The 141,513-nt window shown below is 44.7% G+C and overlaps 1 protein-coding gene across 1 annotated transcript; it reads right to left on the bottom strand.

Moving 5' to 3' along the window:
• Window positions 1-46,711: 46,711 nt before the first annotated feature.
• Window positions 46,712-87,695, bottom strand: UBQLN1 (ubiquilin 1). The gene is made up of 11 exons (XM_069762746.1): window positions 87,209-87,695; window positions 70,172-70,323; window positions 69,971-70,089; window positions 66,863-67,125; window positions 61,895-62,053; window positions 59,483-59,720; window positions 58,914-59,056; window positions 54,899-54,982; window positions 53,432-53,547; window positions 52,615-52,780; window positions 46,712-47,884 (listed from the first exon to the last, which is right to left on the bottom strand). The coding sequence occupies exons 1-11, from the start codon at window positions 87,335-87,337 to the stop codon at window positions 47,738-47,740; spliced, it is 1,716 nt and encodes a 571-aa protein (XP_069618847.1). The 5' UTR covers window positions 87,338-87,695; the 3' UTR covers window positions 46,712-47,737.
• Window positions 87,696-141,513: the final 53,818 nt, after the last annotated feature.

The raw sequence follows: 141,513 nt of genomic DNA, 5'->3' as shown, positions 1-141,513 counted from the left end.
GCCCCAAACAATGGTCCACTGATTTTCCTACAATAAGGAAGTCGTCAAGGTAAGGGACAATAAGGATATTGGATTCACGAAGGTGGGCCATGGCCTCGGCTACAACCTTAGTGAACATACGAGGGGCAACTGCAAGGCCAAAGGGAAGGGCCCTATATTGGAAGTGCCGAACTGGTCCCTCTAAGAGAACTGCCACTCTAAGGAAACGCTGATGGGTTACATGAATGGGTACATGATAATCATCTTTTAGATCTACTACCACCATGAAGCAGTTTTCAAACAATAACTTTATTGTTGAACTGATGGTTTCCATTTTAAATGGATGTATTACCAGATATTTATTAAGGGCTCTTTGATTAATTATGGTTCTGAAGGAACCGTCTGGTTTTCGGACCAAAAATAGGGAAGAGTAGAAACCACCATATCTCTCAGTTTCCGGTACCTCCACCAGAACCCTTTTAAGACATAGATTTATGATTCCAGGGCAGCGTGTTCTAAAGAAGAGGATCTGAGGGGAGTAACCTTGAACCTATTCTGAGGCACAGAGGAGAATTCTAACTGGAGTCCTGATGATATCAGGCTTAGAATTCAGTTGCTGTTAGAGATCAGCGACCAGGCCAGGTAAAAGGCCGCCAGCCTACCTCCCACAGGTACCACTAGTCATTGGAAAAATTTCTTATGGTCTCTGGAGCGGCCTCCAAACAGAAATCCTGTACCTTTTCTCTTCCTATCATCCCATTTAGCATGCTCCCTGGAAGGCCTCCTACGACTGAACCTTCTCCTACTGAAAGGGCGTCGGTAGGAAGTGGTTGGTAGTCTAGGGAACTTCTTTTTGTCATCCCCTGCTTTCTCTAAAAGTTTGTCCAGGACTGGACCAAAAAGGTACTCTCCTTCACATGGGATGGAGCAGAGTTGGGATCTGGCCTGGATATCACCAGGCCAACATTTCAGCCATAGTGCCCTTCGAGCCGCATTGGACAGTCCTGCTGCTCTAGCCGCCATCCTTACAGAGTCCACTGAGGCGTCGGCTAGGAAGGCTGCTGCCCACTGAATTATAAGCAAGGCCTTTAAGATGGACTCTCGTGGGGCCCTGTCCTTTAACTGAGATTCTAGTTGATCCAGCCAGACCATTATGGATCTGGCTGTACAGGTAAAGGCTACTGCCGGTCTCAGGGAGCCAGCTGACATCTCCCAGGTCCCTTTTAGGAAGGATTCTTCCTTTTTGTCTAAAGGGTCTTTCAAGGAGCCCATGTCCTCAAAGGACAGGGAAGATTTTTTAGAGACTTTAGCCACCGCAGCAGCTAGTTTCGGGGCTTTATCCCATCTAGTTTCCACAGGAACCTCAAAGGGATATCTATATTTAAATGCTGGAGGAAGGGACCCCTTTTGTTCCAGCCTCTTCCATTCCCTGCCTTCCAAGCTCTGAATTTTACTATTAAGTGGAAAAGACCTGCGTTTTCTAGGATCTAATCCGCCGAACATTACGTCTTGTACAGAAGGTTCTGGCCTAGAATCTGCCACACCCATGGTGGCCCTGACCACTTTAATCAATTTTTCCATGCGGTCCAAAGGAAAACAGAAACGGCTAGAGGAGTCCTCTTAAGATGATGAAGAAGACGATCCCGCAGAATCCTCATCCCTTCTAAGGTCTACCGAGGAATCCGAATCTGTAAATTTCATATTACCACCACTCCCTTTCTTCTTAGAACTCTCAAGAGATAGGAATTTTAGGGACTCATTCACCTCCTTCCTAATAATCTCCCTTAGGCTTGTTTTGAAGTCGGGTGTTTCCTCCGCTACCTGTAGAAGGAGGAAGTATAAGGCACTGCGTTCTATCTAAAAACTAATCCTCCCCCTCTTTGCACCCTACCATCTGCCGTACACAAGGCTGACAATCTTTTGGGTAGGCGTCTGGAAGGGGACAGCTGCAAAGGGCACATTCCCTGTGCCTCGATTTTCCAGAGCACTTCTTCCCCTAGCAGGATAAAGAAAAATAAGGGGAAGACTGCATCACCGAGTGTACTTTCACGAAGTCCTCTTACCCGTGTTGCAGATTAGTAGGTACCGGATCACAAGGGGGATATTTCTCTGTGGATGCTGCTGAATCCTCCACCCTGGCAGAGCTTCTGCGGCTGGACAGAACACTTGCCCGACCACTACCCGTTTCCCGGGACTTCTGTCAGGACTTTATATGGGGTCTCACGCAAGTATGCTGCTCTGCAATCGGATGCTGCAGGTTCTCGTGCGGTTCCAAGGAAGCTTCTGCCACGTCCATCCTGGTAAAGGCTCAGAGTCAGTCTGCAGACGTCCAGGACCTTTTGTGGCTCCTCCCCTCCGGATATCCAGGCCAGCAGGTCTCTGGCCAGGGGTATTGCCCTCCCTTCTGGAACCAGTGAATCAAAAGACGTGAGCACAGCTACTGGGGTGCACGGGTAGGTTCCCAAACCATGTACGTATAGATACAAAGAACCCAGCACTCAACTTCAATCAAATTTGAGGTTTTTTATTCCGTAGTACGAAAAACGTTTCGGCCTAGTGTGGCCTTCGTCAGTTACGTACTGAAGGGTGACTGAGAATACGCTCAGTGAGCGTGTTAGATCCGTGGGTTATCACTTAAAAGTAATCCGCTAAGAAAGAATAGCACGGCTGTAAGCTGAGAGAGACCGGGTCCTGACGCGGTGTCCACCGCTGTCGGTGTGAATGCCTGGGTGGACATGCCCCGGCATGAACGCCGACAGCGGTGGACACCGCGTCAGGACCCGGTCTCTCTCAGCTTACAGCCGTGCTATTCTTTCTTAGCGGACTACTTTTAAGTGATTAACCACGGACCTAACACGCTCACTGAGCGTATTCTCAGTCACCCTTCAGTACGTAACTGACGAAGGCCACACTAGGCCGAAACGTTTTTCGTACTACGGAATAAAAAACCTCAAGTTTGATTGAAGTTAAGTGCCGGGTTCTTTGTATCCCTTCTGGAACCGACACGCCTTCCAACTCCACGCCCCCCCCCCCCCCGCCTTGGCCCAGGCGCTCCCGGTCTCTGGACACCATCCCCCGGCGAGTCGTGACCCCGCGGTACACTGGGCAAAAGCCAGCCAGCACCCAACTTCCAGGATGGCCTTCCAGGCCCCACCCCCAACACGTTACTATCGCGAGCACCAATGAGGTCGCAGGAGCACACCAGGGGGCAGTCCAACCATGTCACAAGCCGAGCCTCTGCACTGCCCCCAGCCACGTCACCCAGCCCACCCCCAACGTCAGAACTGGAAGCGCCACAGCACGCAGGGAGCACAGGACAGGAACGGCCGAATCCATCGGGGATAGTACTTACCTTCCGGTGCTGGCCCTCCGGAGACTAAATCCTCCGGACACCGTTCCACATGCTCCGCTCAGATGTGCAATCCTACCTGCACCACCCATGGCGCTTCCAGGGACCCCGCACCGGCTGAGGTAGGGGACCCCCGGCTACCTAAAACCGACCAGTCGGGCTTGGGATCCTCCAAGTACCTTGTAGGAATCCAGTCCTCTTCAGGAACAGGAAATGCGTGGAAGAGGTGCCGCCCTTTTGTATCTGTAGGTTTCCTGTTCCTGAAGAGCAGATCCCCTCTCTCTGTGTTGCTGTCATGGGCGATTAAATAAATAAAATATTTTTCCCACAAAAATGTTGTATCCTTAATCTTTACTTTTGAGGCACAGTGCCTAGCTCAGAAGGGAAGAAGTGCCATATGGAGTTAAGATTTTGCCGGAATGGCTTAAGGGTGCCATGTCACACCCTGAGGTGCCAAAAGAGCACAAAACTTCAGATCCATGACCTCATTTTACAAACTACACCCCCCAAAGAATTAATCTGGGGGTGCAGTGATCATATTGACACCACATGTGTGAAGAAAGAAGAATTACATTTTTACCACTAAGATGTTGTTTTAGCCCCAAGTTTTACATTTTTCTAAGGGCTAATAGGAACAAATGGACCTCAGTTTGTTGTAAAAATTTCTCCTGAGTGTGCCAATACCCTACATATAATCAAGAAATACTTTTCAGGCACAGTGCAAAACTCAGAAGGGAAGAAGCACCATATTATAGTGCATATTTTACTGTTATGGTTTGAGGGTGCCATGACCCACTGGGAAAGCCCCTGAGGTGCCACAACAGAAGAATCCCTCATAACTGAAGCCATTTTACAAACTACACCTCTCAATGAATTCATTTAGGGGTGCAGTGTCCCTCCTCAAGTGACCACATTTGCCCTTTGGGAATTTATCTACAGGTGTCATGACGATTTTGACTCCATGGGTGTTTTCTAAAATCAAGCAGAAGTGGATGTTGCTGAGTGAAAATTGCAAACTACCATTGTAGTCACCAGTACATTGTAGAAGGGGGGGGGGGGAAATAAATCCAAAAAGATAACCTTATGTCTTAATAGTAAAATTGCTTTATTAAAGTGCAAGGCAAGAAGACAGTGATGACAACAGAGTGGCGCCCCCTGACGAAGGTGTTCCGAAACGCGCATTGGGGCGGACACTGGGACGCTGCACCTGCCAAGTACCGGTCTTTTTGGGGTGATGTATTAACTCTTTCTCTCACTGTTTTGTACAGCCCTTAACTACTATGTTATGTTGAATGACATATTAAATATTGCATTACTATGTATAATATATGGCGGCCCCTGACGAATAATATAATAATATATGGCGCCCACTGACGAAGGTGTTCCGAAACGTTTTGTCTCCTATTGGTCGTGTAACCTTAACCCTTTATGCTAATGACGGCTAATTGATTTTCTACTATGGGTTGGCAGGCAGTTTTCTTAGTGTCCCATATGCATTGACTGTTTTTATGCACGATTGGATGACTCTGTTGTCATCACTGTCTTCTTGCCTTGCACTTTAATAAAGCAATTTTACTATTAAGACATAAGGTTATCTTTTTGGATTTATTTCCTCCCCCCGCCCTTCTAGTATACAGTTAGGGCCAGAAATATTTGGACAGTGACACAATTTTCGCGAGTTGGGCTCTGCATGCCACCACATTGGATTTGAAATGAAACCTCTACAACAGAATTCAAGTGCAGATTGTAACGTTTAATTTGAAGGGTTGAACAAAAATATCTGATAGAAAATGTAGGAATTGTACACATTTCTTTACAAACACTCCACATTTTAGGAGGTCAAAAGTAATTGGACAAATAAACATAACCCAAACAAAATATTTTTATTTTCAATATTTTGTTGCAAATCCTTTGGAGGCAATCATTGCCTTAAGTCTGGAACCCATGGACATCACCAAACGCTGGGTTTCCTCCTTCTTAATGCTTTGCCAGGCCTTTACAGCCGCAGCCTTCAGGTCTTGCTTGTTTGTGGGTCTTTCCGTCTTAAGTCTGGATTTGAGCAAGTGAAATGCATGCTCAATTGGGTTTAGATCTGGAGATTGACTTGGCCATTGCAGAATGTGCCACTTTTTGGCACTCATGAACTCCTGGGTAGCTTTGGCTGTATGCTTGGGGTCATTGTCCATCTGTACTATGAAGCGCCGTCCAATCAACTTTGCAGCATTTGGCTGAATCTGGGCTGAAAGTATATCCCGGTACACTTCAGAATTCATCCGGCTACTCTTGTCTGCTCTTATGTCATCAATAAACACAAGTGACCCAGTGCCATTGAAAGCCATGCATGCCCATGCCATCACGTTGCCTCCACCATGTTTTACAGAGGATGTGGTGTGCCTTGGATCATGTGCCGTTCCCTTTCTTCTCCAAACTTTTTTCTTCCCATCATTCTGGTACAGGTTGATCTTTGTCTCATCTGTCCATAGAATACTTTTCCAGAACTGAGCTGGCTTCTCGAGGTGTTTTTTTGCAAATTTAACTCTGGCCTGTCTATTTTTGGTATTGATGAATGGTTTGCATCTAGATGTGAACCCTTTGTATTTACTGTCATGGAGTCTTCTCTTTACTGTTGACTTAGAGACAGATACACCTACTTCACTGAGAGTGTTCTGGACTTCAGTTGATGTTGTGAACGGGTTCTTCTTCACCAAATTAAGTATGCGGCGATCATCCACCACTGTTGTCATCCGTGAACGCCCAGGCCTTTTTGAGTTCCCAAGCTCACCAGTCAATTCCTTTTTTCTCAGAATGTACCCAACTGTTGATTTTGCTACTCCAAGCATGTCTGCTATCTCTCTGATGGATTTTTTATTTTTTTTCAGCCTCAGGATGTTCTGCTTCACCTCAATTGAGAGTTCCTTTGACCGCATGTTGTCTGCTCACAGCAACAGCTTCCAAATGCAAAACCACACACCTGGAATCCACCCCTGACCTTTTAACTACTTCATTGATTACAGGTTAACGAGAGAGACGCCTTCAGAGTTAATTGCAGCCCTTAGAGTCCATTGTCCAATTACTTTTGGTCCCTTGAAAAAGAGGACGCTATGCATTACAGAGCTATGATTCCTAAACCCTTTCTCCGATTTGGATGTGGAAACTATCATATTGCAGCTGGGAGTGTGCACTTTCAGCCCATATTACATATATAATTGTATTTCTGAACATGTTTTTGTAAACAGCTAAAATAACAAAACTTGTGTCACTGTCCAAATATTTCTGGCCCTAACTGTATGGTTTTGATAACTGTCTTGATCCGATACTAGGGAAGAATAAGTTCTACTGGGAACGTTTTACTACATATATTTTGCTGTATTATACTTTGATTATAATCTTCCCAGATGCGAGTTTATAGATACTCTCTGCCTGTGGTTACCCCTATTCTTTTTCACCAGTACATTGTGCCCAGCTCGATTCTGGAGACATGCACCCGTAAATTAGGCAGGCTCTCATAGCTGCAGAAATGCCAAACATGTGGATGCTATATGTGGTTTAGGCAGACTGGGGTTCAGAAAGGAGGGGGCATTTGGATTTGGGAGTGCAGAATTTACTGAATTTCTTTTGGGGGGCGAGGAACCATTTCGCTATTCCAGAGCCTTTGAGCTACCAATAACGTGGAAGCCCCCAATATTTCCATTTTCAGATGACTGACCTGAGGAGGTGCATTTTTTGTGGATTGATTTGAAGCTTTGGTTAGCATAACATTAGTGATCATATTTATCGGACACTCTTAAGCTGAGCACTTATATCAGGGTTTCCATCTAAATCTCCAAGAGATGGGATGCAGATGAAACCCCAGAGGGATCCATTCACTATAATGTGGCAGCAGAGTTACTCTTGTCTTCGTCTGGTCTCTGTTCAGCAGTGTCCTTATTTCAGAGATGCACAAAAGTGGCAGACTGCACTTTTATGCATATGTAAAAAAAGAACAACCGACAGCACTCAGATGACTAGGATGCACGCTCCAAAGTCCATGGATCCAACCGGACCAATACTCACAAATGTAGAAAAGGAAGCAGCAACCATTCCAGGTGAAGGATATATCAAAAGAAGTCTTTATTCTGCCATCACATCATACAACATTTCGGCCAAACATGGCCTTTGTCAAATAGACAACATAGTTCACATGGCCACCTTAAATAGTGTGGAGCCAAAACAAGCACCAATCACCAACAAGGGGCGGCCTTTATTTAATCATATAGAGAAATAAAAAAATACATAAATAACACCGCTAAATGTTAAAATACATATAATGCATATGTGCCGCATTGCATAAGAACTAGAAAATATATACAGAAACCAGGGAGTATGAGCGCTGAAAATACGTCCAGAAAATACGCATTGCACACGGCCCAATGATTCTCTATGGGGCTGCTCCTGTCTGCCGTATATTACACATCCGTATTATACGGTATTCTACGGCCGTAGAAAATCGCAGCATGCTGCGTTTGTCAGAGTATTGCGCAAAAAAATACGCCAATGCAAGTCTATGGGGCGCGCAAAATACGGAATGCATACGGACCATGCGTGTGACTTGCGAGAAATACGCTACACTCAGGCAGGTGTCAGGAATTGTCTAAAGGGCTCAATCAGGAAGCTGAGACATGCTAATTAGCTGAAAAAGCCAGAGATCCCGGAAGTCTGCCGCACGCCTCCACGGAGTCTGAATCAGCATGGCTACCATCATAAATGTTGACATGCTCATCATTTTGGTCTAGGAAAGGCCCGAAATTTGGGACCAGAGAGATCCCAACTATGCCAGCAGGGCCCAAAAAGAGGCAGCATGGAAGAGTATATGTGGGTCCCTATTCCCAAATTATGATCAGCGGCCACGTGAGGCACAGAGGCAAATAAGTAAGTACACTCATGTTTGTACATTGATCTTTATGTGAATCAGCAGTAACCAACTCCTTTTTAAGTAATTTTAAAATTATTTTTAAGTATTGCATATATTAATTTCTATAACAACATTAATTCCATGGTGCTGTACATGAGAAACGGGTTACATACAGGGTTATTATAGATGTCCCTTACAGTGTACAACTGAAAAAATACATACTGGGATAGAGAGGAGAGGACTTCTATGATGGTCATTTTTGTTGTTAAAAAAACAACAACATTTATATTAAACAAATGCAGCTTCCTAGGCTACACTACAATCTGTGTAATCAATTACACCTTGTGTGACCACTGTGCATTATGGCGTAATACATTATTTTACTCTCTTTTGTTGCAGTGGATCATGTAATGAAAAGATGGCGGAGCATCCGCAATCAGTACAGGAGGGAGAGGCAGCAGCGGGACAGGAGTGGGTCAGGCGCACCACCTAAAAAGAAAAAGTATATCTATTTTGATATATTGACCTTTTTGAATCCCAGTATGGATCTCAGACCGTAAGTATAAACATCACAACACATTATACACATACTGTATGTTTAGAATGGTCAGACATTTTTTTTTTCCAACATACTTTCATAACAGAACACAGTCCAACCTCACAGAGAGGGAGACAGGATCCGATTCTGAGGTGGCCATAGACCCAGTTGGGGAAGGAGAAGAGGTGGCTGGCCCATCTTCTGATCGGTCATGCTCCATCCCTCCAGGATCCTCGTCATCTGGGCATCCAGCTCCAGCAGCACCTGGCCAAGATGAGGCCCCACCACCAACAGCAGCACAAGCAAGCCAGGATGATCCTGGCAATAGCAGCAGCCCAAGTGCTCCCCTGGAGATCTCACCACAGGCTGCTGTGATGTCACAGCGTGCTCGCCGGAGGAGAGAGCTCCTCCAAAGTAGGAGGAATGTGGATGCTGGGGTCCTGAACTATCAGGCAAGGGTTACTGTGGATGAGGGGGAGGAGGCCTATACGAGGAGCTTGGCCCGGTACGTCCCCTAGCCCGTGAGGTGAGACCTACGTGTGAGAGGGTGTTTTCAAATTCTTATTGATGCATGCACCCCCCAAATGACCCATATGAGCTGATGGAGTTTATTGAGAGTTGGCAGCTGTCATCACGTAACGTCCTGCAGCTGCCAAGATCTCAACAGGTGCATGCTCAACAGGGAATTGAAGCACCTCCTCCACGTGAGCCTACACCTCAACCCCTACCCACACAAAACCCATGGCAACCTCAGTACCATATGCCAGACTACCATCAAACTTCCCAATATGGCCACTTGTCCTGACCCAGTGCTGGAGGCTGGTCCCAACCTGGGTTTGCACGACATGGCCATATTGGGGGTGGATAGGAGTCAAGGCCATATTTTCAACAACATGAGGGCTACAGTCAGATTCCTTATATCCAATACACAACTGGGCCACATGATCAAAGGCTGAATATTCCTCCAGCCCACACAGCACCCACACAGGGTGCAGGACAATTGGCCCAACAAAGGCCACCTGAGCAGGACCCCGAGCTTCCCCCATCACCTCCACCTACTTACCAAAACCTGTAATGTTTTGGGGTTTGTGGCACATAACCATGTGTTCTATATGTTTGTGCTGTCAGAGCACTTTGTTATGCTGTTCATGTTGTTAAAAAATTATGCCAACTTGAATTGGCTGAAAAAACCATATGGAAAAAATATGGATTTGAGTTAAACAAAAAAGGCTTTTTCGGTAATTAAAAAATATCGTAAAGAGCCAAATTACGTTTGTGGGCCAATCATTCTTACATCACACACATATGCTCGGTTCATAACCATATGTGAATTAAGTAAATACAACACTGGGTAAATCTGACAGGGAGAAGGACTTGGGGATCCTAGTTAATGATAAACTTACCTGGAGCAGCCAGTGCCAGGCAGCAGCTGCCAAGGCAAACAGGATCATGGGGTGCATTAAAAGAGGTCTGGATACACATGATGAGAGCATTATACTGCCTCTGTACAAATCCCTAGTTAGACCGCACATGGAGTACTGTGTCCAGTTTTGGGCACCGGTGCTCAGGAAGGATATAATGGAACTAGAGAGAGTACAAAGGAGGGCAACAAAATTAATAAAGGGGATGGGAGAACTACAATACCCAGATAGATTAGCGAAATTAGGATTATTTAGTCTAGAAAAAAGACGACTGAGGGGCGATCTAATAACCATGTATAAGTATATAAGGGGACAATACAAATATCTCGCTGAGGATCTGTTTATACCAAGGAAGGTGACGGGCACAAGGGGGCATTCTTTGCGTCTGGAGGAGAGAAGGTTTTTCCACCAACATAGAAGAGGATTCTTTACTGTTAGGGCAGTGAGAATCTGGAATTGCTTGCCTGAGGAGGTGGTGATGGCGAACTCAGTCGAGGGGTTCAAGAGAGGCCTGGATGTCTTCCTGGAGCAGAACAATATTGTATCATACAATTATTAGGTTCTGTAGAAGGACGTAGATCTGGGTATTTATTATAATGGAATATAGGCTGAACTGGATGGACAAATGTCTTTTTTCGGCCTTACTAACTATGTTACTATGTAACACAGTTCAGAATATAATTTTTTTTTCTGGTAAACTTAGAATATAGTTAAAAAGGAAAAAAAAAAAATCACAAATGAGAAACAGCATAATCTTGCCAGGGAGTCGCACCCTGAGGAGAAACAAAATAATTGGTGAAAACATCCCTAACTTTTATGCCAGAAAGGGGACAGCGCGGAGGAGGGCCATGTGGTGTAGGCCTAATCACATTGCTCAACATGTGTTCAGCAATATCAGCTGAGGAGCAATCATGTATGCGGGTAAAATTGTGCAAAATAACACAGGCTTTTATGACTTCATTCACTGTAGCCTCACTGAGCTGAATGGCAGACTGGAGGACACGCCATTTGGCCGTCAGAATACCAAAGGCGCACTCCACTAGTCTCCGCGCCCTGGAAAGCCGCAAATTAATTACCCTCCGCCGGTGGTCCAGTTTGCGCCGGGGATAAGGCCTCATGACGTGCCTCGTCAGTTGGAACGCCTCATCTCCAACAAGAACAAAAGGCACTGCTTCCGCATTAGAGCCTGAGAGTTGTTGTTGTGGTGGGAGGTCTAGCTGGTTGTCATGTAGCCGCCGACCCATAATGGACGAATTGAAGACCCTAGAGTCTCCAGTTCGGCCATAGGCCCCAATGTCTACAATTATAAACGTGTAGTTACTGTCAACTACAGCTAACAGAACTACAGAGAAAAACTGCTTATAATCGTAGAATTGGGAGCCAGAGTTCGGCGGCTTACGCACCCTGATATGTTTCCCATCCACGGCTCCAATGCAGTTTGGGAAGTCACAAGTGTTCTGGAAACCAAGGGCTATTTTGAGCCAATCAGCCTGTTTTGGCTCAGGCATCAAAAGTTCCTGGAGTTTAGCCCATATTTGACTACAGGTTCACCGCACAATGCCCGAAATTGTCGACCGCCCAATCAGAAACTCCAGGTGTAGTCCCGCATACGACAAGCCAGTGGACAAGAAGCTGAAAGTGAAAAAGAAAAATTATTAGGTAGGTAACAAAAGGTCACACAAAACATGAAGAAACACAAGTAGATTGTATATTGTAAAAAACATGATTAATTTACCTAGGGTGCTTAACTATAACATTAAACACACTTTTTTGGATCTGCTTGTGCTCTAATGTACACATATACTTGAAAAAACCTGCTAGAACACAACACATAAAAAAAGATCATCAACATACAGTATGTGAGGATGTTGAATACATACCGTAAGGTAAGGAGAAGACGATCCTCTGTGGATATGGCTTTGCGCATCCTTGTGTCCTGATAGGTGATACCTGGACGCAATATCTCCAACAATATATCAAAAAGGTTCTGATGGTCATGCGACAGTACAGATAGAACTTGTCAGGATGTGCCCTCAGAGCTGTATAGAGCCTCTCAAAATGTCCTTTAGTGAGGCGTTGGGTCAAAAGAGGATGCACCCACAATCTTCGTCTCCTCCTTCGCGGATCAACAATCACGGGATATGGCTGCTCTAATCGACGCGACAAGACCCAGTGAAACAACACCCGCTGAGTTGGGGTGAAAGACAGTAGGTCAGACATGGTTTTAAGGTAATACCAACACACCCAAGAGATGCACACCAACCAAATGGCCAGATGGGAGGGTCCCACCTGTTGTAGAGGGCTTAAATAGGGTTGGTGATGATGATTTAAATTAATTGCAGGCCAGAAAACCGTTAAATGTCCATTTTGTGATGTTGCATGTAAAAACAGTAATTAGACCTACTGGTAATTGTATTTCCAGGAATCCATCCTGACAGCACACTGGAGGACGTCCTTCTTATCCTTGATGGGACAGGAAACACGAGAGGTTAAAAGGACCCTCCCCCTACCACCCTTTAGTGGTTTTCCAAAGTAACACATCTGGATGGATGCAAATACAAAGGTTTATTCCAACAAAATAATCAATCATACAAATGTTACATCACATGAGTATAAAGATCATACAATAGGGAGGGAACTAATAGTGCTGTCAGGATGGATTCCTGGAAAGCATTAAGCTACTTACTGGTAGCGGCATTTTTCGGAGGCCCATGACAGCACACGAGAGAGGGGATCCGCCCTTAAGGAACAGGAAACCTACAGATACAAAAGGGCGGCACCTCTCCCCATGCATCAGTTGTATTTCAGAGCCTGAGAGGACTGCCGCGGTTAGTGGTACACAAATATACATTATATACATTATATACATTTTGAAACAAAATAACCCATTATTGTAACAAGACACCATACGTGAGATTTACATATTACGCTATATACATATCAGGAAGTGCTACCCCCACGTGAATAGGGAGGGAACTAAGGGTGCTGTCATGGGCCTCCGAAAAATGCCGCTACCAGTAAGTAGCTTAATGCTTTATTCGGACTCCCATGACAGCACATGAGAGATTTACAGAGATGTAAGCTACCTTAGGGAGGGACTATAGATTGTAGCACCCTTAACCCAAAGGAAAGATCAGAGGAGGACCCCAAATCCAACCTATAGTGTTTAAAGAAAGTGGAAGGGGATGACAATGTGGCCGCCTTACATATCTGCTCCACTGACACTCCAGATCTTTCCGCCCAGGATGACGCCATGGCCCGGGTGGAATGTGCCTTTAGGTTCTGCGGAGCTGGCCCCCCACCTGCTGTATAAGCTAGAGAGATAGTTTCCCTAATCCATTTAGCCAGTAAATATTTTGATACTCTAAACCCTTTCCTTGGACTTTGGAAGGAAAGAAGCAGTGCCCCATCTTTCTTCCAATTATCAGTAGCTGAAATATACTGAAGAAGAGATCTCCTGACGTCTAACGTATGAAGCTCCTGCTCTTTAGGATTAGAGGGATTAGGAATAAAGGACGGCAAAACTATCTCCTGTGATCTATGGAAACGTGTCGCCACCTTTGGTAGATATGCTGGGTCTGGTCTAAGGATTACTCTGTCTGACAAGATTTCAGTGTATGGAGGAGCCCTGGAAAGTGCCTGTATATCCCCTATCCTGCGAGCTGAGGTTATGGCGATCAGGAAGGCTGTCTTTAGTGTCAACATTTTGATCGAGGCCTCCTGCAGAGGTTCAAAGGGGGGTTTAGTTAGAGAGGACAGAACTAAATTTAAATCCCATGGAACTGTTCTGTCTTTATGCACTGGTGTAGATCTACTAACTGCCTTCATAAACCTCGCTATCCAGTAGTTATTAGCTATATTACAGGAAAACAGGACACTTAAGGCTGAGACCTGTACTCTAAGGGTACTAGGAGAGAGTTTTAACTCGAACCCCTTCTGTAGGAACTCTAGGATTTGTTGTATTGGCACCCCGTCTTGGATATTAAACTTTGAACAAGTCAAGAACTTTCTCCAAGTCCTAGAGTAGATTCTCGTAGTTATTTGCTTTCTACTCTTTAGGAGTGTCTCTACTAAGTTTGGAGAGAAGCCTTTCCCCACTAATAGTGACCGTTCAAACTCCACGCCGTCAAATGGAGCGCCGCCACTTGTGGATGGGAGATCGGTCCCTGAGAAAGCAAGTTCGGGATCTCTGGCAGTACCCAGGGGACCGCTACGGACATTGTCTTGAGCCAGGCAAACCAGGTTCTTCTGGGCCAAAAGGGGGCGATAAGGATGACTTTCGCTCGATCCTCCCTGATTTTCCTCACCACTAGAGGTATCAGGTTCAGTGGTGGGAAAGCATAGGCCAGTGGAAAATCCCATTTTATCAGAAACGCGTCCACCGCCAGGGGATTCTCCCTGGGATTTAGGGAGCAAAAAAGTTTTACTTTTCTGTTGTTTCTGGTGGCGAATAGATCCACCACTGGTTGACCCCATCTGCGGACGATAAGTTTGAAAATGTCCTCGTTGAGAGACCACTCTCCCTGTTTTAACACATTTCGGCTGAGGAAATCTGCTGCCACATTTTCTTTTCCTTTGATGTGAAGAGCTGTCAAAGATAGAAAATTGAGCTCTGCCACCTGGAACAACCGATCCGTGATCTGCATTAAAGTTTCGGAACGAGTTCCCCCTTGCCGGTTTATGTAAGCGACCGCCACTCTGTTGTCCGACAGAATTCTGACGTGCTGGCCCTGCAGATATACGAGGAATTTTTTAACAGCTAATTCAACCGCCAACAACTCTCTTTGGTTTGATGAGAATGTTGTGAAGGGTTCCCACTGTCCCTGGACCACAATGTCCCCCATATAGGCTCCCCACCCTGAAGAGCTGGCATCTGTGGTTATCACGTGGGTGACATCTACCATCCAGGGAACCCCTGCTGATAAATTCCGTTTATCTAGCCACCACCTAAGGGAATTCAATGTTATCGGCCTCAACGTCAATTTCCCATTCAATGCGCCTCCTAAGGCTCTGTCATGGAACAGGACTTCTTTTTGTAGGGACCTGGTGTGGAACTGAGCCCACTTAACTGCTGGAATGCAAGATGTGAGTGACCCAAGTAGAGACATTGCTTGCCTAAGTGTCATGGAAGGTGTATTGATTGCTCTTAATACAAAACTCTGAATTTGGTCTATTTTCTCTGTAGGGAGGAGACACTGCTGTGTCACTGAATTCAACATTAATCCCAGGAATTTTTGAACATTTAGGGGCTGTAATTTCGATTTTTCAAAGTTTATGATCCAACCCAACCGTTCTAGTTTGGTTTTAGCAATCTCCCATTGTGACAGACAATGATCTACCGAGTTACCTACAATGAGGAAATCGTCTAAGTAGGGGATTATAAGGACATTTGACTCTCTTAAATGCGCCATGACTTCCGCAATTATTTTAGTAAACACCCTAGGTGCCGAGGTGATCCCAAAAGGGAACGCTCTGAATTGAAAATGTTGAATCCTACCCCCCATTAGTATCGCTACCCTCAGGTATCGTTGGAAATCAGCATGAATGGGTACATGATAGTAGGCATCAATTCCACTACTACCATGAAACAGTTGTTGAAAAGCATTTTTATTGCTGAATTAATGGACTCCATTTTGAAAGTATGTTTCACCAAAAACTTATTGAGACCCTTAAGATTTATAATGGTCCTGTAAGATTTATCAGGCTTCTGGATTAGGAACAGGGGAGAGTAAAACCCTTTCCCTGCCTGAGAATACGGCACTTCTACCAAAACATTTTTGGAGCAAAGAGTCCTCACTTCTTCTTCTAGGGCGAATTGTTCAGTGGGAGATGAGCGCCAGGGTGTTAATCTAAATTTGTCCTGTGGAATATGAACAAATTCCAGCTTGAGACCATGGGAAACAGTGTCTTTTATCCAAACGCTGTTTGTGATTTTCGACCACTCTGCCGAGAATTGCAATAGTCTCCCTCCCACTGGAATTGCCAGTCATTGGTCTTGTTTTTTATTTTCCGTCTGGTTACGGCGAAACATGAGACCTGTACCTCGTTTTCGCCTATCCTCCCATCTGGGACGATCTCTCCCTGGTGAAAAGGCGCGCTTTCCTCCCCGGTTGAACCTTCTTTTGTTGAAGGGACGACGGTATGGATTGAACAGGTTGGGAAACTTTTTCTTATCATCTCCTGCTTTCTCCAGGAGTTCATCCAGGGTAGGCCCAAATAAATACTCGCCTTTACAAGGGATAGCGCAGAGCTTTGCTTTTGCCTGCATATCCCCCGGCCAGCATTTCAGCCATAGGGCTCTCCTTGCAGCATTAGAAAGTCCTGCTGCTCTAGCTGCCAACTTTACGGAGTCAATTGAGGCGTCCGATAAAAAAGCCGCCCCCTCCGGGATTACAGGTAATGCTGCGAGTATGGAATCTCTAGAGGCCCCTTGTTTTAATTGGGTCTCTAACTGGTCCAGCCAGACCATCATTGACCTTGCCGTGCAGGTTGAAGCTACCGCAGGTCTTAAGGAGCCAGCTGCCATTTCCCAGGTCCCCTTTAGGAAGGTATCCACTTTCCTATCCAGGGGGTCTTTAAGCGTTCCCATATCCTCAAATGGGAGAGAAGATCGTTTTGCTACCTTGGCAATTGCTGCATCCAGCTTTGGTGCTTTCTCCCAGTTACCTACTGCTGGGTCATCAAAAGGGTACCGACGTTTTTGCGCAGGTGGTAAGGAGCCTTTTCTCTCCGGTTTTCTCCACTCCCTATTAATAAGATCCTGTATTTTCTCATTTAAAGGAAACACTCTGCGCTTTTTCTGCTCCAATCCACTGAACATCATTTGTTCTTTAGATAGTTGAGGCTTGGGTTCCGATATACCCATTGTGCCTCTGACCGCCTTTACCAATTTGTCTATTCTTTCTAGGGGTAGGCAAAACCGAGCAGCGTCTTCTTCCGAAGAGGAGGATGATGATGCTGAATCGTCCGATTCTTCAGACTTGTCCTTTTCCACAGATGAATCAGATGCCCACTCAGTTCTCTGCCTAGAACCTCCTGACTGAGAAAGGTTTTTAAAGGACTCCTTAACCTCCATTCTAATCATCTCTTTGAGACTGGCCGTAATAGAGGAGGATTCTTCGGCTACCTACAGGGATAAGTAAGGTAGACTAGAGTGTAAGATCTACATGCTATACCCCCTCCCCTCCTTCCAGAACCTCACCATCTGCTGGATACAGGGGTCACATAGTTTTTTAGGGTGTGAGTCAGGCAAGGGAACCCCGCAGATGGCACATTCCCTATGCTTCGCCTTACTGACGTTTTTCCTTCCCTGCATAAAACATATGAGGGGAGACTAGTCACTAAGTGAACTTTCTCGAAGATCACTTACCAGTGGCTGCTCACACCCAGAAATACCGAAGTACGAGGGGGATCCTTTTTGGCTGACCCTCCAGACCCCTGTCTGGAGGAGCTTCTGCGGCCCGAACCATCGCTCCTCTTTTCATGTTCCTTCTCCTTGGGTTTCTGGGATGCTTGTTCCAGCAGCACAACCTGCTGATCCTGATCCGATTCCATCTTTAGTAAATTGGAGCCAGAACCCGGGAACACGCTGCTGGAGCCGCCTTATAAAGCCCCTCCTTCGGTCAGCGCACCTTGCCCAGCTTGCTTGTTTAATTTTCCCGCCCTCCCGCAGCTGTGGGGGATCAATCGACGCTCAGGAGGGATTGCGGCATGATCTCCGGTGGGCGCCGCCATCTTGGAGCCCCTGCGCATGCGCAGGAGCTCACTGACCCGGAAGTTGTCGCCGGCTCCGCTCCCCGACATCACCACAGCTTACAGCGCTTCCTGTCAGCGCTGCAGCCATCGTGGAACGCCGAGGCCGGCCAGCTACGTTCCGATCGGCGCCCCCTAGACGCTGCCGCCCCCCCTCCCCCCCGCACAGAGAGACCCACAGCACACGGGAAGGGCGACTTACCATATGTTGGCCCCGGAGACCGGACACCCCCTGGCGACCGCTCCTCGCTGCCTAGTCACCGCCATGCCGCCCTGCCAGGGCCACCGTGACTACCTCAGGTACCCGCACCGGCCGAAGTGGGAGACCCCCTCGCCACCAGAATCGGTCCGGCCGGCCTGGACTTCCTGTAGATTCTATAGGCATCCAGTCCCTTCAGGAACAGGAAACCAACTGATGCATGGGGAGAGGTGCCGCCCTTTTGTATCTGTAGGTTTCCTGTTCCTTAAGGGCGGATCCCCTCTCTCGTGTGCTGTCATGGGAGTCCGAATAAATACAATTACCAGTAGGTCTAATTACTGTTTTCCAGGTCACCACCTGACAGCACACTGGAGAAATACGAAAGGAGAATGGTATTTAGGGTGGGACCACAGCTTGAAGTACCTTTCTACCAAAGGCCAACTGAGGCGATACTACATCTAACTTGTAGTGTTTAGAAAAGGTACTAAGATTAGACCATGATGCAGCCCTACAGATCTGGTCTGCCGTAGCCCCCCCTTTCTCTGCCCATGACGTAGCCATGGCCCTAGATGAATGGGCTTTAAGATAAACCGGGGAATTCGGCCCTTTAGCTTTATAGGCTAAACTGATTGTAGATTTTATCCACCGTGCAATAGTCGCTTTAGACGCTTTTTCCCCCTTATTTGGACCCCTGAACTGAACAAACAAGTTGTTGTCCTGTCTCCAGGGTCTAGATAAATCAAGGTACCTGAGTACCGTGTCTCTTACGTCTAGGTTATGGTAAAATCTTTCCTTTTGGTTTTTAGGGAACTGGCAAAATGACGGTAAAACAATCCCCTGATTCATATTAGTATCTGAGACGACTTTAGGTAGAAAAGCTTGATCGAGTCTCGGTACTAATTTATCCTCGAAGATTTGTAAAAACCAGGGATTCAAGCTTGAGGGGGCTAATTTGCATATTCCAGGTGCCTTCTGGGAAAAAGCGACGTCTCCCTAAGCTAGAAGATCGTTGGGTACAGCCGGGACCAGCTGCTTGGAAAGCATCACCAAACCAGGGATTCAAGCTTGAGGGGGCTAATTTGCATATTCCAGGTGCCTTCTGGGAAAAAGCGACGTCTCCCTAAGCTAGAAGATCGTTGGGTACAGCCGGGACCAGCTGCTTGGAAAGCATCACCAAACCAGGGATTCAAGCTTGAGGGGGCTAATTTGCATATTCCAGGTGCCTTCTGGGAAAAAGCGACGTCTCCCTAAGCTAGAAGATCGTTGGGTACAGCCGGGACCAGCTGCTTGGAAAGCATCACCAAACCAGGGATTCAAGCTTGAGGGGGCTAATTTGCATATTCCAGGTGCCTTCTGGGAAAAAGCGACGTCTCCCTAAGCTAGAAGATCGTTGGGTACAGCCGGGACCAGCTGCTTGGAAAGCATCACCAAACCAGGGATTCAAGCTTGAGGGGGCTAATTTGCATATTCCAGGTGCCTTCTGGGAAAAAGCGACGTCTCCCTAAGCTAGAAGATCGTTGGGTACAGCCGGGACCAGCTGCTTGGAAAGCATCACCAAACCAGGGATTCAAGCTTGAGGGGGCTAATTTGCATATTCCAGGTGCCTTCTGGGAAAAAGCGACGTCTCCCTAAGCTAGAAGATCGTTGGGTACAGCCGGGACCAGCTGCTTGGAAAGCATCACCAAACCAGGGATTCAAGCTTGAGGGGGCTAATTTGCATATTCCAGGTGCCTTCTGGGAAAAAGCGACGTCTCCCTAAGCTAGAAGATCGTTGGGTACAGCCGGGACCAGCTGCTTGGAAAGCATCACCAAACCAGGGATTCAAGCTTGAGGGGGCTAATTTGCATATTCCAGGTGCCTTCTGGGAAAAAGCGACGTCTCCCTAAGCTAGAAGATCGTTGGGTACAGCCGGGACCAGCTGCTTGGAAAGCATCACCAAACCAGGGATTCAAGCTTGAGGGGGCTAATTTGCATATTCCAGGTGCCTTCTGGGAAAAAGCGACGTCTCCCTAAGCTAGAAGATCGTTGGGTACAGCCGGGACCAGCTGCTTGGAAAGCATCACCAAACCAGGGATTCAAGCTTGAGGGGGCTAATTTGCATATTCCAGGTGCCTTCTGGGAAAAAGCGACGTCTCCCTAAGCTAGAAGATCGTTGGGTACAGCCGGGACCAGCTGCTTGGAAAGCATCACCAAACCAGGGATTCAAGCTTGAGGGGGCTAATTTGCATATTCCAGGTGCCTTCTGGGAAAAAGCGACGTCTCCCTAAGCTAGAAGATCGTTGGGTACAGCCGGGACCAGCTGCTTGGAAAGCATCACCAAACCAGGGATTCAAGCTTGAGGGGGCTAATTTGCATATTCCAGGTGCCTTCTGGGAAAAAGCGACGTCTCCCTAAGCTAGAAGATCGTTGGGTACAGCCGGGACCAGCTGCTTGGAAAGCATCACCAAACCAGGGATTCAAGCTTGAGGGGGCTAATTTGCATATTCCAGGTGCCTTCTGGGAAAAAGCGACGTCTCCCTAAGCTAGAAGATCGTTGGGTACAGCCGGGACCAGCTGCTTGGAAAGCATCACCAAACCAGGGATTCAAGCTTGAGGGGGCTAATTTGCATATTCCAGGTGCCTTCTGGGAAAAAGCGACGTCTCCCTAAGCTAGAAGATCGTTGGGTACAGCCGGGACCAGCTGCTTGGAAAGCATCACCAAACCAGGGATTCAAGCTTGAGGGGGCTAATTTGCATATTCCAGGTGCCTTCTGGGAAAAAGCGACGTCTCCCTAAGCTAGAAGATCGTTGGGTACAGCCGGGACCAGCTGCTTGGAAAGCATCACCAAACCAGGGATTCAAGCTTGAGGGGGCTAATTTGCATATTCCAGGTGCCTTCTGGGAAAAAGCGACGTCTCCCTAAGCTAGAAGATCGTTGGGTACAGCCGGGACCAGCTGCTTGGAAAGCATCACCAAACCAGGGATTCAAGCTTGAGGGGGCTAATTTGCATATTCCAGGTGCCTTCTGGGAAAAAGCGACGTCTCCCTAAGCTAGAAGATCGTTGGGTACAGCCGGGACCAGCTGCTTGGAAAGCATCACCAAACCAGGGATTCAAGCTTGAGGGGGCTAATTTGCATATTCCAGGTGCCTTCTGGGAAAAAGCGACGTCTCCCTAAGCTAGAAGATCGTTGGGTACAGCCGGGACCAGCTGCTTGGAAAGCATCACCAAACCAGGGATTCAAGCTTGAGGGGGCTAATTTGCATATTCCAGGTGCCTTCTGGGAAAAAGCGACGTCTCCCTAAGCTAGAAGATCGTTGGGTACAGCCGGGACCAGCTGCTTGGAAAGCATCACCAAACCAGGGATTCAAGCTTGAGGGGGCTAATTTGCATATTCCAGGTGCCTTCTGGGAAAAAGCGACGTCTCCCTAAGCTAGAAGATCGTTGGGTACAGCCGGGACCAGCTGCTTGGAAAGCATCACCAAACCAGGGATTCAAGCTTGAGGGGGCTAATTTGCATATTCCAGGTGCCTTCTGGGAAAAAGCGACGTCTCCCTAAGCTAGAAGATCGTTGGGTACAGCCGGGACCAGCTGCTTGGAAAGCATCACCAAACCAGGGATTCAAGCTTGAGGGGGCTAATTTGCATATTCCAGGTGCCTTCTGGGAAAAAGCGACGTCTCCCTAAGCTAGAAGATCGTTGGGTACAGCCGGGACCAGCTGCTTGGAAAGCATCACCAAACCAGGGATTCAAGCTTGAGGGGGCTAATTTGCATATTCCAGGTGCCTTCTGGGAAAAAGCGACGTCTCCCTAAGCTAGAAGATCGTTGGGTACAGCCGGGACCAGCTGCTTGGAAAGCATCACCAAACCAGGGATTCAAGCTTGAGGGGGCTAATTTGCATATTCCAGGTGCCTTCTGGGAAAAAGCGACGTCTCCCTAAGCTAGAAGATCGTTGGGTACAGCCGGGACCAGCTGCTTGGACAGCATCACCAAACCAGGGATTCAAGCTTGAGGGGGCTAATTTGCATATTCCAGGTGCCTTCTGGGAAAAAGCGACGTCTCCCTAAGCTAGAAGATCGTTGGGTACAGCCGGGACCAGCTGCTTGGACAGCATCACCAAACCAGGGATTCAAGCTTGAGGGGGCTAATTTGCATATTCCAGGTGCCTTCTGGGAAAAAGCGACGTCTCCCTAAGCTAGAAGATCGTTGGGTACAGCCGGGACCAGCTGCTTGGACAGCATCACCAAACCAGGGATTCAAGCTTGAGGGGGCTAATTTGCATATTCCAGGTGCCTTCTGGGAAAAAGCGACGTCTCCCTAAGCTAGAAGATCGTTGGGTACAGCCGGGACCAGCTGCTTGGACAGCATCACCAAACCAGGGATTCAAGCTTGAGGGGGCTAATTTGCATATTCCAGGTGCCTTCTGGGAAAAAGCGACGTCTCCCTAAGCTAGAAGATCGTTGGGTACAGCCGGGACCAGCTGCTTGGACAGCATCACCAAACCAGGGATTCAAGCTTGAGGGGGCTAATTTGCATATTCCAGGTGCCTTCTGGGAAAAAGCGACGTCTCCCTAAGCTAGAAGATCGTTGGGTACAGCCGGGACCAGCTGCTTGGACAGCATCACCAAACCAGGGATTCAAGCTTGAGGGGGCTAATTTGCATATTCCAGGTGCCTTCTGGGAAAAAGCGACGTCTCCCTAAGCTAGAAGATCGTTGGGTACAGCCGGGACCAGCTGCTTGGAAAGCATCACCAAACCAGGGATTCAAGCTTGAGGGGGCTAATTTGCATATTCCAGGTGCCTTCTGGGAAAAAGCGACGTCTCCCTAAGCTAGAAGATCGTTGGGTACAGCCGGGACCAGCTGCTTGGAAAGCATCACCAAACCAGGGATTCAAGCTTGAGGGGGCTAATTTGCATATTCCAGGTGCCTTCTGGGAAAAAGCGACGTCTCCCTAAGCTAGAAGATCGTTGGGTACAGCCGGGACCAGCTGCTTGGAAAGCATCACCAAACCAGGGATTCAAGCTTGAGGGGGCTAATTTGCATATTCCAGGTGCCTTCTGGGAAAAAGCGACGTCTCCCTAAGCTAGAAGATCGTTGGGTACAGCCGGGACCAGCTGCTTGGAAAGCATCACCAAACCAGGGATTCAAGCTTGAGGGGGCTAATTTGCATATTCCAGGTGCCTTCTGGGAAAAAGCGACGTCTCCCTAAGCTAGAAGATCGTTGGGTACAGCCGGGACCAGCTGCTTGGAAAGCATCACCAAACCAGGGATTCAAGCTTGAGGGGGCTAATTTGCATATTCCAGGTGCCTTCTGGGAAAAAGCGACGTCTCCCTAAGCTAGAAGATCGTTGGGTACAGCCGGGACCAGCTGCTTGGAAAGCATCACCAAACCAGGGATTCAAGCTTGAGGGGGCTAATTTGCATATTCCAGGTGCCTTCTGGGAAAAAGCGACGTCTCCCTAAGCTAGAAGATCGTTGGGTACAGCCGGGACCAGCTGCTTGGAAAGCATCACCAAACCAGGGATTCAAGCTTGAGGGGGCTAATTTGCATATTCCAGGTGCCTTCTGGGAAAAAGCGACGTCTCCCTAAGCTAGAAGATCGTTGGGTACAGCCGGGACCAGCTGCTTGGAAAGCATCACCAAACCAGGGATTCAAGCTTGAGGGGGCTAATTTGCATATTCCAGGTGCCTTCTGGGAAAAAGCGACGTCTCCCTAAGCTAGAAGATCGTTGGGTACAGCCGGGACCAGCTGCTTGGAAAGCATCACCAAACCAGGGATTCAAGCTTGAGGGGGCTAATTTGCATATTCCAGGTGCCTTCTGGGAAAAAGCGACGTCTCCCTAAGCTAGAAGATCGTTGGGTACAGCCGGGACCAGCTGCTTGGAAAGCATCACCAAACCAGGGATTCAAGCTTGAGGGGGCTAATTTGCATATTCCAGGTGCCTTCTGGGAAAAAGCGACGTCTCCCTAAGCTAGAAGATCGTTGGGTACAGCCGGGACCAGCTGCTTGGAAAGCATCACCAAACCAGGGATTCAAGCTTGAGGGGGCTAATTTGCATATTCCAGGTGCCTTCTGGGAAAAAGCGACGTCTCCCTAAGCTAGAAGATCGTTGGGTACAGCCGGGACCAGCTGCTTGGAAAGCATCACCAAACCAGGGATTCAAGCTTGAGGGGGCTAATTTGCATATTCCAGGTGCCTTCTGGGAAAAAGCGACGTCTCCCTAAGCTAGAAGATCGTTGGGTACAGCCGGGACCAGCTGCTTGGAAAGCATCACCAAACCAGGGATTCAAGCTTGAGGGGGCTAATTTGCATATTCCAGGTGCCTTCTGGGAAAAAGCGACGTCTCCCTAAGCTAGAAGATCGTTGGGTACAGCCGGGACCAGCTGCTTGGAAAGCATCACCAAACCAGGGATTCAAGCTTGAGGGGGCTAATTTGCATATTCCAGGTGCCTTCTGGGAAAAAGCGACGTCTCCCTAAGCTAGAAGATCGTTGGGTACAGCCGGGACCAGCTGCTTGGAAAGCATCACCAAACCAGGGATTCAAGCTTGAGGGGGCTAATTTGCATATTCCAGGTGCCTTCTGGGAAAAAGCGACGTCTCCCTAAGCTAGAAGATCGTTGGGTACAGCCGGGACCAGCTGCTTGGAAAGCATCACCAAACCAGGGATTCAAGCTTGAGGGGGCTAATTTGCATATTCCAGGTGCCTTCTGGGAAAAAGCGACGTCTCCCTAAGCTAGAAGATCGTTGGGTACAGCCGGGACCAGCTGCTTGGAAAGCATCACCAAACCAGGGATTCAAGCTTGAGGAGGCCAATTTGCATATTCCAGGTGCCTTCTGGGAAAAAGCGACGTCTCCCTAAGCTAGAAGATCGTTGGGTACAGCCGGGACCAGCTGCTTGGAAAGCATCACCAAACCAGGGATTCAAGCTTGAGGAGGCCAATTTGCATATTCCAGGTGCCTTCTGGGAAAAAGCGACGTCTCCCTAAGCTAGAAGATCGTTGGGTACAGCCGGGACCAGCTGCTTGGAAAGCATCACCAAACCAGGGATTCAAGCTTGAGGAGGCCAATTTGCATATTCCAGGTGCCTTCTGGGAAAAAGCGACGTCTCCCTAAGCTAGAAGATCGTTGGGTACAGCCGGGACCAGCTGCTTGGAAAGCATCACCAAACCAGGGATTCAAGCTTGAGGAGGCCAATTTGCATATTCCAGGTGCCTTCTGGGAAAAAGCGACGTCTCCCTAAGCTAGAAGATCGTTGGGTACAGCCGGGACCAGCTGCTTGGAAAGCATCACCAAACCAGGGATTCAAGCTTGAGGAGGCCAATTTGCATATTCCAGGTGCCTTCTGGGAAAAAGCGACGTCTCCCTAAGCTAGAAGATCGTTGGGTACAGCCGGGACCAGCTGCTTGGAAAGCATCACCAAACCAGGGATTCAAGCTTGAGGAGGCCAATTTGCATATTCCAGGTGCCTTCTGGGAAAAAGCGACGTCTCCCTAAGCTAGAAGATCGTTGGGTACAGCCGGGACCAGCTGCTTGGAAAGCATCACCAAACCAGGGATTCAAGCTTGAGGAGGCCAATTTGCATATTCCAGGTGCCTTCTGGGAAAAAGCGACGTCTCCCTAAGCTAGAAGATCGTTGGGTACAGCCGGGACCAGCTGCTTGGAAAGCATCACCAAACCAGGGATTCAAGCTTGAGGAGGCCAATTTGCATATTCCAGGTGCCTTCTGGGAAAAAGCGACGTCTCCCTAAGCTAGAAGATCGTTGGGTACAGCCGGGACCAGCTGCTTGGAAAGCATCACCAAACCAGGGATTCAAGCTTGAGGAGGCCAATTTGCATATTCCAGGTGCCTTCTGGGAAAAAGCGACGTCTCCCTAAGCTAGAAGATCGTTGGGTACAGCCGGGACCAGCTGCTTGGAAAGCATCACCAAACCAGGGATTCAAGCTTGAGGAGGCCAATTTGCATATTCCAGGTGCCTTCTGGGAAAAAGCGACGTCTCCCTAAGCTAGAAGATCGTTGGGTACAGCCGGGACCAGCTGCTTGGAAAGCATCACCAAACCAGGGATTCAAGCTTGAGGAGGCCAATTTGCATATTCCAGGTGCCTTCTGGGAAAAAGCGACGTCTCCCTAAGCTAGAAGATCGTTGGGTACAGCCGGGACCAGCTGCTTGGAAAGCATCACCAAACCAGGGATTCAAGCTTGAGGAGGCCAATTTGCATATTCCAGGTGCCTTCTGGGAAAAAGCGACGTCTCCCTAAGCTAGAAGATCGTTGGGTACAGCCGGGACCAGCTGCTTGGAAAGCATCACCAAACCAGGGATTCAAGCTTGAGGAGGCCAATTTGCATATTCCAGGTGCCTTCTGGGAAAAAGCGACGTCTCCCTAAGCTAGAAGATCGTTGGGTACAGCCGGGACCAGCTGCTTGGAAAGCATCACCAAACCAGGGATTCAAGCTTGAGGAGGCCAATTTGCATATTCCAGGTGCCTTCTGGGAAAAAGCGACGTCTCCCTAAGCTAGAAGATCGTTGGGTACAGCCGGGACCAGCTGCTTGGAAAGCATCACCAAACCAGGGATTCAAGCTTGAGGAGGCCAATTTGCATATTCCAGGTGCCTTCTGGGAAAAAGCGACGTCTCCCTAAGCTAGAAGATCGTTGGGTACAGCCGGGACCAGCTGCTTGGAAAGCATCACCAAACCAGGGATTCAAGCTTGAGGAGGCCAATTTGCATATTCCAGGTGCCTTCTGGGAAAAAGCGACGTCTCCCTAAGCTAGAAGATCGTTGGGTACAGCCGGGACCAGCTGCTTGGAAAGCATCAGCAAACCAGGGATTCAAGCTTGAGGAGGCCAATTTGCATATTCCAGGTGCCTTCTGGGAAAAAGCGACGTCTCCCTAAGCTAGAAGATCGTTGGGTACAGCCGGGACCAGCTGCTTGGAAAGCATCAGCAAACCAGGGATTCAAGCTTGAGGAGGCCAATTTGCATATTCCAGGTGCCTTCTGGGAAAAAGCGACGTCTCCCTAAGCTAGAAGATCGTTGGGTACAGCCGGGACCAGCTGCTTGGAAAGCATCAGCAAACCAGGGATTCAAGCTTGAGGAGGCCAATTTGCATATTCCAGGTGCCTTCTGGGAAAAAGCGACGTCTCCCTAAGCTAGAAGATCGTTGGGTACAGCCGGGACCAGCTGCTTGGAAAGCATCAGCAAACCAGGGATTCAAGCTTGAGGAGGCCAATTTGCATATTCCAGGTGCCTTCTGGGAAAAAGCGACGTCTCCCTAAGCTAGAAGATCGTTGGGTACAGCCGGGACCAGCTGCTTGGAAAGCATCAGCAAACCAGGGATTCAAGCTTGAGGAGGCCAATTTGCATATTCCAGGTGCCTTCTTGGAAAAAGCGACGTCTCCCTAAGCTAGAAGATCGTTGGGTACAGCCGGGACCAGCTGCTTGGAAAGCATCAGCAAACCAGGGATTCAAGCTTGAGGAGGCCAATTTGCATATTCCAGGTGCCTTCTGGGAAAAAGCGACGTCTCCCTAAGCTAGAAGATCGTTGGGTACAGCCGGGACCAGCTGCTTGGAAAGCATCAGCAAACCAGGGATTCAAGCTTGAGGAGGCCAATTTGCATATTCCAGGTGCCTTCTGGGAAAAAGCGACGTCTCCCTAAGCTAGAAGATCGTTGGGTACAGCCGGGACCAGCTGCTTGGAAAGCATCAGCAAACCAGGGATTCAAGCTTGAGGAGGCCAATTTGCATATTCCAGGTGCCTTCTGGGAAAAAGCGACGTCTCCCTAAGCTAGAAGATCGTTGGGTACAGCCGGGACCAGCTGCTTGGAAAGCATCAGCAAACCAGGGATTCAAGCTTGAGGAGGCCAATTTGCATATTCCAGGTGCCTTCTGGGAAAAAGCGACGTCTCCCTAAGCTAGAAGATCGTTGGGTACAGCCGGGACCAGCTGCTTGGAAAGCATCAGCAAACCAGGGATTCAAGCTTGAGGAGGCCAATTTGCATATTCCAGGTGCCTTCTGGGAAAAAGCGACGTCTCCCTAAGCTAGAAGATCGTTGGGTACAGCCGGGACCAGCTGCTTGGAAAGCATCAGCAAACCAGGGATTCAAGCTTGAGGAGGCTAATTTGCATATTCCAGGTGCCTTCTGGGAAAAAGCGACGTCTCCCTAAGCTAGAAGATCGTTGGGTACAGCCGGGACCAGCTGCTTGGAAAGCATCAGCAAACCAGGGATTCAAGCTTGAGGAGGCTAATTTGCATATTCCAGGTGCCTTCTGGGAAAAAGCGACGTCTCCCTAAGCTAGAAGATCGTTGGGTACAGCCGGGACCAGCTGCTTGGAAAGCATCAGCAAACCAGGGATTCAAGCTTGAGGAGGCTAATTTGCATATTCCAGGTGCCTTCTGGGAAAAAGCGACGTCTCCCTAAGCTAGAAGATCGTTGGGTACAGCCGGGACCAGCTGCTTGGAAAGCATCAGCAAACCAGGGATTCAAGCTTGAGGAGGCTAATTTGCATATTCCAGGTGCCTTCTGGGAAAAAGCGACGTCTCCCTAAGCTAGAAGATCGTTGGGTACAGCCGGGACCAGCTGCTTGGAAAGCATCAGCAAACCAGGGATTCAAGCTTGAGGAGGCTAATTTGCATATTCCAGGTGCCTTCTGGGAAAAAGCGACGTCTCCCTAAGCTAGAAGATCGTTGGGTACAGCCGGGACCAGCTGCTTGGAAAGCATCAGCAAACCAGGGATTCAAGCTTGAGGAGGCTAATTTGCATATTCCAGGTGCCTTCTGGGAAAAAGCGACGTCTCCCTAAGCTAGAAGATCGTTGGGTACAGCCGGGACCAGCTGCTTGGAAAGCATCAGCAAACCAGGGATTCAAGCTTGAGGAGGCTAATTTGCATATTCCAGGTGCCTTCTGGGAAAAAGCGACGTCTCCCTAAGCTAGAAGATCGTTGGGTACAGCCGGGACCAGCTGCTTGGAAAGCATCAGCAAACCAGGGATTCAAGCTTGAGGAGGCTAATTTGCATATTCCAGGTGCCTTCTGGGAAAAAGCGACGTCTCCCTAAGCTAGAAGATCGTTGGGTACAGCCGGGACCAGCTGCTTGGAAAGCATCAGCAAACCAGGGATTCAAGCTTGAGGAGGCTAATTTGCATATTCCAGGTGCCTTCTGGGAAAAAGCGACGTCTCCCTAAGCTAGAAGATCGTTGGGTACAGCCGGGACCAGCTGCTTGGAAAGCATCAGCAAACCAGGGATTCAAGCTTGAGGAGGCTAATTTGCATATTCCAGGTGCCTTCTGGGAAAAAGCGACGTCTCCCTAAGCTAGAAGATCGTTGGGTACAGCCGGGACCAGCTGCTTGGAAAGCATCAGCAAACCAGGGATTCAAGCTTGAGGAGGCTAATTTGCATATTCCAGGTGCCTTCTGGGAAAAAGCGACGTCTCCCTAAGCTAGAAGATCGTTGGGTACAGCCGGGACCAGCTGCTTGGAAAGCATCAGCAAACCAGGGATTCAAGCTTGAGGAGGCTAATTTGCATATTCCAGGTGCCTTCTGGGAAAAAGCGACGTCTCCCTAAGCTAGAAGATCGTTGGGTACAGCCGGGACCAGCTGCTTGGAAAGCATCAGCAAACCAGGGATTCAAGCTTGAGGAGGCTAATTTGCATATTCCAGGTGCCTTCTGGGAAAAAGCGACGTCTCCCTAAGCTAGAAGATCGTTGGGTACAGCCGGGACCAGCTGCTTGGAAAGCATCAGCAAACCAGGGATTCAAGCTTGAGGAGGCTAATTTGCATATTCCAGGTGCCTTCTGGGAAAAAGCGACGTCTCCCTAAGCTAGAAGATCGTTGGGTACAGCCGGGACCAGCTGCTTGGAAAGCATCAGCAAACCAGGGATTCAAGCTTGAGGAGGCTAATTTGCATATTCCAGGTGCCTTCTGGGAAAAAGCGACGTCTCCCTAAGCTAGAAGATCGTTGGGTACAGCCGGGACCAGCTGCTTGGAAAGCATCAGCAAACCAGGGATTCAAGCTTGAGGAGGCTAATTTGCATATTCCAGGTGCCTTCTGGGAAAAAGCGACGTCTCCCTAAGCTAGAAGATCGTTGGGTACAGCCGGGACCAGCTGCTTGGAAAGCATCAGCAAACCAGGGATTCAAGCTTGAGGAGGCTAATTTGCATATTCCAGGTGCCTTCCGGGAAAAAGCGACGTCTCCCTAAGCTAGAAGATCGTTGGGTACAGCCGGGACCAGCTGCTTGGAAAGCATCAGCAAACCAGGGATTCAAGCTTGAGGAGGCTAATTTGCATATTCCAGGTGCCTTCTGGGAAAAAGCGACGTCTCCCTAAGCTAGAAGATCGTTGGGTACAGCCGGGACCAGCTGCTTGGAAAGCATCACCAAACCAGGGATTCAAGCTTGAGGAGGCTAATTTGCATATTCCAGGTGCCTTCTGGGAAAAAGCGACGTCTCCCTAAGCTAGAAGATCGTTGGGTACAGCCGGGACCAGCTGCTTGGAAAGCATCACCAAACCAGGGATTCAAGCTTGAGGAGGCTAATTTGCATATTCCAGGTGCCTTCTGGGAAAAAGCGACGTCTCCCTAAGCTAGAAGATCGTTGGGTACAGCCGGGACCAGCTGCTTGGAAAGCATCACCAAACCAGGGATTCAAGCTTGAGGAGGCTAATTTGCATATTCCAGGTGCCTTCTGGGAAAAAGCGACGTCTCCCTAAGCTAGAAGATCGTTGGGTACAGCCGGGACCAGCTGCTTGGAAAGCATCACCAAACCGCGCGCCGAATTTTTGCCTGTAGGATATTATTGCAAGAGAGCTTGGCTGAGTAGATTACACAAGAAGGAAAACACACAGCAAGTCAGCAGGATCTAGGAGCAACATGGTAGAGGTGACAACCTACATGGTGAGCTGCAGCATGTGCTACATGTTCACAGACCGACCAGAAGAAGAATCAAATTTCACCTGTCAGAACTGTAGACTAGTAACATAGTAACATAGTAACATAGTTAGTAAGGCCGAAAAAAGACATTTGTCCATCCAGTTCAGCCTATATTCCATCATAATAAATACCCAGATCTACGTCCTTCTACAGAACCTAATAATTGTATGATACAATATTGTTCTGCTCCAGAAAGACATCCAGGCCTCTCTTGAACCCCTCGACTGAGTTCGCCATCACCACCTCCTCAGGCAAGCAATTCCAGATTCTCACTGCCCTAACAGTAAAGAATCCTCTTCTATGTTGGTGGAAAAACCTTCTCTCCTCCAGACGCAAAGAATGCCCCCTTGTGCCCGTCACCTTCCTTGGTATAAACAGATCCTCAGCGAGATATTTGTATTGTCCCCTTATATACTTATACATGGTTATTAGATCGCCCCTCAGTCGTCTTTTTTCTAGACTAAATAATCCTAATTTCGCTAATCTATCTGGGTATTGTAGTTCTCCCATCCCCTTTATTAATTTTGTTGCCCTGCTTTGTACTCTCTCTAGTTCCATTATATCCTTCCTGAGCACCGGTGCCCAAAACTGGACACAGTACTCCATGTGCGGTCTAACTAGGGATTTGTACAGAGGCAGTATAATGCTCTCATCATGTGTATCCAGACCTCTTTTAAAGCACCCCATGATCCTGTTTGCCTTGGCAGCTGCTGCCTGGCACTGGCTGCTCCAGGTAAGTTTATCATTAACTAGGATCCCCAAGTCCTTCTCCCTGTCAGATTTACCCAGTGGTTTCCCGTTCAGTGTGTAATGGTGATATTGATTCCCTCTTCCCATGTGTATAACCTTACATTTATCATTGTTAAACCTCATCTGCCACCTTTCAGCCCAAGTTTCCAACTTATCCAGATCCATCTGTAGCAGAATACTATCTTCTCTTGTATTAACTGCTTTACATAGTTTTGTATCATCTGCAAATATCGATATTTTACTGTGTAAACCTTCTACCAGATCATTAATGAATATGTTGAAGAGAACAGGTCCCAATACTGACCCCTGCGGTACCCCACTGGTCACAGCGACCCAGTTAGAGACTATACCATTTATAACCACCCTCTGCTTTCTATCACTAAGCCAGTTACTAACCCATTTACACACATTTTCCCCCAGACCAAGCATTCTCATTTTGTGTACCAACCTCTTGTGCGGCACGGTATCAAACGCTTTGGAAAAATCGAGATATACCACGTCCAATGACTCACCGTGGTCCAGTCTATAGCTTACCTCTTCATAAAAACTGATTAGATTGGTTTGACAGGAGCGATTTCTCATAAACCCATGCTGATATGGAGTTAAACAGTTATTCTCATTGAGATAATCCAGAATAACATCCCTCAGAAACCCTTCAAATATTTTACCAACAATAGAGGTTAGACTTACTGGCCTATAATTTCCAGGTTCACTTTTAGAGCCCTTTTTGAATATTGGCACCACATTTGCTATGCGCCAGTCCTGCGGAACAGACCCTGTCGCTATAGAGTCACTAAAAATAAGAAATAATGGTTTATCTATTACATTACTTAGTTCTCTTAGTACTCGTGGGTGTATGCCATCCGGACCCGGAGATTTATCTATTTTAATCTTATTTAGCCGGTTTCGCACCTCTTCTTGGGTTAGATTGGTGACCCTTAATATAGGGTTTTCATTGTTTCTTGGGATTTCACCTAGCATTTCATTTTCCACCGTGAATACCGTGGAGAAGAAGGTGTTTAATATGTTAGCTTTTTCCTCGTCATCTACAACCATTCTTTCCTCACTATTTTTTAAGGGGCCTACATTTTCAGTTTTTATTCTTTTACTATTGATATAGTTGAAGAACAGTTTGGGATTCGTTTTACTCTCCTTAGCAATGTGCTTCTCTGTTTCCTTTTTGGCAGCTTTAATTAGTTTTTTAGATAAAGTATTTTTCTCCCTATAGTTTTTTAGTGGCCCTTTTAGAAGAAAAGGTGCGGGGTCTGGAAGAAAGAATAGCAACTTTGAAACTCATCAAAGAGAATGAAGACTTTCTAGACAGAACAGAAGCATCTCTACTGGTCACAGAAGGTGAAAAAAGTGTCAGAGAACCTCCAAAAGCAGATGAGTGGAAGCATGTGACCAAAAGAAGCAAGAAGACCATGGAGAAATCACCAACCACACAACTGAAGAACCGATATCAAATCTTTGTAGAGGATGAAGATGGCACACCTAAGGATGAAGCAATACCAGCAAGCAAAAAAGAAAAGGGCACACAGCAACAAGTGACAGCAAAAAGTACAGCCAAGAAGCAACGAAGAGTGGTGGTGGTGGGAGACTCACTACTGAGAGGCACAGAAGCAGCCATCTGCAGACCGGACATAACTGCAAGAGAAGTATGCTGCCTTCCAGGTGCGATGATCAAGGATGTGACCGATAGGATACCAAAGCTCTTCAGCTCCAAGGACGTCCAACCATTTCTTCTGATACATGTTGGCACCAATGACACGGCAAGGAAAGACCTACCGACAATCTGCAAAGACTTTGAAGAGTTGGGGAAGAAAGTAAAGGAACTGGATGCACAGGTAGTTTTTTCTTCTATCCTTCCAGTAGACGGGCATGGCACCAGGAGATGGAACAGGATCCTTGATGCAAACAACTGGCTAAGACGATGGTGCAGACAACAAGGATTCGGATTCCTGGACCACGGTGTGAATTACTGGTACGATGGACTCCTCGCCAGAGATGGACTACACCTCAACAAACCTGGAAAACACACATTCGCCAGAAGACTCGCTACACTCATCAGGAGGGCGTTAAACTAGAAGAAGAGGGGACGGGAAGAAAAACATTAGACTTGAACAAAGAAGACCCAGGAAAACATACTCAGATGGGAGGTAAGAACATTTCTAAAACAATCCACAGCGAGGAGATTGGAACAAAACAAAATCCTCTAAACTGCATGCTCGCAAACGCCAGAAGCCTGACAAACAAGATGGAAGAACTAGAAGCAGAAATATCTACAGGTAACTTTGACATAGTGGGAATAACCGAGACATGGTTAGATGAAAGCTATGACTGGGCAGTTAACTTACAGGGTTACAGTCTGTTTAGAAAGGATCGTAAAAATCGGAGAGGAGGAGGGGTTTGTCTCTATGTAAAGTCTTGTCTAAAGTCCACTTTAAGGGAGGATATTAGCGAAGGAAATGAGGATGTCGAGTCCATATGGGTCGAAATTCATGGAGGGAAAAATGGTAACAAAATTCTCATTGGGGTCTGTTACAAACCCCCAAATATAACAGAAACCATGGAAAGTCTACTTCTAAAGCAGATAGATGAAGCTGCAACCCATAATGAGGTCCTGGTTATGGGGGACTTTAACTACCCGGATATTAACTGGGAAACAGAAACCTGTGAAACCCATAAAGGCAACAGGTTTCTGCTAAATAACCAAGAAAAATTATCTTTCACAATTGGTGCAGAATCCAACCAGAGGAGCAGCACTTTTAGACCTAATACTATCTAATAGACCTGACAGAATAACAAATCTGCAGGTGGTTGGGCATCTAGGAAATAGCGACCACAATATTGTACAGTTTCACCTGTCTTTCACTAGGGGGACTTGTCAGGGAGTCACAAAAACACTGAACTTTAGGAAGGCAAAGTTTGACCAGCTTAGAGATGCCCTTAATCTGGTAGACTGGGACAATATCCTCAGAAATAAGAATACAGATAATAAATGGGAAATGTTTAAGAACATCCTAAATAGGCAGTGTAAGCGGTTTATACCTTGTGGGAATAAAAGGACTAGAAATAGGAAAAACCCAATGTGGCTAAACAAAGAAGTAAGACAGGCAATTAACAGTAAAAAGAAAGCATTTGCACTACTAAAGCAGGATGGCACCATTGAAGCTCTAAAAAACTATAGGGAGAAAAATACTTTATCTAAAAAACTAATTAAAGCTGCCAAAAAGGAAACAGAGAAGCACATTGCTAAGGAGAGTAAAACTAATCCCAAACTGTTCTTCAACTATATCAATAGTAAAAGAATAAAAACTGAAAATGTAGGCCCCTTAAAAAATAGTGAGGAAAGAATGGTTGTAGATGACGAGGAAAAAGCTAACATATTAAACACCTTCTTCTCCACGGTATTCACGGTGGAAAATGAAATGCTAGGTGAAATCCCAAGAAACAATGAAAACCCTATATTAAGGGTCACCAATCTAACCCAAGAAGAGGTGCGAAATCGGCTAAATAAGATTAAAATAGATAAATCTCCGGGTCCGGATGGCATACACCCACGAGTACTAAGGGAACTAAGTAATGTAATAGATAAACCATTATTTCTTATTTTTAGGGACTCTATAGCGACAGGATCTGTTCCGCAGGACTGGCGCATAGCAAATGTGGTGCCAATATTCAAAAAGGGCTCTAAAAGTGAACCTGGAAATTATAGGCCAGTAAGTCTAACCTCTATTGTTGGTAAAATATTTGAAGGGTTTCTGAGGGATGTTATTCTGGATTATCTCAATGAGAATAACTGTTTAACTCCATATCAGCATGGGTTTATGAGAAATCGCTCCTGTCAAACCAATCTAATCAGTTTTTATGAAGAGGTAAGCTATAGGCTGGACCACGGTGAGTCATTGGACGTGGTATATCTCGATTTTTCCAAAGCATTTGATACCGTGCCGCACAAGAGGTTGGTACACAAAATGAGAATGCTTGGTCTGGGGGAAAATGTGTGTAAATGGGTTAGTAACTGGCTTAGTGATAGAAAGCAGAGGGTGGTTATAAATGGTATAGTCTCTAACTGGGTCGCTGTGACCAGTGGGGTACCGCAGGGGTCAGTATTGGGACCTGTTCTCTTCAACATATTCATTAATGATCTGGTAGAAGGTTTACACAGTAAAATATCGATATTTGCAGATGATACAAAACTATGTAAAGCAGTTAATACAAGAGAAGATAGTATTCTGCTACAGATGGATCTGGATAAGTTGGAAACTTGGGCTGAAAGGTGGCAGATGAGGTTTAACAATAATAAATGTAAGGTTATACACATGGGAAGAAGGAATCAATATCACCATTACACACTGAATGGGAAACCACTGGGTAAATCTGACAGGGAGAAGGACTTGGGGATCCTAGTTAATGATAAACTTACCTGGAGCAGCCAGTGCCAGGCAGCAGCTGCCAAGGCAAACAGGATCATGGGGTGCATTAAAAGAGGTCTGGATACACATGATGAGAGCATTATACTGCCTCTGTACAAATCCCTAGTTAGACCGCACATGGAGTACTGTGTCCAGTTTTGGGCACCGGTGCTCATGAAGGATATAATGGAACTAGAGAGAGTACAAAGGAGGGCAACAAAATTAATAAAGGGGATGGGAGAACTACAATACCCAGATAGATTAGCGAAATTAGGATTATTTAGTCTAGAAAAAAGACGACTGAGGGGCGATCTAATAACCATGTATAAGTATATAAGGGGACAATACAAATATCTCGCTGAGGATCTGTTTATACCAAGGAAGGTGACGGGCACAAGGGGGCATTCTTTGCGTCTGGAGGAGAGAAGGTTTTTCCACCAACATAGAAGAGGATTCTTTACTGTTAGGGCAGTGAGAATCTGGAATTGCTTGCCTGAGGAGGTGGTGATGGCGAACTCAGTCAAGGGGTTCAAGAGAGGCCTGGATGTCTTCCTGGAGCAGAACAATATTGTATCATACAATTATTAGGTTCTGTAGAAGGACGTAGATCTGGGGATTTATTATGATGGAATATAGGCTGAACTGGATGGACAAATGTCTTTTTTCGGCCTTACTAACTATGTTACTATGTTACTAAATACGGGTTCTGCACCGATAGAGCCTGTAGTTCCCCCAATCTTTTTGCCGACGTGATCGCAACTAAAAACGCAGTTTTAAGGGAGAGTTTGTTAATTTCTATGTCCCCTGTTATGTCCCACGACTTTTCACATAGAAAATTCAGAACCAAATTAAGATCCCACGGCGGGACTGATCTTCTAATTAATGGTTTAAGTCTCTGGACTGCTCTAGAGAATCGACTAATCCAGGGGTGGGTAGATAGAGAAGAATCGAAAAATACACTCAGGGCCGCTATTTGGACTCTTAATGTACTTGGTCTAAGACCTTTTTGAAATCCTGACTGCAAGAAGTCAAGAATTTTTGGGATATTTGGATGGTCAGCATCAACTGTCATCTCCCCGCAAAACCCACAAAATCGTTTCCATATTTTTGTGTAGATAGCTAATGTCACCGGCTTCCTGCTGGCTTGAAGGGTAGAAATGACGTCATCTGAAAGACCTTTTGCCCTCAAGACCTTCCGTTCGGGATCCAGGCCGCCAACTGAAGTGCTCCTGGATTCTGGTGTAGAACTGGACCCTGTAGAAGAAGATCCTCTCTTTCTGGTAACAGGAGGGGTTTTTCCACTGACAGTCTCCTTAATAATGGAAACCAACTTCGTTTCGGCCAGTGAGGAGCTATGAGGATGACTTTGGCCCCGTCCTCGCAGATTTTCCTGAGTGTTCTTGGAATCATTGCCAGAGGAGGAAACGCATACAGAAGACCGTGGTTCCATGGTTGTGAGAAGGCATCGATCGCGGCTGGGCTTTCCCAGGGGTTTAGGGAGTAGAAGGTCTTGACCTTTGCATTTTTCTTTGCAGCAAATAGATCCACCGTCTGCTTCCCCCAACGCTGACAAAGATCTCTGAATACTTCGTTGTTCAGTTCCCACTCTGTAGGGGATACACTTTTCCTGCTGAGGAAATCCGCCAACTGGTTCTTGGAACCCTCCAGATGTACTGCCAAGATTGACAGTACCGACTTCTCTGCCCACCTGAAGATCTGTTCCGCCAGATCCTGTAATGCCATATGTCTTGGGCCCCCTTGATGCCAAAGGAAGGCTACCGTTGTCATATTGTCTGAAAAGACTTTTACATGTTTGTTCTGCAGAAGATGTTGCGCCGCCGTTAAGACCTTCCAAACCGCATGTAGTTCTCTGTGGTTTGATGATTTGTTGCTGTCTTTTCTTTCCCAGCGACCCTGAAAATATCTTCCTTGGACATAACCTCCCCAACCTTGCTGACTTGCATCTGTCGGACCGACACACTCGGGGTTTGAAGCCATGGTACCCCCAGCCGGAGGTTTCTGGAGAGAGTCCACCACACCAGGGATCTTTTGACCTGAAAAGAAAGATTCAGACTCTGATTTAGCGAGTTCTGTTTTCTGTTCCAGCTCCTCAGAACTCCCTGCTGAAGTTGCCGAGAATGAAACTGGCTCCATCTCACGCAAGGGATGCAGGCCGTCATTAATCCCAGTACTTTCATCCCATCTCTGATCGTATTTCGGCCTCGGGAAAAGTGATGGACCTTTTTTATTATGCCCTTTAGCCTGTCTTCTGGTAGGAAGGACATTCTTGTTTGTGACTTTGAGACTTTCTAGTGTGGAAATGAGGGATTGACAGTTGATCCTGAGCTGGACTGCCGAGTCTGCCGCTACTAAAAAGTCATCTAAATAAGGAATCACCATTATATCCCGATTCCTCAAGGAAGGCGACCACCTCTACCATAAGTTTTGTAAAAACTCTGGGAGCAGATGCCAGGCCGAAGGGGAGACAGCGAAATTGAAAATGGTAGATCTTTCCTTCCATGTTTACCGCGAACCGCAGGAACTTCTGGTGATTTAGGTGAATGGGTAAATGGTAATATGCACTCTTTAAATCTAGAGTGCACATCACCATACTCCTTCCTAACAGAGGGATGGTAGACCGAATTGACTCCATTTTGAATCTCTATAAGACCCAATTGTTTAGGTGCTTTAGATTTATTATTGTCCTCGATTCTCCCGATGGTTTTGTTATCGAAAAGAGATTGGAGTAATGACCCCTGTAGTCTTCCAGAGGGGGGGATCGGAACAATTGCCGCCATTTTTAGGAGGTCCTGTATATCTGACCACATGGGGGATGACGATTTTAGATGGGAGCTGGACACCAGCAACCTTTCGGGAGGAAGAGATGTAAACTCTATTTTGTATCCCTGGGACACCACCTGTAAAACCCAAGGACTCATTGTTATTTCCCTCCATCCCTCTAGGAATCCGGCCAGACAACCCCCTACTCTGATGGCGTCATTTCCTACGGTAGCTAGACCCTGAACCCGAGTAGCTCAAGTCTTTGGTTTCGGGCCTGCTATCCCCTCCTTTCTGGTAACTCCATCTATCCTGTTTTCCCTTACCCCTGTAATCGGGTTTTTGATTATATCGGGGTCTCCGAAAGGGCTGAAACTTTAGGCTTTTTTTCCGGGAACCCTTCCTTTACATCTGCGGCCTTCTCTAAGATATCGTCGAGGACCCGTCCGAAGACCCTGCCCCCGGAAAAGGGTATGGAACACAACTTGTTCTTGGAATGCATATCACCCGACCAGCTTTTGAGCCAGATAGCTCTTTGGGCTGCATTAGATAGGGATTGACCCCTAGCCGCGAACCTAACAGACTCTGCGGACGCGTCTGCCAAAAAGGTGGTTGCCAATTTTAACCCCTTTCTGCCATCGGATGTACTATTCCGTCCATGTGAACACACACTGAACGGGAAACCACTGGGTAAATCTGACAGGGAGAAGGACTTGGGAATCCTAGTTAATGATAAACTTACCTGGAGCAGCCAGTGCCAGGCAGCAGCTGCCAAGGCAAACAGGATCATGGGGTGCATTAAAAGAGGTCTGGATACACATGATGAGAGCATTATACTGCCTCTGTACAAATCCCTAGTTAGACCGCACATGGAGTACTGTGTCCAGTTTTGGGCACCGGTGCTCAGGAAGGATATAATGGAACTAGAGAGAGTACAAAGGAGGGCAACAAAATTAATAAAGGGGATGGGAGAACTACAATACCCAGATAGATTAGCGAAATTAGGATTATTTAGTCTAGAAAAAAGACGACTGAGGGGCGATCTAATAACCATGTATAAGTATATAAGGGGACAATACAAATATCTCGCTGAGGATCTGTTTATACCAAGGAAGGTGACGGGCACAAGGGGGCATTCTTTGCGTCTGGAGGAGAGAAGGTTTTTCCACCAACATAGAAGAGGATTCTTTACTGTTAGGGCAGTGAGAATCTGGAATTGCTTGCCTGAGGAGGTGGTGATGGCAAACTCAGTCGAGGGGTTCAAGAGAGGCCTGGATGTCTTCCTGGAGCAGAACAATATTGTATCACACAATTATTAGGTTCTGTAGAAGGACGTAGATCTGGGTATTTATTATGATGGAATATAGGCTGAACTGGATGGACAAATGTCTTTTTTCGGCCTTACTAACTATGTTACTATGTTACTATGTGGGGTGGGCCCTAATTCCCAAGGACGGAACAGTACGTCCAGCACGATCGGCCGCGCTCATGGGAGGAGCACGGCCAATCGCGGCCGGGTGTCAGCTGCCTATCGCAGCTGACATCCGGCGCTATGTGCCAGGAGCAGTCACGTGTGTGCGGTATAGGGAAGCATCACGCAGGGAGGGGGCTCCCTGCGGGCTTCCCTGACACCCGCCCCCGCAGCAACGTGATGTGATCGCGTTGCTGCGAGGGTCTCCTTACCACCCTCCCTGTAGCAGGCCCGGATCCAAGATGGCCACGGCATCCGGGTCCTGCAGGGAAGGAGGTGGCTTACCAAGTGTCTGCTCAGAGCAGGCGCTTGGGTAAGCCTGCAGTGCTCTAAGTCAGATCACTGATCTGACAGTGCTGTGCAAACTGTCAGATCAGTGATCTGTGATGTCCCCCCCTGGGACAAAGTAAAAAAAGTTAAAAAAAAAAAAAATTCCCACGGGTAAAAAATAAAATAAAAAAAAAATTCCTAAAGAAAAAAAAAATATTCCCATTAATACATTTCTTTATCTAAATAAAAAAAAAAAAACAGAACAATAAAAGTACACATATTTAGTATCGCCGCGTCCGTAACGACCCAACCTATAAAACTGTCCCACTAGTTAACCCCTTCAGTAAACACCGTAAGAAAAAAAAAAAAAACGAGGCAAAAAACCGCTTTATTATCATACCGCCGAACAAAAAGTGGAATAACACGCGATCAAAAAGACAGATATAAATAACCATCGTACCGCTGAAAACGTCATCTTGTCCCGCAAAAAACGAGCCGCCATACATCAGCCAAAAAATAAAAAAGTTATAGACCTCAGAATAAAGCGATGCAAAAATAATTATTTTTTTTAGAAAAAATTTTTTATCGTATAAAAGCGCAAAAACATAAAAAAATGATATAAATGAGGTATTGCTGTAATCGTACTGACCCAAAGAAAAAAACTGCTTTATCAATTTTACCAAACACGGAACGGTATAAACGCCTCCCCCAAAAGAATGAATAGCTGGTTTTTGGTCATTCTGCCTCACAAAAATCGGAATAAAAAGCGACCAAAAAATGTCACGTGCCCGAAAATGTTACCAATAAAAACGTCAACTCGTCCCGCAAAAAACAAGACCTCACATGACTCTGTGGACTCAAATATGGAAAAATTATAGCTCTCAAAATGTGGTAACGCCAAAAATATTTTTTGCAATAAAAAGCGTCTTTCAGTGTGTGACGGCTGCCAATCATAAAAATCCCCTATAAAAGTAAATCAAACCTCCCTTCATCACCCCCTTAGTTAGGGAAAAATTAAAAAAAAGTATTTATTTCCATTTTCCCGTTAAGGCTACAGTTAGGGTTGGGGCTAAAGTTGGGGTTAGGGTTACATTTACGGTTGGGAATAGGGTTACCGTTGGGATTAGGGTTAGGGTGTGTTTAGATTAGGGTTTCAGTTATAATTGGGGGGGTTTCCACTGTTTAGGCACATCAGGGGCTCTCCAAACGCGACATGGCGTCCGATCTCAATTCCAGCCAATTTTGCGTTGAAAAAGTAAAACAGTGCCCCTTCCCTTCCGAGCTCTCCCATGTGCCCAAACAGGAGTTTACCCCAACATATGGGGTATCAGCGTACTCAGGACAAATTGGACAACAACTTTTGGGGTCCAATTTCTCCTGTTACCCTTGGGAAAATACAAAACTGGGGGGTAAAAAATAATTTTTGTGCGAAAAAAAAGGATTTTTTATTTTCACGGCTCTGCGTTATAAACTGTAGTGAAACACTTGGGGGCTCAAAGTTCTCACAACACATCTAGATAAGTTCCTTAGGGGGTCTACTTTCCAAAATGGTGTCACTTGTGGGGGTTTTTCAATGTTTAGGCACATCAGTGGCTCTCCAAACGCAACATGGCGTCCCATCTCAATTCCTGTCAATTTTGCATTGAAAAGTCAAACGGCGCTCCTTCCCTTCCGAGCTCTCCCATGCGCCCAAACAGTGGTTTGCTCCCACATATTGGGTATCAGCGTACTCAGGAGAAATTGTACAACAACTTTTGTGGTCCAATTTCTTCTCTTACCATTGGGAAAATAAAAAATTGGGGGCGAAAAGATAATTTTTGTGAAAAATTATTTTTTATTTTTATGGTTCTGCATTATAAACTTCTGTGAAGCACTTGGTGGGTCAAAGTGCTAACCACACCTCTCGATAAGTTCCTTAGGGGGTCTACTTTCCAAAATGGTGTCACTTGTGGGGGATTTCAATGTTTAGGCACATCAGGGGCTCTCCAAACGCAACATGGCATCCCATCTCAATTCCAATCAATTTTGCACTGAAAAGTCAAATGGCGCTCCTTCTCTTCCGAGCTCTGTCATGCGCCCAAACAGTGGTTTACCTCCACATATGGGGTATCAGCGTACTCAGGACAAATTGTACAACAACGTTTGGGGTCCATTTTCTCCTGTTACCCTTAGTAAAATAAAACAAATTGGAGCTGAAGTAAATTTTTTGTGAAAAAAAGTTAAATGTTCATTTTTATTTAAACATTCCAAAAATTCCTGTGAAACACCTGAAGGGTTAATAAACGTCTTGAATGTGGTTTTGAGCACCTTGAGTGGTGCAGTTTTTAGAATGGTGTCACACTTGGGTATTTTCTATCATATAGACCCCTCAAAATGACTTCAAATGAGATGTGGTCCCTAAAATAAAATGGTGTTGGAAAAATGAGAAATTTCTTCGACTTTTAACCCTTATAACTCCCTAACAAAAAAAAAATTTAGTTCCAAAATTGTGCTGATGTAAAGTAGACATGTGGGAAATGTTACTTATTAAGTATTTTGTGTGACATATCTCTGTGATTTAATTGCATAAAAATTCAAAGTTGGAAAATTGTGAAATTTTCAAAATTTTCGCCAAATTTCCGTTTTTTTCACAAATAAACGCAGGTAATATCAAAGAAATTTTACCACTATCATGAAGTACAATATGTCACGAGAAAATGTCAGAATCACCGGGATCCGTTGAAGCGTTACAGAGTTATAACCTCATAAAGGGACAGTGGTCAGAATTGTAAAAATTGGCCCGGTCCATAACGTGCAAACCACCCTTGGGGGTAAAGGGGTTAACAAAGGCAGGCATTTCAGGATAGTTTCCCTAGGAGTTTTGGCTGTTAGTTGATCCTGAAGATCATCTAACCACAGGTCCATGGAGCGAGCCACTGATGTCGCTGCAATATTTGCTCCAATAACTGCCGACGAACTCTCCCAGGCCCTTTTTAAAAGGCCGTCTGCTTTCCTATCCATGGGTTCTTTTAGATTGGAAGAGTCCTCAAAAGGAATTGCACTCCTTTTGGACACTTTAGCCAATGGTATGTCTATTTTAGGAATATCGACCCACTCTTTAACTTCATCTGGATCAAACGTCAAACGAAGTCTGAAATCTTTAGGGATAGTCAGTCTTTTCTCCGCTTCCTCCCATTCCTCCAGAATCATGGATCTGATATGGGAGTTTACCGGAAAAACCTTGGAGGTCTGCGAGCGCAAGCCACCGAACATCTCATCCTGAACAGAACAAGACAGTCTGCAGCGGAGAACAAATATCTTTTCCCTTTTTTCCGGAGGATCTCTACTCTCTTCTTCCTCCTCTACATCCAACCCAAAAGATGACGAGTCTTCAGAAGAGTAATCGACCCTCGGCCTTTTCCTCGGTCTCTCTGAAGGTGAAGCTTGAGGGAGTACCAGACTTGAAACCGAAGTCTGAACCTCCTCTCTTATCATGGCTCTCATATTTGTCATAAAAGCCTGCTCCTCTCCTATAATTCTGCAGGTGCACGCTTCACATAGGGGTTTCTGCCAGGTATCCTTCAGCTTAACTGCACAGATAGGACACTTCTTATTTTTACCGGGCTTCTTTAATGGTTTGTCAGACAAGGAGGCCGTGGACTCCTTCCCCTCTGCTCTAGCTGCGTCCTCCATGATGCTCTGGAGATCGCTTACTGCCCCCGCACATACCTTTTATTTCTGTTCCTCTCTTCATCTGTTCAGCGCTTCCGCGCTCTCCACCGCTCTCTTCCTGTTGCAGACGCCGCCCGCCCCCCTCAGCTGCAAACCGGAAGTTACGTGCGGCCGGAAAGAGGATGGTGCGGCGAGGATTTGCTTTCCCCCAGCGGCCGCATGGAGACGCCGACATCAGCAGAGGCCGCCGCTGGGATCGCCCGCACCAGGGGGCGCGACGTAAGGATCGAGAGCCCCCGGCAGGGAGAAGCGATCCTCATACCAGGAGCAGCGCTACACTGGTAGGCAGAGGGACCCTCGGGCGGGTGTCAGCCAGTGGGTGCCTCATGGAGGGAAGGTAGATCCTCTCGTCCGTTCCTATCCATGATGGGACAGGAAAGACACTGAAGGGTGGTAGGTGGAGGGTCCTTTTAACCTGTTGTGTTTCCTGTCCCATCAAGGATAAGAAGGACGTCCTCCAGTGTGCTGTCAGGTGGTGACCTGGAAATACGCATTATGGATTGCATACGGATCACATACGCAATATTACATGCGCAAAATACGCGACCACACCTTGGCAACGGATTACCTACGGAACACTATTTCTTGGACATTTCTGCATATTACGCGCGTATTACGGCCGTAAAAAACGGACCGTATTTGCCTACGCTGAGTGTGACGCTGGCCTAAAAAGACGGACACCGCCGGATCACAGGTTAGATGGCATCCACAGTGCTTCCATCTGCCTCATTAAAAGGCATCATCTGCAGGGGGTTCCACCTGAATCACTTATTTCAGACATTTACATGGAGACTCCCACGTAAGCGCTCAGCACAGGATAAATGTGAGCCAAGCACTACTGCAATTTTTGAAAGACAGAATAAAATCAACAGCAGGTGAAAAATTGTTTATGTTTGACCGCCGTCAAACACTAAAAGATGCTTTTTTGTTTTTGCATCGCCATATTTTAAGAGGTAGAATTTTTCCAGAATTCATCTGACAGTCATGCGAGAGCTTTTCTTTTTATTTTTTTTTACAGGACGAGTTGACGTTTTTATTGGTAACATTTTCGGGCAAATGACAATTTTTGATCGTTTCCTATTCCTATTTTTGGAAACCAGCTATTTAGGCATTAGTTATTTTTGTTTTTTATGACGTTCCACATGTGGTAAAATTGATAAGGCAACTTTATTCTTAGGGTCAGTACGATTACAGCGATACTTTTATATTTTCACTTTTAATGTTTTGGCGTTTTTACACAAAAACGATTTAATAGAATTGTTTTTTGCATCGCTTTATTCTGAGATCTATAACGTTTATTTTTCCACTGATGGAGCTGACAGCTTGGTTTTTGCTGGGCAAGATGACATTTTCAGAAATACCATTTTTATTTACATTTGTCTTTTTGATCACGCTATACTCCATTCTTTATTTGGCAGTATGATGATAAAGCATAATTATTATTATTATTATTATTTTTTTTACGGTGATCATTCAAGGGGTTAACTAGTATGACATTCTTTACAGGGCGGGTCATCACCCTCCCTGCACTCAGCGATAGCAAACGTGTACTTTTTTTGTAATTTTTTTTTTCCCTAAAAATATTTATGGGTACAATATTTTTTTTCATTATTTTGTGATCTATGCTTTAAATATTTTAGCAACTTTTTTTTTTTTTTAAACTTAGTCCCATTATGGGACTTTGACCTTCAGAAACTCTGATTGCAGCTGTAACTGCGCCGACACAAGTTTGCTAGATCATGCACAGCGCATTATCTAACCAACTTGCTAGTCTGGTGACCCGGATGTTGTCATGACGAAATCGGGTCATCATGGCAACAATCGGCGCCAGCTATAGTGTTGCACGGGGTGCCGATCAGAGGAAAGAGGGGGTCCCCTTGTCTGCTTGCCTTCTAAATGCTGCAATCGATATTGATCGCAGGATTTAGGGGGTTAGTGAAAGCAGTGAGTGACGGGTGTCAGCTCTCATATCAGCTGATTACCAAGCGGTAATCGCGCATGCACAGCTCCTGTGCATATCCATATATCCAAGCCTGGACTTATGGATAAATCCAAGATCGTGAAAGAGTTAATTGCCATTTTGGGAGTGGCAGACTCCCTTTAAGATAACAGTCTGTGTGAAGGGGAACCAACAAGGTATTTAGTACTGAACTAGATGAAGTTCCTCCAGTTTCTGTAAAACAAACTTCTCTAACTAAAATTGTAAAGCTGCAAAAAAATAAATAAAAAAATCTGAAAAGATATAGAGTGAGGCAGGAAATGAAAGAAAAGAAGGAAACGGGCTTGTTGGCATTTATTTATTACCTGTGCACAGGAGAGAGAACGACTAATAAAAACGCAGGATAATCAGTTTGTACAATGTGGTTAAAAATTATTAGAGCACATGACACTTTCTCGCATCCGGAAATCAAGTCACAAGAAACAGAAGTGGACTGTGGTGCTACCTGCTTGTGTCAATACAAACTTGGCAAGATTGCGGGTCAAGTTTTGACTTTAATGTTTAAAAAATATAAAGGGGGAAAAAAAGAAAAGAAAAAAAAAAAAAAAAAAAAGGAGGCCACCACAAAAGGCCTTGCTGTCGAAGACATGTGTGTTCTCTTCTACAATGCTTCTACTAAAATCTACACTCTGTCCATAGGAATATTGCCGCTACGGTAACTTTCACCTTGACAGTTCTTTCTGAATGCTTGCTAACTTCACAATTTTCTAAACATAATGGATTACTTTATCCGGTGTGTGGGTGCGCAGTTATGACTATCTGCTGAAAAATGCAAATGTTTGAGGGGTAAAGAAGGCAGAGAAAAGTAGAACGCTAAATGAAAACCAAGCAGTATGAATCGGACAGCGTAAGGCTATCAAAAATACATGCTGAAGTCACAAAAAGCGATTCTGTATCACTAATTAGAACCTTATTCATTTCTGTATAGTTATTGTATTCTATATAAATTACTACCAAAGGCTAGGAACTTAAAGCAAATGACTCGACTTAAGAAACGGTTAGTTGAAACCTGTTTACGAATTGCGTTGAAAAAAAAAAAAAAAAAAAAAGAAAGAAAAAACAAATGTAGAAAGAAAAGAAAAATAACAAGCAATAAAGCATAGGGAAGAGGTGGCCTGTGATACATGCAATATGCTCAAATGAAAAAGCTTGGATTCCCACAGTTCAGATAACTACTGCACTTCATCCAACATTAGTTTGTAAGGACAATGAATTCCAGGAGTCAAACTGAAATAAAGCAGGTGGTTTATCGGGACTTAAAAGCCATTATCAAAAATAAATTACACTTTTTTCTGTGTTGAGAAGGGTCGCTATGATGGTTGGGATCCCAGTAGTCGTTCAATAGCTGCATTGATGTCTCCTCCAGTTGCTATTAAAGCCTGTAAATTTGCTTCTCTGTTTAGGAATCCCATTGCACTGAGCTGGTCTAGCTGCTGCTGGAATCGGACTTCTGGATTCTAAAGATACGAGAGAAGAAAAAAGTGATTACAGCCATCAGTAGTTCACCATAATTACCTTTAGATTTACTCAATGTAACTGGGAGAAAAAATAGCAGCATTAAACATCCACCACTTTTTATACATCAAGAAAGGACCAGCAATAAAATGAATACCTTCTCTATAGCACTGGTCATCAGGTCCCCCAGGAAGGTGTTTTTCACCACTGTGGCCAGTGATTTGCTGCAGTGGGCAGATACCATCCCACCAGTATGAGATAGCTAGGAGACCTATGGGGGCCCTGGGCAGTGCTATAAGGAAAAAGGCTATAAACCTCGCTTAGCATATATGTAAATAAAAGTAGGAAACCCATTTAATAGCCAGAACATGCCTACTGGCCAGAACATGCCTACTGGCCAGAACATGCCTACTGGCCAGAACATGCCTACTGGTCTTTGTTAATAAAGCAGATCATATAATGAAGTCCCTCAATGATCTACAGAAATACACAGTAGAATCCAACCTGACCTATAGCATTGTAGCAGCACAATAGCACGGAGATACGGGCATGTCACCAGCTGACTTGGGCCTCGGTTACATGGTATGACACAAACAAGTTTAATTAGCCAATTGGCAAATTGTTAATCTAAAACTGTGGCAGACTTATTTACGATTAGAAGCTTGCTTTTGTATGGGTTATGCCAAGAAAGCAGTTATTTCTAGCTTGCTTCATTCGGGGACACAGGAACGGTGGGTTATATGCTGCCACCTAGAGGCTGACACTAAGACTACATTGGAGAAAAACCTGACTCCTCCCCAAAAGGCTATGCTTGGGCTGCAGACACCCAGCTGCTCAGTTTAGCTTAAGATCATTCAGAAGCAGACATGGGTCTGAGTAGCAGACCTATCTTAGCCATGGTTAGTAACTCATTTTTTCCCTTTGTGTTTTTCAGGAGCCCGAATATTCAGTAGTATGGGCAACAGTAGAATGATGCCACTTTTTCACCCCATGGAGCGACAGAGAGGACAGCCTAAAACAAGGTGTATCCAATGCACCACTCCGTGTCCAGTGCCGACTTGGTAGAGCCCCTCCACTAGGTTGTAAATATTGCACAAACTCCAAAAATTTAGGGCACCACAAAAATGATTTTTATTGACACCAGGGTACCCACAAGAAAATTAGCAATAGTTCAGCTACACAGGGCCTTTGTCAAGCCAAGAAAAAAGTGCACACTTTTTTTTCTTGGCTTGACAAAGGCCCTGCATTGCCGAAATTTTTGTGGAAGGAAGATACCGGTGTCTTGGCTTTTTGGAGTACGTGGAGAGTACAGCCTATACATGTCAGCCTGTATCTTCTCTGGTCGGACTGGCAGGACCATATACCTTGACTCAGTCCGCAATCAGGTACCTGGGACGACTGGTCCTTTTCCTTTTGACTCCAGACTGCCCTCAATAGCATGGTGCAGTTGTATGGAGTGGAAGACAAAAGTCAGACTTCCAAACGCCTAGCCACAGGATCAAGCTTCTTAAAAGACAGTTACAGCCCTTTGGAGGTGGCAAGTTCAGTAGTTTGGTTCATCTCTTATGATATCTCGGGCCCCAGTGCTTCCATCATTTCACCTCATATGGGAGTACTGGCCAGGTATGTCTCTTTCAAGGCTTACCGGAAGACGTTTAGATGATTACTTTTGTTGTGTTGTCTGGACCGCCAGGGCATTTGAAGATTTTACACCTCTGATTTTTCTGGTGACAGGGCAGGTGCTTCTACATGTCAAAGTAATTTTTGTCTTTCCCAAATCATGGTAGGATTCTCCTTTCCCAGTTTGCAATGAAAATTTTGAATGCCTGCTAAGCTCATGATTCTTTAGACCGAGTCCAGAACTCCAGTTCTTTGTTGCAGATTCCCAAAGATCTACCTAATTTCTTGGCCATGTCATTTACTGGCAGGACTGTTGGGTCTAAAGTTCGGAAGGCTTTGGATTTGTCTGACCAGGATTAGAGAACAAGGGCCCTGCACGTCACGTTTCTACCATTACATTTGGCAAGTCTCTTGTTCATAGGCAAGAACCTGTCGGATGCTCCTTCTTTTTCATTTATTTTTGCATGCCTGTTTTGAGCCAGGGTTGATTCCCAAGGGCCAGATTCCTGCCATGGCTATTCTAATCCAGTGGAACTTGACTTGTAGGTCACGGGTCAAGACTGCCTGGGCAGGGTGAACTTGGGCCACCGTATTAGCACCCGATGTGTAGGGCCCTCAATCTCGTCTGGGACGCCTTTCAGTCCACAGCTTTAGTACCAGAGATATCTTTCCATTTTGGCTTTCCAGCAGGGTGTGGCTCCAATGGGGGCTCCCACCTGTCTCTCTCCTTCTCCTGGACAGAGTGGTCTGGCGTTCGGATCCCTCCTATATCCTTAGGCCATGTTCACATGTTCAGTATTTGGTCAGTATTTTACCTCAGTGTTTATAAGCCAGAACCAGGAGGGGGTGAAATATGTAGAAGTGGTGAAATGTTTAGTATACTTTGACTCTGTTTCACTCCTGCTCCTGGCTTAAAAATACTGATGTAAAATATTGACCAAATACTGAATGTGTGAATATGGCTTTAGTGTATTCTTTGCCTTTCCTTAATGAGGCGATTGCTCTCGTTCGCCTCTCCAGGAGAGGTTCTTACACAATCTGATGTAGTCAGAGCTATGCAGCAATCCGTTTATTTTAGCTGCATTCAGACATTTGGTTGCCTTGTGGGGCATATTGGTATGGTCTGGCAGAAGTCAGATTGTCTCTAGGGCTACCACAGTTCTCCGATTTCTCGTATCCTTTATTGGGGAACACAGATATTGGGTTTTGTTCCTCCCACTGCTTTTCCACTAACTGAATAGCTGGGCGTCTGCTGCCCAGATGTGGCCAGTTGGAGAGGAATCAGCTTTTTTTCCCTAAGATTTAATCTTTATTGTCAGACTTCAGGTAGCAGCATACAATCCATAGTTCCTTTTCCCCTCCCCCCATGAAGGCTACAAAAAAAGATTTTACAGTGAGTACAATAAAACTGTACATTTTATCCACAAAATAGACAAAAAAGAAAAATCAATCAATGAAAAGTAATTTCTTCAGAACAAGAAGCCTCCTCCCTTTTGAGACTCAATGTTGTGAAAAAGAGGAAACTGCAAAATATTTATATAGATAGTGATGGAAAATTAACAAAAAAAGGCAAACAAACAAACAATATATATATATATATTTTTTATTTATTACACACACACACACACACAACTCATGAGCTAGATTTGCACATTTTGTGTCCATAGACATGTATTCTTTCTCTTACGCCTCATTGGGGGACACAGACCATGGTGACGGCAATGGAAGCAGTTTCCTTCTCTTGCTTTCTGCAGGTCAATCAGGCTTTCAGAGGGTAGTCTCTGAGCTCCTTTCTCATCCAGGGAAGATCCTTTCTCCCGGTTCAATGATGGTTATTAGTGACTACCGATGCCAGTCCTCTCCTCCTGATCATTGTTCCGAGGATCTGAACGGTACAGCTAGTTCTACAGCAGGTCCACAGTCTTCTGGCGGGTCACCCCATCCGATTCAATCGGACAATCCCACGTCTGTGCCATATGTCAATCATCTACCAGGTATCCACGGTCAGGCGTCATGGCGGAGGTACCTCACATTCTCTGTTGGGCCACGATCTATCATTTGGTGATCTTGGCACTACATATCTCAGGTGTAGAACTCTGGGCGACGGACGCCGTCAGGGTCCCGACTCATGTGAGTGGGAACTTCACCCGGAAGTCTTCTATCAGATCTGTCTTCTCTGGAGCACTCCAGATGTAGGTCGGATGGCGTCCAGGCTGAACGCCAATGTACTCGAGTTCAGGGATCGGCCTCGAGGTCCAAGAGCCATCGCAGCGCATGCTCTGGTTCTTCCATGGTACCAGTTTCCTTAACCCCTCTTCCACTACTTCTGAGATCTTTTCGGAAGCAGGAAGGGCCCCAGTGATCCTGGGAGATCCGCATTGACCATGTCATGTTTTCTAACTAGTATTTTTCCATCTTATTGCAACAAAACTGCAAATATGGACTTCCTCGCAGAGTCTTCACATGTGGTTCTTCCCTATCGCATACCGTTAGATCTTTGGGACCTTAATGATCCTGGGAGTCTTACAGTAGACTCCTTTTGATCCGGACAGACTTTACTATCAGGGAAGGTCGCCCTTTTTTCTCTGCGATCTCCTCATCCTGACGAGTCTTCGGAGCTAGCCGCCCTGTTCTTTCAGATTTTTTTCCCCTATTACCATCAAGGCAAGGTTGCTCTCAGGCCATCCTCGTCCCTTGTTACCAAGGTGGTATTGTATTACCACCGTTATGAGGGCATCGTTCTTCCCTCATCTTTCGGCACCATTCTACAAAATGGAATGAGTTCCCCATATTCTGGATGAAGTGAGTGCTCTGAGTAGGTACGTCTCGAGGACGGCGTCCTTCCGAAGGTGGGACTCTTTATTTGGGCTTCCTGACAGTAAGAGGAAGGCTTCCTAACGTTTACAGGAAGGGTTTATTGTATTACCACAGTTATGAGGGCATTTATGAAAGTTATGAAAGCGAGAGAAGGAAACTGCTTCCATTGTCGTCACCATGGTCTGTGTCCCCCAATGAATGACTCGAAGAAAAGGATTTTACGGTGAGTACACAAAAATCCCTTTTTCTAAACACCAAAGAGCCTAACATTTGCACAGGATGTCGGACTACTTGCCTGCGTATTAGCACCAGAAAGGGCCTGAAGCATATGCTGTACAAACTGCTGGTGACCAGGTTCAGATATTCCAGACAATGGACTTGCGCTCTCAGATGACCCTGAAGTGCTCACAGGTGCAGGAGTTGGGTTGGCAGTGCCCCCAATATCACCCAAACCAGTAGTCCTAGATGTAACAGGAAAAAAAATAAAATTACACTTAAGACTTTGCTTTTTTATCGACAAAATCAAACTTAAAAGCGGTTGTTCACTACTAGGACAACCCATTCTCATCCCACATGTTTGGCCCCGATAAAATAAAAACTCACCTGCTGTGCCAACACTGTTCAAATGGTGTCGGCACTCGCTCTCCCAGGTATTTCCTGAGGTCATGACACGTGAGCCCAGTGCCCAATCAGCGCTGGCGTCACTGTCTCCTTCATCAGCTGTGGCTGTTGTCTGACGTTCCCTTGATTACGTATACGTCCGAAGGAGAAGACAGTGACGCCAGCGCTGATTGGACACTGGGCTCACGTGTCATAACCACCTCATGAGAGTCCCGGGGAATGAGTGCTGACACTTCTGGAACGGCGCCTGCACTAAGTGTTTATATTTCATTAGGGCCAAACATGGGGAATAAGAAGGGTTATATAGTCTGTGTCTCATTCACTACAACCAGCCATATATTTATACTTCGGTTGCCATCTTTTTGTCAGGGAATTTCATTGATTCCTAGATAAGTAAAATATATTCAGATCATTCAGAACAAATGTGTAAGATTGTAGAGTAGCCATTTATTACAAACCTGTACTTTTTTTATTATTTAGTTCTAACTTACCCTGGAACAAGTGAAGGAGCTTCTCTAGCCAAAGTCTGCAAACCTTGCTGGATCTGCAATAAAGCCTGCATTGCTCTGGGGTTTGACATGGCAGATAATGTATCAGGATTTTGCATCTTGAAGGCAAAAGGAAAAAGTAATAATCAATGATTATTGGAAAAATTAGGCCAAAAATCTAGCATTCAATTTCAATGATTGCAGCAACAAACCTATTACTGCTTTCTCATACAAAGTAAAAAAATGAAAATACTATCTACAAAGTACGGTAGTTAAGAAAAGTACTGTCCTTTCTAAAGCAGACCTATGTGTCTCCATGGTAACAGACTGGAAACAAACCCTTTGTAGTCTGATCTTGCTGTCAATACTCTCTTCCAACTGTCCCCTAAATTACGCTAACTTATCTTGCAGGATATCTAAAAGTAGGGTCAAATTAAAAAGTGTCTGAAATTAAGATCAAATTAAACATGTGCACAGTAGCTGTGTGGAAAGATAAATAAAGGACATTATTATTACTGTCAAAAATTGCTTTTTATAGCTTTTAGGGAAAATGAACATTTTCTGCAAAGGTTGAGAAAGCTTACAGGAGTATCCAAGACTTTTGTACTTTTTCTTATGGGGTGGTTGCTGTTCTGTGGTGGCAGTCTTCTGGCTCAAAGCAGTTACGTACAAATCATGCTGCTTCTTTTAACCTATCAGCAGAGCAGCTCTTTCTCTGCCGATCTGTTGTCAATTGAAAGTGGTCACTGCTGACATCATGCTGATTGACAGCTAGCTCCTCACAGTTATGCGGCGGAGAGCCAGCTCTCAATCAGCAGAAACACCCAGTCAACAGAGCAAAGTGGAAAGGAAACTGCTCTTTTGTCGTGATGGCACCGAAAAGCACAAAATCGCCAACAAGCGCGATCTATGACAACTCTGAGCCAGTAGAGATTGGCAGCGGACAGAACAGGCAGGTACTTAGTAACTGCCTGTCTAAGTTCTCATAAAAAAAATACAGAAGTCCTGGATAACCCTTGAAATGTTTTTTTCTATATCCGATGTAGGCAGTTGGCATGATATGACCATGACATTATATAGAGGTAATGAGCAGTGTTGTAAATCCAGCAGCTAAACACTCACTGGTCTCCTCTCGGGGTATCCTGAGCTCACTGTGAAGCTGAAAAGTCAGTCTCCTTTCTACTGAGAGTGTACAGAAGTTCATAGTAGACAGTGAGCAATAAGCACAGGATGCAGGGAATGTTGGGACAAAATGAGTGAAAAGTCTGCCCACCAGCACACGCTCTAGATGAATACACACATTACTATCTATACCCTTTGAACACCATGCAGCACTATACAATGCAAGAAAATGTCGGCACTCTTCAACGATTTTTTTTTTCTTTGCAGCATGTAAATTACAAAAATTGTTCATTGTTATAATCTATCTCATGAATATATTTAATGGCGGGACAACCACTTTAAACGTACTTGCTGTAGGAAAACAGGCATCTGCTGTCGCATTTGATCTTGAAGCTGAGGATTTCCAGCGAAGAGTGGATTATTCTGCATCATCTAAAAAGCAAAGCAGTTATGCATGATGTAATACACACACACATATACATACATAATATTATACATATATATTAATTAATAAAAACAACAACAACCAGGAGAACAACACAAGCAAAAGCACCTGGTAATAACTGTACATAATGAGCGAGTTGAGTAGTAACATGTAGTCAATTACGACAGATGCCAGTGAACATGCTGCTAAATGAGAAAACAGAACTCCTTTGGCTCCCTTATGGTTGTTAGTAAAAAAAACAGGTCCCCAATTCTTTAAGACCAGCTTTTTTCTCACCAGTCTTGATAAGAGGGCACAGTGGAGAGACACCTCTAACACTTTATAATGAATCAAGAGAGGTGAAGTTGCGTGCGCCACACCACAATCTTACTCCAGGCGAGGACTGGAGTAAGAGTTCTAGCGCAGTGAATGCTGCTACTTGTCATGAATTTGCCAAGCCCTGCCCATTTTGACAGAGCTGGACAAAACTTGTATGAAAACTTTAAAAGTGGCAATAAGTTAAGGAGAAATTTTGGCGACGTTTCAAAGCTTTTTATGCTTGACATCTGGTGTAAAAGCAGAATGAATCGGGGTCTAGGAGTATTCTGGAGACCCATGTGGAAAGTTTTTCATTTATCCATTCATAAATGGATCATATTCCGACATGCCAGCTTTGTAGTGGATTTTCATTGCTGGGAACTGACACCTTGAAATGTTTCTGCAGTATGTTGCAGAATTGGAGTTAGACTTTCCCAGAAAACCAAAAGCATAAAAATCTGCAATGTCTCAACCCACTAGATTTTTCCTGGCACTCTGCTATTAGTGGCATATCATTAGGATTCACCATCATATCAGTCTGTTTGGATGCCGGATACTGGATCCACACCAATCTGCGGACTGAAGGAGCTTTGGAAAATGTATTGTCCCATTCATAGAGAAGTAAGCAGCACTGAACTGCAATACCCGGCACAGCTGCTAACAAACATACAGAGTTGTGCCTGAAAAGCAAAGATAGTGACACTGAATGGATTAGGGTGGGCACAATCATCATCGATCACAGCTGGACCCCAGCTGATCAGACATCAGTGACCTATGCTGCTGTTCAGTGGAAGCCTGGGAAAACCTCCCAATATAACATTTATTCTGCAGATTTGAGAATCCGCAGAAAAATCCATTTAATGTAAATGAGGCCATGAGGTTTTATATTGGACTGCAAAATCTGTTGTGGATTTTAATTATAGAACCCACATATGTCGAACACCCACCCAAAAAAAAAAGGAACTTGATTGGGATTTAAGTACTTTTACCCATAACTTTTCTCCATCCATCTCCATAAGATTGTTTGCATCCAAGAAAAATCACCAGCACTTGTTCTATAAAATCTTCCACATCTATTAGTTTTCACCCTTAAAGCAGGTTTTTGTGACTTAATCTGCGAGTTGCCTAATATAGGGCAAATGAGCCTGATTTTAGGAATGTGCTGTAGTAGTAGTAGTTTCAATACAATCTGTGTTTTATCAGCAGATTATCGCTACCTGACTAGGTCTCACATGCATGGCAGTAACCCCGCCCTCAAGCTGCCAATCAGAGGTGTGGGCAGGGTTATACACAGTTCAGAATTAAGACCACCGCTACATCTACATCAGAATAAACAGGAATTCTATAAAACTACTCCAAACAGTGCAGTAAGTGTTAAATCATCATTGGAATCAGGCTCTCCCTATATTGTGCTGCTCTTGGATTACATAGTAAAAGACTGCTGACATATTCCCTTTAAACTCCAAACAACATTAGCATAGTGCAAGTAATCTTGAATGACAGCACTTAGACAACAAGTATTACATTTCAGGCCACGTATTTGTGACCTGCATGGCTCTTAATCATGCTATCACTATAAAGGCTCACCAGGTACTGTAAATGAAGACACTGTCATGAGAAGCTACAAGTGCAGCCTCAGAATCTCTTACTCTTAAACATTTTTCTTATATTACAATCTCCCAACTGACGTGACATTGGACTCTGAAAGGCTGGTAAAAGCTGCGCCACCCAATTGTGACAACTGTAAGACGCCTGGAGAGTATCTTGTACATTAGTTAGAAATAAAATCTGAATATGACCGAAAAGACTGAAATCAGAGGGACACCCACAATAAAGCATAAGTGTTTATTAGAAATATTGTAGTGTCCCACAATTACATGATTAGTCTGTAATTATTCTAATTAAAGAAAGGAAAAACCTGGAGAAGCTCACCGATGTTGCAAGCTGTGGATAAAACAGGGGTAGTTCTCTAGGCTGCAAACTCCAGATAAAACAGGAGAAGCTCACCAATGCTAGAAGCTCCGGATAACAGGAGAAGCTCACCAATGCTAGAAGCTCCGGATAAAACAGGAGAAGCTCACCAATGCTAGAAGCTCTGGATAACAGGAGAAGCTCACCAATGCTAGAAGCTCTGGATAAAACAGGAGAAGCTCACCAATGCAAGAAGCTCTGGATAACAGGAGAAGCTCACCAATGCTAGAAGCTTTGGATAAAACAGGAGAAGCTCACCAATGCTAGAAGCTCCGGATAAAACAGGAGAAGCTCACCAATGCTAGAAGCTCTGGATAACAGGAGAAGCTCACCAATGCTAGAAGCTCTGGATAACAGGAGAAGCTCACCAATGCTAGAAGCTCCGGATAAAACAGGAGAAGCTCACCAATGCTAGAAGCTCCGGATAAAACAGGAGAAGCTCACCAATGCAAGAAGCTCCGGATAAAACAGGAGAAGCTCACCAATGCTAGAAGCTCTGGATAAAACAGGAAAAGCTCACCAATGCTAGAAGCTCTGGATAACAGGAGAAGCTCACCAATGCTAGAAGCGCTGGATAACAGGAGAAGCTCACCAATGCTAGAAGCTCTGGATAAAACAGGAGAAGCTCACCAACTAATGCTATAAGCTCCGGATAAAACAGGAGAAGCTCACCAATGCTAGAAGCTCTGGATAAAACAGGAGAAGCTCACCAATGCTAGAAGCTCTGGATAACAGGAGAAGCTCACCAATGATAGAAGCTCTGGATAACAGGAGAAGCTCACCAATGCTAGAAGCTCCGGATAAAACAGGAGAAGCTCACCAATGCTAGAAGCTCCGGATAAAACAGGAGAAGCTCACCAATGCTAGAAGCTCCGGATAAAACAGGAGAAGCTCACCAATGCTAGAAGCTCTGGATAAAACAGGAAAAGCTCACCAATGCTAGAAGCTCTGGATAACAGGAGAAGCTCACCAATGCTAGAAGCGCTGGATAACAGGAGAAGCTCACCAATGCTAGAAGCTCTGGATAAAACAGGAGAAGCTCACCAACTAATGCTATAAGCTCCGGATAAAACAGGAGAAGCTCACCAATGCTAGAAGCTCTGGATAAAACAGGAAAAGCTCACCAATGCTAGAAGCTCTGGATAAAACAGGAAAAGCTCACCAATGCTAGAAGCTCTGGATAAAACAGGAGAAGCTCACCAATGCAAGAAGCTCTGGATTAAACAGGAGATGCTTACGAAGGCTGCGAGCTTAGAATAAAAACAGGGGTAGTTCTACAGGCTGCAAGCTCTGGATAAAACAGAAGCTCACCAATGCAAGAAGCTCTGGATAAAACAGGAGATGCTTACGAAGGCTGCAAGCTCAGAATAAAACAGGGGTAGTTCTCCAGGCTGCAAGCTCTGGATAAAACATGAGAAGCTCACCAAGTATGCAAGCTCTGAATAAAACAGGGGTAGTTCTCCAGGCTGCAAGCTTTGGATAAAACAGGAGATACTCACCTGGAGTGCAAGCTCTGGATAAAACAGGGAAAGCTCACCCAAGTTACAAGCTACAGATAAAATGGGGAAAGCTCATCAAAGCCTCAAGCTATTGATAGAACGGGGGAACTCACCAAGGCTGCGAGTTTTGGATCAAACAAGAGAAGCTTACCTGGGCTGCAAGTTCTGGATTCTGACTAAGAGACTGCATCATGTTTCTCATGTAGGGAGCGGACAACATGTTCTGCATTAGTTGAGGATTTTCAGATATCTGCTGCATCAGGCTCTGCATTCCTGGCGTATTAAACATTCCAGCTTCAAGACAAAGTATAATTATTTCATCAATGTATATCGGTCTCCAAACAGAAGTGATTCTAAATTCTGCAATCATATTAGATGGCTGTCTTTTAGCGGCACTCTCTCTAAGGAAAATGTTGTATATGATGGTATTCATTACAAACCAGTAAATTTATTTGCTTCCTTACAGGATACTGCAAGATAATTCTGATGAGCGCCGACATTATTTCCCCCCTGATCACCTTGAGATACACTTACACCTTGGGTAATGTCATATTCCATCACAAAAAACCCCAACAGTCTACTACAATACCCGGCCTAGTCTCATTCTGCTCAATAGTATTTGTGAAGTTATACCTTGGATACCTAATGTTTTACAGAAATTCATTTAACACATAGAAAGACCCTTTCACCAATATGAAGGGTAGACAGGTTATGCAGTACCTCCTAGTCCAGAAGACAGGTTTGGTAAGGTGGCGCTTGTTGTTGTTGAAGTGGCGCTGTTCCCTGTGCTGTTACCAGTAGAAGCATCTCCATTTCCGCCTGTTGATGGTGATCCTGTAGAGCCAGACTGCGGAGCCCAAGGATTAGGCAAAGGATCTCTGTTTTCTGTTCTCGATGGTTGATTTCCTGCATTTTGTGATGCATTGCTCATTAAGGATGCAAATGGATTGCCACCAAACTGGAACAAAAGGAAACAAAAAATTTACAAGGAGTAAAATGTCAGCTACCACAAAAGGTTCCAACTATGGATATACAGGAATAGTTAGATCTGAAAAATAAGAGGCCTTCAGAAAAGAACTTCTGATTTGCCCAAAGACTTGCAACTTTTTAAAGTGTTTTAAACCAGAGTTCTTAAGAACTCAAGCCTTCATGAATCGGGCGTGGAGTGTCTGAGCATCCACATGGCAGATGGGGCTCAATGTAAAGAAAATGTAAAGTTATGTACCTGTGCACTAATAATATATGGGCACCGTATGTGCTAGGTGATGGAAATCTAGAAGAGACACTCGGAGAGAAGGATCTGGGTGTGCTTGTGAATTAAATTATGGCTAGAGGCGATTTACTAATTATTGCATTCTTGTTTTCTTCACATTTTAACACAGCATCACAACTTTTTTGGAATTGGGTTGTAGATCACAGACATGTATGCAAAGTTAATCAGTGGCATCTAAAGCCAGCAGGATATTGCCATATATCAGAAGATTTATGGACTCAGGGAAGGGATGTAATACTACAACAATACAAATCACTTGTGTGTGACCATATCTGGAATATGCAGTTCAGTTCTGGGCACCGCTTCAAAGAAAGGAATGCCCTCAAGATTAAAAAAAAAAAAAAAATTACATAGAAGATACACTACACTGTTAAGGGGCATGGAGAACCTTGGTTATGAGGAAATATTAAAAGTATGCTTTCTGTTCTTCTTTTAGTTTTGAGAGGGGACATACAATAGGTGACATGAATACCTTGTGCAAGTAAATGAATGGCTGAAACAAAAAGTATGATTCATGTAAACCCTACTAATAAGAGGGCACTCCATGTGTTGAAAGAATAAATGATTCAATCTCCAGAGACAAGGCGTCTTTCCCATAGAAACTGGTAGTGTGCTGGTCACTCTACTATAACAGCTGGTCACAGTGAGAACAGTTGATGGGTTAAAAAAAGGCTTAGGTGCATTCTTGAGAAGAAAATAATAAATACATATGCAAATGTTTTCTGAAAGTTTGGTCCAGTAGGTTGACAATTAACTAATTGACAAATCTTCTTCTTCCCCCTTATCCTCTCCCATCCCTCAGCTGAACATGACGGACATGTGCCTTTTTTCAACTGTACAAACTATGCACTTTTCTTAGAAAACAGCAAATATTCACTTTTGCAAAAACCACATTCCTAACTGTGCATCACTAACATTTCATGATTATCCTTATGGAGTCTTAAGGCCCCTTCACATTAAGCGACGCTGCAGCGATACCGACAACGATTCGGATCGCTGCAGCGTCGCTGTTTGGTCGCTGGAGAGCTGTCACACAGACCGCTCTCCAGCGACCAACGATGCCGGTAACCAGGGTAAACATCGGGTAACTAAGCGCAGGGCCGCGCTTAGTAACCCGATGTTTACCCTGGATACCATGCTAAAAGTAAAAAAAAACAAACAGTACATACTTACCTACAGCCGTCTGTCCTCCAGCGCTGCGCTCTGCTTCTCTGCTCTCCTCCTGTACTGTCTGTGAGCCGGAAAGCAGAGCGGTGACGTCACCGCTCTGCTTTCCGGCTCACAGACAGTACAGGAGGAGAGCAGAGCACAGCGCTGGAGGACAGACGGCTGTAGGTAAGTATGTAGTGTTTGTTTTTTTTTTACTTTTAGCATGGTAACCAGGGTAAACATCGGGTTACTAAGCGCGGCCCTGCGCTTAGTTACCCGATGTTTACCCTGGTTACCAGTGAAGACATCGCTGGATCGGTGTCACACACGCCGATCCAGCGATGTCTCCAGGGAGTCCAGCGACGAAATAAAGTTCTGGACTTTGTTCAGCGACCAACGATCTCCCAGCAGGGGCCTGATCGTTGGTCGCTGTCACACAGAACGATTTCATTAACGATATCGTTGCTACGTCACAAATAGCAACGATATCGTTAACAATATCGTTATGTGTGAAGGTACCTTTAGCTGGTAAAGGCTAGAAGAAATCCGACAACATTTCCACTATAAATCATTGTAAATACAAAATCATACGCTTGCTCCACTATATCATCAGCCCTGAAGATAAAGCAGCTCATATCTTTAGATTTCAGCCCAAAGTTTGCACCTATGTGGCTCAAATGACACTTAATAAAGATGCGTCTTAAAAATACCTGTTCTTGAGCAGCATTAAGCATTGGTTCTTGGATGTCTGTGTACATTCTGCGCAAGGCATTGTAACCTCCAGGAATGCTTTCAAGATTGCTCAGGGCTCTATCTTGGTTCCTCATCATCTCCTGCATCATTGCCGGATTTCTGGCCAGTTCTAATGTCTGGAAATTAAAGGTGATAAGGCTCATTTAATTTATTGTAGACAACAAAAGCACTTAAAGGGATTGTAGGACCTTAGGCTACAAGTCTGCATGCTGTGAGGATTCTCCAATGCCGGTACAAGGTGGTTATGTGACCACAAGTAGGCAATCTGCTTATTTACGGCCACATTCTGACTAGACCTGTCCGGCCTCGCTCAGTACACTTGCATTGAGCAAGGCCATGCATGTCTAGTCGGCATATGTTACCGTATCTATGAAAATCGCATACAAGGTGAGGGAATATCTGATGCCAGACATTGTCCTGGAGAACACAGGATTGGGCAACATGCTTGATCCTTTCCTAATTTTACACACTATGGCCGGCCTCACACTCAGCGTATAAAAATACGGTCCGTATTTTACGGCCGTAATATGCCGAAAAGTCCCCAAAATAGTGGTCCGTATCTCATCCGTAGGCAGGGTGTCAGCGTATTTTGCGCATGGCATCCTCTGTATGTAATCCGCACTGCGAGATTTTCTCACAGGCTTGCAAAACCGACATACGGACATACAATGGATCCATGTTCTCAAAAAACATATATTATATATATTATATATATATATATATATATATATATATATATATATACACACACACACATATACACACACACACCCCCTATACTATGTGTAGACATTTATTTTAGCTATTCTATTCTAACCGGTCAGTGTGATTTTACTGTACAGTCATGGACAAAAATTTTGAGAATGAGACAAATATTAATTTTTCCAAAGTCTACTGCTTCATTTTTTCTAATGGCAATTTGCATATACTCCTGAATGTCAGAGTGATCAGCTTAACAGCAATCACTGTACTTGCAAAGTCAATATTTGCCCAGAAAATGAACTTTAACCCCCAAAACACATTTCAACATCATTGCAGTCCTGCCTTAAAAGGAGCAGCGAACATCGTTTTAGTGATTGATCCATTAACACAGGTGTGGGTGTTGATGAGGAGAGGGCTGGCGATCAATCAGTCATGATTAAGTAAGAATGACATCACTGGACACTTTAAAAGGAGGCTGGTGCTTGGTATCATTGTTTCTCTTCAGTTAACCATGGTTATCTCTAAAGAAACACGTGCAGCCATCATTGCACTGCACAAAAATGGCCTAACAGGGAAGAGTATCGCAGCTACAAAGATTGCACCTCAGTCAACAATCTATCGCATCATCAAGAACTTCAAGGAGAGAGCTTCCATTGTTGTCAAAAAGGCTCCAGGGTGCCCAAGAAAGACCAGCAAGCGCCAGGACCGGATCTTAAAACTGTTTCAGCTGCGGGATCGGACTACCAGCAGTGCCGAGCTTGCTCAGGAATGGCAGCAGGCTGGTGTGAGTGCTTCTGCACGCACTGTGAGGCGGAGACTCTTTGAGCAAGTCCTGGTTTCAAGGAGGGCAGCAAAAAAGCCACTTCTCACCAGAAAAAACATCAGGGACCGCCTGATATTCTGCAAAAGGTACAGGGAGTGGACTGCTGAGGACTGGGGCAAAATCATTTTCTCTGATGAATCCCCTTTTCGATTGTTTGGGACATCTGGAAAACAGCTTATTCGGAGAAGAAGAGGTGAGCGATACCACCAGTCTTGTCTCATGCCAACTGTAAAGCATCCTGAAACCATTCATGTGTGGGGTTGCTTCTCAGCCAAGGGAATCGGCTCACTCACAGTCTTGCCTAAAAACACAGCCATGAATAAAGAATGGTACCAGAATGTCCTCCAAGAGCAACTTCTCCCAACCGTCCAAGAGCAGTTTGGCGCCCAACAATGCCTTTTCCAGCATGATGGAGCACCTTGCCATAAAGCAAAGGTGATAACTAAATGGCTCATGGAACAAAACAGAGATTTTGGGTCCATGGCCTGGAAACTCCCCAGATCTTAATCCCATTGAGAACTTGTGGTCAATCATCAAGAAACGGGTGGACAAACAAAAACCAACAAATTCTGGCAAAATGCAAGCATTGATTATGCAAGAATGGACTGCTATCAGTCAGAATTTGGTCCAGAAGTTGATTGAGAGCATACCAGGGAGAATTGCAGAGGTCTTGAAGAAGAACGGTCAACACTGCAAATATTGACTTGCTGCATTAACTCATTCTAAAGCCCCCGTCACGCAAAGTGAGATCGCTAGCGAGATCGCTGCTGAGTCACAAGTTTTGTGACGCAACAGCGACCTCAGTAGCGATCTCGCTATGTGTGACACGTAGCAGCGACCAGGCCCCTGCTGTGAGATCGCTGGTCGTGTCGGAATGGCCTGGACCTTTTTTTGGTCGTTGAGGTCCCGCTGGGTAGCACACATCACTGTGTTTGACACCTTACCAACGACCTCATGACAGGATGTCCCTCATTGAGGTCTGTTAATCGTCATGAAATAGCTGCCATGTGACATTGTTGTACAGGTCGCTACAGGTCGCCGCATCGCTGCTGCGTCGTTGGGGAGATCTCACAGTTTGACATCTCACCAGCGACCACATAGCGACGCAGCAACGATCCCTGTCGGGATCGCTGTAGCGTCGCTAAGTGTGACGGGGCCTTAACTGTCAATATAACCTATTGGTACTCATAATATGATTGCAATTATATTTCTGTATGTGATATAAACATCAGACAAACACCAATAAAAACCAGAGGGCAGCAGATCATGTGAAAATATAATTTTGGTGTCGTTCTCAAAACTTTTGGCCATGACTGTACACCGCACTGAATTGCTGGCTTTTCGCTAGAACACCGCTGCGTATTTCTCGCAAGTCACACTGTTGGTCCGTGTGTAATCCATATTTTTCTGGCCCCCATAGACTTTCATTGGCGTATTTTTTGTGCAATACGGTGACAAATGCAGCATGCTGCTTTTTTCTACGGCCGTAGAACACCGTATATACGGATCAGTAAAATACGGCTGATAGGAGCTGGGGCATAGAGAAGCATTGTACCGTATGCAATCCGTGTTTTCAGCACCTCTCTTACGTCCGTAAAACACGCTAGTGTGAGGCCGGCCTAAGGATGTAATACCGATCCCACTGATACAAGTATAAAAGGTATCGCCAGTTTGTGGTTTGCCAACAAGACTTTAAAGGGAATCTGTCAAGAGGATTGTGCTCAGTAACCTAGTGACAAGTTGGAGCCATTATCCTGATTCAAATCATACCTTGGTTGATGAAATCTGCCTTGTTGTTGTGTAATCTTTATTTTCAGTTTATGATATGCTCGTGCTGTTGGGGTGGCCTGTGGGGGGTTTTATGTGGTGCTCTGATTAGGTATTCATAATGCAGCCTGCTGACAGGTCACTGATCCCTGCCCCCTAGTTTACATAATGAATATCTGTACATACTTTAAAAAAAAAAAAACCTTCTGCAGGCAGGTGCGAGTTGCAATAATACATGTTCTTCATGTTACTCAGCTAGAAAAAAAAAATCAATTTGGAAATGGCGCCCGCCACGCCTGTACAGTAGCAGCTATTGGTGTCTAGCTGTGATCAGATAGCTGCTACTACGCATGTGCTGGCGGCTCCATCTTACTGGAGAAAACAAAAATTCTCCTCCAAGATGGCGCCACCCCCACCTGCGCAGTAGCAGCTCTCTGCTATTTCTCTTAAATAGTCTTATGCAGTCTGGTAGATGACTTTGGAGAAAAATGCAAAATCCGCAGGTTTTGCCTTGCAGCAAGATTTTCCTATTTATTCCTAAAAAATAAATAAACACACAGTGCTTTTTTAAAATATCACGGGAAATAATTAGGGAATGTAGCAAACTTTAACCCCACCCAACAATTTATATGACCATTTAGCCAATTAACCCCTTTACCCCCACGGGTGGTTTGCACGTTAATGACCAGGCCAATTTTTACAATTCTGACCACTGAGGTTATAACTCTGGAACGCTTCTATAAATCCCGGTGACACGGAGATTGTTTTTTTCCAGACATATTGTACACGATTGCAGCATTTCGAGGGCTAAAGTGCCGGGAGCGGTCTGTGGTCAAATAGGCCCAGGTCACATGGATGGATTAAGTCTGATGCCAGAAAGGGGTTAAAAGAAAAGCATTTGATCCCTTTAGGACAACAAAATACTGCTTTTCCATCGAGAAATCGCAATTTGAATTTGTGAATGCACGTGCATTGCGGGGGTCTTCTCAGCCTCACACCTTATTCTTCACCTCCCCAGACAAACCGACAGGTTAGGATCCTTGTACCAGAGAAAACAACCTGTCAATCATCCAAGGAAGGGTACTGCTAGGTAAAGACGAGCGAATGTGATCGAGACAGGGCTTATTCGGCAAGCTATAGGGCTACCTGGATCGCTCCGGCTATCAGCTGTTCGGCTCCGCAGCTGCATGTGTCGCGGCTGTGTGACAGTCCAACAAACAGACTCTCCATGCATGTGTCGTGACTGTCACACAGGGATTGAGTGGCTTATCTTTTAAAGGGCTACATAATCATATTAACTGTTAGAGAGTTTCTGATAGGCTCCCTTTAAGTAAAATTTAGACAGGAGAACATAAAATTGCTTAAATAATAATAATAATAATGATAAAAAAAAACCAGGAAAATCCAAAACAATTGCTAATAAATTTAGAATCTAGTTATGGGTGACAGCACATAGCCATCTTCCCCTTCCAGGAAACGGAAAGTGCACCTTCAGCAGTTCATCTCTATGGATACAACAAATGGATTGACAACAGATTTTGGAGATTTCGTTATCTAACAGCCAAACACCATAAAAACAATCGGCAATAGTGTAGCACATACAAAAGAAACAGAAAAGTATAAAACTACATACTTGTCGCATGATATCTGGATTATTAAGCATGTGACTGATCTCAGGATTTCTCTGGATTAATTGCTGCATTTGTGGATTGGCCATAATCAACTGTCTCATCAAGTCAGGATTAGACAGCATGCTCTGAACAAAAGGGTTTTCCATGATCTGGACCATCATCTCAGGATTGGACATGAGCTGTCTCTGCATTTGGCTCTGCAGCTCAGAGAAGTTTGACGCATTCATGCCCAAGGTGCTGAGCCCAGGCAAGCCCCCAAGTCCTCCTAAAGGTGAAGACAAAATGTTAGGCAAAGTCAGTATCACGGTGTGGTGGCACAGGATCAGGGCTCTGTCTACTTACATATCAAAACAGAAACCATCACTAATGATATTAACCGGATACAGGCCACTACTTCAACCTACTCCATTAACCCCTTTTGCGTTTTCGTTTTTTGCTCCCCTTCTTCCCAGAGCCATTACTTTTTTATTTTTCGGTCAACATGGCCATGTGAGGGCTTGTTTTTTGCGGGACAAGTTGTACTTTTGAACGACACCATTGGTTTTAACATATCATGCACTTGAAAACGGGAAAAAAATTCAAAGTGCGGTAAAATTGCAAAATAGGTGCAATCCACAGGTCATTACAAGTTCATGGACACCAAACATGTCTTGGTTCTTTTTTTTTTATCTAAGTGTTGAAAATAAAATCCAACCTTTGTTGAAAAAAAAAAAAAATTTGCACAATTTTCCAAGACCCATAGTGTCTCTATTTTTCTCGATCTGGGGTCGGTTGAGGGCTTATTTTTTGCATGCCAAGCTGACATTTTTAATGACACCATTTCAGTGCAGGTACGATCTTTCGATTGCTCGTTATTGCATTTTAATGCAACGTCACGGCGACCAAAAAACGTAATTCTGGTGTTTCGAATTTTTTCTTGCTACACCGTTTAGCGATCAGGTTAATCCTTTTTTTTTTTTTTTTTTATTGATCGATCGGGCGATTCTGAATGCGGCGATACCAAATATGTGTTTGGTTATTTTTTTTTAATTGTTTTATTTTGAATGGGGCGAAAGGGGTGTGATTTGAACTTTTATATTTTTTTATCATTTTAAAAACTTTTTTTTTTTTTTTACTTTTTGCATGCTTCAATAGTCTCTATGAGAGACTAGAAGCTATGTAGGAGAATTACTCACTTGCCACCGGGCAGCGCTCACAGTAATCCAGCAGTGACTACCATGGAGGTCTGCAGGAGACCTCTGGTTGGAATGCCAGCCAATCTGTGAACTGCGACCACGTGACTGGGGTCACCGATGGGCGGATTTCCGCATGCTTCCTGGAAGTGCGTGTTAAATTATTATTACTTATTTCTATAGCACCATTAATTCCATGGTGCTGTACATGAGAAAGGGTTACATAAAAATACAAATATCACTTACAGTAAGCAAACTAACAATGACCGACTGGTACAGAGGGAAGAGGACCCTGCCCTTGCGGGCTTACATTCTACGTTAAATGCCTTTGTCAGAGTTTGACAGCAGCATTTAACGGGTTAACAGCCGCTGGAGGATTGCAATTCCTCCTGCAGCTGTTAGCGGCATATGTCAGCTGTTTAAAATAGCTGACATGTGCCGGAAAAGATGTGGGCTCACTGCTGGAGCCCACATCAAAGGGAGGGAGTCCGACCACGGAGTATTATTATGCCCGATGTCGGAAAGGGGTTAACAGATCTATTTAAATGTTTTATTTTCCCTAACAACAAGAAATGCTTCAAAATAAAACTAAAAGCCCTGCATGCCAACTTAGGCTACTTTCACACTAGCGTTTTCTGCAATCCGTCACAATGCGTCGTTTTGCAGAAAAAACGCATCCTGCAAAAGTGCTTGCAGGATGCGTTTTTTCCCCATAGACTTGTATTGACTACGCATTTGCGACGGATTGCTACACGTCGCATCCATCGAGCGACGGATGCGTCGTGCTTCTGCGGACCGTCGGGAGCAAAAAACGCTACATGTAACGTTTTTTGCTCTTGACAGATCGCTTTTTCCGACCGCGCATGCCCGGCCGGAACTCCGCCCCCACCTCCCCGCACCTTACAATGGGGCAGCGGATGCGCCGGAGAAATGCATCCGCTGCCTCCATTGTGCAATGCGTTAAACGCTAGCGTCGGAATCTCTCCCCGACGCATTACGACGGGGAGATTCCGACGCTAGTGTGAAAGTAGCCTTATTCTCCCATTTAAAAAGGACCGTTCACCAGTCTGTGCATGTTAAACTGGCCACATCATGAAATAGATTTATATATATATATATATATATATATATATATATATATATATATATATATATACATATAACAACACACAAGCCCCCAGAGAATGTCAGACTAGGCTTTCTCTGCATGAGATATGTAATGACACAGCCCTGCTCTCCTCACCTTCACTGATCAATCTGCTAGCACTTACTGCGATTACAAGTGGTGTTGGGAACAGAGTAGAGCTTTGTGTCATTATTACAAACCCTTCTTGCAGCACTCATTGACAGTGCTGCGAGATGAAAGCTGCAAGAAGTGTTTACAATTACATAGCTCTCCTCTGCTCCCCTCCACTAGTAATCACAGTAGTTAGTAAGGAGACCAGGGCTATTCATCATTAGGTGTCTTTCCATATTGTACAGAAAAAGCCAAGTCTGATCTTCTCTGGAGCTTGTTGTTTTTTTCCTCTGCATGCCGCTTCCTGCTTTTGACTGGTCAATTTCGTATTATGAAAAAAAATTTAAAAAAATAAACCACCACCTGAAGAATCTCTACTGCAGCCCACTTGATCTTAGTGAAAATTAGAATTTAAACTTTACAAGCTAAAATCCCAGCAATGGAAATGAGAAATTAAAACTGAGAAATAAAAAATTGTGTGTTAAAATAGCCACTATTCCTTAATGTGGCCAGTTTAAACTGGTGAAAAGTCCTCTTTAAGCAATTGCTGCACCTGATCACACACCACCAATGACAATGGCCATCGTGCCAAGTAAACAGAACCAGCAGAGGATCACAAATGCTGGAGCAGCATAACACCATAACGGTCATGATCGCTCCTATATCATTTATCAATATGGATTGTTACAACCTGGCCTTACCCAAGCCAAAAGGGGTGCTGGTGGCAGTTGTGGTAGTAGAGGTACTGCTGGATGTTGTAGACGTGGATGATGGACTGCTCGGGCTGCTTGGCTGAGAAGTGGTAGCTGCAGTTTGGGATCTACAAGACAATAACATAAAGCATAAACAATAAATCACCAGCAATCACCATGCAGGAGAAACAAGAGCATAAATGTGCATACCTGTTCTGTGTCTTTATGACCAGATGCACAGTGAGCCCATCATGTATGCCATGCTGACTGAGGGTGTCCTGGTCTTTCAAAATCTTTCCAGCGAATATGAGAACAAGTAGGTCCGTGCTGGACTTAAACCGTTTTGATATATCCTCCTTGAACTAAAGAGACAATAAAATAGGTTTACATACTTTTATACATCTGCTAAAGTTACGCATCAAGCAACTAAAAAAAAATAAATAAATAAATAAACCAACAGGTAGACAAGAGAAATCCAGAAAAATTCTGATAGGACCTGTGGGCTATTATATACTACCATATACATAAAGCTATCCCCCGATCCCACAGAGGCTGGTTGGTACAAATTCTTAAAGGAGTTATCTGAAACTTCAACACTTATGTATAGGAAATGCCATTCAGAATACTAAATTGGCGGGGGTTCGACTATTAAGACATAAGGACTTTATACATCAAACTAATTGCATGTGTGCAGCAGCACTTGGATACTGACTAAAGCCATACTTGGATTGCAGACATCAGTTATTTTTTTGGCATCTCAATAATCCAACATTGAAATCTTATGCAAATGAGCTGCAAGTGCTTTGGGGTGGGACATTGCAACTTCCCCTGGCACCAACAGCGTCTGTGAGAGATCTCTGTCAGGGTACTCAGATCACTGAAACAAAATGGGTCAGACATCAGAGGAAGGGAATATAAAAGAATAGCAAGAGAGCTGCAAGTGCACTGTCACACCCGAAGCACATTTGCATAAGAATTCAATGCTAGATTGCTGAGGAATGCTAAAATGGATTTCTACACTAAAGTTAAGGATTTAATCAGCAAAGTGCCTGTAGATATATGCACTTAAGCCCACGTCACACAAAGCGAGATCGCTAGCGAGATCGCTGCTGAGTCACAAGTTATGTGTGACACGTAGCAGCGACCAGGCCCCTGCTGTGAGATCGCTGGTCATGTCGGAATGGCCTGGACCTTTTTTTGGTCGTTGAGGTCCCGCTGGGTAGCACACATCGCTGTGTTTGACACCTTACCAACGACCTCATGACAGGACGTCCCTCATTGAAGTCTGTTAATCGTCATGAAATAGCTGCCATGTGACATCGTTGTACACGTCGCCGCATCGCTGCTGCGTTGTTGGGGAGATCTCAGTTTGACATCTCACCAGCGACCACATAGCGACGCAGCAACGATCCCTGACAGGTCGTATCGTTGTCGGGATCGCTGTAGCGTCGCTAAGTGTGACGGGGCCTTTAGTCTGAAGTACAAGATCCTCGTGGCAGGATCCCTTTAAATTGATCAACGCTGCGGTGACACATGGAAACATATGTCAGAGACGCAGCCCTTTTAAATAGCTGGTTAACAAAGGCAACAAGTGAGAGTAAGCTGCAGTTTGCACCATGCCTTGGTTCACTTTTGAAATGGAGAACTTTTTTTGTTTTTTTACATCCAAGGGCGTTATCACCATACAAACGTAACACATGCAGACAAGGACAAATGACACATATCAGTTATGGCATCCTAAAGGTGTGCCAATGATTGGGAGATTTCTGGGGGTTATTTTGTAAACTCATGATGCTTTATTAACATGTTCAGTTCACAAACATATCATGTAGTATCCATAGGGCCATTTCATGCATACCCCTTTTTTCTCCTTTTGCTTCTTTTTAGAGAAGTGTTTCTTTTAAGAATGGGAGTAAAGCAACGTTTGCCTAGGCGGTATATGATAAATGGGACTGTACTGTCAACTAAATTTGCATAAATCAATAGTGCAAGATTATCAGAGAAATCTGCTTCTTTACCACTTATGAGCCACTTCCCCTGCCTCCTGATACCCATATCAAATCCATTTTACTAAAGAGGGTTGGACCTAGGAAGAGCGATTTCAGTTCCCTTAGGCTATGTGCACACGTTCAGGAAAGTTTGCAGAATGTTCCTGAGCAAATCCAGACTACTTTGGCAGGAAATCCGCACATGTATTGTTCGTTTTTTCCGGTGGTTCCCAATACAATAATTTAGCTGCAAATCCACAAAATTAATGAACATGCTGTGTTTTTTTTCTGCGATCCGTTTTTGTTTTTTTTTGCGGGAAAAAAAACGCAACATGGGCATAAATATTGAGGAATGCATTAAAGGGAACCTGTCACCTGAATTTGGCGGGACAGGTTTGCGGTCATATGGGCGGGGTTTTCGGGTGTTTGATTCACCTTTTCCTTACCCGCTGGCTGCATGCGGGCCGCAATATTGGATTGAAGTTCATTCTCTGTCCTCCGTAGTACATGCCTGCGCAAGGCAAGATTGCCGGGGAGCCATGAAGCAAGCAGGAGGGCAGCATCACAAAAAGATGGGAGGCGCCAGACCCGGACCTGCAACACCCATCGGACTGGACCGCCAAAAGGGTAAGTATAATAAAACCTATTTTCCTTATCTTTCAGGTCGGATATAGAATGCTGTAGATAAGCCCTGAAAGGCAGTGGCCACATCTTATATTGGCCAAAACTGCTAAGGCTACGTTCACATTTGCGTTGTGCGGTGCTGCGTCGGCGACGCAACGCACAACGAATGCAAAATGCAGCGTTTTGATGACGCATGCGTTCATTTTTTCATGATTTTTGGCGCAGAAAAAACTGCATCATGCAGCGTTTTCTGTTGCGCCAAAAAAGCATGCGTCACAAAACGCAAGACAACGCATGTCCATGCGCCCCCCCATGTTAAATATAGGGGCGCATGGGTCGCCGTGGCTGCGCCCGACGCAGCCACGCAAAACGCTAATGTGAACGTAGCCTAACAGGTGCACTTTAAAGGGGAGCTATACCTTCACGTAACTTTGCAGAGTAAGCTGCTTTTGTAATTTCAGGTTTCATTTAAGGCAATGCTACATATGAAACATTTAGAGAAAGACTAAAAACGACATTCCTGTAAATTTCAATACAATGCCAATTATATTTTGCATATTAATATAGCTATATTGTAGACAAGATATGTGTGTGAAAAGCAGAATGACATTTTCACTTTTGTTTCATATAGTTACCTCGATTACAAGAAATTTCATCATTCTGCCATTAGAAAACACATCAGATTTGCTTTAGTACGGTAACTGTAACCAGACAGAAATAAACCCCAAAAGAGTTCTAGACCTTATGGATTACTGCCTTTAAAAATGGCATTATATAGTGCTCTGCATAAATGAGTACACCCCCTTTCAAAGGTAAGATTTTAATCAATATCTCACTGAATACAAGAACAATTTTTAAAATTTTGAACAAAAAAACTAATTTCATACATGTGTATAACACATAACAAAAGTAAGAATAATAATATAACTTTCATTACAAATTAGTTGATGGAAAAAAGTAAATGCACCCCAAATAAAAAATGACCACATCTGGTATATGGTATGACTTCCAGGATATCGTCCTGAACAATTTGACGGCATACTGAAATACCTATCTTTGTTGTTCCTCGCATTTAAAAAGGGGAATGGTGCATAAAGCGAAACATGGTGGTGGCATTGTCATCATCTGGGGCTGCATGACTGCTGCTGGTGTCAGGGAGTTACATTTCAATGATGGTATCTAGAAGTCACAGATGTACTGCTCTGTAATGAAAGAGATGCGACCATCACTCTGTGCCCTTGGTAGATGTGGACTTTTCCAACATGACCATGATCCCAAACACACAAGACCATGGTTGGATTTCTGAAGAACAGGGTCAAAATGTTTCAGTGGCCAAGTATGTCTCCTAATTAGTGATGAGCGAGTATGCTCGTTGCTCGGGTGGTCTCCGAGTAATTGTAAGTGCTCGGTGATTTAGTTTTCCTCTGCGCAGCTGAATGATTTACAGTTGCTAGAGAGCTTGAATACATGTAGGGGTTCACTAGCAACCAGGCAACCCCCACATGTACTCAGGCCGGCTAGCAGCTGTAAATCATGCAGCTGCTTCAACAAAAACTAAGTCTCCGAGCAGCTACAAATACTCGGAGACCACCCGAGCATGCTTGGAAAAACCCGAGCAACGAGTATACTCGCTCATCACTACTCCTAATCTGAAGTCAATCGAAACACCTTTGGGAAATTCTGAAGCGACAAGTTAAGCATCACTCTCCATCCAGCATCCAGGCTCTAAAAGAGGTGGACAACCTGATGAAATGATAGCGAAACATTTGTTGGAGTGGTGTGAGGGGGCTGTGCTGTGCCATCTCTTATGGGAGATTTACTTTTGGCACTCTGCAATAACTGTTGATACTGCATCTAATGAATTTATTCTTTGGGCCCTAGACATTTACATTTTCTTCATTATTATTTTGTCTCCAGTTACAGTGGGGACGGAAAGTATTCAGACCCCTTTAAATTTTTCACTGTTTAATTGCAACTATTTGGTAAATTCAAAAAAGTTAATTTTTTTCACATTAATGTACACTCTGCACCCCATCTTGACTGAAAAAAAAAAAAAAAACGTAGAAATTTTTGCAAATTTAATAAAAAAGAAAAACTGAGATATCACATGGTCGTAAGTATTCAGACCCTTGCTCAGACACTAAAGGTACCTTCACACTGAACAACGATATCGCTAGCGATCCGTGACGTTGCAGCGTCCTGGATAGCGATATTGTTGTGTTTGACAGGCAGCAGCGATCTGGATCCTGCTGTGACATCGTTGGTCGGAGCAAAGTCCAGAACTTTATTTCGTCGCTGGATCTCCCGCAGACATCGCTGAATCGGCGTGTGTGACGCCGATTCAGCGATGTCTTCACTGGTAACAAGGGTAAACATCGGGTTACCGCGCTTAGTAACCCGATGTTTACCCTGGTTACCATTGTAAATGTAAAAAAAAAAAAAAAACACTACATACTTTTGATGTAGTATGGTATTTCCCTTTTTTTGGGGGGGGGGGGTCTTTATGTTATGTTTTCACCTCAAGTATTTTGATTTATTTTTTGCATGTTTTATATGTGCGATGTAATATGGACTGTTTGTACGCACCTGTCGCATCCCTTAGGCCTTTTTGGGTTTTAGGATTTGTGGGGTACGATGGTGTCTTTATTATTTTTATTCTCTGACACGATGTCTTATGGGCGGGGTTTTGGTGGCGTCCACTGTGCGCATGTCCTTTGTGGTCCGAATTCCGGGACATCGCAGGGGGCGCCCGTTAGTGATGTTTGCGTTCCACTAGCGTCGTTACGACGCTTCGATGGAACGCGGCGTCATGGAGTGCGCCGCTGCTCTGTAATTCCTGGCGCACTGACGTCGGACATGTGCCATGACGAGTGGCAACTTATCTGATGGGCGGGGATTTGGTGGGTTCCACAGTGCGCATGTCTAGTGTGGTCCGAATTCCGGGACATCGCTGGGGGCGCCCAGTAGTGACGTTTGCGCTCCACTGGAGTAGTTACGGCGCTTGGGTGGAACGCGGTGTCATGGAGTGCGCCGCAGCGTTGTATTTCCTGGCACACTGACGTCGGACATACGCCGTGATGAATGGCACCTGATGGGGTTTACTGACCGCTTAAATACCGGGTTGACACACAATAGAGCACTGCCTCCTGACGCCGCCGACGCGAAACGCGCGTTGGGGCTCCGGTGGAAACTCCTGGTGGTCCGGCAAATGGGTAAGATCTTGACAGGGATTGTGGGCATTGAGTGCGCTGTATCGGATGGTAACCCCTGATTTGGGTCATATTATTTAGCGCAGTATGCTGACTTTCTCCAAGTAACTTCTTGCTTACCCATTTTTGTGATATGCACTAGTGGCACTTTATTTGATAATAAGGACATTTCCAGGGGCTTCTTCCCGGGTGTTTTTTGTTGTTCCAGTCTTTCCCTCATGATCACTATGTAGTACTGGTTTTGTTATGTGACGTGTTTTGTATATATTTGATGTAATAAAATTTGAAGATAATTTTATATGCAAAAATCTTGGACGTATACTATTTTTCCTCCTGGTTTCTATGTCTGTTTCTTGGAGTGTCCGTAGTATTGGCTAGTTATGCAATCTCTGGCTCTTACAGTGTGAACACATGGCTACATACATGTGTGTGAGATTGCATATGTTTTGGTCCCCTGTGGGCTGTATCTATTAGTACATATACTAGTGGGTCAGCCATCGCACAGACAGTCCCAAGAGTAGAAACTGCAAATCAGGACAGTATTGTACAGTAGTGGCCAAAAACGTTTCCGACTGACAACTTCTGGTTTTCACACAGTTCAGTGATTTAGATCTTGTAGTCAGATGTTTCTATGGTTACTGGAGTCTAATTATAAGCATATAAAATTAGTGTATAAAACCACACTCCAAACTTGATACATAATGGATCCTGGTTGTCCTTTTTAGGGGGAAGCTCACCCTGTACCCTGAATCCCTCCGACCTACATGCAGTGACCATTGCCTAAATGTCTGATGAAGGGTTTTAGACCCAAAAATTTACGCAATACCGTACTTACTGTAGTGTAATCAGTCGATGTAAAATGCTCAGAATAAATCCTACTTGAAGCAGTTTTGTGATATGTCAATTAAAACTATGGGTCTAAGGGGTATCGTTTCTCCTTAATTAAATTAGTTCTCATGCTTCGCACTGACGAGGGCCAAAAGCCCGAAACACCGTGTCTGCGAATTGAGATACTAATTTGACTTTTATCCTAAGTCATATTGCACGACTCGTTAAAGAGTTGATTGTGACTTGTAGGATCGCTACTTCCAACAGGTGACACTTTAGAGTTAAGTCCTCTTTTTCTCAGAAGAGGCAATTTGCAAATTAAAACTATCACCTTATTCTGCGCCTGTGCTGTATTCCATAAATGGTTACAGTGAAATAAAGTTGTATCCAAAATGGCCAACTTCAAAACAGCCACCATGGTCACCACCCATCTCGAAAAGTTTTCCCCCTCCCATGTACTAATGTGCCACAAACAGTAAGTTGATATCACCAACCATTCCCATTTTATTTAGGTGTATTCATATAAATGGCCAATCCTGTACATAACATGGGATATGCAGACTCTGCTCTTTATATACAGTGGGGGAAATAAGTATTTGATCCCTTGCTGATTTTGTAAGTTTGCCCACTAACAAAGACATGAACAGTCTGTAATTTTAAGGGTAGGTTAATTTTAACATTGAGAGATAGAATATAAAAAATAAAATCCAGAAAAATCACATTGGATAAATTATATTAATTTGCATTTTGCAGTGAGAAATAAGTATTTGATCCTCTACCAACCATTAAGTGTTCTGGCTCCTACAGACCAGTTCTAGCACCTAATCAACTCGTTACCTGCATTAACCCCTTTACCCCCAAGGGTGGTTTGCACGTTAATGACCGGGCCAATTTTTACAATTCTGACCACTGTCCATTTATGAGGTTATAACTCTGGAACGCTTCAACGGATCCCAGTGATTCTGACATTGTTTTCTCGTGACATATTGTACTTCATGGTAGAGGTAAAATTTCTTTGATATTACCTGCGTTTAGTTGTGAAAAAAATGGAAATTTGGCGAACATTTTGCAATTTTCCAACTTTGAATTTTTATGCAATTAAATCACAGAGATATGTCACACAAAATACTTAATAAGTAACATTTCTCACATGTCTACTTTACATCAGCACAATTTTGGAACCCAATTTTTTTTTTGTTAGGGAGTTATAAGTTTTAAAAGTTGACCAGTAATTTCTCATTTTTACAACACCATTTTTTTTCTTTAGGGACCACATCTCATTTGAAGTCATTTTGAGGGGTCTATATGATAGAAAATACCCAAGTGTGACACCATTCTAAAAACTGCACCCCTCAAGGTGCTCAAAACCACATTCAAGAAGTTTATTAACCCTTCAGGTGCTTCACAGGAATTTTTGGAATGTTTAAATAAAAAATGAACATTTAACTTTTTTCTTTTTTTTTTTCCACAAAAAAATTTACTTCAGCTCCAATTTGTTTTATTTTACCAAGGGTAACAGTAGAAAATGGACCCCAAAAGTTGTTGTACAATTTGTCCCGAGTACGCTGATACCCCATATGTGGGGTAAACCACTGTTTGGGCGCATGAGAGAGCTCGGAAGGGAAGGAGCGCCATTTGACTTTTCAATGCAAAATTGACTGGAATGGAGATGGGACGCCATGTTACGTTTGGAGAGCCAAACCCCCCACATGTGACACCATTTTGGAAAGTAGACCCCCTAAGGAACTTATCTAGATGCGTGGTGAGCACTTTGACCCATTAAGTGATTCACAGAAGTTTATAATGCAGAGCCGTAAAAATAAAAAATCATATTTTTTCACAAAAATGATCTTTTCGCCCCCAATTTGCTATTTTCCCAAGGGTAAGAGAAGAAATTGGACCTCAAAAGCTGTTGTACAATTTGTCCTGAGTACGCTGATGCCCCATATGTGGGGGTAAACCACTGTTTGGGCGCATGGCAGAGCTCGGAAGGGAAGGAGCGCCATTTGACTTTTCAATGCAAAATTAACTGGAATTGAGATGGGACGCCATGTTGCGTTTAGAGAGCCACTGATGTGCCTAAACATTGAAACCCCCCAAAAGTGACACCATTTTGGAAAGTAGACCCCCTAAGGAACTCATCTAGGTGTGTTGTGAGAGCTTTGAACCCCCAAGTGTTTCACTACAGTTTATAACGCAGAGCCGTAAAAATAAAAATTATTTTTTAGCCCCCAGTTTTGCATTTTCCCAAGGGTAAGAGGAGAAATAGGACCCCAAAAGTTGTTGTCCAATTTGTCCTGAGTACGCAGATACCCCATATGTGGGGGGGGGGGAACTACCGTTTGGGCGCATGGCAGAGCTCGGAAGTGAAGAAGCGCCATTTGGAATGCAGACTTAGATGGAATGGTCTGCAGGCGCCACATTGCGTTTGCAGAGCCCCTAATGTACCTAAACAGTAGAAACCCCCCACAAGTGACCCCATATTGGAAACTAGACCCCCCCCAAGGAACTTATCTAGATGTGTTGTGAGAACTTTGAACCCCCAAGTGTTTCACTACAGTTTATAACGCAGAACCGTGAAAAAAAAAAAATCTTTTTTTTTTTTTTTCACAAAAATTAATTTTTTAGCCCCCAGTTTTGTATTTTCCCATGGGTAACAGGAGAAATTGGACCCCAAAAGTTGTTGTCCAATGTGTCCGGAGTACGCCGATACCCCATATGTTGGGGTAAACCCCTGTTTGGGCGCACGGGAGAGCTCGGAAGGGAAGGAGCACTGTTTTACTTTTTCAACGCAGAATTCGCTGGAATTGAGATCGGATGCCATGTCGCGTTTGGAGAGCCCCTGATGTGCCTAAACAGTGGAAACCCCCAATTATAACTGAAACCCTAATCTAAACACACCCCTAACCCTAATCTCAACTGTAACCCTAACCACACCCCTAACCCTGACACACCCCTAACCCCAACCGTAAATGTAATCCAAACCCTAACCCTAACTTTAGCCCCAAACCTAACTGTAGCCTTAACCCTAGCCCCAACCCTAACCGGAAAATGGAAATAAATTTTTTAAATTTTTTTATTTTTCCCTAACTAAGGGGGTGATGAAGGGGGGATTGATTTACTATTATAGCAGGTTTTTTTAGCTGATTTTTATGATTGGCAGCCGTCATACACTGAAAGACGCTTTTTATTGCAAAAAATAATTTTTGCGTTACCACATTTTGAGAGCTATAATTTTTCCATATTTTGCTCCACAGAGTCATGTGAGGTCTTGTTTTTTTGCGGGACGAGTTGACGCTTTTATTGGTAACATTTTCGGGCACGTGACATTTTTTGATCGCTTTTTATTCCGATTTTTGTGAGGCAGAATGACCAAAAAACAGCTATTCATGAATTTCTTTTGGGGGAGACGTTTATACCGTTCCGCGTTTGGTAAAATTGATAAAGCAGTTTTATTCTTCAGGTCAGTACGATTACAGCGATACCTCATTTATATCATTTTTTTATGTTTTGGCGCTTTTTATACGATAAAAACTATTTTATAGAAAAAATAATAATTTTTGCATCGCTTTATTCGGAGGACTATAACTTTTTTTATTTTTTCGCTGATGATGCTGTATGGCGGCTCGTTTTTTGCGAGACAAGATGACGTTTTCAGCGGTACCATGGTTATTTATATCCACTTTTTGTTTGGCGGTATGATAAAGCGTTGTTTTTTGCCTCGTTTTTTTTTTTTTTTTTTACCGCGTTCACTGAAGGGGTTAACTAGCGGGACAGTTTTATAGGTGGGGTCGTTACGGATGCGGCGATACTAAATATGTGTACTTTTGTTTTGTTATTTAGATAACGAAATGTATTTATAGGAACAATATTTTTATTTTTTGGATTTTTTTTTTTTTTTTTTTATTAACACATGTGAATATTTTTTTTTTTACACTATAACATTGCCCCAAGGGGGGGGCATCATGTTATAGTGTAAGATCGCTGATCTGACACTTTGCTGTGCACTGTGTCAGATCAGCGATCTGACGTGCATTCTGCAAATTCAGCGCGCCGATATGGCATCAGTCGAACATCCCTTCGGCAGATATTAGCTACTCACAAATGGCACCCTTACAAAATCCAGCTGCTGCAGCATCTCAACGAGGATGACCCAGATCAGCGCGCTGAATTTGCAGAATGGGCAAAACAAAAATTGGAACAAGACCCTCAGTTTACACAGAACATTATGTTCAGTGATGAAGCAAACTTTTTTGGGTGGGCCATTCATATGGATGCACCTAAATAACATGGGAATGGTGACAGTATTCTTGCGTAGGGTGTTTTGCATTGAAATCTGCTGCAATGACCCGGGTACTGCATTCACCAGACATCAACACAATTTCTATCTGCTTCTCAGGTGTTAACCTCTGTGACATGTCAATGCCTGCAAACAAAGAGAAACTTGTAAATAACGCAGGAAAGAATAAAGTTACGTTAAAACCAAGCACACCGTTGTTTTTCTTGTGAAATTCTCAATAAGGTTGATGGGTCACATGACCCTCTTCCCATTGGAAAAAAATAAAGTTGGTTCCAAAATGGGCGACTTCAAAATGGCCACCATGGTCACCACCCATGTTGAAAAGTTTCTCCCTCCCATATACTAATGTGCCACAAACAGGAAGTTGATATCACCAACCATTCCCATTTCATTCAGGTGTATCCATATACATGGCCCACCCTGTATATACAGCAATCACTGCATCCTCTGTGATGTAAATAGCAGTCTCAATGTCTATTACATAAATGTACACAACACCATCTCAGTGTATCCTACATGATGTACACAAAGTTTTAGTGTTTCCTACTTTATATATACCTAAGTCTCAGTGTCTCCCACGTGATGTATGAAGAAGATGGTTGCTATCAGAAGCAAACATGTTTTTTTCTTTTATACAGTTGCAAAACTGTTCACTCATATCATTAGCTGCATGGGGACATCCTGAGGGACAGAGAGGGTGGTGGAGTCTTAAGGTACCGTCACATTTAGCGACGCTGCAGCGATCTAGACAACGATCCTGATCGCTGCAGCGTCGCTGTGTGGTCGCTGGAGAGCTGTCACACAGACAGCTCTCCAGCGACCAATGATGCCGAAGTCCCCTGGTAACCAGGGTAAACATCGGGTTACTAAGCGCAGGGCCGCGCTTAGTAACCTGATGTTTACCCTGGTTACCAGTGCGAATGTAAAAAAAACAAACACTACATACTTACATTCCGGTGTCTGTCCCCCGTCGCTGTGCTTTCCTGCACTGACTGTGAGCGCCGGCTGGCTGTAAAGCACAGCGGTGATGTCACCGCTGTAATCTGCTTTACGGCTGGCCGGCGCTGACAGTGCAGGGAAGCAGAACGCCGAGGGATGCGACAGACACCGGAATGTAAGTATGAAGTGTTTGGTTTTTTTTACATTTACACTGGTAACCAGGGTAAACATCGGGTTACTAAGCACGGCCCTGCGCTTAGTAACCCTATGTTTACCCTGGTTACCAGTGAAGACATCGCTGAATCGGCGTCACACACGCCGATTCAGTGATGTCTGCGGGAGATCCAGCGACGAAATAAAGTTCTGGACTTTCTGCTCCAACCAACAATGTCACAGCAGGATCCTGATCGCTGCTGCGTGTCAAACTCAACGATATCGCTAGCCAGGACGCTGCAACGTCACGGATCGCTAGCGATATCGTTGTGAAGTTGGTCAGTGTGAAGGTACCTTTAGAGCTGCCAGGAAAGATTTGATATGTGATTATGTCATCCTGTAGATTACAGGAAGTCAGAGACTCGCACCTTGCCTTTAAATTAGCACATGAACTGGTTGTCAGACTAGAGATCACATGACCCAATTTGCTATGATGAAGGGGGAATGTATAGAGATATAACGGAGGTGAGATTAAATAAAATACGAGACCATGGATGAGAAGTACCCATATGTGCAAAGGACAAATCGGGGAGAGCTTCTTTAAAGGGAACCTGTCACCCCCAAAGCCCACCAGCATCAGGGGCTTATCTACAGCAATCTGTAATGCTGTAGATAAGCCCCCGATGTATCCTGAAAGATGAGAAAAAGGTTAGATTATACTCTCCCAGGGGCGGTCCCGGTCCGATGGGCGTCGCGGTCCGGTCCGATAGGCGTCGCGGTCCGGGGCCTCCCATCTTCTTACGATGACGTCCTCTTCTTGTCTTCACGCTGCGGCTCCAGCGCAGGCGTACTTTGTCTGCCCTGTTGAGGGCAAAGCAAAGTACTGCAGTGTGCAGGCGCCGGGAAAGGTCAGAGAGGCCCGGCGCCTGCACACTGCAGTACTTTGCTCTGCCCTCAACAGGGCAGACAAAGTACGCCTGCGCTGGAGCCGCAGCATGAAGACCAGAAGAGGACGTCATCTGATGAAGATAGGAGGCCCCGGAGCGGACCGCGACGCCTATCGGACCGGACCGGGACCACCCCTGGGTGAGTATAATCTAACCTCTTTTTCTCATCTTTCAGGATACATCGGAGGCTTATCTACAGCATTACAGAATGCTGTAGATAAGCCCCTGATGCTGGTGGGCTTAGCTCACCTTCGATTTTGGGGGTGACAGGTTCCCTTTAAGGAATGCTTATTTTGTTAGTTAAATCATACTCTATTCTTGGCAAATGTTCGCTCTGCTCCACTGCCACAGGAGTGCTCCCAGTGATGTGATAATAGGTTGTGTGACTGCTTATCACCCTTATGTCAAGCAGACAGAACCGCACAGTACCCCATCTCATTCAGCCTTGAGTCCTGGGTTCTAATCCCACCTTGGACAACATCTGCAAAGAGTTTGTATGTTCTCTCCGTGTTTGCGTGGGTTTCCTCCGGGCACTCCGGTTTCCTCCCACATTCCAAAGACATACTGATAGGGAATTTAGATTGTGAGCCCCATCGGGGACAGTGATGATAATGTGTACAAACTGTAAAGTGCTGCGGAATATGTTAGCGCTATATAAAAAATAAAGATCATTCATTGGTAAACAAAGAACTGGGAAATGGAAGGTGTACATTATTTTATTTCTGAATTTTGCACCCATGAAGATCTGTCACTGGATTTAAGACATTGGAGAACAATTACATATTCTCCTAATTCGTGATCCCAGCTGCTGCTGTCCTGTGTTTAGAGTCCTATCCATAATGTCTTACGCCAAGCATTGTGTGCCATGCTGATGGCACAGGCCCTGACTGGAAGCCAATGTCGGAAATCACCAATCCTTTTCTGTTCCTTGTGTGAAAAAAAACTTTTAATAAACTGACAAAGTCTCTGGTGGAGACAGCTTTCAGGTGACTTACATAAATGACACTAATGTTAACACTCCTGCCTATCAGCTAGGTCACAGTTCAAAGATCACAAATCTGTTTACTTATAAACTGAGCAACTGGGATGACAATGTTAGAAACCTAGACGTGAACCTTGTAATAGAAGGCTCTCCTGAACAAGTCTTAAGGTACCTTCACACATAACGATATTGTTAACGATATCGTTGCTATTTGTGACGTAGCAACGATATCGTTAATTAAATCGTTATGTGTGACAGCGACCAACGATCAGGCCCCTGCTGGGAGATCGTTGGTCGCTGAATAAAGTCCAGAACTTTATTTCGTCGCTGGACTCCTGCTGACATCGCTGGATCGGCGTGTGTTACACCGATCCAGCGATGTCTTCACTGGTAACCAGGGTAAATATCGGGTAACTAAGCGCAGGGCCGCGCTTAGTAACCCGATGTTTACCCTGGTTACCATGCTAAAAGTTAAAAAAAACAAACACTAGATACTTACCTACCGCTGTCTGTCCTCCAGCGCTGTGCTCTGCACTCCTCCTGTACTGGCTGTGAGCCGGAAAGCAGAGCGGTGACGTCACCGCTCTGCTTTCCGGCTCACAGACAGTACAGGAGGAGAGCAGAGAAGCAGAGCGCAGCGCTGGAGGACAGACGGCTGTAGGTAAGTATCTAGTGTTTGTTTTTTTTTACTTTTAGCATGGTAACCAGGGTAAACATCGGGTTACTAAGCGCGGCCCTGCGCTTAGTTACCCGATGTTTAGCCTGGTTACCGGCATCGTTGGTCGCTGGAGAGCGGTCTGTGTGACAGCTCTCCAGCGACCAAACAGCGACGCTGCAGCGATCCGGATCGTTGTCGGTATCGCTGCAGCGTCGCTAAATGTGAAGGGGCCTTTAGGGTATGTGCACACGTTGCGGATTCTCTGCGGATCCACAGCGTTTTTTGCAGTGCAGAAACGCTGCAGATCCGCAATTGATTTACAGTACAATGTAAATCAATGAGAAAAAAAATGCTGTGCACACTTTGCGGAAAATCTGCTGCGGTTTAAAAGAAGTAGCATGTCACTTCTTTTTTGTGAATCTGCAGCGTTTTTGTACCCATTCCATTATAGAAAACCGCAGGGGTAAAAAACGCAGCAAATCCGCAAGAAAAACGCAGCAAAAATGCACAAAAAACGCTGCGGAACCGCAGAAAAAAACACAACAAATCCGCAGCTGCGTTTTCTGCCAGGAGAGGCAGAATCCGCACCAGAAATTCCTCAGCCTAATCCGCCACGTGTGCACATGGCCTAAATCCTAATTACGAGATCTCCTTTGCCATTGCTGTAGGATTGATGATGTGCATGTATACTTTTCATATACGGTACTTGATATGGATCTTATGTATGTGGTTCGGTGGCATACGCACCAGAGGGGTTTGCAGGGGGAGGGGGGGGGGGCCTCCTCTGTCTTAACATCTCCTTTTATTCATGTCATTATGTGGTATGTAATAAAATTATAACTTTTTATTAATTGTCGCTATTATACTCCTTTTTGTATGTAGGATTCGGGATGACAAATGTTGTCCAGCACATCTGACTACTTAATATGACAAGCACATTCAACCTGGATTTTGCAACATGTCTGATAAAGGGTTAAAAGAAAAGAATAAATATGAAGTATGAGCAATAAGAGCTCCAATCAGTGTAGATGTCAGATCCACCGTCACTGACCCAACCAACCAACACCAGGTCGGATCCACCGTCACTGACCCAACCAACCAACCAACACCAGGTCGGATCCACCGTCACTGACCCAACCAACCAACCAACACCAGGTCGGATCCACCGTCACTGACCCAACCAACCAACACCAGGTCGGATCCACCGTCACTGACCCAACCAACCAACCAACACCAGGTCGGATCCACCGTCACTGACCCAACCAACCAACACCAGGTCGGATCCACCGTCACTGACCCAACCAACCAACACCAGGTCGGATCCACCGTCACTGACCCAACCAACCAACACCAGGTCGGATCCACCGTCACTGACCCAACCAACCAACACCAGGTCGGATCCACCGTCACTGACCCAACCAACCAACACCAGGTCGGATCCACCGTCACTGACCCAACCAACCAACACCAGGTCGGATCCACCGTCACTGACCCAACCAACCAACACCAGGTCGGATCCACCGTCACTGACCCAACCAACCAACACCAGGTCGGATCAACCGTCACTGACCCAACCAACCAACACCAGGTCGGATCCACCGTCACAGACCCAACCAACCAACACCAGGTCGGATCCACCGTCACTGACCCAACCAACCAACACCAGGTCGGATCAACCGTCACTGACCCAACCAACCAACACCAGGTCGGATCCACCGTCACAGACCCAACCAACCAACACCAGGTCAAATCCACCGTCACTGACCCAACCAACCAACACCAGGTCGGATCCACCGTCACTGACCCAACCAACCAACACCAGGTCGGATCAACCGTCACTGACCCAACCAACCAACACCAGGTCGGATCCACCGTCACAGACCCAACCAACCAACACCAGGTCAAATCCACCGTCACTGACCCAACCAACCAACACCAGGTCGGATCCACCGTCACTGATCCAACCAACCAACACCAGGTCGGATCCACCGTCACTGACCCAACCAACCAACACCAGGTCGGATCCACCGTCACAGACCCAACCAACACCAGGTCAAATCCACCGTCACTGACCCAACCAACCAACACCAGGTCGGATCCACCGTCACTGACCCAACCAACCAACACCAGGTCTGATCCACCGTCACTGACCCAACCAACACCAGGTCGGATCCACCGTCACTGACCCAACCAACCAACACCAGGTCAGATCCACCGTCACTGATCTAACCAACCAATAACAGATCGGATCCACCATCACTGATCCAACCAACCAATAACAGATCGGATCCACCATCACTGATCCAACCAACCAACAACAGATCGGATCCACCATCACTGATCTAACCAACCAATAACAGATCGGATCCACCATCACTGATCCAACCAACCAATAACAGATCGGATCCACCATCACTGATCCAACCAACCAACAACAGATCGGATCCACCATCACTGATCTAACCAACCAATAACAGATCGGATCCACCATCACTGATCCAACCAACCAACAACAGATCGGATCCACCATCACTGATCTAACCAACCAATAACAGATCGGATCCACCATCACTGATCTAACCAGTGCAGACATCAGATCCACCATCACTGATCGCTTACCTCTCGGACACTGCTGGTCTCGGGGACAGCGAACTCTTCCTTCTCCTTTGGGGTCTTTACGGTCACTTTAATGATCCGGGGGGAATCGGGGGAGTCAGAGGAGGTGGAAGAAGTCGGGGGGTCCGACATGGCGTCAGTAGGACTGTAGAGCGGGGATGTATTAGAGCCGCACACACACAGCGCTATGTATGAGGCGGGAGATGGAGCCGGGGGTCCGGGGCTCAGCAGCTGTACATGTGTGAGGATCCTCACCGGCTCTCGGGCGGTGCTGGCGAAACTCAGGCCGCACTAGAGCGCTTCCTCATACCACAGCGTCACTGCGACGTCACCTCCGGGAACTCTGGGAGCCGGCGAGCAGCTGGCCGGTCTGCACCGTGATACGGCCTCTCAGCACACCCTCCGACCGGGGAGCGGTAAACCGCGGCAGTCCTGACGACGCACTAACGTTACGCTGCCATATTCTCCGGGTAAAAAGCTGACCGCTCTCGGGCGCGCATTGATGACGTAAGCACTGCCTTAGAAACTGCTAGAACACAACGGCTGAGCGCCAGCAGCACTCGAGGGTTCTCTGCTTACGCCGATCACTGTCTGGTGTGTCGCCGCGGCCATTTTGTTGGTTGGAAAAAAAAAGTATACCGTATGGAAGAAGTTCTCTAGCTTTCTGTTATTATTATTTAGTAACAGCTGCAGTATAATGACTGCCCTCTAGTTATGGGGAGGGGGCACTGCCGTGCTGAGAGCTGGAACCTAAGGGTACACTTATGTGGGGATAGGCTTGTGCCAGACACTGCTGGGATTCATCCTCCTAATGTCGCATGTCAGTATTTAGTGGTGACCACTGCAGCCAATCACTGAGCTCAGGGACTACGCCGATGGTAGAAGCTGCTGAGCGTAATGATTGTCTGCAGTGGTCATATGCTCTGTAGTTGTCCCCGCTGCAGCAATGGGAAGCTGGCACTGGACCAGGGGAGGGTGGATTTGTTACAAGCCTTTACTCACAGAAAGGATTATCCTAGAAAAAACCCTTTAACCCCATCTTGAAGGGATAAGGCAGCCTTTTAACCCCTTAACAACCAGTGACGTACATATCCATCACAGCTCGAAGAGGGCTGAGTCCTCCTCATACTCGGCCGGCATCTGTTTGCGACTGCATCCCTGACGGCTGTGTCCTGTAAATGGGATGACTGATGGTGTGCTTGTGCACTGACTCCCACCCTTTTACCCCCGTGACACAATTACGGGGGGCCAATTGGTTACCATGACTAGCAGGGGCCAGCTGTAAAGCCTTGTGGTTGCCATGTATTGCAAATCTCAGCCACATGCTGGGTTTCATAGGAAAAACGCAGTTAGGCTATGTTCACACGTTGCGTTTTTGCTGTGTTTTTTTATGCAACGTTTAACCCCTTTCTGACACTAGTCATAATAATCCATACCCTGGACTATCTGACCAGGGACAGAATATTACATCATTTTTTTAATGCAGCGCTGCAACCGCAGTCACGGTGATCACATTAAAATTCCAGCTCCATTTTACCTCTGGGTAGATGATGTCATCATCTTGGGGGGGTGTCACCACCCTCCCACAACCATGGTCGCTGTGATTGGCTGTTCAATTCTGAACAGCCCCTCATAGCATTTCTCGGTGTTTGAGGCAATCAGATTGCCTGAAACACTGATGTCCCAGCCTACGATCACTGCTCCAAGAGCACCAATCCTAGGCTGGTGCCTGGTAACGCCAGGCATCGCCTGAACCCACTGTGGTTGGTGCGATCTATGATTACAGCTATCGCACAAATCACAGGGCACAGCCGTGGTGTGACCGTGCTGGGCCCTGCCTAGGATCGGAGCTATAAAGGTACCGTCACACATAGCGACGCTGCAGCGATACCGACAACAATCCGGATCGCTGCAGCGTCGCTGTTTGGTCGCTGGAGAGCTGTCACACAGACAGCTCTCCAGCGACCAACGATCCCGAGGTCCCCGGTATCCAGGGTAAACATCGGGTAACTAAGCGCAGGGCCGCGCTTAGTAACCCGATGTTTACCCTGGTTACCATCCTAAAAAGTAAAAAAACAAACGCTACATACTTCCCTACAGCCGTCTGTCCTCGGCGCTCTGCTTCTCTGGTCTGGCTGTGAGCGCCGGGCAGCCAGAAAGCAGAGCGGTGACGTCACCGCTCTGCATTCCGGCTGACCGACGCTCACAGCCAGAGCAGGAGGAGTGCAGAGCACAGCGCTGGAGGACAGACGGCTGTAGGTAAGTATGTAGTGTTTGTTTTTTTACTTTTAGGATGGTAACCAGGGTAAACATCGGGTTACTAAGCGCGGCCCTGCGCTTAGTTACCCGATGTTTACCCTGGTTACCAGCGAAGACATCGCTGAATCGGTGTCACACACGCCGATTCAGCGATGTCTACGGGGAGTCCAGCGACGAAATAAAGTTCTGGACTTTCTTCCCCGACCAGCGACAGCACAGCAGGGGCCTGATCGCTGCTGCCTGTCACACTGGACGATATCGCTAGCCAGGACGCTGCAACGTCACGGATCGCTAGCGATATCGTCTAGTGTGACAGTACCTTAAGAGCACCCGATCCAAGGCTGTTGCCTGGCAATGCCAGTGTCACCAGGGCCAGCTCTGATTAGTGCTATCGATGTCATCTTCGATCGCACCAATCACAGGGAAAAGAAGTCGTGTGACCGCTCTCTGACCTGTCTGTGACCGCCCTGCACGTCCTCACAGTAGCTGAGAATTTGTACAGGGCGGTGACACTGTCCGATCTGCGCTGTGCTGGGCCTTGTGCCACAGAAGCCTGTGACACCACAATCGCTCACTGCTGCAAAAGAAGAAATAACAGAGAAGAAAGAAGAGAGAGCAAATAGAGAAAACAAGACATCTGTAAGAAGATCCATGTCTGATCTCTCTTCCACCCCAATCCCCCTCACAGAAGAAGGAAGACAGAGAGAAGACAACTACGTTTTTGATCCCTGATCCCTGCCTGATCTCTCTCCTCTCTTCACCCACCCCAATCCCCCTCCCCCTCATTTTACACCCCTCCACCTTCCCTTTGCGCCACCTCCATGCACACATCCAGCAGCCACCAATCGTTGATTAGTGACACAGTTCACTCATCAGCACTCGTGCCCGCTGTTTTCCACTTTTTTTCTCACTGACTTTTTTTTCTCCTCGGTTGCTGCTTTTTTTATATCTTTTTCTTTAAAAAAAAAAAAGTTTATACCGAGCACTCTCTCACAAACACAACTGAATAAAGTACTGACACAAGCATACATAATAAAAAATGTCGTCCCGCTCGTCCCAAAAATGCTATTCAGTAGAGGAGGGATACGCTTTCCTTGCCTCAGACACTGACAGGGAGAGGATCCCACCTTTCTTTATTTTTCAGACTCCTCCTCTTCCTTCTCAGGTGGTGCTGGACCACCACGAAGATGTCCCAAGACAGAAGGTGAACCAGTACCCCCATTACTGACCCCGTATGGACCTTGCACCCCAAAACATTATGAGCCACTGATTCCTGATTTTGTGGGGCAATCAGTAATCAAGTTTGACACCTCCGGCCTCACAGAAATAGACTTTTTCAAAGTCTTTTTCTCTGAGGATTTTGTTAACCTCATGGTGGGCTAAACTAATTTGTACGATAAACATAGAGAAACCAAGAGCTTTTAAATCCCAAAGTATAAAAATAATATATCAATAAATAATCACAAATGTCCAGAAAAATAACTATCAAAATACCTTTAATAATAATACAAAACACACACTAGACATGAAAAAAATATACATACAATACAATACAGAAAGAGAAAAGAAATCACTGGATAGGTCTAATGGACGATAATGCAAACTGGCGGGGGTGAGCAATCCACAAAAAGAGGGGAGAGGCACTCAAAAATATGAAGAGTATACCCCAGCAACCATATGTAAAAGCTGGGAAGCACAAATATGCACACATACAAAAAGGAGTAGCCACAAAATAACCCTCATATCAATGGGAAACGACACCAAGGATCATGGGAAACACTACATTGTAATATATGCCATGTGGCAAGATTATCATACCCCCATGACTCCTAGAGTTAAAGTGCCAATAGTGCGCATATATAAGAACATGTCTTACCCAGGGAAGCCAGACACCCACTGCACAGATACCCCAACGTGCGTTTCACCGCTGCTTCTTCAGGGGGCAGTGTGTAAATGTGCAAGGTTCAGAGTTTAAATATCCCCATGTGAAAAGCATGACCCAATCACCTGCGTGGAATAAGGCTAGCTCCAGCCGCGTCTAACGAGCGCATGAGGGCGAGGTCCATCGCAGCCAATCATCCCGTCCGGCGTCAGGAAGCGGTGAGTGTCGGGACAAGGTTCTCATGTTGCCACGACAACACCTAAACCATGCTGCACAGCGCCCGGAAAGACACATGAAAAGGGCGGAAGTAGAGGAGCAGACATCTCAAATATGGGCAGCAGCGCTGTTAAATGTACCAAGTAAATATACATAAGCATTATAGTAATCTATACAAATAAAAATACCGCAACACACATGTAAGTATAGTACAGTACACTGATCCATTTAATACAGAAGAATAATGGCATGAATCCAAATGTCCTCAATATGCAGCTGATTTTAAAGATGATGCAGGTAAAGGGTCCTGATCCCAGATGGTTCATTGTTCACAAAAATGCTCATCACAATAGGGGTGTAGCACGATTGAAAGTTGATCCAATAAGACGTACACTAATAGGTGAAAAACACAAACACACACAAAGTTAAAATAAAATTAAAAACACAGACTCCAAGGACAGATAATGAATACTATAGTAAAAGGATCACCATATATAGCAAAGGTAACCTCCGAGCAGGCACACACGGTTATAAGAATGATGAAAAGCTGATATTTTCATTTAATCCATGTGGGGTTATGGTGTCTAACGTAATAATCCAACGACACTCAAGCTGTGCCAGCCTACGCTTAAGGTCACCACCCCTAATCCCCCCATGTACTCTATCGATACCCCGAATCTTGGGGTGATCACCAAGAGGGTTTTTGATGGGTTGTTTGTTCGGGCCCCTATGACCCCCACGTTCTATCTTTTACCCAAGGTCCATAAGGACCCATTGGTCCCGCCGGGTCGCCCTATTGTCTCTGGCGTGGGAGGGCTATGCGACCCGGTTTGCAGGTTTATTGATCATTATCTGCAACCCCTGGTGGAGACGCTGGCCTCTTACGTCAGAGACACTAACGACGTCCTGCGGAGACTGGATGGGCTTACCCTGGAGCCCGGCATGTTGTTGGTCACGGCGGATGTCGAGTCCTTATATACCTGCATTGCACACCAACATGGAGTGAGGGCTGTTGAGTTTTTTCTGGCCACCAGTAATCTGGATGTCACATTACAGCTTTTGATTCTGGAATTATTAAATTTTGTTTTGACTCATAATTTTTTTACTTTTAAAGATCGTTTTTTTCTACAGCAACGCGGTACCGCCATGGGAGCGGCATGTGCGCCATCCTATGCTAACCTCTTTCTCGGGTTTTGGGAGAGGGAGGTTTTTGGCGATGGTGCACATGCCGCCTCTCAGGCCATTGGTTGGTACCGCTATATTGATGATCTTCTGATTATTTGGCAGGGTTTAGAGAGTGATTTGGTTAATTTTTTGAATCTTTAAATGGCAATAATTATAATATCAAACTTACTTTCAAATTTCAGAAATATCAGATTGAGTTTTTAGACATCCAGATTCTTGTGGACCATGATGGTATGGTTCAAACTGATGTATATCGAAAAGAAACCTCTGTTAACGCTCTTTTACATGCCTCATCAGCCCATACTCCATCCACGGTTCGAGCGATCCCCGTGGGCCAGTTCCTGCAGATCAGGCGCTTATGTTCCACCGATGAGCGTTTTGAGGCGCAGGCACTGGACCTTCGTGATCGGTTTCGCGCACGGGGATATAGCCAACGTTGCATTAAAAAGGGCTACTGGCGGGCAAAAACATCCGCTCGTGGCCGGCTTCTGTCGGGCTCCAGGAGGGAAGTTGGTGCATCGGATAAAATTAGATTTATTTCTACGTACAATAACAGGTGGAATGCTGTTCGCAACATCCTTAACAGACATTGGCCCGTCCTTAAGACCGACCCATTTTTTGGTAGATTGCTCCCCGAGAGACCGCTGATGACGGCAAGGAGGAGTAATAATCTGAGGGATCTCCTAGTCAGGAGTCATTATGTCTCAACTCCCTCTCTTCCCTTTTACACTGGGAAGCTTAAACAGGGACGCTTCCCATGCGGGTCATGTTTGGCCTGCCGAAATATTGAATGAGTGTCGGAATTTAGCTCATCTGATGGTGTCAAAAAGTTTAGGATTAGAGAATATATATCATGCAGCAGTGATTTTGTGGTGTATTACGCCACATGTCCCTGCGGCCTGATATATGTGGGTCTCACCTCTAGAGCTCTGCGGGTGAGAACTAGGGAACACGTGAGGGACATTAAAGCGGCCCAGTCAGCTTTTGACGTAGCGTCTCTAAAAACGATTCCTCGCCATTTCAGGCTGTGTCATGCCTCTAATCCCGATGGGCTTAAGATTCAGGGTATCGATAGAGTACATGGGGGGATTAGGGGTGGTGACCTTAAGCGTAGGCTGGCACAGCTTGAGTGTCGTTGGATTATTACGTTAGACACCATAACCCCACATGGATTAAATGAAAATATCAGCTTTTCATCATTCTTATAACCGTGTGTGCCTGCTCGGAGGTTACCTTTGCTATACATGGTGATCCTTTTACTATAGTATTGATTATCTGTCCTTGGAGTCTGTGTTTTTAATTTTATTTTAACTTTGTGTGTGTTTGTGTTTTTCACCTATTAGTGTACGTCTTATTGGATCAACTTTCAATCGTGCTACACCCCTATTGTGATGAGCATTTTTGTGAACAATGAACCATCTGGGATCAGGACCCTTTACCTGCATCATCTTTAAAATCAGCTGCATATTGAGGACATTTGGATTCATGCCATTATTCTTCTGTATTAAATGGATCAGTGTACTGTACTATACTTACATGTGTGTTGCGGTATTTTTATTTGTATAGATTACTATAATGCTTATGTATATTTACTTGGTACATTTAACAGCGCTGCTGCCCATATTTGAGATGTCTGCTCCTCTACTTCCGCCCTTTTCATGTGTCTTTCCGGGCGCTGTGCAGCATGGTTTAGGTGTTGTCGTGGCAACCCCTTCCCCTGCATTCATTGCGGCGCGGTTACCTTCTGCCGCGGGTAGCGCATGCGCTCTGATGTTCCCTCCGCCTCTGATCCACAACGGCGTCTATTATATGCGGTGAGTGTATACGTTGTCATGGGAACCTTGTCCCGACACTCACCGCTTCCTGACGCCGGACGGAATGATTGGCTGCGGTGGACCTCGCCCTCATGCGCTCGTTAGACGCGGCTGGAGCTAGCCTTATTCCACGCAGGTGATTGGGTCATGCTTTTCACATGGGGATATTTAAACTGTGAATCTTGCACATTTACACACTGCCCCCTGAAGAAGCAGCGGTGAAACGCGCGTTGGGGTATCTGTGCGGTGGGTGTCTGGCTTCCCTGGGTAAGACATGTTCTTATATATGCGCACTATTGGCACTTTAACTCTAGGAGTCATGGGGGTATGATAATCTTGCCACATGGCATATATTACAATGTAGTGTTTCCCATGATCCTTGGTGTCGTTTCCCATTGATATGAGGGTTATTTTGTGGCTACTCCTTTTTGTATGTGTGCATATTTGTGCTTCCCAGCTTTTACATATGGTTGCTGGGGTATACTCTTCATATTTTTGAGTGCCTCTCCCCTCTTTTTGTGGATTGCTCACCCCCGCCAGTTTGCATTATCGTCCATTAGACTTATCCAGTGATTTCTTTTCTCTTTCTGTATTGTATTGTATGTATATTTTTTTCATGTCTAGTGTGTGTTTTGTATTATTATTAAAGGTATTTTGATAGTTATTTTTCTGGACATTTGTGATCATTTATTGATATATTATTTTTATACTTTGGGATTTAAAAGCTCTTGGTTTCTCTATGTTTATCGTATAGCTATATTGAGTTTCCCTTGTAAATATGGTCATTATATATGGTCAGTTCTGGTATGTTATTATAAACTAATTTGTACGCTCATCAATTTTTGGCACAAAACCACAATTCATCATTTTCTAACTGGACTCCTTTAGACTTAGTTGAAATGAAGTTTTGGGGCCTGGTAATATTGAAGTGTTGAACACTCCAGTGTTCCGAATGGTCATGGCCCGGACACATTTTGAGGCCATCCACAAATTCCTGCATTATACCGATAATGCACCGTGTCCTCCCCGAGATGACCCCAACTTTGTCTGTTCAAAGTTCGGCCGGTCATCGAATACTTCAACAAAAAGTTTGTTGGAAGTGTCCGTGCCCCAAAGGGACATCTGCGTAAATGAGTCCCTAATCCATTTCAAGGGGAGGCTCAAATTCCGGCAATACCTGCCCCGGCCAGGTACGGAATTAAACTCTAAAGGTACCGTCACATTTAGCGTCGCTGCAGCGATCTAGACAACGATGCCGATCGCTGCAGTGTCGCTGTGTGGTCGCTGGAGAGCTGTCACACAGACAGCTCTCCAGCGTCCAACGATGCCGAAGTTCCCGCGTAACCAGGGTAAACATCAGGTTACTAAGTGCAGGGCCGCGCTTAGTAACCCGATGTTTACCCTGGTTACCAGTGTAAATGTAAAAAAACAAACACTGCATACTTACATTCCGGTGTCTGTCACGTCCCCCGGCGTTCTGCTTCCCTGCACTGTGTAAGCGCCAGCCGTAAAGCAGAGCGGTGACTCACCGCTGTGCTTTACGGCCGGCCGGCGCTCACAGTCAGTGCAGGGAAGCAGAACGCCGGGGGACGCGACAGACACCGGAATGTAAGTATGTAGTGTTTGTTTTGTTTTTTTACATTTACACTGGTAACCAGGGTAAACATCGGGTTACTAAGCGCGGCCCTGCGCTTAGTAACCCGATGTTTAACCTGTTTACCAGTCAAGACATTGCTGAATCGGCGTCACACACGCCGACTCAGCTATGTCTGCGGGAGATCCAGCGACGAAATAAAGTTCTGGCCTTTCTGCTCCGACCAATGATGTCACAGCAGGATCCAGATCGCTGCTGCGTGTCAAACACAACGATATCGCTATCACGTCACGGATCGCTAGCGATATCAATAAGTTGTTCAATGTGAAGGTACCTTAAGCTGCGTGAGAGTACCTCAGGGTACACCCACTGCTGGTTAAGCGTTATCATCGCTTCGTGGATAACTTTAATATCACCATCCCACTCTTCAAGTCCCTCCCTGCGCGAGGTATCGCAGCCTGTGGTACTGTCTGCAAAAATCAGAGAAGCCTCACAAAAAAGCTAATTGAGCAGATGCTCAGAAGGGGTTACAGCAGAGCCCAATGTAGCGATCACCTTCTGGTGGTCAAGGACGAGGGATGTCTTTTCCTTGACCAACATACTGTACACGGTGATGGCAGCGCCCTCAGCACTGTACGAGGTACCTCTACACAGGTCTGTAAAGCGGACTGTACTGAGGTACAACAAAAACATGGGGGTGTTGATTTCTGATCAAGTCCTCCAGCCGTACAGTGCTTTGAGAAAGGCTAAGGTGTGGTACAAAAAGCTGGCTGTGCACATTTTACAAATGGCAATGCTCAACGCTTTCCTGCTGTCACGATGTGCTGGCCAGACCACTACGTCGTACCTTCAGATCCAGGAGGTAGTGATTAAGACCCTGATATTTTGCAGTCAGGGCCCCAGTACTTCCCGGAACTGAAGGTGCGCTTATCGTTCTAGGCCAGCATTTCCCAAGGGAGGTCCTTCAAAGTGGGAAAAAGGTAAGTCGTAAAAGAGGTGCTAAGTGTGTTACAGTAGGGGAATAGTCAAAGATACTATTTGTCAATGTGAAACCTGCCCCAATAAATCTGGCCTGTGTATGAAAGAATGCTTCAGATTGTACCACATATCCATGGACTACTAAATTCATTTCTGACGTACCCAACTGACGTATGACAACTTGACGAACGTTTCACAACTGACGTATGACAACCTGACGAACACTACACAACTGACTTATGACAACCTGGCAAACACTACACAACTCAGTTATGCCACTACATTATAAAAGTCACATACCAGAAAACAGTAGGTCAGTTCCAAAAAAGGGGGCACTTGTTGGGTATTGCCACTGCTTACACACATCAGGGGCTCTGCAAAAGCGACATGACAGTCGCAGACCATTCTATCAAACTCTGCATTCCAAAACGTCACTACTTCCCTTCCGAGCCTCGACGTGTGCCCAAAGGCCAGTGTCCCTCTTGCGACTGCAATACGAGAAACTCGCTTGAGTCTCTTGATTCAAAACTCGGCACTGCCGCCGGTACTTGGGACCAGAGTGTGCGGCTGAATGTATTTCTATACAGCTGAACGCTTCGGTCCCGAGTGCCGGCGGCAGTGCCGGGTATTGAGGCGAGAGACTCGCGTGAGTTTTTCTCATTGCAGTTGCAAGTGGGACACCGGCCAAACAGTAGTTTTATCCCACATGTATGGTGTCAGTGTACGCAGGAGAAATTGCACATCAACTTTTGGGGTCCATTTTCTCCTGTTACCCTCAGGGCTGTGGAGTTGGAGTTAGTTTTGGTTGGAGTCGGAGTCGGTAGAAATGTACCGACTCCGACTCCAACTTTTAAAAAAATGTATTAATATTTCATAATTGAACTTTAATATGAATTTTATAAATGTGACTCAAATATATACAGTGGGGCAAAAAAGTATTTAGTCAGTCAGCAATAGTGCAAGTTCCACCACTTAAAAAGATGAGAGGCGTCTGTAATTTACATCATAGGTAGACCTCAACTATGGGAGACAAACTGAGAAAAAAAAATCCAGAAAATCACATTGTCTGTTTTTTTAACATTTTATTTGCATATTATGGTGGAAAATAAGTATTTGGTCAGAAACAAAATTTCATCTCAATACTTTGTAATATATCCTTTGTTGGCAATGACAGAGGTCAAACGTTTTCTGTAAGTCTTCACAAGGTTGCCACACACTGTTGTTGGTATGTTGGCCCATTCCTCCATGCAGATCTCCTCTAGAGCAGTGATGTTTTTGGCTTTTCGCTTGGCAACACGGACTTTCAACTCCCTCCAAAGGTTTTCTATAGGGTTGAGATCTGGAGACTGGCTAGGCCACTCCAGGACCTTGAAATGCTTCTTACGAAGCCACTCCTTCGTTGCCCTGGCGGTGTGCTTTGGATCATTGTCATGTTGAAAGACCCAGCCACGTTTCATCTTCAATGCCCTTGCTGATGGAAGGAGGTTTGCACTCAAAATCTCACGATACATGGCCCCATTCATTCTTTCATGTACCCGGATCAGTCGTCCTAGCCCCTTTGCAGAGAAACAGCCCCAAAGCATTATGTTTCCACCACCATGCTTTACAGTAGGTATGGTGTTTGATGGATGCAACTCAGTATTCTTTTTCCTCCAAACACGACAAGTTGTGTTTCTACCAAACAGTTCCAGTTTGGTTTCATCAGACCATAGGACATTCTCCCAAAACTCCTCTGGATCATCCAAATGCTCTCTAGCAAACTTCAGACGGGCCCGGACATGTACTGGCTTAAGCAGTGGGACACGTCTGGCACTGCAGGATCTGAGTCTATCGTGGCGTAGTGTGTTACTTATGGTAGGCCTTGTTACATTGGTCCCAGCTCTCTGCAATTCATTCACTAGGTCCCCCCGCGTGGTTCTGGGATTTTTGCTCACCGTTCTTGTGATCATTCTGACCCCACGGGGTGGGATTTTGCGTGGAGCCCCAGATCGAGGGAGATTATCAGTGGTCTTGTATGTCTTCCATTTTCTAATTATTGCTCCCACTGTTGATTTCTTCACTCCAAGCTGGTTGGCTATTGCAGATTCAGTCTTCCCAGCCTGGTGCAGGGCTACAATTTTGTTTCTGGTGTCCTTTAACAGCTCTTTGGTCTTCACCATAGTGGAGTTTGGAGTCAGACTGTTTGAGGGTGTGCACAGGTGTCTTTTTATACTGATAACAAGTTTAAACAGGTGCCATTACTACAGGTAATGAGTGGAGGAAAGAGGAGACTCTTAAAGAAGAAGTTACAGGTCTGTGAGAGCCAGAAATCTTGATTGTTTGTTTCTGACCAAATACTTATTTTCCACCATAATATGCAAAAAAAATGATAAAAAAAACAGACAATGTGATTTTCTGGATTTTTTTTTCTCAGTTTGTCTCCCATAGTTGAGGTCTACCTATGATGTAAATTACAGACGCCTCTCATCTTTTTAAGTGGTGGAACTTGCACTATTGCTGACTGACTAAATACTTTTTTGCCCCACTGTATGTTCTATCAAACTATGAACAACAGTGATAAGCAGTTCTGCTGGAGGTAGAGACATTTCTTACTACTTGTGTGTCACTGTTCTCCACTGCCCTTAGCTAATCTTATACTTGGTTAACCTCATGCTGCCCCAACCCCCCTACTTACAATGTAGGAAACTGAAGGAGAAAATGTGTTGCAAATTCTTAGTAGTAAAGCTCCTCTAGACTAGATGTTTGGTGTGTGTCTTCCAAGCATCTCACAGCTGCTACTCAGAAGAAGAAGACTGTAAGAAGTATTATCCTTTCAACAAACTTTGCATCAGTTAACTTTGAGTACATGAGGAATAACAGTATTACTGACCACTATATCAGTTGTACGACCTGGCAATAATTTTGTACAATTGTTTTTAGGAAAAACAATTGTCATTTGGATTGTGAATGCAGAATTAAAAACCTGAGAATGTCAAAGAAGTGTCACATTAAATCAGCTGTATTTGAACATTTCACCATCACTCAAGATAGAAAACATGTTTGTCGGTGTATGACAAATGATCCAGACGAAAACAAATGCTGTGAAGCCAAGATCAGTGCATATTCAGGCAAGGATAAAAATGCTCCTACCAGAGCTTCTAATCTAAAGAGACATTTACAGTGCTTTCATCCAGAAGTGCTGAAAGCAGTGGATGAGAAAGACTGCATCCAAACCAATGAACCAGTGCCCAGCTCTTCCAGCCAAACAAAAGAGCAGAGAACTTTGCAGCCATCAGTTGCAAGATATTTTGTCAGTGACAAAGTTACTGTGACAATGACAGTAGATACATTTAAAAAAAAAACAGATCATAGAGCTTGTTGTAAAGGATAGTGTGCCTATTTCATTATTTTCATGACCAGCTTTTATGTGTCTGAATGGGGAAATGGCCCGCAAGCTTGGTGTTTCTCTGGAGAGAGAGAGTATTAGAAAATTAGTAATCAAAGAAGCTTTTAAACAAAAGGAAAAACTTAAAAAAACTCTCAAGGGACGCTTTCTGTTTCTTAAAATGGATGCCTGCACACGTCTCAGAGTGAACTATTTTGCCATCAATGTCCGATTTGTTTGTGACAAAAATGAAATAGTTACCAAGACATTGGCAGTAAAAGACACCAAAGCTCATCACACCAGTGAGTTTCTCCAGGTCTTGGTGGAAAAGGTTCTGCAAGACTATGAACTTAAAAAAGAGCAAGTTCTTTCTGTCGTAACTGACAATGCTTCAAATATGATAAGTACTATTAAGCTAATGAATGAGAGTAATGATGGTGACCAGCAGCTAGAAGAACATTCTGGGTCCAGACACAGAAATGTTTGAAATAGAGGAACACAGTATTGTAACTGAGGAGCAAACTGAAGTTGCTTCAGATGAACAGCAACTTGATAGTTTAGATGATCCTGTTGAAACTGTAAATACGTTCTTTCATTCATCACATGCGCTGTGTTGTGCATACGCTACAGCTGGCTATAAGAGACAGTCTGCAAGAAGGACACGTTGCTGCACTGATTGGCAAGGTGAGAAAATTGGCTACTGTTGCCAGAACCCCTAAAATTGACTCAATTTTGAAGAGACGTGCTGGAAAAGGGGCAATTATTGATCAAGCCACACGATGGGGCAGTACTTAATGATTCAGCGCTTGGTTGAACTGAAAACCTTTCTTGTAGACATGGCTAACCCTCAACTGACGGTAAATGAAAGTCAGTGGAACCAGGTGGCTGAGCTGGAAAAATTGCTAGAGAACCCATTTACAGTGACTAAAAAATTACAAGCCGAGGACTTAACTCCAGGTATTTTTTTAAAGTAGTGGAAGAACCTGATGTTTCGCCTGTCCCAAAGAGGAGGGTTAATTGCAAGTGGCATTGCTACATCAATGAAACGGAGAGAGGAGCTACTATTGCAAAATAACATTCTTTTGGCAGCTGTTTATGTCGACCCAATGCATCGGATTCTTCTAGATGATCAACAGCTAACTAAAGGAAAAGAAGCTCTGTTTGAAATAGCAGTAAGGATGAAAGGGTTGCAGAACAGTCAGGAGGAACAAGAAGAATTTGGTCGTCCTGCCACATCTTCACCCTCATCAACTGATGAAGAATTTAATTTAGAAAAATATTTGGATCACAAGGACCGTGCAAAGCGTTCCCGCATAGAAGTCATCCCCATCAAAGAACACAGCAAGTACATTTCAGCAGAATTTTTCATGTGCACTAAAAGAAATTGAGAAATTTGACCATTCATCAAAAATAACAGTGCAACAAGCGATTCCTCTGTATACTGACATTGTCAGAGATGTTGCCCGAGTGGTTACTGCTTTGCCACCAACCCCAGTTAGTGTAGAGAGGTTGTTCTCTGCTCTCAAAATAATTAGATCAGATTTGAGGGCATCCATGAAGGAGGATCTGACAGAGGCAATACTTTTTCTGAGGACAAATTTATAGATTTCTTCTTATTAACGGCATAACAGTGTTTATTGCATATTTACTTACAAGAGTTTATAAAAGTTTATAAAAGTTATTTGCTATATTCTAATTGTATTCTAATAAATATAGTTTTTGCTCTAAGTGGTCTGATTACTTATATGACGGTGAGAAACTGAATAAGCACGATGTTAATATTTGACAACAGTAAATTTATTGTTACGAATTGGCCATTTATGAAGGAGTCGGAACCTGATAAAATCCAGGAGTCGGAGTCGCAACTGTGGCTTACCGACTCCATAGCCCTCCCTTGTCAAAATAAAAAATTGAGGGCTGAAAGATATTTTTTGTGGAAAAAAATATGTTTTTATTTTTGCGGCTCTATGTTATAAACTTTTGTGAAACACTTGGGGGTTCAAAGTGCTCACCACACATCTAGATAAGTTCCATGGGGAGTCTAGTTTACACAATGGGGTCACTTGGGGGGTTTCCACTGTTTAGGTACATCAGGGGCTCTCCTTCCCTTCCGAGCTCTGCCATGCGCCAAAATAGTGGTTTCCCCCCACATATCGGCGTACTCAGGACAAGTTGCACAACTTTTGGGGTCCAATTTCTCCAATTACCCTTGGGGAAAATAAAAAAATTGGGGGCTGAAATATAATTTTGTGGAAAAATATGATTTTTTATTTTCACGGCTCTACATGTTAAACTTCTGTGAAGCACTTGGGGTTTCAAAGTGCTCACCACACAGATAGATAAGTTCCTTGGGGGGTCTAGTTTCCAAAATGGGGTCACTTGTGGGGGGGTTTCCTCTGTTTAAGCACATCAGGGGCTCTCCAAACACGACATGGCATCCGAGCTCAATTCCAGCCAATTTTGCGTTGAAAAAGTCAAACGGTGCTCCTTCTCTTCCGAGCTCTGCTGTGTGCCTAAACAGTGGTTTCTCCCCATATATGGGGTATCGGCATGTTCAAAATAAATTGCATTTCAAATTTTGGGATTCATTTTTCCCTGTTACCGTTGTAAAAATAAAAAAAAATAGTCTAAAGTTATATTTTAGTGAAAAAAAGTTAACTGTTCATTTCTTTTTCTTTTCACATTCCATTAATTCCTATCAAGTTCCTGAAGGGTTAATAAACTGTGGTAAAATGTGTTTTCTTAGCACCTTGGGGGTTGCAGTTTTTAGAATGGTGTCACTTTTGGGTATTTTCTATCATTTAGACCCCTTAAAGTGATTTCGAATGTGAGGTGGTCCATAAAAAAATGGTTTTGTAAATGTTGTTGTAAAAATGAGAGATCACTGGTGAACTTTTAACCCTTATAGCTTACTAATAAAAAAATGTTTCAAAAATTATGCTGATGTAAAGTAGACATGTGGGAAATGTTATTTATTAACTATTTTGTGTGACATACTTTATCTCTCTGATTTAAGGGCATAAAAATTCAAAGTTTGAAAATCGCAAAATTTTCAATGTTTTCATCAAATTTCAGTTTTTACAAAAATAAATGCAAGTACGGTAATATAGAAGAAGTGTTACCACTATCATGAAGTACAATATGTCACGAAAAAACAGTCTCAGAATAAGCAGGATCCATTAAAGCATTCCAGAGTTATTACTATATAATTGTATAAGGGTCACTTCCGTCTTTCTGTCTGTCCGTCTGTCTGTCTGCACGGATATTCATTGGTCGCGGCCTCTGTCTGTCATGGAAATCCAAGTCGCTGATTGGTTGCGGCAAAACAGCCACGACCAATCAGCGACGGGCACAGTCCGGAAGAAAATGTCTGCTCCTTATGCCCCGCAATCAGTGCCCGGCACCCGCATACTCCCCTCCAGTCACCGCTCACACAGGGTTAATGCTGGCGGTAACGGACAGTGTTATGCCACGGGTAACGCACTCCGTGTGTGTCCCCAACTTTTTACTATTGATGCTGCCTATGCGGCATCAATAGTAAAAAAATGTAATGTTAAAAATAATAAAAAAAACAAAAAACCTGCTATTCTCACCCTCCGTAGTCCGCCGAGCCGCTCGCGCCTGCCGCCATCTTCCGTTCCCGGCGATGCATTGCAAAATTACCCAGAATACTTAGCGGTCTCACGAGACCGCTAAGTCATCTGGGTAATTTCACAATGCATCTTGGGAACGGAAGATGGCAGCAGCCAGAGCTTCGGTGGATCCCAGGGGGTGAGTGTATAACTATTTTTTATTTTAATAATTTTTTTTAACAGGGATATGGTGCCCACACTGCTGTATACTACATGGGCTGTGTTAGATACCGCGTGGCTGCTATATACTACATAGGCAGTGTTATATACTGCGTGGGCTGTGCTATATATTACGTGGCCACTGTTATATACTGCGTGGGCAGTGTTATATACTAGAAGACACCAAAAGAGCACAGCGAGGTCAAAAATACTCTGTTGTAAAGAAGTCACAGTAAATGAGCAAGTGCTGGTCAAAAAATGAAAAAAATACAGGGTATTTAGTTAATACGTTTTTTTGCAAAAAAATGTATATTAAGCTGCTCCACCAATCGCCAAGGTATACCCATAATAGAGCAGTCCTATCTAATGTACATAATCCCTATCTGATGTATTAAAAACCTGATCATCTGTATAGTATCTGTATAAGCAGGGTTCAGAGAGAAAATATACATGTGGACATCGAGGGTGGAACAGCTTCCATGCAAATGGCCCACAGAGGAGTGGTGGACTCCCCAGTCTTGTAGAAACAAGAAAACAATTATAGAACCAAAAACACATGGGCTACTTGCACAGTGAACAAGTCTGTAGAAACCTGTTCACACCACCAAGAAACCTGAAGACACCAAAAGAGCACAGCGAGGTCAAAAATACTCTGTTGTAAAGAAGTCACAGTAAATGAGCAAGTGCTGGTCAAAAAATGAAAAAAATACAGGGTATTTAGTTAATACGTTTTTTTGCAAAAAAATGTATATTAAGCTGCTCCACCAATCGCCAAGGTATACCCATAATAGAGCAGTCCTATCTAATGTACATAATCCCTATCTGATGTATTAAAAACCTGATCATCTGTATAGTATCTGTATAAGCAGGGTTCAGAGAGAAAATATACATGTGGACATCGAGGGTGGAACAGCTTCCATGCAAATGGCCCACAGAGGAGTGGTGGACTCCCCAGTCTTGTAGAAACAAGAAAACAATTATAGAACCAAAAACACATGGGCTACTTGCACAGTGAACAAGTCTGTAGAAACCTGTTCACACCACCAAGAAACCTGAAGACACCAAAAGAGCACAGCGAGGTCAAAAATACTCTGTTGTAAAGAAGTCACAGTAAATGAGCAAGTGCTGGTCAAAAAATGAAAAAAATACAGGGTATTTAGTTAATACGTTTTTTTGCAAAAAAATGTATATTAAGCTGCTCCACCAATCGCCAAGGTATACCCATAATAGAGCAGTCCTATCTAATGTACATAATCCCTATCTGATGTATTAAAAACCTGATCATCTGTATAGTATCTGTATAAGCAGGGTTCAGAGAGAAAATATACATGTGGACATCGAGGGTGGAACAGCTTCCATGCAAATGGCCCACAGAGGAGTGGTGGACTCCCCAGTCTTGTAGAAACAAGAAAACAATTATAGAACCAAAAACACATGGGCTACTTGCACAGTGAACAAGTCTGTAGAAACCTGTTCACACCACCAAGAAACCTGAAGACACCAAAAGAGCACAGCGAGGTCAAAAATACTCTGTTGTAAAGAAGTCACAGTAAATGAGCAAGTGCTGGTCAAAAAATGAAAAAAATACAGGGTATTTAGTTAATACGTTTTTTTGCAAAAAAATGTATATTAAGCTGCTCCACCAATCGCCAAGGTATACCCATAATAGAGCAGTCCTATCTAATGTACATAATCCCTATCTGATGTATTAAAAACCTGATCATCTGTATAGTATCTGTATAAGCAGGGTTCAGAGAGAAAATATACATGTGGACATCGAGGGTGGAACAGCTTCCATGCAAATGGCCCACAGAGGAGTGGTGGACTCCCCAGTCTTGTAGAAACAAGAAAACAATTATAGAACCAAAAACACATGGGCTACTTGCACAGTGAACAAGTCTGTAGAAACCTGTTCACACCACCAAGAAACCTGAAGACACCAAAAGAGCACAGCGAGGTCAAAAATACTCTGTTGTAAAGAAGTCACAGTAAATGAGCAAGTGCTGGTCAAAAAATGAAAAAAATACAGGGTATTTAGTTAATACGTTTTTTTGCAAAAAAATGTATATTAAGCTGCTCCACCAATCGCCAAGGTATACCCATAATAGAGCAGTCCTATCTAATGTACATAATCCCTATCTGATGTATTAAAAACCTGATCATCTGTATAGTATCTGTATAAGCAGGGTTCAGAGAGAAAATATACATGTGGACATCGAGGGTGGAACAGCTTCCATGCAAATGGCCCACAGAGGAGTGGTGGACTCCCCAGTCTTGTAGAAACAAGAAAACAATTATAGAACCAAAAACACATGGGCTACTTGCACAGTGAACAAGTCTGTAGAAACCTGTTCACACCACCAAGAAACCTGAAGACACCAAAAGAGCACAGCGAGGTCAAAAATACTCTGTTGTAAAGAAGTCACAGTAAATGAGCAAGTGCTGGTCAAAAAATGAAAAAAATACAGGGTATTTAGTTAATACGTTTTTTTGCAAAAAAATGTATATTAAGCTGCTCCACCAATCGCCAAGGTATACCCATAATAGAGCAGTCCTATCTAATGTACATAATCCCTATCTGATGTATTAAAAACCTGATCATCTGTATAGTATCTGTATAAGCAGGGTTCAGAGAGAAAATATACATGTGGACATCGAGGGTGGAACAGCTTCCATGCAAATGGCCCACAGAGGAGTGGTGGACTCCCCAGTCTTGTAGAAACAAGAAAACAATTATAGAACCAAAAACACATGGGCTACTTGCACAGTGAACAAGTCTGTAGAAACCTGTTCACACCACCAAGAAACCTGAAGACACCAAAAGAGCACAGCGAGGTCAAAAATACTCTGTTGTAAAGAAGTCACAGTAAATGAGCAAGTGCTGGTCAAAAAATGAAAAAAATACAGGGTATTTAGTTAATACGTTTTTTTGCAAAAAAATGTATATTAAGCTGCTCCACCAATCGCCAAGGTATACCCATAATAGAGCAGTCCTATCTAATGTACATAATCCCTATCTGATGTATTAAAAACCTGATCATCTGTATAGTATCTGTATAAGCAGGGTTCAGAGAGAAAATATACATGTGGACATCGAGGGTGGAACAGCTTCCATGCAAATGGCCCACAGAGGAGTGGTGGACTCCCCAGTCTTGTAGAAACAAGAAAACAATTATAGAACCAAAAACACATGGGCTACTTGCACAGTGAACAAGTCTGTAGAAACCTGTTCACACCACCAAGAAACCTGAAGACACCAAAAGAGCACAGCGAGGTCAAAAATACTCTGTTGTAAAGAAGTCACAGTAAATGAGCAAGTGCTGGTCAAAAAATGAAAAAAATACAGGGTATTTAGTTAATACGTTTTTTTGCAAAAAAATGTATATTAAGCTGCTCCACCAATCGCCAAGGTATACCCATAATAGAGCAGTCCTATCTAATGTACATAATCCCTATCTGATGTATTAAAAACCTGATCATCTGTATAGTATCTGTATAAGCAGGGTTCAGAGAGAAAATATACATGTGGACATCGAGGGTGGAACAGCTTCCATGCAAATGGCCCACAGAGGAGTGGTGGACTCCCCAGTCTTGTAGAAACAAGAAAACAATTATAGAACCAAAAACACATGGGCTACTTGCACAGTGAACAAGTCTGTAGAAACCTGTTCACACCACCAAGAAACCTGAAGACACCAAAAGAGCACAGCGAGGTCAAAAATACTCTGTTGTAAAGAAGTCACAGTAAATGAGCAAGTGCTGGTCAAAAAATGAAAAAAATACAGGGTATTTAGTTAATACGTTTTTTTGCAAAAAAATGTATATTAAGCTGCTCCACCAATCGCCAAGGTATACCCATAATAGAGCAGTCCTATCTAATGTACATAATCCCTATCTGATGTATTAAAAACCTGATCATCTGTATAGTATCTGTATAAGCAGGGTTCAGAGAGAAAATATACATGTGGACATCGAGGGTGGAACAGCTTCCATGCAAATGGCCCACAGAGGAGTGGTGGACTCCCCAGTCTTGTAGAAACAAGAAAACAATTATAGAACCAAAAACACATGGGCTACTTGCACAGTGAACAAGTCTGTAGAAACCTGTTCACACCACCAAGAAACCTGAAGACACCAAAAGAGCACAGCGAGGTCAAAAATACTCTGTTGTAAAGAAGTCACAGTAAATGAGCAAGTGCTGGTCAAAAAATGAAAAAAATACAGGGTATTTAGTTAATACGTTTTTTTGCAAAAAAATGTATATTAAGCTGCTCCACCAATCGCCAAGGTATACCCATAATAGAGCAGTCCTATCTAATGTACATAATCCCTATCTGATGTATTAAAAACCTGATCATCTGTATAGTATCTGTATAAGCAGGGTTCAGAGAGAAAATATACATGTGGACATCGAGGGTGGAACAGCTTCCATGCAAATGGCCCACAGAGGAGTGGTGGACTCCCCAGTCTTGTAGAAACAAGAAAACAATTATAGAACCAAAAACACATGGGCTACTTGCACAGTGAACAAGTCTGTAGAAACCTGTTCACACCACCAAGAAACCTGAAGACACCAAAAGAGCACAGCGAGGTCAAAAATACTCTGTTGTAAAGAAGTCACAGTAAATGAGCAAGTGCTGGTCAAAAAATGAAAAAAATACAGGGTATTTAGTTAATACGTTTTTTTGCAAAAAAATGTATATTAAGCTGCTCCACCAATCGCCAAGGTATACCCATAATAGAGCAGTCCTATCTAATGTACATAATCCCTATCTGATGTATTAAAAACCTGATCATCTGTATAGTATCTGTATAAGCAGGGTTCAGAGAGAAAATATACATGTGGACATCGAGGGTGGAACAGCTTCCATGCAAATGGCCCACAGAGGAGTGGTGGACTCCCCAGTCTTGTAGAAACAAGAAAACAATTATAGAACCAAAAACACATGGGCTACTTGCACAGTGAACAAGTCTGTAGAAACCTGTTCACACCACCAAGAAACCTGAAGACACCAAAAGAGCACAGCGAGGTCAAAAATACTCTGTTGTAAAGAAGTCACAGTAAATGAGCAAGTGCTGGTCAAAAAATGAAAAAAATACAGGGTATTTAGTTAATACGTTTTTTTGCAAAAAAATGTATATTAAGCTGCTCCACCAATCGCCAAGGTATACCCATAATAGAGCAGTCCTATCTAATGTACATAATCCCTATCTGATGTATTAAAAACCTGATCATCTGTATAGTATCTGTATAAGCAGGGTTCAGAGAGAAAATATACATGTGGACATCGAGGGTGGAACAGCTTCCATGCAAATGGCCCACAGAGGAGTGGTGGACTCCCCAGTCTTGTAGAAACAAGAAAACAATTATAGAACCAAAAACACATGGGCTACTTGCACAGTGAACAAGTCTGTAGAAACCTGTTCACACCACCAAGAAACCTGAAGACACCAAAAGAGCACAGCGAGGTCAAAAATACTCTGTTGTAAAGAAGTCACAGTAAATGAGCAAGTGCTGGTCAAAAAATGAAAAAAATACAGGGTATTTAGTTAATACGTTTTTTTGCAAAAAAATGTATATTAAGCTGCTCCACCAATCGCCAAGGTATACCCATAATAGAGCAGTCCTATCTAATGTACATAATCCCTATCTGATGTATTAAAAACCTGATCATCTGTATAGTATCTGTATAAGCAGGGTTCAGAGAGAAAATATACATGTGGACATCGAGGGTGGAACAGCTTCCATGCAAATGGCCCACAGAGGAGTGGTGGACTCCCCAGTCTTGTAGAAACAAGAAAACAATTATAGAACCAAAAACACATGGGCTACTTGCACAGTGAACAAGTCTGTAGAAACCTGTTCACACCACCAAGAAACCTGAAGACACCAAAAGAGCACAGCGAGGTCAAAAATACTCTGTTGTAAAGAAGTCACAGTAAATGAGCAAGTGCTGGTCAAAAAATGAAAAAAATACAGGGTATTTAGTTAATACGTTTTTTTGCAAAAAAATGTATATTAAGCTGCTCCACCAATCGCCAAGGTATACCCATAATAGAGCAGTCCTATCTAATGTACATAATCCCTATCTGATGTATTAAAAACCTGATCATCTGTATAGTATCTGTATAAGCAGGGTTCAGAGAGAAAATATACATGTGGACATCGAGGGTGGAACAGCTTCCATGCAAATGGCCCACAGAGGAGTGGTGGACTCCCCAGTCTTGTAGAAACAAGAAAACAATTATAGAACCAAAAACACATGGGCTACTTGCACAGTGAACAAGTCTGTAGAAACCTGTTCACACCACCAAGAAACCTGAAGACACCAAAAGAGCACAGCGAGGTCAAAAATACTCTGTTGTAAAGAAGTCACAGTAAATGAGCAAGTGCTGGTCAAAAAATGAAAAAAATACAGGGTATTTAGTTAATACGTTTTTTTGCAAAAAAATGTATATTAAGCTGCTCCACCAATCGCCAAGGTATACCCATAATAGAGCAGTCCTATCTAATGTACATAATCCCTATCTGATGTATTAAAAACCTGATCATCTGTATAGTATCTGTATAAGCAGGGTTCAGAGAGAAAATATACATGTGGACATCGAGGGTGGAACAGCTTCCATGCAAATGGCCCACAGAGGAGTGGTGGACTCCCCAGTCTTGTAGAAACAAGAATACAATTATAGAACCAAAAACACATGGGCTACTTGCACAGTGAACAAGTCTGTAGAAACCTGTTCACACCACCAAGAAACCTGAAGACACCAAAAGAGCACAGCGAGGTCAAAAATACTCTGTTGTAAAGAAGTCACAGTAAATGAGCAAGTGCTGGTCAAAAAATGAAAAAAATACAGGGTATTTAGTTAATACGTTTTTTTGCAAAAAAATGTATATTAAGCTGCTCCACCAATCGCCAAGGTATACCCATAATAGAGCAGTCCTATCTAATGTACATAATCCCTATCTGATGTATTAAAAACCTGATCATCTGTATAGTATCTGTATAAGCAGGGTTCAGAGAGAAAATATACATGTGGACATCGAGGGTGGAACAGCTTCCATGCAAATGGCCCACAGAGGAGTGGTGGACTCCCCAGTCTTGTAGAAACAAGAAAACAATTATAGAACCAAAAACACATGGGCTACTTGCACAGTGAACAAGTCTGTAGAAACCTGTTCACACCACCAAGAAACCTGAAGACACCAAAAGAGCACAGCGAGGTCAAAAATACTCTGTTGTAAAGAAGTCACAGTAAATGAGCAAGTGCTGGTCAAAAAATGAAAAAAATACAGGGTATTTAGTTAATACGTTTTTTTGCAAAAAAATGTATATTAAGCTGCTCCACCAATCGCCAAGGTATACCCATAATAGAGCAGTCCTATCTAATGTACATAATCCCTATCTGATGTATTAAAAACCTGATCATCTGTATAGTATCTGTATAAGCAGGGTTCAGAGAGAAAATATACATGTGGACATCGAGGGTGGAACAGCTTCCATGCAAATGGCCCACAGAGGAGTGGTGGACTCCCCAGTCTTGTAGAAACAAGAAAACAATTATAGAACCAAAAACACATGGGCTACTTGCACAGTGAACAAGTCTGTAGAAACCTGTTCACACCACCAAGAAACCTGAAGACACCAAAAGAGCACAGCGTTATATACTACATGGCTGCCATATACTGTGTGGGCAATGTTATATACTACGTGGCTGCTATATACTGCGTGGGCTGTGCTATATATTACGTCGCCTGTGTTATATACTGCGTGGCTGCTATATACTGCGTGGCCTGTGTTATATAGTACGTGGCTGTGTTATATACTGCGTGGCCACTGCTATATATTGCGTGGCCTGTATTAACGCATCGGGTATTCTACAATATGTATGTATATAGCAGCCACATAGTATATAGCACAGGACACGTAGTATTTGTCTGCTATATACTACATGCCTCCTATATACTACGTGGCCTGTGCTATATACTATGTGGCTGCTATATACATACATAAATACATATTTTAGACTACCCGATGCGTTAGAATCGGGCCACCATTTAGTTCCCTCTTAAAATGACAGTGGTCAGAATTGTAAACATTGGATTGGTCATTAACATGCAAACCAGCTTTGGGGATAAAGGGGTTAAGCTTTCTTAAAAGCAGGTAGGCTTTGCTTAGTTTTTGCTGCCTTTTTTGCTGCATTTTGTTGCATTGTTCTCAGAGTCCATTTGTCTGTTGTGCATGCTGATAAAGTTTTGTGCATAAAACAAAATCTGATTCAACTTCATCAGGTATTGGCACCAAAAACGATGCAAAACCTGATAACTGCGTTGTGTTCAGTGTTTTTTGCACTACCCATTGCTTTCTATGGGTGAAAAATGCTGAAAGAAGCGACATGCTTCCGTTTGCAAAATCACAGCTCTTTTACAAAACAGTCAGAAAAATAACAACAAGCTGTGTACATTGAATTTCTGAAAACTCATAGACTTTGCTGGTACTCTGAAACGCCACTGAAAAATTGCATAAACAACCATAAAAAAACCTGCAGAAACACAACGTGTGAACTTAGTGGAACGCCCGCCAGGGCCGTGGGGTACTCGGTACCGGGTCCGGTACTTAAAGGGATGTGTCACGACAGCAGTGACCCGGTCCGTGGCCCTGTTCGCCCAAGTAAAACACCACCTGTGGTACTCGGTCAGAGGTGACTGATGCTGCTTTAGACTACTTTCACACATCAGGTTTTTTCATTCCGGCTGATTGCGGCTCTTTTGTGAAAAACCGTAACCTGCAAAAATAAAAACCGGAACCGTTTTTTCTCCATTGACTTGTATTAACACCGGATTGCGCCGCATGGCCCAGCGTTCCTTCCGTTTTTTTCCGGATCCAACAAAAATTTTGATTCCAGCGTTTGTAAAAAAAAGTCTACTGTAACGTCTTTTGTCTGCGGCGAAAAAGCCAGAAGGGCCGGATCCGGCTCTTCCGGCTTTTCGCTACAATGCATGTCTATGGACGCCGGAATGCACCGAATCCGGAAAAAAGCGGATCCGGTGGCCAGATCCAGTTTTTTAATCTGAGCATGCTCAGAACCTATAGGCCTGCCCCCATGACACATATATAAAACAATGCCATTGAGGCCCTCACTCATTTCCAGTCATACTGCAAGAGAGCCCACACCCTGCCTTCCGGCAAGAGCCTTCCTGCCAGCTAGAGCCTGCCTGCCTTCCAGCAAAAGCCTGCCTGCCTTCCAGCAAGAGCCTGCCTGCCTTCCAGGAAGAGCCTAGCCTGCCTTCCAGCAAGAGCCTGCCTGCCTTCCAGCAAGAGCCTGCCTGCCTTCCAGCAAGAGCCTAGCCTACCTTCCAGCAAGAGCTTAGCCTGCCTTCCAGCAAGAGCCTAGCCTGCCTTCCAGCAAGAGCTTGCCTGCCTGCCAGCAAGAGCCTAGCCTGCCTTCCAGCAACAGCCTGCCTTCCAGCAAGAGCCTGCCTGCCAGCTAGAGCCTGCCTGCCTTCCAGCAAGAGCCTGCCTGCCTTCCAGCAAGAGCCTAGCCTGCCTTCCAGCAAGAGCCTAGCCTGCCTTCCAGCAAGAGCCTAGCCTGCCTTCCAGCAAGAGCCTGCCTGCCTGCCAGCAAGAGCCTAGCCTGCCTTCCAGCAACAGCCTGCCTTCCAGCAAGAGCGTAGCCTGCCTTCCAGCAAGAGCCTAGCCTGCCTTCCAGCAAGAGCCTGCCTGCCTGCCAGCTAGAGCCTGCCTTTCAGCAAGAGCCTGCCTGCCTGCAAGAGCCTAGCCTGCCTTTCAGCAAGAGCCTGCCTGCCTGCAAGAGCCTGCCTGCCATCAGCCATGTCTTCTTCTGGGAGCCCTCCCTCTCGTCATCAGGGCACATATATATGTTTTTATATAATTTTTCGCTCGCGCTCTCTCTCGTGCTCTAGCTGTCTAGCTCTCTCTGTCTAGCTCTCTCTCTCTCTGTCTAGCTCTCTCTCTGTCTAGCTCTCTCTCTCTCTGTCTAGCTCTATCTCTGTCTAGCTCTCTCTCTCTCTGTCTATATATATATTAATGTATTTCACCACCTTTCATGTTTGTAGGAAGCTACTGCTGCAGCAGAAGAGGTGCTTCCGGAAGAAGACCGAAGGGGTGGAGCAAGACCTGGAGCGGGATCACAATTGGTATGTTTCTTTCTTGCATCGCGGACCCACAAACCACACACTACACCCAACACATAAAAACAAAAGATCCTTACAGAAAGAACAATGCACACCACACATAGAAACAGATCATTGGACACATCACACAACATAAACAGAATGATCATTATAGATATCAAAATGTACACAACACATAAAAAGGCTAACTACAAACACATAATTTTTATGTTATTTTTCTTTTAGAGTTCGGATTCTGGTGCTCGATCCAGAGGTCCTCCGAGTGGCTCCCAGGGTCGTCAGCGTGAGAGTCGTGGCGGCCGTCATCGTGTAAGCAGCATTTTTTTTTTTGTTTTTGGAATTTTCTTTATGTTGTTTTGAATCTAATTTTATTTTTTGGGGCTTTTTTTATAACAAGCTTCACAGCGTGCTCCTGATTCGGACAGTGAGGAGGTCGGCCTCAATATTGACCTCCTCATCGATCTGATCCGATACAGGGAGCCGCTGTGGAACATGGGTGACCACCGCAATGCTGATGTCTTAGTGACCCGTCGACTCTGGGAGCAAGTATGCCAACAGCTAGTAGAGAACTGGGAGGACCTCGATGTTCGGACTGTTATGATACGGTGGTCTAGGTGCAACATGGAACAAGCTCTGAAGGAAGTGGTAACTGTACTGACCGCAGTCCCTAAGCTCAACACAACACTAGAAGTAGCCGTGGAATGCTCCTAACTCTCCCTAGGCATCTCGTCACAGCCTAAGAGCTAACTACCCCTAAAGATAGAAGCAGGAAAGCTATCTTGCCTCAGAGAAAATCCCCAAAGGATAGATTAGCCCCCCACAAATAATGACTGTGAGTGGAGAGGGAAAAGACATACACAGAATGAAACCAGGATGAGCACAGGAGGCCAGTCTAACTAAATAGATAGGACAGGATGGAATACTGTGCGGTCAGTATAAAACACTACAAAAATCCACGCAGAGTTTACAAAAAATCTCCACACCTGACTAAAGGTGTGGAGGGCAAATCTGCCTCCCAGAGCTTCCAGCAAGACAGAATTAATTCACACTGATAAGCTGGACAAACATAGAAAACACAGAATGGATAAGTCCGCAATCTATGGACAGAAAGGGGCAAGCAAAAACTTAGCTTAGCTGAACTGGTCAGGATAACAGGGAACTCCAAAGAGATGTGAATCCAACCAGGAACCATTTACAAGTGGCACTGGCTGAAGAAGGACCCAGACCTAAATAGCCGAGCAGAAGAGACGATAAGTGGAGGCAGCTGATGACAGCTAACTCCAAGGAGCAGCCATACCACTAGAAAGCACAAGAGGGAGCCCAAGAGCAGAACTCACAAAAGTGCCACTTACAACCACCGGAGGGAGCCCAAGAGTGGAATTCACAACATCGGACCCAGAATCAAGAACGTAAGTATACACAGTTCAGTTATGTTGATGCATTCTAAGTATTGTATCTTAACCAATTTGTGTTTCTCCTTTTTTTTGCAGGTGAGAGGATTGTGAAGCAGTAGCGGTCTATCAGGGATCGTTTTAAGAAGGAGTTCAACAAAGAGATGCGGACCCCGAGTGGTTCTGGGGGATGCAGGAGCAGATACAAATATGCCCTGTCGTTCCTCAGGTCAACGATGGTGACCCGAAGGTTAATATTACCCACCACATGTAATAACCAATGTTTTACATGTCTAACCCTCTTTTGCTGTTTCAGCAAGGGCCATGCAATATCAGTATATTAATTATATATTTTTCTCTTTGTTCCACAGCACTGTCGGGAGTACTCGGGAGCCTGCAGCTGAGGTGAAACGTTCTGGGGCGATCCCTCAGGAGTGCGCCATCAAGGGACACTTTGACAGTCCCGGCCCCTCTGCACCTTCCCACTCTGCACCTTCCCAGCCTACCCACCCATCTGATCCCTCGGTCCCATCCACCAGCGCTGGAGCATCCTGGCCGATTCCATTGCATGAATCTGCTGGTGAGGATATAGCTTTTACTGTACTCTCCCCTCCCCCCCCCCTCTGCTGCTGCCACCTCTAGTACACCTGTGTCTTCGGGGCGGCAGAGGGGTCAGGTACAGAGCTATGCACCCGAGTTCTTGCACCTGAACGCATCCTTCCAGAACTGTCTCAAAGTTTTGTCCGAGCAAATGTCTGCAGATGTCAATTTATCAAATAAAAGCATACTCAAGTTGCATACACTTCTGCTAACCATGCGTTCAGAGGCAAGTCAGTCACCGAACCACACTTTTTTCCGGTCGGTACTCGAGCAAATGGAGAAGCTATCTACTGATCAGCAGATGCAAGTAATGGAAGCCTGTCTACTCTAGCGCTCATTGCCTCCAAAGCCACCGCACTTGCCACTAGGGTTGAGCGAAACGGGTCGTTCATTTTCATAAGTCGCCAACTTTTGGCAAAGTCGGGTTTCATGAAACCCGACCCGATCCCTGTGTGGGGTCAGCCATGCGGTACGCGACTTTCGCGCCAAAGTCGCGTTTCAATGACACGAAAAGCGCCATTTCTCAGCCAATGAAGGTGGATGCAGAGTGTGGACAGCGTGATGACATAGGTCCTGGTCGCCACCATCTTAGAAAAGGGCATTGCAGTGATTGGCTTGCTGTCTGCGGCGTCACAGGGGCTATAAAGGGGCGTTCCCGCCGACCGCCATCTTACTGCTGCTGATCTGAGCATAGGGTGAGGTTGCTGCCGCTTCGTCAGAAGCAGGGATAGCGTTAGGCAGGGTCCATTAACCCCGAAACCGCTTGTGCTGTAGCGATTTCCACTGTCCAACACCACCTTTTGTTTGCACGGACAGTGGAGGCTACATTTTTTTTCCCTCAGCGCTGTAGCTCATTGGGCTGCCCTAGAAGGCTCCCTGATAGCTGCATTGCTGTTTGTATGCCGCTGTGCAAACCAACTGCTTTTTTCAAAGCACAAATCCTGTTGTTCCTTCCTTTCTGCACAGGTATCTTGTTTGTTTGTCCACACTTTTGATTTAATTTGTGCAGCAGTCCACTCCTTGTTATTGCTGCCTGCCATACCTTGCTGAGATTACTGCAAGGAGATAGTAATTGTAGGACAGTTCCTTTTTTTTTAATTCTCCCTGAAAAAAAAAAAAATAGTGGGAGATTAATATTGGCATTTGTGCTTGAGTGCCAGTCGTGTGTGCCATCTCTCTCAAATTGTGGGGCACAGAAAGCCTAGTGTCTATAATACTTTTTTTTTTTTTTTAAATTCTCCCTAAAAAAAAAAAATAGTGGGAGATTAATATTGGCTTTTCTGCTTGATTGCCAGTCCTGTGTGTGCCATCTCTCTCAAATTTTGGGGCACAGAAAGCCTAGTGTGTAATACTGGGCCTGATTTCTTGATAATTCTCCCAGAAACAAAAAAATAGTGGGAGATTAATATTGGCATTTCTGCTTGATTGCCAGTCCTGTGTGTGCCATCTCTCTCAAATTTTGGGGCACAGAAAGCCTAGTGTGTAATACTGGGCCTGATTTCTTGATAATTCTCCCAGAAACCAAAAAATAGTGGGAGATTAATATTGGCATTTGTGCTTGAGTGCCAGTCGTGTGTGCCATCTCTCTCAAATTGTGCTGCACAGAAAGCCTAGTGTCTATAATACTGTTGCATTTTTGGGGGGTTTTTTAATTCTCCCTTAAAAAAAAAAAAAAAAAAAGTGGGAGATTAATATTGGCATTTGTGCTTGAGTGCCAGTCCTGTGTGTGCCATCTGTCTCAAATTTTGGGGCACAGAAAGCCTAGTGTGTAATACTGGGCCTGATTTCTTGATAATTCTCCCAGAAACCAAAAAATAGTGGGAGATTAATATTGGCATTTCTGCTTGAGTGCCAGTCCTGTGTGTGCCAGCTCTCTCAAATTTTGGGGCACAGAAAGCCTAGTGTGTAATACGGGCCTGATTTCTTGATAATTCTCCCAGAAACCAAAAAATAGTGGGAGATTAATATTGGCATTTCTGCTTGAGTGCCAGTCATGTGTGTGCCATCTCTCTCAAATTTTGGGGCACAGAAAGCCTAGTGTGTAATACTGGGCCTGATTTCTTGATAATTCTCCCAGAAACCAAAAAATAGTGGGAGATTAATATTGGCATTTCTGCTTGAGTGCCAGTCCTGTAAGTGCCATCTCTCTCAAATTTTGGGGCACAGAAAGCCTAGTGTGTAATACTGGGGCTGATTTCTTGATAATTCTCCCAGAAACCAAAAAATAGTGGGAGATTAATATTGGCATTTCTGCTTGAGTGCCAGTCCTGTGTGTGCCATCTCTCTCAAATTTTGGGGCACAGAAAGCCTAGTGTCTATAATACTGTTTTGTTTTTGTTTTTTGTTTTTTGGGGGGGGGTTTAATTCTCCCTTAAAAAAAAAAGTGGGAGATTAATATTGGCATTTGTGCTTGAGTGCCAGTCGTGTGTGCCATCTCTCCCAAATTGTGCTGCACAGAAAGCCTAGTGTCTATAATACTTTTGTATTTTTTTTTGGGGGGGGTTTAATTCTCCCTTAAAAAAAATTAAAAAAAAGTGGGAGATTAATATTGGCATTTGTGCTTGAGTGCCAGTCGTGTGTGCCATCTCTCTCTAATTGTGGGGCACAGAAAGCCTAGTGTCTATAATACTGTTTTATTTATTTATTTTTTTAATTCTCCCTTAAAAAAAAAATAGTGGGAGATTAATATTGCCATTTGTGCTTGAGTGACAGTCCTGCGTGTGTGGCATCTCTCTCATTTTGTGCCACAGAAAACATAGTGTGTAACATTGTTCCTGATTTTCCTTGCAGTCTCACCCACCTATAAAGGGATATATAAATCCAACAGAAGTTTTAGTTCACCTTGTAAGTTGTTTTACAGTAACAAATACCGTTACTTTGGTTACGTTTTGCAAACAATGAGGAAGTCTGGTGGAAGAGGTCGTGGCCGTGGGCGGTCATTGCCAGCTGTTAATGATGGTAGTGGTGGTGGAGCATCAGGTGGTCGTGGGAAAAGCAATATAGCACCTAAGTCTCGAGTTGTGGAGCCAGGTTCGTCGTCTGGCTACACAAGGCCTCGAACGCTCCCTTTTCTGGGAGTAGGAAAACCGCTTTTAAAGCCGGAGCAGCAAGAGCAAGTTTTGGCTTTCCTTGCTGACTCAGCCTCTAGCTCTTTTGCCTCCTCTTCTGAAACTGGTAAATGTAAAAGCAGCGTGTCGTTAGTGGATGTTCACGGTCAGGGACAAGTCGCTACCTTGTCCTCTTCAGCAAAAACAACAACAGAGAAGGATGCGTCAGGCGACACAACGGGTTACTCCATGGAGCTCTTTACACATACCGTTCCTGGGTTAGAAAGTGAAACAGTTAACAGGCCATGCCCATTAGAAGTTGAATCGGACATGGAGTGCACAGATGCACAGCCACAGCCAGATTACTATGCTGTTCCTTTGACTCAGACCAGAACATTGCCCTCGCAGTGTACTGATCCAGAATCAGACCCTGATGAGACTATGGTGCCCCGTCACAAACGCTATACCACCGGCTTACACGGTGACACAGACGAAGTTGCACACGAGATAGAAGAGGAGGTCATAGATGACCCAGTTGTTGACCCCGATTGGCAGCCATTGGGGGAACAGGGTGCAGGCGGCAGTAGTTCTGAAGTGGAGGAGGAGGGGCCGCAGCAGGCATCAACATCGCAACAGGTTCCATCTGCCGGGCCCGTATCTGGCCCAAAACGCTTGGCAAAGCCAAAACCAGTTGGAGGACAGCGTGGCCATCCAGTTAAAGAAGCTCAGTCTGCAATGCCTGAAAAGGTATCCGATGGTAGAAAGAGTGCAGTCTGGCATTTTTTTAAACAACATCCAAATGATCAGCGCAAAGTCATCTGTCAAAAATGTTCAACTACCTTAAGCAGAGGTCAGAATCTGAAAAGTCTAAATACAAGTTGCATGCATAGACATTTAACCACCATGCATTTGCAAGCCTGGACTAACTACCAAACGTCCCTTAAGGTTGTAGCACCCTCGGCCAATGAAGCTAGTCAGCAACGCTACATCCCTTCCATCACTGTAAGGCCACCATTTCCCGCACCACCTGCATTATCTGTGCAGGTTTCGTTGCCAGGCCAAAGCAGTCATGGAATCACCAGTTTCGTAGTAGGAAACACTGCATGTAGGGCACCGGCAAGAATACCGTCTCCAACCGTCTCTCAGTCTGCCATGTCCACCGGCACCCCTGCTAGTTCCACGATCTCCAGCTCTCCAGTCCAGCTCACCCTACATGAGACTCTCGTTAGAAAAAGGAAGTACTCATCCTCGCATCCGCGTACACAGGGTTTGAATGCCCACATTGCTAGACTAATCTCGTTAGAGATGATGCCCTACCGGTTAGTTGAAAGCGAAGCTTTCATAGCCCTGATGGACTACGCTGTACCACGCTACGAGCTACCCAGTCGACACTTCTTTTCGAGAAAAGCCATCCCAGCCCTCCACCAGCATGTTAAAGAGCGCATCGTCCATGCACTCAGGCAATCTGTGAGTACAAAGGTGCACCTGACAACAGATGCATGGACCAGTAGGCATGGTCAGGGACGTTACGTGTCCATCACGGCACACTGGGTAAATGTGGTGGATGCAGGGTCCACAGGGGACAGCAATATTGGGACAGTTCTGCCTAGCCCACGGTCCAGGAAACAGTTGGCTGTAGCCGTTCGCCCCCCCTCCTCCTCCTCATCCTCCTGCAGAAGCGAGAGCTTGTCCACAGACTGCAGTCGCACAACCACTCCATCCGCAGCTGCCACTGTTGCACACCAGGTGTCCCATTATGGGGCAGCTGCTGGCAAGCGTCAGCAGGCTGTATTGGCAATGAAGTGTTTGGGCGACAACAGACACACCGCGGAAGTTCTGTCCGAGTTCTTGCAGAACGAAACTCAGTCTTGGCTGGGCACTGTGCATCTTGAGGCAGGCAAGGTAGTGAGTGATAACGGAAGGAATTTCATGGCTGCCATAGCCCTTTCCCAACTGAAACACATTCCTTGCCTGGCTCACACCTTAAACCTGGTGGTGCAGTGCTTCCTGAAAAGTTATCCGGGGTTATCCGACCTGCTCCTTAAAGTGCGCAGACTTTGCTCGCATATCCGCCGTTCGCCCGTACACTCCAGCCGTATGCAGAACTATCAGCGGTCTTTGAACCTTCCCCAGCATCGCCTAATCATCGACGTTGCAACAAGGTGGAACTCAACACTGCACATGCTTCAGAGACTGTGCGAACAGAGGCGTGCTGTTATGTATTTGTGGGAGGATACACATACACGGGCAGGCAGTTGGATGGCAGACATGGAGTTGTCAGGTGTGCAGTGGTCGAAGGTACAAGATATGTGTCAAGTCCTTCAGTGTTTTGAGGAATGCACACGGCTGGTTAGTGCAGACAACGCCATAATAAGCATGCGCATCCCCCTAATGCGTCTGCTGATGCAAAGTTTGACGCACATAAAGGAGCAGGCGTCTGCAGCAGAGGAAGAGGAAAGCCTTGATGACAGTCAGCCATTGTCTGGTCAGGGCAGTGTACAGGACGAGGTAGCGGGCGAACAGGAGGAGGAGGATGATGGGGATGAGTATTTTTTTAATGAGGAAGCTTCTCCGGGGCCAATGGAAATTGGTGGCGTGGCAAGGCCGGTTTCTGGTTTTTTGAGGGACACAAGTGACGTAGATTTGCCTGTAACTGCCCCTCAACCCAGCACAACCGCAGATTTGACAACTGGAACTTTGGCCCACATGGCGGATTATGCCTTACGTATCCTCAAAAGGGACCCACGCATTATTAAAATGATGACCAATGACGATTACTGGTTGGCCTGCCTCCTTGATCCTCGCTATAAAGGCAAATTGCAAAATATTATGCCACATGAGAACCTGGAACAAATATTAGCAACCAAACAATCAACTCTTGTTGACCGTTTGATTCAGGCATTCCCAGCACACAGCGCCGGTGATGGTTCTCACATGAGCTGCAGGGGGCAGCAGGTCAGAGGTGTTAGAGGTGCACAAATCAGAAGTGGCGTTGGACAGAAGGGTTTTCTGACCAGGTTATGGAGTGATTTCGCAATGACCGCAGACAGGACAGGTACTGCAGCATCAATTCAAAGTGACAGGAGACAACATTTGTCCAGTATGGTTACTAACTATTTTTCATCCCTTATCGATGTTCTCCCTCAACCGTCATTCCCATTTGATTACTGGGCATCCAAATTAGACACCTGGCCAGAATTGGCAGAATATGCATTGCAGTAGCTTGCTTGCCCAGCATCTAGTGTGCTATCAGAAAGAGTATTCAGTGCTGCTGGTTCAATATTAACCGAAAAAAGGACTCGTCTGGCTACCCAAAATGTTGATGATCTAACCTTCATTAAAATGAACCACTCCTGGATTTCGAATTATTTTGCCCCACCTTTCCCGGCTGACATCTAGCTTTCCTATTAAAAGGTCTTGCTTGTGGACTGGTCTTACTGAGTTTTCTAATCTGGTAATTTGCAGCAGCTGTTTGTCGAGCATACGACATGTTTACACCTCCCTAAATGGGCAAACTCCCCCCACGGGGCCGTGGTCTCGCCACTTGGCGCAAGCACCCGTGAGAGTGCCGTTTGTCTGAAGAGGTGGGTGCGCACGCTTTTGGTCGACGGCACTGCCACTGGGTCCCTCATAGTACAATAAAGTGTCTCTGGCGGTGGTGGTGCACAACCAACGTCAGACACACCGTTGTAACATGAGGGGCCCTGGGCCTGTACCGCCGGCCACAAGACAGTTCCCCCCCCAGCTCAAACAGTGCTCTACGATTTGCAAAATTATCTCTCACAGCTCCACCAATGTTTAGTCTATGCGCTGACATCCTTCAATGCCTGGCACTGACAATACCAATGTGTTGACATGTGTGATGCAACTTAAAATAGTCAGGGGCAGTGTCCTATATTTACACCAGTAAATACTTAGCGCCAAATTACTAGGTCTGAAACTCAGCAGAGGAGCCCACCCCTGTACCTAAGTATGCTACCCTTTTGTTTTTGGGTTTTCTTGTATTGCGAGTCATTAACATCTATTTATTTTTTGGGAGTACTAACTGTCAGACACTCCTTACAATCGGCCTCCGCTGACAACACCAATGCTGCCTGTGTACCCCTGCAAGATAATTCCAAGTGCATAGAGCCTACTTGTGTTATGTTAGGCCTACTAAGTCTGTCTGCGGTCCATAATTGAAATTGTCCTCCGCTGACCACACCACTGCTGCCCGTGTACCCCTGGAACCTATTTTAAAGTGCCTACAGCCTACTTTTGTTATGTTAGGCCTACTAAGTCTGTCTGCGGTCCCTCCTTCCAATAGTCCTCCACTGACCAGACCAATGCTGGCTGTGTACCCCTGGAACCTATTTTAAATTGCATAGAGCATCCTTTTTTTAATTGTAGGCGTACTAAGTCTGTCTGCGGTCCATAATTGAAATTGTCCTCCACTGACCACACCACTGCTGCCCGTGTACCCCTGGAACCTATTTTAAAGTGCCTACAGCCTACTTTTGTTATGTTAGGCCTACTAAGTCTGTCTGCGGTCCCTCCTTCCAATAGTCCTCCACTGACCAGACCAATGCTGGCTATGTACCCCTGGAACCTAGTTGAAAGTGCATAGAGCATCCTTTTTTTAATTGTAGGCGTACTAAGTCTGTCTGCGGTCCATAATTGAAATTGTCCTCCACTGACCACACCACTGCTGCCCGTGTACCCCTGGAACCTATTTTAAAGTGCCTACAGCCTACTTTTGTTATGTTAGGCCTACTAAGTCTGTCTGCAGTCCCTCCTTTCAATAGTCCTCCACTGACCAGACCAATGCTGGCTGTGTACCCCTGGAACCTAGTTGAAAGTGCATAGAGCCTATTTTTTTTCTTTATTTTATATTTATAAAGCCCAGATGGACTACGCTGTACCACGGTACGAGCTACCCAGTCGTCACTTCTTTTGCGAGAAAAGCCATTCCAGCCCTCCACCAGCATGTAAAAGTCCGCATTGTCCATGCACTCAGGCAATCTAAGAGTAGAAAGGTGCACCTGACAACAGATGCATGGACCAGTAGGCATGTCCACGGAAGGTTACGTGTCCATTACGGCGCACTGGGTTAATGTGGTGGATGCATGGTCCACAGGGGACAGCCTACTAAGTCTGTCTGCAGTCCCTAATTCAAATTGTCCTCCGCTGACTACACCAATGCTGCCTGTGTACCCCTGTAACCTTTTTAAAACTGCATTGAGCCCAATTTTTTGTTTAAGGCCTACTACCTGTGTCTGTGTGCGCCACTCAATATAGCTGTCCTCCTCTGAAAAAAGCTGAGCGTCAATTGTCTGTTTTTCAGCCTATAGGAATTTGAAAACTGCATTGGGGCTACTATTTCGGTAGGGCCTACTAACGGTGTCTGCCGCTCCAAGGTGTTCTCCTGGTAGCCTTTCCTGAGCTTCGATCTTCAGGCTCTTGTTAAATAGTTTTTTAATCAAACAGCAGTGGGGCTTGTACTAGGGTTGGGGCCTACTACCAGTGTCTGCCGCTCCAAGGTGTTCTCCTGGTTGCCTTTCCTGAGCTTCGATCTTCAGGCTCTTGTTAAATAGTTTTTTAATCAAACTGCAGTGGGGCTAGTACTAGGGTTGGGGCCTACTACCAGTGTCTGCCGCTCCAAGGTGTTCTCCTGGTTGCCTTTCCTGAGCTTTGATCTTCAGGCTCTTGTTAAATAGTTTTTTAATCAAACTGCAGTGGGGCTAGTACTAGGGTTGGGGCCTACTACCAGTGTCTGCCGCTCCAAGGTGTTCTCCTGGTTGCCTTTCCTGAGCTTCGATCTTCAGGCTCTTGTTAAATAGTTTTTTAATCAAACTGCAGTGGGGCTAGTACTAGGGTTGGGGCCTACTACCAGTGTCTGCCGCTCCAAGGTGTTCTCCTGGTTGCCTTTCCTGAGCTTCGATCTTCAGGCTCTTGTTAAATAGTTTTTTAATCAAACTGCAGTGGGGCTAGTACTAGGGTTGGGGCCTACTACCAGTGTCTGCCGCTCCAAGGTGTTCTGGTTGCCTTTCCTGAGCTTCGATCTTCAGGCTCTTGTTAAATAGTTTTTTAATCAAACTGCAGTGGGGCTAGTACTAGGGTTGGGGCCTACTACCAGTGTCTGCCGCTCCAAGGTGTTCTCCTGGTAGCCTTTCCTGAGCTTCGATCTTCAGGCTCTTGTTAAATAGTTTTTTAATCAAACAGCAGTGGGGCTTGTACTAGGGTTGGGGCCTACTACCAGTGTCTGCCGCTCCAAGGTGTTCTCCTGGTTGCCTTTCCTGAGCTTCGATCTTCAGGCTCTTGTTAAATAGTTTTTTAATCAAACTGCAGTGGGGCTAGTACTAGGGTTGGGGCCTACTACCAGTGTCTGCCGCTCCAAGGTGTTCTCCTGGTTGCCTTTCCTGAGCTTCGATCTTCAGGCTCTTGTTAAATAGTTTTTTAATTAAACTGCAGTGGGGCTAGTACTAGGGTTGGGGCCTACTACCAGTGTCTGCCGCTCCAAGGTGTTCTCCTGGTTGCCTTTCCTGAGCTTCGATCTTCAGGCTCTTGTTAAATAGTTTTTTAATCAAACTGCAGTGGGGCTAGTACTAGGGTTGGGGCCTACTACCAGTGTCTGCCGCTCCAAGGTGTTCTCCTGGTTGCCTTTCCTGAGCTTCGATCTTCAGGCTCTTGTTAAATAGTTTTTTAATCAAACTGCAGTGGGGCTAGTACTAGGGTTGGGGCCTACTACCAGTGTCTGCCGCTCCAAGGTGTTCTCCTGGTTGCCTTTCCTGAGCTTCGATCTTCAGGCTCTTGTTAAATAGTTTTTTAATCAAACTGCAGTGGGGCTAGTACTAGGGTTGGGGCCTACTACCAGTGTCTGCTGCTCCAAGGTGTTCTCCTGGTTGCCTTTCCTGAGCTTCGATCTTCAGGCTCTTGTTAAATAGTTTTTTAATCAAACTGCAGTGGGGCTAGTACTAGGGTTGGGGCCTACTACCAGTGTCTGCCGCTCCAAGGTGTTCTCCTGGTTGCCTTTCCTGAGCTTCGATCTTCAGGCTCTTGTTAAATAGTTTTTTAATCAAACTGCAGTGGGGCTAGTACTAGGGTTGGGGCCTACTACCAGTGTCTGCCGCTCCAAGGTGTTCTCCTGGTTGCCTTTCCTGAGCTTCGATCTTCAGGCTCTTGTTAAATAGTTTTTTAATCAAACTGCAGTGGGGCTAGTACTAGGGTTGGGGCCTACTACCAGTGTCTGCAGCTCCAAGGTGTTCTCCTGGTTGCCTTTCCTGAGCTTCGATCTTCAGGCTCTTGTTAAATAATTTTTTAATCAAACTGCAGTAGGGCTAGTACTAGGGTTGGGGCCTACTACCAGTGTCTGCCGCTCCAAGGTGTTCTCCTGGTTGCCTTTCCTGAGCTTCGATCTTCAGGCTCTTGTTAAATAGTTTTTTAATCAAACTGCAGTGGGGCTAGTACTTGGGTTGGGGCCTACTACCAGTGTCTGCCGCTCCAAGGTGTTCTCCTGGTTGCCTTTCCTGAGCTTCGATCTTCAGGCTCTTGTTAAATAGTTTTTTAATCAAACTGCAGTGGGGCTAGTACTTGGGTTGGGGCCTACTACCAGTGTCTGCCGCTCCAAGGTGTTCTCCAGGTTGCCTCTCCCTAAATTCTATCTTCAGGCTCTTGTTAAATTGTTTTTAATATAACACTGCATTTGGCCTACTTGTTTTGTTGGCCCTACTAACGGTGTCTGCCGCTCCTTGATGTTCTCCTCCACTGAACAAACCAGTGCCGCCTGTTTACTTCTGTTACCAATTTTGAACTGCATTTAGCCTACTTACTGATTTGGGCCTACTCACTGTGTCAGCCTCTCATTACAGTTGTACTCCACTGAACAAAGCAATGACCCCTGGTTAGTCCTGTTACCAATTTTGAACTGCATTTAGCCCACTTTATTCTTTGGGCCTATATCTGTGTTTCCTCCTCATCCTGCACATTGCTCAGCCAGTGATAGATGAGTCTGCTGGTACATTGACCCAGAACGCTAAATTCCCCGTGCACGCTACACAGCCAGAATATGTCCCTGCTGAAAGTCAGGTTCCCCTTCCCGCATACCATACCACCTTACACGGGGACAAAGAGGAAGGTGCAGATGAAAGTGCAGGTTCCTTCATCAGGTGTGTGTGGGGGGGAATACTCTTTGGCGACGTCACTGGCACAGGGCCTCTCATAGTACGCAAAAGTGTCGCTGCCGGTGGGAGGCGCCCCCGCCGTGCAAACACACCGCCGTACTTTGAGGGGCCCTGTGCCAGTGCCAATGCCAAACAGTGGGCCCCCCCTGCTTGCTCAGGATCACAGCACTTGCAAAGTTGAAATACTTACCTCGCCCTGCTCCACTGCCGTGACGTGGTCCAGATTTCCTGGGCCCACAAAATACTTGAACCAGCCCTACCCCCAACAACTTCAGCCAAATGACCCCCAATTTCCAATGCCTAACTATTATTTTAAGGGAAATTAAGATTGACAAGCTTCATTAAGAAGAATGGATGTTTTTGCCATTAAAATGGGCACTCTAGGTGTTTTCCTGGCCCCCATCACTGCCGACTATGCTGCCCCATTGACTTGCATTGGGTTTCGAGTTTCGGTCGATCCCGATTTTACGACATAATCGGCCGATTTCACTCGACCCGACTTTTGAGATAGTCGGGTTTTGCGAAACCCAACTCGACTTTAAAAAAGTCAAGGTCGCTCAACCCTACTTGCCACCCCTCCTGCACCCTCCCCCCCCTTCAGCCACTGCCCCTCACTACAGCCACTACCATCCTCCTGACCCGTACCAGCAACCTGACCGTGCCCTGTCCCACCCACCTCACCATTACCCACATCGTGCCCGTGCCCTGTCCCACCATCCAGACCACTACCAGCATCCTGACCGTGCCCCGTCCCACCATCCAGACAACCACCAGTGTCCCACCCGTGCCCCTTCCCACCATCCAGACCAGTATGAACATCCCTCCCCATACTAGTTCCCAACAACATCTTCCACGCCTCCTCTCCCTGCTCACTACCACCAGCCTCCTTCACTCGTCATGTCCCAACCCTCTTCTCCACCCATCACCGCTTCTGCCTCCCAAATTCCTAACCCAACTCCCAGTTTCCTGTCCACCCATTCACTTGCTTTCTCCTCCCCTTCACCACTACCTATTGATCCTTCCCCACCACCACCACCACATTTCTCTCTCCACACTCCCACTGTTGAAGTGTCCCTATCTGACAGCCCCTACAGCACTATCTCCACTCCGACTTATTCAAACCTCTAAGTTTTTGGCACAGCCAAATAAAGTTTATTTTTGTGTTGCCAAAGAGAAGTTTATTTTTGTTTTGTTAAAAAAATTGTAATAAAACTGTTTTTAAAGCAAATTTGTATTTTCTTTATAAGGTATAGTTAACACTTGGGTTAAACAAGGTTTATTGGTTAGAGGTAAAATACTTTGGGTAGAACCCAAACAGGTACACAACTTGGGTAAAAGAAGGTAATATACTTTGGATAGAACCCAAACAGGTACACAACTTGGGTAAAAGAAGGTAATATACTTTGGGTAGAACCCAAAAGATACACAACTTGGGTAAAAGAAGGCAATATACTTTCGGTAGAACCCAAATAGGTACATAACTTGGGTACAATATGGTAAAATGCGGTTACAAGGTCAAAGACAAATTGTTCAAACTCTCTCATCCTGCCAGTCTATTCTTCCTTCCGGTGACATAAAGTATTCTGCGAATTGGTCCCTAATTTGGGAAACTGTCACAGAACTTCTATATGTAATGTTGTTATAATCAGCCAAGGTGGTTTCTTCAGAGTGGTCCTCAATGGAAATCTGTTCCTTGGATATCACATAATTGTGCAGGACAACTCAAGCTTTCACCACCTCATCAACAGTGTCTGTCTTCAAGTTTATAGATGTCAGTAGAACTCTCCATTTGGTGGTCAAAATCCCAAAAGCGCACTCCACCATTTTCCGTGCATGTGTGAGGTGGTAGTTAAAAATTCTTTTAGTTTGGGTCAATCCACGGCTGGAGTAGGGTTTTAGCAGATGTTCTGAAGCTGGAAGGCTTCATCCCTAACACAAACAAAAGGCATTGGTGGCCTAGAGGATTGAGGCAGTGGTCTTGGGGGGGAATTGAAAGGTGTTTCCACACAAATGACGCCCCATTGCAGACAGTTTGAAAACTTGGGAATCATTTGAGCGGCCATACGCCCTAATATCCACCACTACAAATTTGTACTCTGCAACGGCGATGGCCATCAGCACAATGGAAAACTACTTTTTATAGTTAAAATATTCTGATCCTGAACCAGCCGGTTTAACGGTACGGATATGTTTCCTGTGCTGGAATTTCTTAGCTACTTTCAACCAAATCTCCATTGTGGGATGTGGTATAAATTCATCGTGCAAAGAGTCCCACAGTGTACGGCAAGTGTGCTTTACAATTCCGGAGATGGTGGAAATTCCCAGTCTGAATTGGAAATGCAGTGACGAAAGGGATTCTCCAGTAGCAAGGAATCTGTGAACAAAAGCAAGGCAGAAATTACTACAAAATCAAAATACAATCTATTAAAGTGTACATACAATAAAAATGGCTTACGAAAAAGTGACCATCAGACGCTCGGCAAGTGAAATAGAGAATCGGCAATACGTCTCACTCCTTCGGATGAGATGTTCAATTCGGTCCACCAATAGATCAAAGTTCTCCGCTTTCATCCGCACATATGAGAAAAATTTCTCTGGGCCTCCTCGTAGCTCCATGTGCAGTGTAGAAAACACCCCACGTGTCAGTCTCTGTGCGGTGATGGGGTGGATCCACAAACGGCGTTGGCGCAGACGCATGATGCATTGTCTCTTCTCCAGAACAATTGCTTTAAAGCGATTCACCTCCACAATGAAATCCACGTTGTTCTGCAGAATCTTTGCAATAACGATATCCATCTTTCTCTCCAAACACTTGCTCCTCTCCAACCTGTGACTGATGGGCTGTAGGAAGACTGTATATATAGTTTTGAGGGGGCCAATCACATTTTGGAGCCTCCCAGAGGCATTCTTAAAAACCGGATCCGTCAAAAACCGGATGGAAAAACGGACGAAATGGATGCCAACTGGATGCCAGACGGATCCATTCCATCCGGTTTTCGCAAATTACACTGGATCCGGCACTGCGGTGCGACCCCGGATTTGGCAGGGCACGAAGAAACTGATGTGTGAAACTAGCCTTAAGGGGTCCTCTGGGGTACTGTTATGGCAGCAGGGATGGTATGGCTTCCCACGGGTGAAGCTGGGTCCCCAGGGCTCCCGATGTGTTTGGCAAGGATGGTGTGGTGCCGGAAATAAACGGACATAGGGTTGCAGTCTCTTTACCTGGTTTACTGATGGTAGGCATCCCCAGTCCAGGGTACCAGCAACAGGTGTCGATGGAGTCCAGGCAGCCTGAAATTGAGTGGGATTCCCTATGCCAGGTCAGATTGGGAGCCTTCCACTATGCGCTGTATAAAAGTCCCTTGTTGCCAGTGGCTTCTGTCAAAGTCCTTTCTTATTCTCTGTACTGGGACAGTTCCTGCATGGTAGGCAACGCAAGCTGTTTCATTGGGGTCTCTATTCATGGGGACTCCGGGCTCTGGATGTTGCTGTACCTCAGGGTGTAATGTGGGCAAGTCACTTTCAATTTCCTGCCCTCCAGTTCTGCTGTGGGACATGTAGTTCCACACAGCCCCGTGCTCCCAGTGCCCGGTTCCTGCACTCCAGTTTAGAGGGAGCCCATTCGCAGCTCTTCTCTAGCTCCTGACTTCTCCTGTGCTCCTTCACTGTTCCTTGTCTGCTCCAAACTAACTCCTCCTCCAGACCAAAATTTATGTCTATCTAGGGAAGCTCCCCTGAAACCGGGTTTAGAGCTCCCCCTTCTAGCCTGGAGTGAGAACGTGCTGCATGTACAGATTACGTGTCAAAGGGATCCTCCTCGTCTCTAGGTATGGCATCACCCTCACCGAGAGGAAGGCAATACCACTGTGGTACCTGAACTCCTGGGGTGCCACATTAACCTTACACAATACACTGCAGTACCACAGTATATATTGCAAGCGATCAAACAATGTAGAGTCAAGTTCCCTAAAAGGACTAAAAAATAAAATAAGAATTTCAAATAACAATTTTTTTTTTTAAATAAAAGTTTAAACCTCTCCCTTCTGCCCATTCAAAAATAAAGAAATTGTAGGGAATCTGTCAGTAGGATCAGCCCTCATAAGCTGTTATAGAAAGAGGAATAACATTATATCTTGATATCTGAATACGTGATAACATTATAACTTGATCTGATCTCTTATTCCAGAGAAATCTATGTTTTTCATATATATCGTAATTTAGTTGTATCCGGCTATGGGCAGGACACTGAAATCCCTGAGAATCTGCCTCTAGAGCTTATTTTAAATAAAGGGGGAGTTACCAGTGCGAGACATGTAATGACTGATAGTTTGCTCTCATAATAACGCACAGCTCTGCAGTGACATCAGCACTAACAGTACAGTAGAGCTAATATAGTACAGCAGAAGTGAACTTTGTCTCATTACAAACATTTTCAACAGCAGCTCACTTTAAAGTGAATATTATCAAGCAAGGTGAGTAATCCAACAGGAATTAAGTAGACAATATCAATTGGATACTATAAAACTTAACCTTTAATAGGTTATTTAACCCCTTTACCCCCAAGGGTGGTTTGCACGTTAATGACCAGGCCAATTTTTGACCACTGTCCCTTTAGGAGGTTATAACTCTGGAACGCTTCAACGGATCCAAGTAATTCTGACATTGTTTTCTTGAGACATATTGTACTTCATGATAGTGGTAATATTTCTTTGATGTTACCTGCGTTTATTTGTGAAAAAAATGGAAATTTGGCGAAAATTTTGAAAATTTCGCAATCTTCCAAATTTGAATTTTTATGCAATTAAATCACAAAGATATGTCACACAAAATACTTAATAAGTAACATTTCCCACATGTCTACTTTACATCAGCACAATTTTGGAAACAATTTTTTTTTTGTTAGGGAGTTATAAGGGTTGAAACTTGACCAGCAATTTCTCATTTTTACAACACCATTTTTTTTAGGGACCAAATCTCATTTGAAGTCATTTTGAGGGGTCTATATGATAGAAAATACCCAAGGGTGACACCATTCTAAAAACTGCACCCCTCAAGGTGCTCAAAACCACATTCAAGAAGTTTATTAACCCTTCAGGTGTTTCACAGGAATTTTTGGAATGTTTAAATAAAAATGAACATTTAACTTTTTTTCACAAAAAATTTACTTCAGCTCCAATTTGTTTTATTTTACCAAGGGTAACAGTAGAAAATGGACACCAAAAGTTGTTGTACAATTTGTCCTGAGTATGCCGATACCCCATATGTGGGGGTAAACCACTGTTTGGGTGCATGACAGAGCTCGGAAGCGAAGGAGTGCCATTTGACTTTCAATGCAAAATTGACTGGAATTGAGATGGGACGCCATGTTACGTTTGGAGAGCCACTGATGTGCCTAAACATTGAAACCCCCCACTAGTGACACCATTTTGGAAAGTAGACCCCCTAAGGAACTTATCTAGATGTGTGGTGAGCACTTTGACCCACCAAGTGCTTCACAGAAGTTTATAATGCAGAAACGTAAAAATAAAAAATCATATTATTTCACAAAAATGATCTTTTCGCCCCCAATTTTTTATTTTCCCAAGGGTAAGAGAAGAAATTGGACCCCAAAAGTTGTACAATTTGTCCTGACTACGCTGATACCCCATATGTGGGGGTAAACCACTGTTTGGGCGCATGGGAGAGCTCGGAAGGGAAGGAGCGCCATTTGACTTTTCAAGGCAAAATTGACAGGAATTGAGATGGGATGTCATGTTGAATTTGGAGAGCCACTGATGTGCCTAAACATTGAAACCCCCCACAATTGACACCATTTTGGAAAGTAGACCCCCTAAGGAACTTATCTAGATGTGTGGTGAGCACTTTGACCCACCAAGAGCTTCACAGAAGTTTATAATGCAGAGCCGTAAAAATAAAACAAAAATTTTTTCCCTCAAAAATTATTTTTTAGCCCCCAGTTTTGTATTTTCCCAAGGGTAACAGGAGAAATTGGACCCCAAAAGTTGTTGTCCAATTTGTCCTGAGTACGCTGATACCCCATATGTGGGGGGGAACCACCGTTTGGGTGCATGGGAGGGCTCGGAAGGGAAGGAGCTCCATTTGGAATGCAGACTTAGATGGAATGGTCTGCAGGCTTCACATTGCATTTGCAGAGCCCCAATGTACCTAAATAGTATAAACCCCCCACAAGTGACACCATTTTGGAAAGTAGACCCCCTAAGGAACTCATCTAGATGTGTTGTGAGAGCTTTGAACCCCCAAGTGTTTCACTACAGTTTATAACTCAGAGCCGTGCAAATAAAAAATATTTTTTTTCCACAAAAAATATTTTTTTGCCCCCAGTTTTGTATTTTTCCAAGGGTAACAGGAGAAATTGGACCCTAAATATTGTTGTCCAATTTGTCCTGAGTACGCTGATACCCGATATGTGGGGGGGAACCACCGTTTGAGCACATGGCAGAGCTCGGAAGGGAAGGAGCATCATTTGGAATGCAGACTTAAATGGATTGGTATGCAGGCGTCATATTGCATTTGCAGAGCCCCTAATGTACCTAAACAGTAGAAACCCCCCACAAGTGACCCCATATTGGAAACTAGACCCCCCACAGAACTTATCTAGATGTGTTGTGAGAACTTTGAATCCCCAAGTGTTTCACTATAGTTTATAACGCAGAGCCGTGCAAATAAAAAATATTTTTTTTCCACAAAAATTATTTTTTAGCCCCCAGTTTTGTATTTTTCCAAGTGAAACAGGATAAATTGGACCCTAAATATTGTTGTCCAATTTCTCCTGAGTACGCTGATACCCAATATGTGGGGGGGAACTACCGTTTGGGCGCATGGGAGGGCTCGGAAGGGAAGGAGCGCCATTTGGAATGCAGACTTAGATGGAATCGTCTGCAGGCGTCACATTGCGTTTTCAGAGCCCCTAATGTACCTAAACAGTAGAAACCCCCACAAGTGACCCCATATTAGAAACTAGACCCCCCAAGGAACTTATCTAGATGTGTTGTGAGAACTTTGAGCCCCCAAGTGTTTCAGTACAGTTTATAACGCAGAGCCGTGAAAATAAAAAATCTTTTTTTCCCACAAAAAATATTTTTTAGCCCCCAGTTTTGTATTTTCCCAAGAGTAACAGGAGAAATTGGACCCTAAAAGTTGTTGTCCAATTTGTCCTGAGTACGCTGATACCCCATATGTTGGGGTAAACCCCTGTTTGGGCACACGGGAGAGCTTGGAAGGGAAGGAGCACTGTTTTACTTTTTCAACGCAGAATTGGCTGGAATTGAGATCGGACGCCATGTCGTGCTTGGAGAGCCCCTGATGTGCCTAAACAGTGGAAACCCAATTATAACTGAAACCCTAATCCAAACACACCCCAAACCCTAATCCAAACACACCCCTAACCCTAATCCCAACGGTAACTCTAACCACACCTCTAACCCAGACACACCCTAACCCTAATCCCAACCCTATTCCCAACCGTAAATGTAATCCAAACCCTAACCCTAATTTTAGCCCCAACTCTAACTGTAGCCTTAACCCTAGCCCCAACCCTAACCCTAGCCCTAACCCTAACCCTAGCCCTAACCCTAACCTTAGCCCCAACCCTAGCCCTAATGGGAAAATGGAAATAAATACATTTTTTTAATTTTTCCCTAACTAAGGGGGTGATGAAGGGGGGTTTGATTTACTTTTATAGCGGGTTTTTTAGCGAATTTTTATGATTGGCAGCCGTCACACACTGAAAGACGCTTTTTATTGCAAAAAATATTATTTGCGTTACCACATTTTGAGAGCTATAATTTTTCCATATTTGAGTCCACAGAGTCATGTGAGGTCTTGTTTTTTGCGGGATGAGTTGACGTTTTAATTGGTAACATTTTCGGGCATGTGACATTTTTTGATCGCTTTTTATTCCGATTTTTGTGAGGAAGAATGACCAAAAACCAGCTATTCATGAATTTCTTTTGGGGGAGGCGTTTATCCCGTTCCGCGTTTGGTAAAATTGATAAAGCAGTTTTATTTTTCGGGTCAGTTCAATTACAGCGATACCTCATTTATATCATTTTTTTATGTTTTGGCGCTTTTATACGATAAAAACTATTTTATAGAAAAAATAATTCTTTTTGCATCGCTTTATTCTGAGGACTATAACTTTTTTATTTTTTTGCTGATGATGCTGTATCGCAGCTCGTTTTTTGCGGGACAAGATGACGTTTTCAGCGGTACAATGGTTATTTATATCTGTCTTTTTGATCGCGTGTTATTCCACTTTTTGTTCGGCGGTATGATAATAAAGCGTTTTTTGCCTCGTTTTTTTTTTTACGGTGTTTACTGAAGGGGTTAACTAGTGGGACAGTTTTATAGGTTGGGTCGTTACGGACGCGGCGATACTAAATATGTGTACTTTTATTGTTTTTTTTTAATTTAGATAAAGAAATGTATTTATGGGAATAATATACTGTATATATTTTTTTCTTTATTTAGGAATTATTTTTATTTATTTTTTTTACACATGTGGAAATTTTTTTGGACTTTTTTTTGGTTTTGAAGCCTCACTGCTATGCTGCTGTATTAATTGACAGTAACTATGGTTGATGATAAAAGAATAATTGATTAATAATTCTATATATATAAACGAGGAAGCAGCCTCCTGATATAACACTGAAGGCTAAAATCTATATTAACTGAAAGTCTCCATGATTGGACAATATGACAGTGCATAAATGCACTCAAATGTTAGATACAGGGTTGCACCTATGACAGTAGATAGGGCATTAGTCAATACAGGGGGTCACCTTGCATGCTACCTTGACTTAAAATATTAAAACTTACCCAATCGGTGGTTTGACCTGAAATCTGGCTCCTTTGAAAGTGGTCCAAGGAGAATTGCTCTCTCACTCCATGTATAAGTGGAGATTTGCTTCATTTCTCTGACTGGGATACCAATAGTTCAGGGAACAATAGTACGGTTTTTTGTGTTTGTCTTCCTTTTCTGTGTGTGGTTATTAGGGCACTCCAGTCAATTTAAAGTCAACCTGTCAGCAAGATTGCGCACAGTAACTTACAGACAGTGTCATGTTTTGCTGTTATACTGATTAAAATAATACCTGGATGATGAAATCCGTCTTGTGGTTGTTGTTTAATCTTTATTTGCAGTTTTCAGTTAATGAGATTCTCGTACTCTGGGGCGGGACTGTGAGGGGGTTTTTCATGTGGTGCTCTGCTTACATATTCATCTGTAAGACAGATGAATTTCTGACCTGCCCCTTATTTTGCATACAGTATATCTTAGGCTATATGCACACATTGCAGATTTTGATGCGGATCCGCAGTGTTTTGGACATGCAGAATTGCATCAGATCCGCAGTGTAGGGCACTACCAATGTTATTCTATGTGAAATAAAGAATTGTTGTGCACATGTTGCAGAAAAATCCGTGCAGATTTGCAGCGTTTTATTTTCCACAGCATGTCAATTCTTTTTGCGGATCTGCAGCGTTTCTGCACCCATTGACTTCCATTGAGTCAGAGTATTAAAGGGAACCTGTCACCTGAATTTGGCGGGACCGGTTTTCGGTCATATGGGCGGAGTTTTCGGGTGTTTGATTCACCCTTTCCTTACCCGCTGGCTGCATGCTGGCCGCAATATTGGATTGAAGTTCATTCTGTGTCCTCCGTAGTACACGCCTGCGCAAGGCAATCCTTAACAGCTGTTAACCTGTGATTTCTGAGGCTGGTGACTCGGATAAACTTATCTTCAGAAGCAGAGGTGACTCTTGGTCTTCCTTTCCTGGGGCAGTCCTCATGTGAGCCAGTTTCTTTGTAGCGCTTGATGGTTTTTGCCACTGCACTTGGGGACACTTTCAAAGTTTTCCCAATTTTTTGGACTGACTGACCATCATTTCTTAAAGCAATGATGGTCACTCGTTTTTCTTTACTTAGCTGCTTTTTTCTTGCCATAATACAAATTCTAACAGTCTATTCAGTAGGACTATCATCTGTGTATCCACCAGATTTCTGCACAACACAACTGATGGTCACAACCCCATTTATAAGGCAAGAAATCCCACTTATTAAACTTGACAGGGCATACCTGTGAAGTGAAAACCATTCCCGGTGACTACCTCTTGAAGCTCATCATGAGAATGCCAAGAGTGTGCAAAGCAGTCATCAAAGCAAAAGGTGGCTACTTTGAAGAACCTATAATATAAGACATATTTCCAGTTGTTTCACACTTTTTTTGTTAAGTATATAATTCCACATGTGTTAATTCATAGTTTTGATTCCTGCAGTGTGAATGTACAATTTCATAGTCATGAAAATACAGAACAATCTTTAAATGAAAAGGTGTGTCCAAACTTTTGGTCTGTACTATATATATATATATATATATATATATATATATATATATTATATATATATACAGTGGGGCAAAAAAGTATTTAGTCAGTCAGCAATAGTGCAAGTTCCACCACTTAAAAAGATGAGAGGCGTCTGTAATTTACATCATAGGTAGACCTCAACTATGGGAGACAAACTGAGAAAAAAAAATCCAGAAAATCACATTGTCTGTTTTTTTAACATTTTATTTGCATATTATGGTGGAAAATAAGTATTTGGTCAGAAACAAAATTTCATCTCAATACTTTGTAATATATTCTTTGTTGGCAATGACAGAGGTCAAACGTTTTCTGTAGTCTTCACAAGGTTGCCACACACTGTTGTTGGTATGTTGGCCCATTCCTCCATGCAGATCTCCTCTAGAGCAGTGATGTTTTTGGCTTTTCGCTTGGCAACACGGACTTTCAACTCCCTCCAAAGGTTTTCTATAGGGTTGAGATCTGGAGACTGGCTAGGCCACTCCAGGACCTTGAAATGCTTCTTACGAAGCCACTCCTTTGTTGCCCTGGCGGTGTGCTTTGGATCATTGTCATGTTGAAAGACCCAGCCACGTTTCATCTTCAATGCCCTTGCTGATGGAAGGAGGTTTGCACTCAAAATCTCACGATACATGGCCCCATTCATTCTTTCATGTACCCGGATCAGTTATCCTGGCCCCTTTGCAGAGAAACAGCCCCAAAGCATGATGTTTCCACCACCATGCTTTACAGTAGGTATGGTGTTTGATGGATGCAACTCAGTATTCTTTTTCCTCCAAACACGACAAGTTGTGTTTCTACCAAACAGTTCCAGTTTGGTTTCATCAGACCATAGGACATTCTCCCAAAACTCCTCTGGATCATCCAAATGCTCTCTAGCAAACTTCAGACGGGCCCGGACATGTACTGGCTTAAGCAGTGGGACACGTCTGGCACTGCAGGATCTGAGTCCATGGTGGCGTAGTGTGTTACTTATGGTAGGCCTTGTTACATTGGTCCCAGCTCTCTGCAGTTCATTCACTAGGTCCCCCCGCGTGGTTCTGGGATTTTTGCTCACCGTTCTTGTGATCATTCTGACCCCACGGGGTGGAATTTTGCGTGGAGCCCCAGATCGAGGGAGATTATCAGTGGTCTTGTATGTCTTCCATTTTCTAATTATTGCTCCCACTGTTGATTTCTTCACTCCAAGCTGGTTGGCTATTGCAGATTCAGTCTTCCCAGCCTGGTGCAGGGCTACAATTTTGTTTCTGGTGTCCTTTGACAGCTCTTTGGTCTTCACCATAGTGGAGTTTGGAGTCAGACTGTTTGAGGGTGTGCACAGGTGTCTTTTTATACTGATAACAAGTTTAAACAGGTGCCATTACTACAGGTAATGAGTGGAGGAAAGAGGAGACTCTTAAAGAAGAAGTTACAGGTCTGTGAGAGCCAGAAATCTTGATTGTTTGTTTCTGACCAAATACTTATTTTCCACCATAATATGCAAAAAAAAAATGATAAAAAAACAGACAATGTGATTTTCTGGATTTTTTTTTCTCAGTTTGTCTCCCATAGTTGAGGTCTACCTATGATGTAAATTACAGATGCCTCTCATCTTTTTAAGTGGTGGAACTTGCACTATTGCTGACTGACTAAATACTTTTTCCCCCCACTGTGTATATATATATATATATATATATATATATATATATATATACTAGATAGTGGCCCGATTCTAACGCATCGGGTATTCTAGAATATGTATGCAGTTTATTTATGAAGTTTTCAGAATAATGCAATTTATACACAGGATGGAGTGGGGATGGGGGGAATTAATGTTTGGGGGAGATTTGTCATGGGGATGGGGTTTTTAATGTGTGGGGTGATATTTGGAGTGGGGATGGGGGGATTTAATGTGTGGAGGAGATTTGAGGACACAAAATGAAGAGCAAAGGGCAAGATGGGGGGGCATGTATGAGGAAACAATACCGGAGAATGGGGGGCATATATGAGGAAACAGTATGGGGGATGGGTACAGACAGTTTGGGGAGCAAACGGGGGAATGTATGCAGACACAGTATGAGTAGCGATGTGAAAAACGTATGTGGACAGAGTTTGGGAAGTGAGGGTGTTGGGATGTGTGCATGCGTGGCATGGGGGGACAGTGTAAGGGCACCGCCAGGAGGGAATAGTATACCAAGGAGGGGGAGTTGTTGTGAATTCTGCTCTTGGGTTCCCTCCAGTGGTTGTAGCTGGGAATGCAGTTGTCTCCGAGTCACAGTCCTGGCCAGGTGTATCTGCTAATTGCTGTTCTGACTGGGATATTTAAGTGTGCAGGATTCATTAGCCCTGGCCAGTTGTCAATGTTTCTTTGGAAGTATTGGATCTCTGCCTGGCCTCACCTGCCTAGCTGCCAGTTCAGCAAAGATAAGTGTTTATTTCTTTTTCTGAAGCACACTTGCTGTGTGCTTATTTTCAGTGCTGATCTTTTGTTTCTATTTGCTCCAGCTTTGACTGTGTCAGTTGCTTTTCTCAGTCTGGTTGGATTCTCTGGAGTTGCAGTTATACTCTCCACATCTTTAGTTAGGTGGTGGAGTTTTGTATTTTCTGCTGTGGATATTTTTGTAAAATTTTTAGGCTGAACGCTTAGTATCCTGTCCTGTAATTTTCTATTTAGCTAGAAGTGGCCTCCTTTGCTAAGCCTGTTTTCTGCCTGCGTGTGTCTTTTCCTCTCCAACTCAAAGTCATTATTTGTGGGGGGCTGCCTATCCTTTGGGGGTCTACTCTGAGGCAAGATAGTTTTCCTATTTCTATCTTTAGGGGTATTTAGTTCTCCGGCTGTGTCGAGGTGTCTAGGTTTTGTTAGGCACACCCCACGGCTACTTCTAGTTGCGGTGTTAAGATCAGGGTTTGCGGCCTGTATAGTTACAACCTACTCCAGAGAAAGTTTTCATGCTGCTCCAAGGCCACCTGATCATAACAGTACAACTGGCCAATAATGAGTTAAATGCATCTCAGAAGAAGGGAGGAAAGGTCTTGAGCCATTTTTTTTTCTTCAGTCTACTTTGTCTTCTCCTCCCTCTTAATCTCTGGGTGGCTGAAGAGCCTTGTGCTAGTATGAATGTTCAGGAATTAGCTTCTCGTGTAGACCAGCTTGCTGCTAGGGTACAGGGTATTTCTGATTACATTGTTCAGACTCCTGCTTTAGAACCAAAGATTCCTACTCCTGATTTGTTTTTTGGTGACAGGTCCAAATTTTTGAGTTTTAAAAACAACTGTAAACTGTTTTTTGCATTGAAACCTCGATCCTCCGGTGATTCCATTCAACAAGTTAAAATTATCATCTCCCTGCTGCGTGGTGATCCACAGGATTGGGCATTTTCCCTGGAATCTGGGGATCCTGCTTTGCTTAATGTAGACTCCTTCTTTCAGGTGTTAGGATTACTGTATGATGAACCTAATTCGGTGGATCAAGCGGAGAAGACCTTGTTGGCCCTGTCTCAGGGTCAAGAG

This window comes from Ranitomeya imitator, chromosome 1, assembly GCF_032444005.1.
Source record: "Ranitomeya imitator isolate aRanImi1 chromosome 1, aRanImi1.pri, whole genome shotgun sequence".
Classification (NCBI taxonomy): domain Eukaryota; kingdom Metazoa; phylum Chordata; class Amphibia; order Anura; family Dendrobatidae; genus Ranitomeya; species Ranitomeya imitator.
The sequence above is the reverse complement of the archived record's forward strand: the minus strand, read 5'-3'. Positions and strand labels throughout refer to the sequence as shown.

Excerpts from the sequence above, each read along its gene's own strand:
- UBQLN1 (XM_069762746.1), bottom strand. The coding sequence starts at position 87,337 with ATGTCGGACCCCCCGACTTCTTCCACCTCCTCTGACTCCCCCGATTCC. Across the intron at positions 70,324-87,208 it reads AGACCAGCAGTGTCCGAGAG|TTCAAGGAGGATATATCAAA; the intron begins GTAAGCGATCAG and ends TTGTCTCTTTAG. Across the intron at positions 70,090-70,171 it reads GTCATAAAGACACAGAACAG|ATCCCAAACTGCAGCTACCA; the intron begins GTATGCACATTT and ends ATTGTCTTGTAG.